The 144,179-nt window shown below is 38.4% G+C and overlaps 2 protein-coding genes and 1 pseudogene across 2 annotated transcripts; all 3 read left to right on the top strand.

Annotated features, from left to right (window-relative positions):
• Positions 1 to 15,897: 15,897 nt before the first annotated feature.
• On the top strand, positions 15,898 to 19,192 carry LOC139179776 (C1GALT1-specific chaperone 1-like). The gene has a single exon (XM_070780257.1). The coding sequence runs from the start codon at positions 16,216 to 16,218 to the stop codon at positions 17,170 to 17,172; it is 957 nt and encodes a 318-aa protein (XP_070636358.1). The 5' UTR covers positions 15,898 to 16,215; the 3' UTR covers positions 17,173 to 19,192.
• Positions 19,193 to 45,553: 26,361 nt separating this feature from the next.
• Positions 45,554 to 47,127, top strand: LOC139182251 (arylacetamide deacetylase-like 2; annotated as a pseudogene).
• A 2,812-nt stretch (positions 47,128 to 49,939) lies between these two features.
• LOC139182241 (arylacetamide deacetylase-like 2) lies at positions 49,940 to 133,533 on the top strand. The gene is made up of 4 exons (XM_070786580.1): positions 49,940 to 50,014; positions 123,324 to 123,546; positions 129,482 to 129,621; positions 132,864 to 133,533. The coding sequence occupies exons 1-4, from the start codon at positions 49,940 to 49,942 to the stop codon at positions 133,464 to 133,466; spliced, it is 1,041 nt and encodes a 346-aa protein (XP_070642681.1). The 3' UTR covers positions 133,467 to 133,533.
• Positions 133,534 to 144,179: the final 10,646 nt, after the last annotated feature.

The raw sequence follows: 144,179 nt of genomic DNA, 5'->3' as shown, positions 1-144,179 counted from the left end.
TATATATTTCCATTTCTGATTCAAGGTGGTTTTATTATCCTCAAATGTTCGAGTATATTTATTCTTTTTTATGTCTGTATTTATACAGAATGTTTTTTTTCTAGGTATCTGTAAACTTCTGATCATATTTTTGAGGTGTCAAACTTCTTTGTAAATATTTTCTACAACGTTTATCATATGTTATGCTTACTCCCGGAGAAGGCAATGGCACCCCACTCCAGTAGTTTTGCCTAGAAAATCCCATAGACAGAGGAGCCTGGTGGGCTGCAGTCCATGGGGTCACTAGAGCCGGACATGACTGAGCAACTTCACTTTCACTTTTCACTTTCATGCATTGGAGAAGGAAATGGCAACCCACTCCAGTGTTCTTGCCTGGAGAATCCCAGGGACAGGGGAGCCTGGTGGGCTGCCGTCTACGGGGTCGCACAGAGTTGGACATGACTGAAGCGACTTAGCAGCCGCAGCAGCAGCATGCTTACTCCAGGCTTTCAAAAAATATAACTTTTTTTTTTATAGTTTTATATCTATATTATTTGAGTTTTAATAACTCAAGTAATTATTTCCTATGAAAATGTTCAATTAGACTGTTTCAAGCTGTAGGTTAAAGAAGCAAATAAAATATTGATCACCTTGCTCTGAAGTTCTGAGACTAAAATAATCCTTAATATTTTAGATAAAAGGCTCATATTCTTTTTATCTATATGATTCCATTCATCTACCCATTAAACAAGATGAAAGAGTATCTGTCTAATACAGTTTCTGCTTCTGGCAAGTGGAATTATGAATTAACTGATGAGCTTGTTAAAATGCAAAATCTGATTCAGTAGGTCTGGTGTGACCTATATTTTGGAATTCTATAGACTCACTGGTGATGTCCATCCTGATCTGAAAAGTACACTATCCGTAGCACAATATTGATGTTGTACACTTCAGGTTTCTCTCAAGGAGTTGAAATTGTCACTTGTACTGTTTTTTTTTTTTTGGTTTTAAATGATGCATTATACTTCTCTAGTGTTTTCTGTAAAGAAGATCTTCTTGCAGGGGTAACATCTGAGCTGAGATGTAAGAAGTCCACAAAATTCTACTATATCTTTTGATGCTTTCTTCTTTTATCTAAATAAATTTATGGAATCCTGACCAGGCCTTCACGTGTAAGGTCATCCTTTGGCATTTCCTGCAGTTCCACTGGTCTTGGAAAGTGCCAGCACCCCTATTTTAGTCTACTTCAATTACTTCCTTATCACATTATTCTGTTGTGTCTTTGTTTTTTTGTCTTCTTGGAAGTCTTGGACCTTGTAGTACCTGTTTCCCTTCCAGCTATTAGACTAGTTGATGAAGAGTCTGTGTGTCATTTCAATGTCAGTGTTGGTCAAAGAGCTTTACTGCCTGAAAGTCTTCTGCATCATCAGTGAAAAGTGCAACTGCCTTAGAATCAGAAATCCTGGGTTAAAGGTTTACATGTAATTAAGTTTTACACATAGTTCCATAGATATTCTGACAGTGTAAAAGAAGATGCCTTCATTATGTTTGTGTCCATTATGAACCATATTATGTTTCTCATATGTCAAATTAATGTTTTCATTAAGCTCCTAATTGTCTTGAGAATAATACAATTATGTTATAATTTTGTGTTAAATGTAAACATTTTAAAGAAAATCCAGTTTTTAATATACATGTTTGGGCATATCTTCATTTATCAAAATAATAGTGAAAAGTCAAAGTGTTAAGTTTGCTCAATTGTGTCTGACTCTGTGACCCCATGGACTGTAGCCTGCCAGGCTCCTAAATCCATGGGCTTCTACAGTCAAGAATACTGGAGTGTGTTGCTTTTTCCTTCTCCAGGGGATCTTCCCAACCCAGGGATTGAACCCAGGTCTCCTGCATTGCTGGCAGACTCTTTACTTCTGAGCCACCAGGGAAACCCCCAAATATTAGTAGTTTCAGCTAAAAGGAAAAAGTTGTGCCTCTCTCAAGCTCTGACAAACTTTAATCAAAATGCAGTTATTGTATATTTATCTTTTATAATATAAATCAACCAATATATCAGTATACCATTTCTACTCTTTATACACTTTGATCTTTAGTTTTCTTTTTCATTGAGATAAAATTGAACAATGAAAATTATGTTTTGAGAGGGAATTGCTCAGCCATAAATCAAATTCTTTGTAACTATGAGATAGAAAATAGGCTGGTAGTTTGAGATAGTACAACAATACTAAGAGGAAAATATAAGCTTGTGAAATAGATTTCAGTCAGTCAGTTCAGTCGCTCAGTTGTGTCCGACTCTTTGCGACCCCATGAATTGCAGCACGCCAGGCCTCCCTGTCCATCACCAACTCCCAGAGTTCACTCAGACTCACGTCCATCGAGTCAGTGATGCCATCCAGCCATCTCAGCCTCTGTCGTCCCCTTCTCCTCCTGCCCCCAATCCCTCCCAGCATCACAGTCTTTTCCAATGAGTCAACTCTTCGCTTGAGGTGGCCAAAGTACTGGAGTTTCAGCTTTAGCATCATTCCTTCCGAAGAAATCCCAGGGCTGATCTCCTTCAGAATGGACTGGTTGGATCTCCTTGCAGTCCAAGGGACTCTCAAGAGTCTTCTCCAACACCACACTTCAAAAGCATCAATTCTTCAGCACTCAGCCTTCTTCACAGTCCAACTCTCAAATCCATACATGACTACTGGAAAAACCATTTAAATGCTTCTAAATCACTAAATCTCGCCAAAACTGGATTCAGTTATTTGATGATGTAAGTGTAAATGAATCAGTAACGTTTGGATTTGATTTTTTTTTAAGTTGCATATGATTACTAAAAAATGGAATGCTGCCTAAAACACATTTTGAATTTTAGTAATCATTTCTAGAGTTATGCTAGGAATTATGCATATTCCTTTAATAGTCATATTTGGTAAAGAAAGTTTATTTCTTTAAGTTCTCAGAATTGTAAACAAAAGGTCACTTTGAGTATAAAGTTAAGGAAATTAACTTGGAGAAACAAAAATTCCTGTATATTTGTATAAGCAACAAGTCAGCCAATAACTAGTCAAGCAAATTATATTTTAAAAAAAATACTATGCTGATTTTTTGATTTAGCAGGTTATTTTTCATGTCATTTGTTTTCTTTAAAATGCTATATGGGACCTCCCTGGCAGTCCAGTGGTTAATATTACACACTTCCAATGCATGGAGTGAGGGTTCAATTCCTGGTCATGGAAATCCTGTTACATGTATTTCTTTATGGTTAGTATATATAGTCATTATACAAAAGTGTTTATGTTGGAAAGAAGAAAAGTGATCACATGGATTTCTTACAATCATGCAAAGGTAACAATTATTAATAATTTAACATTTTCCTGTTTTTTTCCCATGCGCATTTATACCATTGAGATTCTATAAAGAGATTTTCATTCTGATTGTTTTTAGTTAATATTTAACATAAATACCTTTTCACATTGCTAAACTTTGAAATATTTTTAGTGGTTACATAGTACTATATTGCATAGCTGTACTGTGGTTTGGTTTTGCATCCCCCTGTTATTGAACTGTTTCCAATTCTCCTATCTTATAAATATGGCTATGATGAAAATTACACACTGTCAGGGAACGTTTAATAGGAGGATTCCTGTGTGCTGTTTTCTATTTCTCATAAATCCTCTGTTCCTTATCAGTTCTTGGTAACAGGAATGAGTGTTTATTGGTTCTCTGCGTAACCCAGGGAATATTAGCTTCTTTCTCTTTCACTTTCTTATCGTCGACTCTGGACCACCAGGTTCCAGTCCATTAAAGGATCGCAACAACACACAATACTTTTCTTAGTATTTAAAGCCTTCTCTGTGTTTAATAAGACCAAGAAGAGCATGTAAATTACTTAATCCAAGAATAAAAATATTTGTCAGTCTCTTGATGCAATCATTTTCACCAAAAATATTGTACTAATTTGCATTCATATTAGCAATGTGGATTCTTAGGTCTTCCTCAAAAATAGGCAATATGTTTTACTTCATTAAAATTTTTATCTGCTTATAAATCTATTGATCTTAGAACTTTCATTTTTATTTACAGAGGCTATAATGATGAATGAACTCTTTGTTATTTTCTATTTAATCTCTTATGCTAGAGAATATTCTCAAAGATAAGGAACAGATTTTGCAGATTTATTGACTAAGCTGTGAGGGAGAAAAGATGTATGAACAGAGCATATCTTTATATTTATTTGGGTATTCTTTAATTTCTTTAAATAGTGTTTTGTAGTTTTTAGAGAACATGTTTTGGACTTCTTTTGGTAACTCATTCCTAAGTATTTCATTCTTTTTGATATTGTTGTACACAGAACTGTTTTCTTAATTTTAAATTGTTCATTGCTAGTGTATAGAAATACAATTGATGTTTATATATTCATCTTGCCCAGTTATGGTATAGTTCAAAATGATACTCTGTTTTCAGTATTTTTATGCAAATTGGGAGCTGGTTTAAAAGTACTGATCAGACTCGGGATCCGTCTCTTTGGCCATTCTGTAGGTGAGGCTGGGTTTGCCCATCAGAAAACATGCTGTTGGCTTTTGCTCTTTTTTGTTGTTAGTAACCACTGATGCTTAGTATTTAAAACTGTTAACCTCAGTTGGGTTTGAAAAAAGGTGATATTCTAATTGTATTACTTCTTTTTCATTCATTAGCTGTAATGATTTCAATAAAAAGAATTTTCTGCTTACCTACTCCTAGGTTGACCATTAGTATTTTATACGGGAAAGCCAGGATAAATTCTTTATTTAATTTAATTTATTTTTGACTGTGCTGGGTCTTCATTGCCTCACCGGCTTTTTCTCTCATTATGGAGAGCAGGAGCTACTCTCTGGTTGCTGTGGACGAGCTTCTCATTGCAGTGGCTTCTCTTGTTGCGGAGCATGGGCCCTAGTGTGTGTGTGATTTAGTAGTTGTGGCATGTGGGTTCAGAGTTGCGGCTCCTGGGCTCTAGAGCACAGGCTCAATAGTTGTGGTGCATGGGTTTAGTTCCTCTGAGGCATGTGGCATATTACCGGATCAGGGATTGAACCTGGGTCTTCTGCATTGGCAGGTGGATTCTTTACCACTGGAGACACCAGGGAAGCCCAGGATAAATTCTTTATCTTTTCCCGTACATACAATTTTCAATATGACAAACTGTTTTCATTGTCATTTTCAGAAGATACCTAGTTTGTTGGTTTACTTTTAAAGTATTATTATAAATTTACATATTTAAACATTTTTTATAGAATTTAATCCATTGCATTTCTTCTCTATATTAAAATTTGAATTGTTCCATATTTGGTCAGTGGGAACCCCTTCATGTTGGCTCCTGCACCCATCTGTACAGTAGCAAAACTATTTTCACTTAAATTAGAATTTAAAATAATATAATTTATATTGCTTGGAATCCAAAAATTGTGTTTATTTTACTGCTTAATATTTAATTATTTTATTCAAAAATGTCTAAATGTATTTCCTGTACAGGGCCTCTGATTTAGGAATGTATCAAAAATAGCTATATATAGTCTTTGAAAACATGACTTTATACATGTACAATAATTTATATGTAAAATAATGGAACGTAAAAACAAAGTCTTTTGAGCAGCACAGATGATTCTCGTCTACAAGGAACATGCTTTTTTATGTAAAGTTCTTCTCATGTATTGTTTTCCTTATGTCATTTGGTTATTTATGTTCACTTATAGCTCACCAAACTTCTTTAAGACAATTATTTTTAATTCTTTGTTAGGTAGAAATATCTCTGTTTCTTTAGGACAGTTACTAGGGTTCTAGTTTAGTTCCTTTGGTTGTGTCAAGTTTCCCTGCTTCTTTATTTTCCTTGTTGCTTTTGTTGGTGTCTATGCATTTGAAGAAGCAGCACTTCTTCCAGTCTTTGCACGGAAAGTACTTTACCAGTCAGTCTAAACAAAGATTCTGGGTGGGCTGGCTGATGAGGTTCACCAGTGTTCAAGGGTCTGCAGCAAAGTCGCTTGCTCATTTGACTCTCCTTTCCACCCTGGGAGATCTGTGGGCCAAAGGGATCTCTCTTGGGATTGCACTCTGATAAGTGATACAGGTGAAGTGAAGCTACTCTTACTCTTTCCTACTTTCCAATCCTTTTGTTTTGTTTTGTTTCAGTGCTCCACTCAGTGCTGTTACCTCTCACCTGGAGTCCAGAAATCTCATGAAGGTATTTTCTTCTGTGGACAGTTATAGAATTGGCGTTACTATGTTAGAGCTAGAACTTCCTATCCTACCATCTTCTTGATGTCACTCAGAATTTTTTCTGGTACTTCTTTTGGTGGAAGAAATATAATTTGGCCCAGCCCTGCCTCAAATACATGAGATATTTAATTTGAATTCTGTTTTTTTTTTGGGGGGGGAGTTGTATGTTTATTTAGAAAATGGTTCATGAAGTGAAGCAATTTGTTTCTATTTGCACAAGTTCTAATCTGGTAATTAATAACAAATGAGAAAGAAAACCATTCTTTTTTTCCATTAAAAATGTTCAGCATTTTTTTTTGGGGGGGCATCACTACTCAAAGATTCCTTATTAAAGCAAGTCACAGTAAGTGGGCTCCTCTATAGAAAAATCACCTTTGCAAAAACATCTATGGTTAAGCTCTTACTCTTTCATTTTTCACCCAAGGAATGTTAAGATCCTAAAAATTACCATTAACTGGTAATGTGTATAATTTTTGACAAAACCTAGGCTACTTTGAATGATTTGTTGAAGCTACCAGGCATATTTTTATAGTAAAATATATACTTGTGGTGTTGTGGAATGGTTAGGAATCAAAATGTATAGGTCATGTCCAACTGTATCAAATTAATTATTATATCCCCTTTTCTCTCCCCCCTCTTTAAACATAACAGTACTATGGGATATTTTAAAGATAAATTATGGCTAGCTAACAAAGTACAGAGTCTGTAAATAGCAATTTTGAAACTTACACTTCCAAAGTTCTTTTAACCCTTCTTAAATATATTTGATTATTTCAGTGTATTTCACTTGCTGTGATTTCAAAGGTCAACCTTATATGATTTTTGGTACATAAGGCTTGTATCAAATGAGTGTTCTTGATCTTTCCTTCAGTATATTTAAAGCAGATCATTTTCCTTAACTGTTAGCTTGTTAAACAGCAGGATGTAAATAGGCAGTTATATGGAACCTCTGTCTTCACCATTTAAAAACAGGATGAATAATTAAGAAATTTGGCTTACGTCACACTTATCTCTTTAGTTCATGGTTTCTTCATCTGCCAAATTAATATAAACAGAAGCCCACTGTGTTCATTTTGGAAAGAGAAGGTACATTTTATACAGGAGCTTATATGTGTGATATCTGTTGGACAAGAAACTGATTGTATTTCTCCTTTCAAGTCCTTTCTTCTCTGTGTTCCAGGTGAGAAGGAAAGTTGACTCATTGTTCTTTGCCATTTTGAATAAGCCTACTACCTCCCACAGAGTTGGGGGAGGAAGCAATTTGCATCTTGTGTGCTCATCTTCTCCTGTAAGAACTCCAAAATTACAATTTGCTGCTGAACAACCATTGACAGGGTTCCCACCAAAAAGATACCCCACCAAAAAGATACCCACCAAAAAGATACCCCACCAAAAAGATACCCACCAAAAAGATACCCCACCAAAAAGATACCCACCAAAAAGATACCCCACCAAAAAGATACCCCACCAAAAAGATTCCCACCAAAAAGGTTCCCACCAAAAAGATACCCCACCAAAAAGGTACCCACCAAAAAGATACCCCACCAAAAAGATACCCACCAAAAAGATACCCCACCAAAAAGATACCCCACCAAAAAGATACTCCACCAAAAAGATACCCCACCAAAAAGATTCCCACCAAAAAGGTTCCCACCAAAAAGATACCCCACCAAAAAGATACCCACCAAAAAGATACCCCACCAAAAAGATACCCCACCAAAAAGATACCCACCAAAAAGATACCCCACCAAAAAGATACCCACAAAAAAGATACCCCACCAAAAAGATACCCCACATCCAAGGGCAAAGGAGAAGCCCCAGCAAGATGGTAGAAGGGGAAAAACTGCATTTAGAATCAAACCCCATACCCACCAGAGACACTTGGAGGGCTAAAACAAACCTTGTGTGCACCAGAACCCAGAAACCCCACAAGGACTGGGCCAGAACTGTGTTTGAGTGTCTCCAGTGGATGTACGGCTCACCAGTGGACTGCTGCAGGGGCTCTGGGTGCAGTGTACCTGGGTATGGCATAAGCCTTCTTGGAGGAGGTCACCATTAACCCCACCATAGAACCACCAGAACTTCCACAGGACTGTGAAAACAGACTCTTGGAGGGCACAAACAAAATCTTGTGTGCCCCAGGACCCAGGAAAAAGGAGCAGTGACCCCACAAGATACTGACTCAGACTTGCTTGTGAGTGTCCAGAAGTCTCCAGGGGAAGTGTGGGTCAGTGGTGGCCTAGAAAAAGTCAGTTTTCATTCCAATCCCAAAGAAAGGCAATGCCAAAAAATGATCAAATAACCACACAATTGCACTCATTTCACACACTAGCAAAGTAATGCTCAAAATTCTCCATGCCAGGGTTCAAAACAGTACCTGAACCTTGAACTTACAGATGTTTAAGCTGGATTTAGAAAACGTAGAGGAACCAGAGATTAAATTGCCAACATCTGTTGGATCACTGAAAAAGCAAGAGAGTTCCAGAAGAGCATCTACTTCTGCTTTATGACTATGCCATAGTCTTGACTGTGTGGATCACAACAAACTGTGGAAAATTCTGAAAGAGATGGGAATACCAGTCCACCTGATCTGTCTTCTGAGAAAGCTGTGTGCAGGTCAAGAAGCGACAGTTAGAACTGGGCATGGAAAAACAGACTGGTTCCAAATAGGGAAAGGAGTAGGTCAAGGCTGTATATGTCACCCTGTTTATTTAACTTATATGCAGAGTACATCATGCAAAATGCTGGACTGGATGAAGCAGAAGCTGGAATTAAGATTTCTGGGAGAAATATCAATCATTTCAAATATGCAGATGAAACCACCTTATGGCAGAAAGTGAAGAACTAAAGAGCCTCTTGATGAAAGTGATAGAGGAGAGTGAAAAACTTGGCTTTAAACTCAGTATTCAGAAAACTAAGACCATGGCATCCAGTCCCATCACGTCATGGCAATTAGATGGGGAAGCAATGGACACAGTGAGAGACTTTATTTTCTTGGGCTCCAAAATCACTGCAGATGGTGACTGCAGCCATGAAATTAAAAGACACTTGTTCCTTGGAAGAAATGCTATGACCAACCTAGACAGCATATTAAAAAGCAGAGACATTACTTTGCCAGCAAAAGTCCATCTAGTCAAAGCTATGGATTTTCCAGTAGTCATGTATGGATGTGCGAGTTGGATTATAAAGAAGATGAGCACAGAAGAATTGATGCTTTTCAACTGCTGTGTTGGAGAAGACTCTTGAGAGTCCTTTAGATGGCATGGTGATCCAATTATTCCATCCTAAAGGAAATAATATTCAAAAGCAGAGACATTACTTTGCAAACAAAGGTCCATCTAGTCAAGGCTATGGTTTTTCCTGTGGTCATGTATGGATGTGAGAGTTGGACTGTGAAGAAAGCTGAGCACTGACAAATTGATGCTTTTGAACTGTGGTGTTGGAGAAGACTCTTGAGAGTCCCTTGGACTGCAAGGAGGTCCAACCAGTCCATTCTGAAGGAGATCAGCCCTGGGATTTCTTTGGAAGGAATGATGCTAAAGCTGAAACTCCAGTACTTTGGCCACCTCATGCGAAGAGTTGACTCATTGGAAAAGACTCTGATGCTGGGAGGGATTGGGGGCAGGAGGAGAAGGGTATGACAGAGGATGAGATGGCTGGATGGCATCACTGACTCGATGGACGTGAGTCTGAGTGAACTCCGGGAGTTGGTGATGGACAGGGAGGCCTGGTGTGCTGTGATTCATGGGGTCTCAAAGAGTCGGACACGACTGAGTGACTGAACTGAACTGATAATCAAAAAACTAGCCTTTAACTAAATATTGTTGATACGTGTCTAAAAATAAATATGAAGATATAAAATGGTTAAAGGAAGCTTCCAGATAATAAGGAAAAAAACAACCAAATAGTTCAAACTACATTTGATCTTTGATCTACTACTGGCCACTCTTGACAAGTAGTAGTATATTTTTCTGTTTTAGATGGCAAAAGTTTCTTATAATCAACAAAACTATCTCACTCAAAAGCCTACTTATTTTTGCATGTATACTTTTTCCATGCTTTGAATATATTTTTAACAAGATTTCACTTCTGAAAATTAGATTTTCTCATGTATCTTGTTACTAATTGCTCTGTTTGTTTCCAGGCTATATGAAGATTATAGTATTTTCCTATAATTATTTACTATGTTTAAAACATCACAATATATACTGTGTCTTCTTTTGAGTGCAACAAATTCAGCTCTCAAAACCAGAGTAATAAAACTATCATGGTATCTTTTGTACTCAGAAGACTAATAGATCAACCAACAATCATACATCAGTAACTCTTACTTTACAAAAGGAGGGAAACTAAAGATAATTGTATATGTTTATAAAATCATACCATAATTTTAATTGGCTCAACACTACTGTCAAACCTGTCTTGTTTGCCAAGCCTAACATATAAGAAGAGATGACAAATCAGAAAGAGCTAATTTTTTCCTATAGTAATTATATGCAAAATAAATAGTTTAGTATATTTGTACTTTTTAGGATGAATAGAGAAGTCAAATTAATGTACAAAGATAACCATAGTGTGCAAATATCAATAAGTTGATGATAAAGAGTTAGTTTCTAGGCTTAAAATAGCTTGCAATTGATGAAAATTATTAACACACAATTTGAGGATAAATTAACAGACCCTGGAGACTTGTTAATGATCTCACTGTCATTAATATTAATGCTTATAGATGTAGACATATTTCTTTTTCTTTAAGATCTCCAAGATTCCTGTCCTGTAAGAAAGTGGCTTTTTTTCCTATCTGACAGTCTGGGAATCTATAAGTCATAGACAGGAACCAAGGAGTATATTGTGGCAACATTTCCATATGAGAAAAATATTCTTTGTCCCTCAATTGACTTACCATGCCTAAATAAGATTTTTATTGAAACTATGCAAATAAAAAGTCACCGAACACACTAAAGGCATTCATTGCTGCTGATGCTACTAAGTCACTTCAGTCGTGTCCGACTCTGTGCGACCCCATAGATGGCAGCCCACCAGGCTCCCCCATCCCTGGGATTCTCCAGGCAAGAACACTGGAGTGGGTTGCCATTTCCTTTTCCAATGCATGAAAGTGAAAAGTGAAAGTCAAGTCGCTCAGTTGTGTCCGACTCTTCGAGACCCCATGGACTGCAGCCTACCAGGCTCCTCCATCCATAGGATTTTCCAGGCAAGAGTACTGGAGTGGGGTGCCATTGTCTTCTCTGAAGGCATTCATTAATATGTACTTATTCTCAGAGTGATCTTTTACTAAATTGTTAAAATATCAGGTTATCTTTAATAGGTGGCTTCTCTGTTCTTATTTTGTTCATTATTATAATAGCCATAGTCTTTTAATACTATAATCAAAAAGTGATTTTTGCTTTTGATTCAGCCTTGCCTAAAGGCCCCTTCTAAAGAAACATTAAAAAAAAATGATGACTTCAGTAAAGGAATTGATCACACACTCTTAACTACTGATTCTATAAGGAATAGCCTTTAGCATAGAGCTCCCAGGAGCAGAAAGGATTTCTAGCATTCCTGGTATATATGCATATAACTATGTGATAATAGACTTCCCCAAAACTCCAAATCAGACAAATAAGAAGCAATTACTTCAGACTAAATGACTCTAGAGAGAAAATTTAATTGTGCTTAATGTGTTGTTTTTTTTTACTAAGTAATAGAATATTTACTTTTCTTCTTGATCTATCAACCTTAACAGGCTATCCTATTACGAACAGTAAAATTCTTTAAACAGTTTCTTATTTAAGCCCTTAAAATACAAAATAAACATAATTTGAAAAATTTTAAGATGATTTTGTTTAATTCAAAGGTACATTATTGGTTCCTGTTGGCAGAACTGCTCAGAACAATGGCTAAATATTAGGCAAAATGCCTTTAGTGTGTTCTGTGACTTTTTATTATAATATAATTATTTGCATAGTTTCAATAAGAATCTTATTTACTAAGGCATGATAAGTCAATTGAGGAACAAAGAATATTTTTCTCATATGGAAATGTTGCCACAATATACTCCTTGATTTCTGTCTATGACTTATATATTCCCAGACTATCAGATAGGAAAGAATGCCCCTTTCTTACAGGTCAGGAATCTTGGAAATCTTAGAGAAAAAGAAATATGTCTACATTTATAAGCATTGCAGGTAGATTAGTAGTGATACACTGGTTGTTTTCCAAAGGCAAACCTTGTAATAAGTGATTAACTTATGGCCCCCAATTCTTTACAAACCCTTCAGAAAGAAATTAAATATCACACTCTAGTTTCATATGGTTCACATTAATCACATTAATAGGAACATTTTTGGTTATTAATTACAATAAAATAAAATAAAACCATCCAAATAAAACATCACATTATTGACACTGAATTAGAAATAGCTATACAAACAGCTTTGGTCAAAGTTCCACTTATGTAGGAAGGATATTTGACCAGAAACGGGCTGAGAGTGCAAAATAGATCCTTGCTCTGCTGCCTTTTTTATCAAGCACATGATATAACAGTTAGAAAAAAAGGAATTCACATCCTCTTAAAAGGATAAAGCAGAAACATTCTTTCAGAGCATTTTCTAAGTAAGTAAAACCTTGAGCCCTTTTGCTAAGTTGCTATCTCCCTGACTTTTGAAATACTGATGACTGGAGATATACGATGACCTTTGGCCCTGGCGGATATAAAAATCAAGTGCGCAAACTGCTATTTTCCCACCTTGAACAGAAAACCTATAACTGTGGTAATATTTATGTTTCTTTGTTTTTGGTTTTTACTTTCTCTGTGTGTTTGGCTTTCTTTTGATAGCTACTTATACTGAAGTCATTTTGTAAAGCATTGCCAGAGAGGGGAAAAATATTTTTAAAAGCTTGTGTCCCTCTGAGTTTTCCTTCCCCAGAGATGATGTGGTGAGTAGCGCAGTATCACCTGCAGATGGAGCAGGAACCAAAAAATTTCTAGTGGTTCAACTGAAATGTTTTACTGTGAGTTTGTCTAGTTTAGTTCTATAAATCTGCTTAACATATTCACAGTAGATCACTTATGCTTTATTTCTGCATCTTTTCACTGAATTTATTTCAGTAAAATTACTTGCTAAAAATAGTTGCTCAGTTTGAATAAGATCCTTAACAAATGTTAGATCCATCCTTGTTCAAATGATGACAATATTCACTTTGTGATCTTTCTGGGAAACATTTTTTTTTAAAGACAGTTTTCAATTTTCCAGGATGTGATTCCAAAATAGCATGATTTTCAGTTGTATAGAAAAAGAGCCAGTAAGAAAAATGAGAGGTTGTCAGTGATTCTTAATCCCTTATGTACACTAAAATCTTTGAAAGTAGTATTAGTATGTTCTGGATTCAAAAGGAATCTTCATGGGAAGAAAGGATAATCTGGGGGACTACACTGCCTCTCAGTGGTTCATCTAATATTTTCCTCAATGACAAAATGTTTTATAAAATAAAAAATCTAAGTTCAGTTAAAAATAAAATAAAATAAAAAATAATATAAAATAAAAAATCAGTTCAGTTCAGTTACTCAGTCATGTCCGACTCCTTGCAACTCCATGGACTGCAGCACGCCAGGCCTCCCTGTCCATCACCAACTCCCAAAGTTTACTCAAACTTACATCCATCAAGTAGTTGATGCAATCCAGCCATCTCGTCCTCTGTCATCCTCTTCTCCTCCTGCCTTCAATCTTTCCCAGCACCAGGGTCTTTTCCAATGAGTCAGTTCTCGGCATCAGGTGGCCAAAGTATTGGAGTTTCAGCTTCAGCATCAGTCCTTCCAGTGAATATTCAGGACTGATTTTCTTTAGCATTGACTGGTTAGATCTCCTTGCAGTCCAAGGAATTCTCAAGAGTCTTCTCCAACACCACAGTTCAAAAGCATCAATTCTTCAGCACTCAGCTTTCTTTATAGTCCAATTCTCACATCCATACATGACTACTGGAAAAACCATAGCTTTGACTAGATGGACCTTTGTTGGTGAAGGAATGTCTCTGCTGTCTAGGTAGGTCATAGCTTTTATTCCAAGGAGCAAGTGTCTTTTAATTTCATGGCTGCAGTCACCATCTGCAGTGATTTTGGAGTCCCCCAAAATAAACTCTGTCACTGTTTCCATTGCTTCTCCATCTATTTGCAATGAAGTGATGGGACCATGCCATGATCATGGATGCCATGATCTTAGTTTTCTAAATGTTGAGTTTTAAGCCAGCTTTTTCACTTTCTTCTTTCACTTTCATTAAGAGGTTCTTTAGTTTTTCTTTGATTTCTGCCATAAGGACAGTGTCATCTGCGTATCTGAGGTTATTGCTGTTTCTCCTGGCAATCTTGATTTCAGCTTGTGCTTCATCCAGTCTGGAATTTCACATGATGTACTCTGCATAGAAGTTAAATAAGCAGGGTGACAATATACAGCCTTGACCCACTCCTTTCCCTATTTGGAACCAGTCTGTTGTTCCATGTCCATTTCTAACTGTTGCTTCCTGACCTGCATACAGATTTCTCAAGAGGCAGGTCAAGTGGTCTGGTATTCCCATCTCTTTCAGAATTTTCCACAGTTTATTGTGATCCACACAGTCAAAGGCTTTGGCATAATCAATAAGCCAGAAATACATGTTTTTCTGGAACTCTCTTGCATTTTCAACGATCTAGCGGATGTTGGCTATTTGATCTCTGGTTCCTCTGCCTTTTCTAAATCCAGCTTGAACATCCCGAAGTTCACAGTTCACGTATTGCTGAAGCCTGGCTTGGAGAATTTTCAAAGTAGGAGGTACATTTATTGACCTATTATTTTCACACTTACGTCTTCATGGGTAATAATGTATGCAAAGCTGTGTGAGCACTCAATGAGAAATCATTTTCAGCAAGTAGAGTAGGGTTGGTATTTCTTTTTTAGGGTTGGCATTTTTCCCTTCCATAAGAGGAAAATGTTTACTCTTCATTAAATGTTTTGAATGCAACCACCATAATTTTTTCAGGTTTAATTTAGTAGCAGACTTGACTAATAGGAATTCACAGTTTCAAGGCTAAGATTAAGTAAAAATTAATGAACCTGTTTAAAGTGTTATGGTTAATTCAAAATTGTTCGTTTAATCCCTAAGTTTTGTCTGACTGACTCTTTTGCCACCTCATTGACCGCCAGCCAGACTCCTTTGTCACTGAGATTTCTCAGCCAAGAGTACTAGAGTAGATCTTCCTTTCCATCTCTAGAAGATCTTCCCAACCCAGGCACTGAACCCATGTCTCCTGCTTTGGAGGCGAATTCTTTACCACTGAGCCAACAAGGAAGCCCAAGGTTAACTCACCTTAACATAAAACATAATCAAAACACCAAATCAATATGTTAATGTGTAAATGTAGCCGTGATTAAGTAAACAAGTACTGAACTTGTTTACTTGTTAGGTCAAAACAAAACAAAACAGAACAAAAAAACACTCACTACAACACCGAGAAGAAAATTCCGAAAATTTTGTTAGGAAGAGAATGTTTCTTACTGTTACGTTAATTATGGTTTGAAATTTGCACCCTGGGTAGTGTGACGTGAATCTAGAAGTCTGCTTTTGATTGGTTAAAGTGAGTTTTATTGTTTATTGTTCAGCGTAAAATCTTCGATAGTGTTCTAGGGTGGACCAGTGGGCAGGGTTTAACCATCCTGGCTGGTTAGACCCAGTCATAGTGAAATACAGTATACTAATTAGATATGATCCGAGCTCTAAGTGGAAACTCTTTTATCTACTGAGGGCGGCTCAGCCTGCCTGCCCAGGGCTCTTTTGCCCCCGCCTGGTGGCCCTCAGGCTGCTGCTTGGCCTCCTCCACCTTTGGCCGAACCAACGAGAGGACACCGCCTGCATCTAGAGCAGCCTGGAACGTAAAGGAGGGGCTCGCGAAAGTGAGAGGAAAGCCGGGTGCGCTTGGCGCTTTCGGCCATTGAACCATACCGGACGTGGAGGAAGATGCTTTCAGAAAGCAGTTTGTTTTTGAAGGGTGTACTGCTCGGAAGCATTTTATGTGTCTTGATGACTATGCTAGCACATATTAAGATTGATTATGGAAAGAGAACGCACCACCATGAGCGTCACCACCTACAAGCTCCTACTAAAGAAGATATCTTGAAAATTTCAGAGGATGAACGCACGGAACTCAGTAAAAGCTTTCGGGTATACTGTATCATCCTTGTAAAACCGAAGGATGTGCGTCTCTGGGCTGCCGTGAAGGAAACGTGGGCCAAACATTGTGACAAAGCAGAGTTCTTCAGTTCTGAAAATGTTAAAGTGTTTGAGTCAGTTAACATGGAAACTAATGACATGTGGTTAATGATGAGAAAAGCTTACAAATATGCCTTTGATAAATATAGAGACCAATACAACTGGTTCTTCCTTGCACACCCCACTACGTTTGCTATTATTGAAAACTTAAAGTACTTTCTGCTAAAAAAGAATTATTCACAACCTTTCTATCTAGGCCACACTGCAAAATCTGGAGATCTTGAATATGTGAGTGTGGGAGGAGGAATTGTCTTAAGTATAGAATCAATTAAAAGACTTAACAGCCTTCTCAGTATTCCTGAAAAGTGTCCTGAAAAGGGAAGGATGGTTAGAGAGGTATCTGAAGATAAGCAACTTGCAGTCTGCCTGAAATATGCTGGAGTGTTTGCAGAAAATGCAGAAGATTCTAAAGGAAAAGATGTGTTTAATACAAAATCTGTTGGGATTTTTATTAAAGAGGCAATGACTAATCATCCCAACCAGGTGGTGGAAGGATGTTGTTCAGATATGGCTATTACTTTTAATGGGCTGACATGTAATCAGATGTATGTGATGATGTATGGGGTATATCATCTAAGAGCATTTGGGCATGTTTTCAATGATGTGTTGGTTTTCCTACCTATAAATGGTTCTGACAATGACTGAGAAGTGAAACAAGAATATGTATATTAGTACCGTGTAAGACACATGTTGTCATTATTTGTGGTAAAACTATATACCCAATACAGCAGTGTGTTTCCTTGTTTTTTTTTTTTTTTTTCTTTCTTTCCTTTTTTCAGTTTGGTGACACTGGTTTATTTGCACATTGAAGTTTAGTAGTACATTTTCAAATAGGGTGAGGTTTTTGAAACATGAAAATTTTATGTGTTGGGAAGAAATGTTTTAAGAATGATAATTTTAGAAATAAAGGATATACTTATAAATAATGTAGTATTTTATGTGGTAAGTGTATTATAATTTATGTGGTAAATTCTAAATTATGAATATTAGAAATCTGTGGCACATATTTTTGCTGATTGGCTATATTGGTATATGTGCTGTGCTGAGTTGCTCAGCTGTGCCTGACTCTCTGTGACCCCATGGACTGTAGGCCTCCAGGCATCTCTGTCCATGGGGATTCTCCAGGCAAGAATTTTGGAGTGGGTTACTGTGCTCTCCTCCAAGGGATCTTCCCAACCCAGGGGTCGAACCCAGGTCTCAGGCATTGCAGGCAGATTCTTTTATCATGTGAATCACTAGGGAAGCCCCAGAATACTGGAGTGGGCAGGCTATCCCTTCTGCAGAGGATCTTGCCGACCTAGGAATCCAATCTGAGTCTCCAGCATTGGAGGCAGATTCTTCACCAGCTGAGCTATCAGGGAAGCTCTATATTGGTATATAGAAACATGGAAATGAATTGTAGTGCTTTGATGACTTAGCCGAAATGAAATCCTTAAAGGTGTACTCAAGTAGGACTCAATGGTGGTGCTCCTCAGTAATCATGTCTTACCTTCACAGATGTCAGGCTCTTTTATTGTCCTGTGTTGTCAGCATCTGGAGGCAAAGTCCTAAATCAGTTTTGAAGTGTACTGCGGCAGAGATTGTATACAGAGGTGTGTACTGTTTCAGAGGTAGAAAATCATGTTTTTTGTTGTTTGGTCACTCAGTTGTGTCTGACTCTTTCTGACCCATGGGTTGCAGTACGCCAGGCTTCCCTGTCCTTCACCATCTCCTGGAGCTTGCTCAAACTCATGTCCAGTGAGTCAGTGATGCCTTCCAACCACCTCGTCCTCTGTTGTTCCTTACTCCTTGTGCCTTCAGTCTTTCCCAGCATTGGGTCATTTCTAATGAGTCAGCTCTTCGAATCAGGTGGCCAAAGTATTGGAGCTTCAGCTTCAGCATCAGTCTTTCCAATGAATATTCAGAACTGATTTCCTTTAGGATTGACTGATTTGATCTCTTTGCAGTCCAAGAGACTCTCAAGAGTCTTCTCCAACACCACAGTTCAAAAGCATTGATTCTTCAGCCTGCAGCCTTCTTTATGGTACAACTCTCACATCCATACATGACTACTGGAAAATCCATAGCTTTGACTATACGGACCTTTGTTGGCAAAGTAATGCCTCTGCTTTTTAATATGCTGTCTAGGTTGGTCATAACTTTTCTTCCAAGGAGCAAGCATCTTTTAATTTTATGGCTGCAGTCACCATCTGCAGTAATTTTGGAGCCCAAGAAAATAAAGTCTGTCACCATTTCCATTGCTTCCCCATCTGTTTGCTATGAAGTGATGGGAATGGATGCAGCTATCTTCATTTTTTGAATGTTGAGTTTTAAGCCAGCTTTTTCAGTGTCCTCTTTCACCTTCATCAAGAGGCTCTTTAATTCCTCTTCACTTTATGCCATAAGGGTGTTGTCCTCTGCATATCTGAGGTTATTGATATTTCTTCTGGCAATCTTGATTCCAGCTTATGCTTCATCTAGCCTGGCATTTTCCATGATGTATTCTGCATAGAGGTTAAATAAGCAGGGTGACAATATACAGCCTTGCCACACACCTTTCCCAATTTTGACCCAGTCTGTTGTTCCATAAGGTTCTAACTGTTGCTTCTTGACCTGCATACAGGTTTCTTAGGAGGTGGTAAGGTGGTCTGGTATTCCCATATCTTTAAGAATTTTCCAAGTTTGTTGTGACCCACACAGTCAAAGGCTTTAGTTTAGTCAATGAAGCCAAAGTAGATGTTTTTCTGGAATCCGCTTGCTTTTTCTGTGATCTAACAGATGTTGGCAATTTGATCTCTGGTTCCTCTGCAAGAGGAATGGTATGCAGAGGTGTGAAGTATTTCAGAGGTAGGAAATCATGTTTTTGGGTTTAACTAATCTGATATTTAGAAGGATGAGAGCTGTAGGAAGTGATGACTGTGATTAACCTGAACATGCCAGTTTGCCAGATACATGGACATGTTCAGTCCATTTTAGTTTGTTACTGCTGTTACTAATGTTACCATAATAGATGAAATCAATTTCTTAAAAAGAAAGTAGGTTTTGATTAGAAGGAGAGAAGTAGATGTTATTTAGGCAGTATCTAAGCACCTGTCTGTTGAGAAACCTATATGCAGGTCAGGAAGCAACAGTTAGAACTGGACATGGAACAACAGACTGGTTCCAAATAGGAAAAGGAGTCCGGCAAGGCTGTATATTGTCACCCTGCTTATTTAACTTATATGCAGAGTACATCATGAGAAATGCTGGACTGGAAGAAACACAAGCTGTAATCAAGATTTCCGGGAGAAATATCAGTAACCTCAGATACACAGATGACACCACCCTTATGGCAGAAAGTGAAGAGGAACTAAAAAGCCTCTTGATGAAAGTGAAAGAGGAGAGTAAAAAAGTTTGCTTAAAGCTCAACATTCAGAAAACAAATATCATGGCATCTGGTTCCATCACTTCATGGGAATTAGATGGGAAAACAGTGTCAGACTTTATTTTTTTGGGCTCCAAAATCACTGCAGATGGTGACTGCAGCCATGAAATTAAAAGATGCTTACTCCTTGGAAGGAAAGTTATGACCAACCTAGATAGCATATTCAAAAGCAGAGACATTACTTTGCCAACAAAGGTCCGTCTAGTCAAGGCTATGGTTTTTCCTGTGGTCATGTATGGATGTGAGAGTTGGACTGTGAAGAAAGCTGAGCACCGAAGAATTGATGCTTTTGAACTGTGGTGTTGGAGAAGACTCTTGAGAGTCCCTTGGACTGCAAGGAGATCCAACCAGTCCATTCTGAAGGAGATCAGCCCTGGGTGTTCTTTGGAAGGACTGATGCTAAAGATGAAACTCCAATACTTTGGCCACTTCACGTCAAGAGTCAACTCACTGGAAAAGACTCTGATGCTTGAGGGCAGGAGAAGGGGACGACAGAGGATGAGATGGCTGGGTGGCATCACCAACTCAATGGACATGAGTTTGAGTGAACTCCAGGAGTTGGTGATGGACAAGGAGGCCTGGCGTGCTGGAATCCATGGGGTCATAAAGAGTCAGACACAACTGAGTGACTGACCTGAACTGAAGCAGCATACAAAGGGAAAATCTGAAAAGCATGGTCACTGGGGGGAATTCAGACACTTGAAGGTCAGTGGAGGGGGTGTGTATGCAGGAAATGAGATAAAAGTTACGTGAAGAATCCTATGTACTTTCAGCTCTCTCTGCTGCTGCTGCTAAGTCGCTTCAGTCATGTCCGACTCTGTGCGACCGCATAGACGGCAGCCCACCAGGCTCCCCCGTCCCTGGGGTTCTCCAGGCAAGAACACTGGAGTGGGTTGCCATTTCCTTCTCCAATGCATGAAAATGAAAAGTGAAAGGGAAGTCGCTCAGTTGTGTCCGACTCTTCGCGACCCCATGGACTGCAGCCCACCAGGCCCCTCCGTCCATGGGATTTTCCAGGCAAGAGTACTGGAGTGGGTTGCCATTGCGTTCTCCATCAGCTGTCTCTAGCTCAGCCCTACACGCTATCCTGGTCTTTCAGGCAGCTTATGCTAATTTTAGAGAAAGACTTATCCTCATTCTAGACTAAGTAGGTATGAGTATTTTTTTCCTATGGATGTGAGCTGTCAGCCACTTTGCTTTGTGGTGGATTTCAGTTTTTACAATTTCTCCTTCTTAATGCAAAATCAGGGTGTGAGTCTATAGTTCAAATAGAAGATTAGGGTTAATGGATCTGGTACCTTGGTTTGTGAATTTCTGTCTTCTGGTTTTAAGTTGATAAAGCAACAGGAGATGCATTTTCTACCAGGGTTTCCCTTACACACAATTAAGTATCAGCAGATCTTCTGCAGGTGTTTGATTGTCTTTCCAATACCTTTTCCCTGTCAGCCTAACTGCACAAGGTTAGACATAAAATCTCCTTAACCAACTTTATAGATGAGTGACTATATCCTTACTGGTTTTCTGCTTGCTGGATTGTCAAGTACAGACAGAGAAGTATTGAGGTCTTTAATTACAACAAATGATTTGTTTATTTCACCGTACAATTCTATCTTTTTTTTTTTTTTGCATCATGTATTTTGATGCTCTGTTCTTAGGGCCATACCTGTTCAGGATTATGATGTCTTCTTGAAAACTGACCCCTTTATCATAATATGATGCCTCTCTTTATCTCTAGTGAGTTTCCTTGTTCTGAATTCTGCTTTGTCTAACATTAATATAGTGAATCTGTTTCTTTGGATCAGTGTTAGCATGGTATATCTTGATCCATTTACCTTGAGTCTATTTATGCTTTTTATTTGTAGTGGATTTCTTGCAGAGAGCATATAATTGAGAATTCTTGGTTTATCCACTCTGACATCTCTGTTTTTTACTTTTTTATTTAGACCATTTACATTTAAAGTGATTACTGCTATAGTTGTATTAATAGCTACTTTGTAATTACTTGTCATTCATTGTACTTGTTCTTTTTTCTCCCCTCCCACCTTTTTTTTACCTCCTCTGATTTTGATTGAGCATTTAATACTATTTTTATATCTTGTATTAGCATATCAATTATACTTCATTTTCTTGGATTGCCCTAGAGTTTGAAGTATATATTTACAACTAAGTATGTCTATTTTCAAATAACACTATACCACTTCACTGTTTGCATAGGTACTTTACAACAGTGTGTTCTCAATTCCTCCCTTCCATCTCTGATAAAATAACTGGGATTCATTTCACTTATGCATATTACCCATTGATGCAATACTTTTTACTCTTATTAATTTGAAGTTATTATATCACTAAGAAAAAGAAGAAAAAAGTTTGATTTTACCTTCATTCATTCTTTCTCTGATACTCTTCATTTCTTTATGTACATCACCTATATAATTTTTCTTAGCTTTGGAAAACTTGAAAAAATTTCTTGCAGAAAAAGTCTCTATATGGTACACTTCTTCAGTTTTTGTATGTTTGAAAAAGCTTTAAATTCTCCTTTACTTTTGAAGGATAATTTTGCAAAATATGGAGTTCTGATTCACTGGGGTTTTTGTTTTCTTTCTTTCAACACTTTAAATATTATTGCACAACTCTTATTGATTGCATGGGTGTAAAATCTGATGTCATTCTAATCTTTGTTCCCATTTGTAAGATGTTGTTCCCTCTGGCTTCTTTAAATATTTATTTCACTTTTTCCCCTGCTTGGTGTTCACTGAGCTTTCTGGATGTGGTTTTAGTATCTGCTATTAATTTTGGAAAAATTTTAGCCATTTAAATATTTCTTTTGCTTTTTTCTGTTTCCTTCTCTTTGTATGTCCATGAGGCATCTCTTCTAATTTTGTATTTGTTCTGCAGGTCTTAGCTATTCTATTCCTTTTGTCTGTGAATTTTAGTTTGGGAACTTTCTATCACCATATTTTCAAACTTACAGATTCTTTCCTTTGCCATATTCATTCTTCTAATGAGCCCATCAATGCAGTCTTCATTTCTGTTACATTGTTGCTGATTTCTTGAATTTCCATTGGATTCTCTCTTATGTTTCCATTTCTCTGCTTATTTTACCCACCTGTTCTTGAATATTGCCTACTTTTCCATTGAAGTCTAATATATTGCTTATAAGGGAAAGTGAAGTCACTCAGTCATGTCCAACTCTTTGCGACCCCAGGGACTGTAGCATACCAGACTCCTCTGTCCATGGGATTTTCCAGGCAAGGGTACTGGATTGGGTTGCCAATTCCTTCTCCCTCTTCCTGACCCAGGGATCGAACCTGGGTCTCCCATATTGCAGGCAGGTGCTTTACCATCTGAGCCACCAGGGAAGCCAATATATTGCTTAGAGTTGTTTCAAATTCCCTAATTGACATTTCCAAAATCAGTATCATATCTGAATCAGGTTTTAATGCTTGCTTTATCTCTTTAGACTGCAGTTCTTCTTTTAGTGAATTTGACTCTGAGCTGTGATCTTTTAAGACATTTCTTAGCCTTTTCTTCTTTACACTTCCCATGAGACAGGAAAATCAGAAGGGATTGGAGTTGGCTGTTTGCTCTTTCCGCAGGTGAGATGATGCTTTTTCAAAGAAGACGGTGTTAGGAAGAATCATCTGGGAACATTTTAAAATGATTTTTGTTTTCTCTCCCTAGTAAAGACAGGAAGGAATTTTCTCCAGTTCACTATGACAACTCATAGTGGAGTTCCTGGATGTAACACCCAAGGAAGTGTTGGGAACCTCTTATTTCTGGGTCCCCTGGAAGATTTAACTCTCAGACTTATCCACACTGGGCTTCTAGCCATTTGCTGAAATTATCATTGAAATAATTCTATCAGTACCTGGTTTCAGTGTCTTCTGCTTCAGGTAACCTGATCTTGGCTGTGATTCTTTGTATTTGCCTATCTCTCCAGATTGTGGTAAATTCTTAGCTCTTGACCTCAATTCTCTGTTGGAGCAAAGAAAACAGTTACTGTTTTTGTAATTGTTTGAAATTTTTCTATTTATAAAGATAGTGTGATGACTTATAAGCCCTTTCCATATTGGAGCTTACACTAAAAGGTTTTTTAAAAAAATATAAATTTATTTATTTTAATTGGAGGCTAATTACTTTACAATATTGTATTGGTTTTGCCATACATCAACATGAATCCGCCATGGGTGTACATGTGTTCCCCATCCTGAACCCCGCCTCTCACCTCCCTCCCCATACCACCCCCCTGGGTCATCCCAGTGCACCAACCCCAAGCATCCTGTATTGTGCATCAAACCTTGATAAGATTCCATCTTGATAAATTAATAAAGCTTTTAGAGTGTCTTCCAGGTTGTTCTGGAAGAGTTTGAAGATGTGATTCTCCATTAGTTGTTGCGCTGGAACCAGGGAAAAGGCGGACCGTGATTGAATGAGTTTCCTCTTGGGGGGTGAACTGGTGCCTCTTGGCCATATAACCTAGATGGAGGACTGTTTTCATACATGAGAAATCCATTCCTCTTCCAGAGCACAGCCTGGGAGCCTCAGGCCCCATCCCAGGAAGTTCAGTTTACCCTACATTTGTAAAAATGAAATTTTGGAGGTTTTTCTGAGTCATAAAAATATTCCTGACCACCCCGCCACCCCCCGCCCACCCCTGCAAATGACCATACCAATGTGGCTCATTTTGTATGTTTCTATGTAACTTATAGACATTTTGGTATACAGTTATGAATACTGTTTTAATATTTTTTTTCTAACATTTGTTCTAGACTGATCAACTTTAATTCTTTGATTTATTTAGAAATGATGTGGTTTCTTTCCCTTGCATATTCACAGTTCAGTTCAGTCACTCAGTTATATCAGACTCTTTGCAACCTCATGGACTGCAACATGCCAGGCTTCCCTGTCCATCACCAACTCCCAGAGCTTGCTCAAACTCATGTCCATCAAGTCAGTGATGCCATCCAACCATCTCATCCTCTGTCATCCCTTTCTCCTCCTGCCTTCAATCTTTCCCAGCATCAGGGTGTTTTCCAATATTCACATGCTGCATTATTTTTTATTGGATGCCAGAATTGTAAATCTTAACTTTTCTGTGTGCAAGTAAATTTTAAAAAATAATTTGATTCTTTCAGTTGTTGCTTTTAAGATCTGTTAGAACCAGAGAGGAGAACGCAATGGCACCCCACTCCAGTACTCTTGCCTGGAAAATCCCATGGACAGAGGAGCCTGGTAGGCTGCAGTCCATGCGGTCGCTAAGAGTTGGACACGACTGAGCGATTTCACTTTCACTTTTCACTTTCATGCATTGGAGAAGGAAATGGCAACCCGCTCCAGTGTTCTTGCCTGGAGAATCCCAGGGATGGTGGAGCCTGATGGGCTGCTGTCTATGGGGTCGCACAGAATCGGACACGACTAAAGTGACTTAGCAGCAGCAGCAGCAGCAGAACCAGAGAAGTATTCAGTCTAGGACTAGTCATTCCCTGATTTTGAGGTAAGGCCCTCTGTGTCTTCTACTGAATGCCCCATGAATCTTGAAATTTTCCAATGTGACTCTTACAGCAGATAAGATTCCTGACCCTCTGTGAGCACTGCTGCTGCTGCTGCTAAGTTGCTTCAGTCGGGTCCGACTCTGTGCGACCCCATAGATGGCAGCCCACCAGGCTCCCCCGTCCCTGGGGTTCTCCAGGCAAGAACACTGGAGTGGGTTGCCATTTCCTTCTCCAATGCATGAAAGTGAAAAGTGAAAGTGAAGTCGCTCAGTCGTGTCTGACTCCTAGCGACCTCATGGACTGCAGCCCACCAGGCTCCTCCGTCCATGGGATTTTCCAGGCAAGAGTACTGGAGTGGGGTGCCATGAGCACTAGTCACTCTTAAATCATTTCTGGTAGCTTTTTCCTCTGCCCCAAGTGTGATCCCCACATGCATTGTACCAGTCAGTATTCAAGGAAGCCCTGCTGCATCTCTGAGGTTCTTGTTCTCTGCAGTGCTCTCAGCTATGGTTTTCTGTCCTGTGAACTGAAGCCACCTAGTGTCTAAAGATGCCTCTCTCTGTTTCTTCATGTTAGGGAATCACCAGGCTTCTCCTGCTTTCCCCCCTCTATGCTACAGAAAACTCTACCAAGGCAGTAATCTAGGGCAATCATATTATTTATCTTTTAGGAATATTCTCCTTTTCCTGCTGTTCAGTGTCTTGCAAACTATTGTTTCATATATTTGCAAATTAAGCAGAGGAGTGTGAGTTGGGAGGGAGAGTATATCCTGACCTATTAATTTGTTTAGTCCAGAAAACAAATAGAATTTTAAATGCTTTTAAAATATCTATTCTAATATTTCGTGAACATGTATTTGATTTGCAATATTTATAATATTTTTTAATATTTGTTTTTTATTAAGCAGTCTTACTAAACTTGCATTTCCAGAAGATATATACTTCTAGATTTTCTGAGAATATTCATGCATTGCCTAAAAAATAAATAAATAAAAGAGATTTCCTTCCTTGTTTTCAATCTTGGTGGCTGTCAGTAAAAGTTCAAGAAATAGTCAAGAAGAAAAGAGATAATTTTACTTGAGCCAAACTGAAGATTATAATCCAGGAGAGAGACTCTCTGAAACCTCTGTGCCCTGTTCCGTCTGTTAGAAGTCGACAGCACAGTCATATACATTTTAGAGACAAAGGATCATACATCAAAATGACACACAGATGTTTTACATAAAGTTCACCAAGCAACATAGTAAACAAGTACAAAGAGAGCAGGAAATCACCATGACCCCTACAGAGTTGGGAAGGAATGCTCTTCTTTTCAGAAGTTACATTGCTAGTGTCAGCAGAAAGAAAAAGAAATGATCTTTATGGTCAGCAGGTACTCCCATCTTTGAGGAGTTTCCATTAACGAGTAATGCAGACCCTGCCCCCGAGGAAGAGAGAAAGGAGGCCCAAATGGATCCAGAGAGAGAATTCTGTTTAATTTTTCCTGTCTTGCCTTTAAAATCCAATAATTTTATTTCATTGTGCCTCATATTACTTTGTTGAGTTACTTCACTGGATAAGTCCTTCAGTTAAAAAACAAAAAAAGTGATAGGAATGAATATCCTTGTTTCAAATCCTTTTTGATTTCTTTTTACCTGCTGGCACTTCTTTCAGGGATTATTGTGGCTTTTTGGAAGAAAGCTTCTTAATATTTCTTATGAATCTACTGGTGACAAACTGTCTGGGCTCTGTCTTTATTTTAGCCCCTTTAAGCATATTTTATTTTCATGTATAGAATTTTATATTGGCAGCTCCTTGTTTTTTATCTTCAGTACTTTTCGGGTACCAAAAAGGCTTCCCAGGAGGCTCAGTGGTGAAGAATCTGCCTGCCAAGGCAGGAGCCGGGGGTTTGATTCCTGGGTCAGTAAGATCCCCTGTAGAGGGAAATGGCAATCCAATATTCTTGCCCAGAGAATTCCATGGAGAGAGGAGTGTTTGGGATCTCAAAGAGCTGGAGACGACTTAGCTGCTGAGCAAGCACACACTTTTCACTACTGTTTTATTGTCTTCTGGTGCGTGGTATATAATATGCATTATTCTTGTTGTTTTCCTTAATAATATGATGTGTCCCCCCACCCCCAGCCTTGGTTTCCTTTAATATTTGTGTAGTTTCTATTGATATTTCTTCCCACATTTTAATGGGTTAAGACTGGAAATATTTCTAAATTTGTGGGTTTTATAAGGTAAGGATTGGTTCAGCCCTTAGAGTTTTATTGCTTAAATCAACATCTTGATGAGAGCTTTTCAAGCTTGGAGCCTTCTTCCATGATCTTTTAGGTTCTAAAGTCTAGAATTTAGTTCTTCATGGTTGTAGGACTTAGAAGCCCAATTTCATGCATGTGGTTTGACTGGGAGCCACTCTGTTTTTAGAGTCTGCCCACATTGCTTAACATTTGGGCCTCAGACTTCCCTGGTGGCTCAGCTGATTAAGCTTCTCCCTGCAGTGCAGGGGACCTGGGTTTGATCCCTGGGTCAGGAAAATTCCCTGGAAAAGGGAGTGGTTAGCCACTCCAGTATTCTTGCCTGGAGAAGTCCATGGACAGAGGAGCCTGTCAGGCTATCGTCCACAGGATCACAGAGTCCGACACGACTGAGCGACCAACACACACCATACTCATGTCAGGAATTGAAAGTTTAAGGTGTACTGATTTGGAGCCTTCATTACATCTGCAAAAATTTCTTCATAGCAATACTTGGAAAGGTGTTTGATTGAATAGATGAGATAAGGGGTTTGTTCACCAGTAACCAAAAACCTTAGGTAGCCGTTATTAGAGTCCCAGTTATAAGAATTTTGTCTTCATCTTTGATTTTCAGCGATTATAACTATAGTGTCTCTATATGTCATTTCCTCTATATTGTTCAGTTCACTGAGCTTTTTGACTTGTGGGCTCATGATTTTCATGAATTTTAGAAATTTTTCATCTAACATATATTCCAGTATGCTTCTTCCCTATTTTTTATTTCCAGCCCTTATCACACTTATATTAGACCATTGATATTGTACACATGCCTAATTTATATTGGCATATCTCTAAGTTGTTTCCTTAGTCTACTCAATTATTCCTTAATTTCAGACATTGTATTTTTTATACTGGAATGACATTTTATATTCTTTAGGTTTACCTATGATGATGAATTCAACACCTTTCTACATTTCTCCATTTTATCTAATTTCTTTAACATATTTAACAGTTATTTTAACCTCTATTTGTTGTTTTTAATTCTAACATCAGAGTTGTCTGTAGGTCTTCTTAACTGCATTGAGTGTGTGTGTATACTAGTCATTACATTTAAAAGAATCTTTGAAATTGAAGTAATTTTTTATTTTTTAAAAAGAAAGGACACACCCTTACAATATTTTGTAGCAAGTGTGAGGGCTGATTACTTCAAACCAATCAGAAATTGATTTGAGTTGTGGCTATGTGGCATGTTTAATTAATTTCAATTCACATCTGATTTCTACAGTTTGAAATTTAGCTTTGTTCCAATGTGCTTGGCAGACAACTCCTTCCAGCCAAAATTTGGCATGTAACCACTAGAAATGCTGAGAAATATTTCTGTTTTCAATCGGCTTACCACCCTCTCTCACCACCACATGAATGAGGGAAAAATCAACAACCAAGGAAAACTATGTCTTCACTGAAGCTCTTTCGTATATCAATCAAACATATAAATTCATGTCTTTATCAAGAGTCCCTTTTATTAGCGTAAGAGCTTAGGTTCCAAGGGTTTCCCTGATAGCTCAGTTAGTAAAGCATCTGTGTGCAATGCAGGAGACCCTGGTTCAATTCATGGGTCGGGAAGATCCCCTGGAAAAGGGATAGGATACCCACTGCAGTATTCTTGGGCTTCCCTTGTAGCTCAACTGGTAAAGAATCTGCCTGCAATGCAGGAAACCTGGGTTCTATCCCTGGGTTGGGAAGATCCCCTGGAGAAAGGGAAAGGATATCCACTCCAGTATTCTGGCATAGAAAATTCTATGGACCCAAAGGGTTGGACATGACTGAGCGATTTTCACTTTTACGTTAGGTTCCAAAATGCACGGTAGAAGAAATTATAATATTTTCCATTTTCTGACAGCATATTCTATCATTTAGAAATTAACAGAAAAAGAGCTAGCCATGGGGATAAGGCAAGACCAATGAGGCTCCAAGTAAGGTAGAGAAGATGGGGAAGGAAGAGTGTAATAAATTAGACTGATATTTCAAAATGTTGATTTTTCCATTATGCTTTTCTGTATGTTGGATTGTTCATATATAGCTTCTTTCCAGCCTTTCATATCCTTTGCCACCCATGTGGTTCTTATTCCTCAACTTTTTTAGAATAATAATCTTAATTCCTTTCAGTCTAGTGCTTAGATAGATAATAAAGCAGGGTTGTATTAAGAAATTATGGCATAGGGATAATACAGTGATTATAGTAAAAGTGATGACTTCTGCAGCAAAATGAATGGAGAAACAGGGGAGGCCCCAAATAAACTAGTATGTGACAAAATTCTTAGGAAAAATGGAAGTCAGGAAGTTTGCAAAAGCTCCACCAAGGAATGGACATATGCAAGAATTTGCTCAATTTTCTTACCATTTTGCCCAATACAGAGTTTAGCAAATATAAACATGTAATAAATATTTGCTTAATGAATATATCCTTTTTGCATGATTGCCCAACTAAATAGGTTGAAAATTTGCATTTTTAATGTAAGTAAGCACTTTATACGGAGAAGGCAATGGCACCCCACTCCAGTACTCTTGCCTGGAAAACCCCATGGGTGGAGGAGCCTGGTAGGCTGCGGTCCATAGGGTCGCTAAGAGTCGGACACGACTGAGCGACTTCTTTCACTTTTCACTTTCATGCATTGGAGAAGGAAATGGCAACCCACTCCAGTATTCTTGCCTGGAGAATCCCAGGCACGGGGGAGCCTGGTGGGCTGCCGTCTGTGGGGTCGCACAGAGGCGGACACGACTGAAGCGACTTAGCAGCAGCAGCAAGCACTTTATAAAGCCATGAAATTAAAAGACGCTCACTCCTTGGAAGGAAAGTTATGACCAACCTAGATAGCATATTCAAAAGCAGAGACATTACTTTGCCAACAAAGGTTCGTCTAGTCAAGGCTATGGTTTTTCCTGTGGTCATGTATGGATGTGAGAGTTGGACTGCGAAGAAGGCTGAGCGCCAAAGAATTGATGCTTTTGAACTGTGGTGTTGGAGAAGACTGTTGAGAGTCCCTTGGACTGCAAGGAGATCCAACCAGTCCATTCTGAAGGAGATCAGCCCTGGGATTTCTTCGGAAGGAATGATGCTAAAGCTGAAACTCCAGTACTTTGGCCACCTCAAGCGAAGAGTTGACTCATTGGAAAAGACCCTGATGCTGGGAGGGATTGGGGGCAGGAGGAGAAGGGGACGACAGAGGATGAGATGGCTGGATGGCATCACTGACTCGATGGACGTGAGTCTGAGTGAACTCCGGGAGTTGGTGATAGACTGGCAGCCTGGCGTGCTGTGATTCATGGGGTCGCAAAGAGTCGACATGACTGAGCGACTGAACTGAACTGAACTGAAGCACTTTATAAATATTTCTGAACTGGTTGAATCAATTCTGGAACTTGCTCAAGAATACCATGTTCTTATCTTCTTGTCTAAGGATCAGTAGACCAAAGTGGATTTTAGTTTTATAGTAATCTATGACAAAGGCATTAGCCTTGAGAGTAACTAAATATTACCTGACAGTTTTTTTTTATTAAACTCTTCACAGTAATCTTTACAAAATATTAATAGAAGAAACAGACATCATGGTTTATCATGTGTTCTGCTTAGACTCATAATAAAATTTGTTGTGCTGAATCAATGATGGTGTCACAGGGTGACAGAGCTTCCACCAGCATTTAAAAATATTTGCTACTTTGTCTACAGATTTGATGGAAGATATTGTGAACTGTATTTCAGGTAGAGTAACTGTTGAACTAGTTACTATTGTCACCGTTAATCTTGCAACTGATTACGTTCTACATAATATGATCATGTTAGCAGGAGACTGTCAAGTATCTGTTCACCTACCAAGCATTTTAGTATATATAGGGCTGCTGCTGCTGCTGCTAAGTTGCTTCAGCCGTGCCCAACTCTGTGCGACCCCACAGAGGGCAGCCCACCAAGCTCCCCCGTCCCTGGGATTCTCCAGGCAAGAACATTGGAGTGGGTTGCCATTTCCTTCTCCAATGCATGAAAGTGAAAGTGAAGTCGCTCAGTCGTGTCAGACTCTTAGTGACCCCATGGACTGCAGCCTACCAGGCTCCTCCATCCATAGGATTTGCCAGGCAAGAGTACTGGAGTGGGGTGCCATCGCCTTCTCCAATATATAGGGCTACATTATATCAATACTGCAGAGGGGTTGTAAAATGAATATCATTATGGGATACAAAACTCTAGGCTTTGGACTGACTTGTATCCTCTTTGCTTATTATATTTATACACTGATACCAGAAAACATTGAAGAACCCTGGAAAGTAAGGATCATTGACGGTGCTGTAAAAATAACTTCATTTATGGTAAGTTTTTCTTTTCCAGGGAATTGGGATGCCTTGTTACAAGAACATGTAAGCTTTCTTTCAATTAGCATTTTGAAAAAGACTTCAGTTTTCTTTTGGGATAAATGAGCCAAATATTATTAATCTGTTTAATTGAATAAATCATTATGAAGCCCATTTGAATCTGTACAAAACATGGGGAGGTACAATTTCTGCTTATAAAATAAACAATATGCCCACAAGAATTCCAAGACCATACTTTGAAAACCACTCTTTTGTCTACCTTCAATCCTAAATTGCTGGTTTTCAGATTTTTTTGTGACAGTGCCAAAATTTAAACTAAGTTCTACCCCACTGAAAATACCATGCTGTTCTCTCAAATCATGCTGCTACCTGGAGGCCTTATAAATGATATGGACAATAGAAAGTCTGAGGGAGAATGCCTCAGCAGACAATAAATAATCAGAGTAGCGCATGGTACCTGGGAAGTGGCTGTTTATTGTGCTACCCAGAGGAGATGACAGATCTGTCAAACTAGATCCCAAGGTATCTCCTGCCCAAAGTATGCCAAATCACCCCTTGCCCTCAAGGCTTCCTTTAATTTCAAAGGCTTAACCTTTTCATTCAGTGGATATTAGAGAAAAACAAGTAAGTGCCAACCCTACAGAGAAACTGCCATGTTATTTTCTGAACAGCTTATATATCTTAAACTTCAGAGTTACTACTACAGAGTTTATTACTCTGGCTCATCAAAGCTAGTATATCCTGAAAACATACAACTGTAAAATTCATCTTTTAATTATCAAATGCAAAACAGAATTAAAATATTGTTCATCCAAAATAGAACCAACATTTGTATTTGCTTATAGATGCATTTTATGCCATAAGGGTGGTGTCATCTGCATATTTTATTGATATTATCAATAACCTCAGATATGCAGATGACACCACCCTTATGGCAGAAAGTGAAGAGGAACTCAAAAGCCTCTTGATGAAAGTGAAAGAGGAGAGTAAAAAGTCTGCTTAAAGCTCAACATTCAGAAAATGAAGATCATGGCATCCGGTCCCACCACTTCATGGGAAATAGACGGGGAAACAGTGGAAACAGTGTCAGACTTTATTTTTCTGGGCTCCAAAATCACTACAGATGGTGACTACAGCCATGAAATTAAAAGACGCTTACTCCTTGGAAGGAAAGTTATGACCAACCTAGATAGCATATTCAAAAGCAGAGACATTACTTTGCCAACAAAGGTTCGTCTAGTCAAGGCTATGGTTTTTCCTGTGGTCATGTATGGATGTGAGAGTTGGACTGTGAAGAAAGCTGAGCGCCGAAGAATTGATGCTTTTGAACTGTGGTGTTGGAGAAGACTCTTGAGAGTCCCTTGGACTGCAAGGAGATCCAACCAGTCCATTCTGAAGGAGATCAGCCCTGGGATTTCTTCGGAAGGAATGATGCTAAAGCTGAAACTCCAGTACTTTGGCCACCTCAAGCGAAGAGTTGACTCATTGGAAAAGACTCTGATGCTGGGAGAGATTGAGGGCAAGAGGAGAAAGGGACGACAGAGGATGAGATGGCTGGATGGCATCACTGACTTGATGGACATGAGTCTGAGTGAACTCTGGGAGTTGGTGATGGACAGGGAGGCCTGGCGTGCTGGGACTCATGGGGTCGCAAAGAGTCTGACATGACTGAGTGACTGATATGATCTGATCTGATCTGATAGATGCATTTTACGTGTATATGTGTGATTTATGCTAGCAATTCATCAATTTCTACTTATTTGTATAATAATCATTTTGTTAGTGTCATGCCTGAGATTTTTAACATATGTCATGGAGGCAACCATCAGTTCTTGATGAAATGATGTGGAAAAATATAAGTTACACATTCATTTTATTGACAGCAAGAGTAGAAGAAAGAGAGAGCATTAATTTTAAAAGCCAATCGTTCCTTGAAAGAGTATACTTCATCCTTTTATGGCTCAGTTCTTTCAATTGCAGTGAGAAGACTATAAGCACATTGCAGAGTTACTATGAGAATAAGGGAGCAGGTGTTCCAAGATAGCATGTAGTGATATCTAAAATGGTATTAATATTAATAACTGTTTTTTGTTCAATAGAGATCTAGTCAGTATCTACTCCAAGATAGGACCTATGAGAAATGAGGGGACAAAAGTAAAAAAAAAGTTGACTTTAAAGTGATATATCTGCTAAATTGAAATTATCTTCACTGTGATTATCTTCATCCAACTATGAAAATATTTGAGAATATTTTCCATACATGTTGTTAATGAAAAAATCTAGGAATTACTGAGCACTTGTGGTGTAGCCTGCCCTACTTTAATTTCCTTAAAAGTATGGCTTAACACTTAAAACTGTGCTTTGAACAAGTCAATATTGTTACCCTTACTTTATAATGAGGAAAACAAGACATAAGAAATAAGTAATCCAAAGACATAGAGTTAATAAATTTTAGAATTGGGGATCAAACCCAGACAATCCATATTCAGACTCTACCTCTTTTTATCATTTTGCCAACTTTTAACTTTCCATACAGTTAAATTTCAGTCTTTTGGTTATGTAGTCCTATGTAGTTTAATATAGGTAGAGATTCATGTAACCACTAAGATAATCAAGATATGAAAACATAATCCCTCAAAATTACATTTGTGCTGCCCTTTTTGGGCTTCCCTGGTGGTTCTGTGGTGAAGGCTCTGCAGTAAACTCTTTCCCACCCTAAATTCAAGGCAACCACTGATCATTATAAGTCTGTATACTTTGCCTTTTCCATAATATCATATAAATGAGTTCATGCTGCACGGATTTTGAAGCCAGCTTAATGCATTTCACTGGGCATAATGCATTTGAGAGTAATCCACTCATTGAGTATCATAAGTTCAATCCTTTCTAAAGCTGTGTAGTACTCCATTATGTGGATGTATCATGGTTTGTCCTCAGTAAACAGTTGGAAGATAGTTAGGTTGTTCCCACTCTGGAGTGACATGAACAAAAATTTTAATTTCTGTTGAGTCGATGTTTAGAACTAGATGTGCTGGGTCATATTTTAAATGTATACTTAAATTTATAGGAAATTGCCCCAATTTTTTTCCAAAGAAGCTATACAATTTTGCATTCAGACCAGCAATACATCAAAGTTTTAGTTGGTCTAAGTCCTTACTAGCATTTAATATTTTCAGTTTTTCTTTGAAAACCATTCTAATAAGTGTGTCAAAATATATGATTGTGGTATATATTTTCACTTCCTTAGAGATTACAGGTATTGGGTATCTTTTCATGTATTTATTTGTTATTCCATGTTTTTTGTGTGTGTGTGTGTGGTGACATATATGTTTAATCTTTTCTCCATTTGAAAAAAAATATTGTTGATTATTGTGAATTCTTTATATTTGGGATGAAGTAATTTAGCAGATACTTAATTTGCAAATATTTTCTCCCAGTCTGGGACTTCTCATTTTGTTGCCTTGAGTTATATATTTTGTTGAAGTCCTTTTTATCTTTTTCTACAAAAACCTTTTGTTTTTTGATATTATGTGTGTGTGTGAGATCAGTTGTATCTGACCCTTTGCAACTCCGTGGCTTGTAGCCTGCCAGACTCCTCTGTCCATGTAATTTTCCAGGCAAGAATACTGGAGTGGGTCACCATTTCCTCCTCCAGAGAATCTTTCCAACCCAGAAACGGAACCTGCATCTCCTGCATCTCCTGATTTGGCAGGTGGATTCTTGATCACTGAGCCACCTGGGAAGCCTTTAAGCCTCTTAACTTTTTAACCTAACATAAGATCACAAAGGGAGAAGGCAATGGCACCCCACTCCAGTACGGTTGCCTGGAAAATCCCATGGATGGAGGAGCCTGGTAGGCTACAGTCTATGGGGTCGCTAAGAGTCAGACACGACTGAGCGATTTCACTTTCACTTTCCACTTTCATGCATTGGAGAAGGAAATGGCAACCCACTCCAGTGTTCTTGCCTGGAGAATCCCATGGACAGAGAAGCCTGGTAGGCTGCAGTCCACGGGGTCGCACAGAGTCGGACATGACTGAAGTAACTTAGCAGTAGCAGCAGCAAGATCACAAAGATTTTCCCCTATGATATCTTCTAAGAGGTTTGTAGTTTTACTTTTTTGCATTTAGGAATTGGATCCTTTATGAGTTAATTTCTATATAAAGTGTGAGGAATTGATGAGAGTACATTTTTTTGCATATGGATGTCCAATTGCTCCAACACCATTTGTTGAAACACATTTCTTCATTGAATTGCCTTGTGTCCATGTCAAAAATATATTGGACATATTTGTGAACTCTGTTCACAAATGAACAGTTATTTCTGAACTGACTTTGTGTTCTTCCCTTAATCTGTGAGTCCATTCTTTCACCAATAATACACTGTATTATCTATTGAATCTTCTCAGGAGTCTTGGAATAAGGTTTTATGAGTCTACCAATCTTATTCTTCATTATCTGAATTGCTTTGACTATATAATATAATTAATCATCCTTTCCATGTACAAGTTTAAATTTAGCTTATTGGTGACTAAAAATTTTGAAGAAATTTTGCCTGAGATTATAAACTCTCTGAAATTTTAAATAAATAAGTAATGAAATGAAATTAAAATATTCAGAATTTGCATACAGATAAGTGTAAAATCTTGTTATTCAGATAATTTTTTATGATAAAATTTTATAACTTACATTTAAGAAATAAGTAGACCAAAATAAGTTGCATGTAAATTGATAAAAGTTAAATGAATGAGATTACTTAGTTTAAAAACACTACATACTTGAGATTTATTTGGAAGCAACTGTAGTTTATGTATTAGGATGTACAATAAGACCTCTAAGGTATTATTATGTTTTTTCTTCTTTTTTGAGTGCATATTTATATGCCTTTGATGTACTAAAAATCAAAATATTTAGTGTTTTAATTTGTTTTTGTTTGTTGTGACAGGCTATATTATTGGAAAAAATACGTCTTAAAAGATTTGATGAATTGTTTTCCATAATAATGAAACTGGACTACACACAACTAATTTCAGATGAAAACATTACAGTGATGGATATAACCTTTAGTGATATTCCAGTACATTTGTACTTGCCAAAAAGGAAGTCGGAATGCCAGAGACCAGCTGTAATTTTTGTTCATGGTGGTGCCTTTGTTTTGGGAAGTTGTAGTAAGTGCTTTTTATATAAGCAAATATGAGTGAGCATGTGTGTTTGTGTGTATTGCACATTATATGTATTTATATTAGAATACATTGTGGTATATATATAATTAGTAGAGTGTTGATATGTTTATAAGTATATATATGTATCATTCGTGGTTCATATATAGGTCTTCATATACTTCTTGGCAAATCATAAAAAATATCAGATTATTATAAAAATTATCAAATAAAGTTATACTGACAATGTAAAATGGGAAATTCATTTTGAACATCAAATGGAAAAATAAAATACAACTGAGTAATTAGATCCTCCCATCAAGTCTATTCCCATCTAATGTTTAGAAACGATTCTAAGAAGTACAATGGAGTAGCTAAGAAAACTATAGTCATACACATTCTCACAGACACAAAATCAAAGGCGCTCAGACATATCACATAGAGTTCACATACACATATATACACAAAGTTGTTTTTATACTCTTGATATTATTGACTCACCACATAGCACTGAATACAGAGGATATTGTATTAAGGCAATTCAGAATGTAAGATGCAAATAATGACTCCTTTCCTCAAAGAGCCTATAGCCTGAGTCATTATACCCAGGATTTTGACTTTGTGATCTGTTTAACGTTTCAAATTGAAGAAAGTAGGGAAAACCACTAGAACATTCAGGTAGGACCTAAATCAAATCCCTTATGATTATACAGTGGAAGTGAGAAATAGATTTAAGGGCCTAGATCTGATAGATAGAGTGCCTGATGAACTATGGACTGATGTTCGTGACATTGTACAGGAGACAGGGATCAAGACCATCCCCATGGGAAAAAAATGCAAAAAAGCAAAATGGCTGTCTGGGGAGGCCTTACAAATAGCTGTGAAAAGAAGATAAGTGAAAAGCAAAGGAGAAAAGGAAAGATATAAGCATCTGAATGCAGAGTTCCAAAGAATAGCAAGAAGAGATAAGAAAACCTTCCTCAGGGATCAATGCAAAAAAATAGAGGAAAACAACAGAATGGGAAAGACTAGAGATCTCTTCAAGAAAATTAGAGATACCAAGGGAACATTTCATGCAAAGATGGGCTCGATAAAGGACAGAAATGGTATGGACCTAACAGAAGCAGAAGATATTAAGAAGAGGTGGCAAGAATACACAGAAGAACTGTACAAAAAAGATCTGCATGACCCAGATAATCACGATGGTGTGATCACTGACCTAGAGCCAGACATCCTGGAATGTGAAGTCAAGTGGGCCTTAGAAAGCATCACTACGAACAAAACTAGTGGAGGTGATGGAATTCCAGTTGAGCTATTTCAAATCCTGAAAGATGATGCTGTGAAAGTGTGGCACTCAATATGCCAGCCAATTTGGAAAACTCAGCAGTGGCCACAGGACTGGAAAAGGTCAGTTTTCATTCCAATCCCAAAGAAAGGCAATGCCAAAGAATGCTCAAACTACCACACAAATGCACTCATCTCACACGCTAGTAAAGTAATTCTCCAAGCCAGGCTCCAGCAACACGTGAACCATGAACTTCCAGATGTTCAAGCTGGTTTTAGAAAAGGCAGAAGACCAGAGACCAAATTGCCAACATCCGCTGGATCATCAAAAAAGCAAGAGAGTTCCAGAAAAACATCTATTTCTGCTTTATTGACTATGCCAAAGCCTTTGACTGTGTGGATCACAATAAACTGGAAAATTCTTCAAGAGATGGGAATACCAGACCATTTGACCTGCCTCTTTAGAAATCTGTATGCAGGTCAGGAAGCAACAGTTAGAACTGGACATGGAACAACAGACTGGTTCCAAATAGGAAAAGGAGTACGTCAAGGCTGTATATTGTCACCCTGCTTATTTAACTTATATGCAGAGTACATCATGAGAAACGCTGGTCTGGAAGAAGCACAAGCTGGAATCAAGATTGCTGGGAGAAATATCAATAACCCCAGATATGCAGATGACACCACCCTTATGGCAGAAAGTGAAGAGGAACTAAAAAGCCTCTTGATGAAAGTGAAAGAGGAGAGTGAAAAAGTTGGTTTAAAACTCAACATTCAGAAAACGAAGATCATGGCATCTGGTCCCATCACTTTATGGCAAATAGATGGGGAAACAGTGGAAACAGTGTCAGACTTTATGTTTTTGGGCTCCAAAATCACTGCAGATGGTGACTGCAGCCATGAAATTAAAAGATGCTTACTCCTTGGAAGGAAAGTTATGACCAACCTAGATAGCATATTCAAAAGCAGAGACATTACTTTGCAAACAAAGGTTTGTCTAGTCAAGGCTATGGTTTTTCCAGTGGTCATATATGGATGTGAAAGTTGGACTGTGAAGAAAGCTGAGCACCGAAGAATGGATGCTTTTGAACTGTGGTGTTGGAGAAGACTCTTGAGAGTCCCTTGGACTGCAAGGAGATCCAACCAGTCCATTCTGAAGGAGATCAGCCCTGGGATTTCTTTGGAAGGAATGATGCTAAAGCTGAAACTCCAGTACTTTGGCCACCTCAAGCGAAGAGTTGACTCATTGGAAAAGACTCTGATACTGGGAGGGATTGGGGGCAGGAGGAGAAGGGGATGACAGAGGATGAGATGGCTGGATGGCATCACTGACTCGATTCACGTGAGTCTGAGTGAACTCTGGGAGTTGGTGATAGACAGAGAGGCCTGGCGTGCTGCAATTCATGGGGTTGCATAGAGTAGGACAGGACTGAGTGACTGAACTGAACTGAACTGAACTAACGTTTCAAAACAACCACGGATGCTACTCTAGTCGGGTGGGTGGTCCAGTTTTATTTGGTTGGTAATCACATTCTTAGGATGGCTAACATTGTCACAGTTTTACAGATAAGGTAGCTACAGAATGGTTCAGTAACTTGTTCCAAGCCCTACTATTAGCAAGTGGTAGAACTTGTGGCCAAATCTAGGCCTGTCAGCAGGAGCCACAGGCTTAACCCTCACATCACTGGTGAGCAATCCCATTCTACCAACAGTGAAGGTGGCTTAAAGATGCTGTTTCTTGTGTGTATTTAGTTTCTATCCTTCATGTCAATGTCACTTCCAAACCCTCAGTGCTCTTTCAAGTCTCTCAGCTCCTCCTCTCTCAATTATCAAGGATGTCTGTCCAAATTCAGAATGTTCTGCCCTCCCTCTCTTTGAGTACCTATGTGTCCTTAAAATTATTAACACTGTTTTCATCTTTAATTTCACTTCTTTCTAGTTACGTCCTACAAAATGCACTTTAATCTTTTGGTGAAGTTTAATCTCTATTTTTTTCTGGGATCATATTTCCTCATATTGTTTTGCCTTTAATCCATATTTCTCTTTCTTCTATCTAGAAATATGTCCTCTCCATTGACACCTAAGCATGTTTCAACCTCTTCTACCTTGATCTTCCTTGCTTCGGAATCTCTCTCTCTCTTTCTAGTCCTCTATCACTCTCTTTATATTTCTCAGGCTCACTTTTATACACTGTGGAATCCATTTTCCCCTTTTCAATAATTCTTTACACTGTGTAATTTGAGAATGACCACTCCTATTTTTTTCCCTGAAACTCTCTAATTGTAAACACATTTCTATAACATTTCACACATGTAGGTGGTTTTCTATTGCTTTTTATTTACAGAGTACACTTTCAAATTTTTTTTTTTTTTTCATTTCAGAAATAACAGCTTGGGACCTCCTAAAAAGACAGGGATCTTAGGGATTTTTTTGGTTTATGTTAGTAACTTTTATTAGTGTTACATTATCCACTCTTCTCCAAAGGGGCCTGAAAGTGAAAGTGAAAGCGAAAGCGTTCAGTCATGTCTGACTCTGTGATTCCATGGACTGTAGCCTACCAGGCTCCACTGTCCATGGGATTTTCCAGGCAAGAATACTGAGTGGGTGGCCATTTCTTCTCCAGGAGATCTTCCCGACCCAGGGATTGAACCTGGATCTCCTGCATTATAGGCAGACGCTTTACTGTCTGAGCCACCAGGGAATGACAAAGGTGCCTGCTGCTGCTGCTGCTAAGTTGCTTCAGTCATGTCTGACTCTGTGCAACCCCATAGATGACAGCCCACCAGGCTTCGCCGTCCCTGGGATTCTCCAGGCAAGAACACTGGAGTGGGTTGCCATTTCCTTCTCCAACAAAGGGGACTTTAACCTCTGTCATTAGACAGACCTCTGGGAGGCACCACAGGCTGAACATTTTTGGCAATACAGCTGTGATATTTTCTAGAAATGCCTAGGTGCTTAATTATCCATTACACATTTGGGATGCTGTGGGGTTTTTTTGTTTTTTTTTTTTGAGTTGGTGATAAAAAATTTAATTTTATAAATATTCTTTTTAAAAAATGAACTGCAGTTGATTTCAGAGAAGGGCATGGCAACCCACTCCAGTATTCTTGCCTGGAGAATCCCATGGACAGAGGAGCCTGGTGGGCTACAGTCCATGGGGTCGCAAAGAGTCGGACACGGCTGAAGCGACTTAGCATGCACACATGCAATTGACTTATAATATTGTGTTAGTTTCAAGTATACAGCAGAGTGATTAGTTATGCACAGTTTTTCAGATTATTTTCCATTATAGGTTATTATAAGATGTTGGTTATATAGATATTCTTATGGAGGACCATCAGATGAAAATATTGCAACCATCTGGGAGTTTACAGTCATTCAAAATGAGAGAACATAAGTGCTCATGATTTTTGCCCAAATTTCCAACAATATGCAGCAAAGACTAGGAAATAACCAGTCCTTTATGACCTATTTAGACATTCTCTGTACTCCATCTTCAGGATGATTTTTTTCCCCATTTTTCCTATCAATTAAATAGTACAGAAATTTTCTTAGAGACTTCTAGCCCAATAGTGAATAGAGAATATAGTGGAATTTCTTGGTATATGAGAACTTAAGTAGATTGACTATAACATACAAGTGAAACCAGTGCTGTCCTACTCATCATTGCTGCCTTAGAGCAACCAGAACCTAGATGTTTTCAGAGACTTCTAATCTATAATAATTAGAATATTCTCCCTTTCACTTAATAATTTTAACCTAGTATACCATTTTATTATCTTAGATACTTTTAAATGGTAATATGTATTGTACTTATCTTAAGAATTCCATCAGTTATTTCTGATATTTGTGTTTTTTTAATCCTGAAGAGAATTTAAAGTAATAGTATATTTTTATATGTTCTTTAGTTTATACTATATTTAAAATATATTTCAGATATTTTAGATATAGATTGTTGTTGTTCAGTCTCCCAGTTCAGCATCTGACCCAGTTGCTACCCAGTTGGACTGCAGCATGCCAGGCCTTCTTGTCCTTTACTATCTTCTGGTGAGATAGATTACAGTATGACAAAATTGCAAGGGTTATCTGTCCAGAATGCAATGGTTAGTAGTTATATTATTAACTCACCAATTCAAATTTGTAGTAAGATTACCAGTATAAGTAGAAATAAAAAAATAGTAAGACAACCCAATAGAGCTTGCCCCAATAGTAGACGAATAAACTATAGAGAGATATAGATATAGTTGTTCACATTAACAGATGCTCTAATAATTTGCCTTAAAATAATTTTGACAGTTGTTACACAAGATCACTTACTGTACTTCAATATCAAATTTCAAAACTTTTCTTTTGAATTACGTTTGCAGGTCATATGTAAGCTCATACTCATGTATTCACCTTATGATATGTTTTCATAATAGAACATGCTATTTTATAGAATTTTTACCTAAATAAAATTTCTAACATAAGACATCTACAAATCATTCATTCTCAGATTTGCTGCTTTGAAAATCTAGTGTGCACTCTTCACATGGTTGTGAAAATATTTGCTACCAACTGCATTTGAGAATCTAATAAATGCTACAGAGAGATCATCTCCCCTATTGATCATCTCCCCTACTGAAAAATTTATATACAGTGTTCTGAGGATGAAGACATAATCTTTATCTCTCTCAAGTCCCCATTGAACAGGACATTTGAAAAAAAACTTTATCAAAGAATCTACATTTTATTTGAAAAACAAGTTAGTAGTAAGCCTAGGTATGATTGGCGAAATTAAAGGAAATTAAAGATTCAAAACAGGGTCAATTTTCTTCTCTGGACCTACTGATTGTATTGAGAGATACCTCAATATATGCAACTGAAGTTTAATCATATATGCTTTTCTTTCTTTCTTTTTTTTTTTCCTTGTCTGAAGTTATAGATTAGGTCATCAATATCAATTTCCTGTTGCCCATGAAGATGTTTCTGTGGTCAAATTCTTTCTACAAGATAAAATTCTTGCAAAATATGGAGTGGATCCCACTTGAGTCTGCATTTCAGGTGATAGTGCTGGGGGTTTAATTGCAGCAACAGTGGCTCAACTGGTATGTTTTATGTGTTATATGTTATACTTATTTATAACACATACTATAACTCTAACACAAAAGTGTCATTTTGTTAGAATGTTTTTAATGAATTTATATTTTAAACTGCTAAATGGAAAAACCAACAACAAAGAAACCTGTCCTTTTACATAACTTTACCTTTAGATAATGTGGCTCTAAAGCATTGAAGGAAAAAAAATATACTTGTAAATAAACCTCCTAATTTAATCACCAATTTTGAGGGAAATAAAACATGTCTAGGAACCATTTTTAACGTGGTAAACAGATTTGTTCTCCTTGCTGCTGCCGCTGCTTTGTCGCTTCAGTTGTGTCCAACTCTTTGTGACCCTATGGACCATCACCCTCCAGGCTCCTCTGTCCATGGGATTCTCTAGGCAAAAGTACTTGAGTGGGTTGCCATACCCTCCTCCAGGGGATCTTCCAGACCCAGGGATTGAACTCGGGTCTCTTGCATTGCAGGCAAATTCTTTATCACTGAGCCACCAGGGAAGCCTGTTGTTCTCTTTAAGTAAACTGTACAGTTTACCAAGCACTTGGGATTATTGTAGTTCATGTATTTCAGTGGAATGTGAGGAGATAACATTTGGGCCACATGTCATGCTTACATGGAAGAATCACTACAGTAATAAAAAAGAAAAATGGCCATTTTTACAGCGTTCAAACCCTTGCTGCTGTTCATTGTTCAGTTACCAAATCATTTCTGACCCTTCTTGACCCCATGGACTGCAGTACACCAGGCCTTCTTGTCCCTTATTATATCCCAGAGTTTGTCCAAGTTCATGTCCATTGTATCGATGATGCCATCCAACCATCTCATCCTCTGTCACCCTCTTCTTCTGCCTTCGGTCTTTACCAGCATCAGAGTTTTTCCCAATGTGTTGGCTATTTATATTAGGTGGCCAGAGTATTGAAGCGTCAGTATTTAAGGTTGATTTCCTTTGGGATTGACTGGTTTGATCTTCTTGCTGTCCAAGGGATGCTCAAGAGGCTTCTCCAGCATCCCAGTTGGAAAACATCAATTATTTGGGCTTCCCTGATAGCTCAGTTGGTAAAGAATCCACCTGCAATTCAGGAGACCCCAGTTTGATTCCAGGGTCAGGGAGATCCCCTGGAGAAGGGAAAGGCTACCCACTCCAGTATTCTGGCCTGGAGAATTCCATGGACTGGATAGTCCATGGGGTCTCAAAGAGTCAGGCACGACTGAGCGACTTTCACTTTCACTGCCTTCTCTATGAAAAAATCTTTGCTATGTGCAATTAAATAATAGCAGCCCACAATAACTAATACATTTGAAAAAGGAATTCAGTAGAATATCTTCTTACTTACAAAACTAATTTTTTTGAACAAAACTGACTTAATAAGAGGGATACCTATCTTTAAAACCAGTAGGATCTTCTAACTCCTCTTGTAGGATCACTTTTGCTACTAGCCTGAGAAGGTATTGGTTGAGTCTCTCTGTCTCATTTTTGTTTATGTGTGTGCAGTTGTTCTTCCACTCTGCTTATGAGATGAGCCAGCTGGTTTAGAAAATAATCTGTCTGAGGGCACTGGGGTGTGATCAAGGGCATAAGAGAGATTACGTTAGAGAAATTTGTCTTTCCTCATTTTCCGCTTTGGAACTGTGGCACCCATTATACCGTGAGTGTGCAGTTTCAGTTGGTTGGCTAACATGTCCCCTTGTGAGGTTCCACTGGGATTATTTTCCATTAATTCTCTCATTTGGTATGTCAGCTACTTTGATGAGGGGTTAACTTTAAGAAAGGCCCTCCAGATACTGAGATTTTCGTGTGGAGTGGCAGCTGGTATATTTATTTCTATAGATGTCATTAAGAAGGTTGATCTGTGTCTAGGCTCCTCAGAGGTTAATTGTAGGTTTTCTTCTGTACAGCATAGAAGTAAAAGAAAGGGGAAGGGAAATGTATGATGGCCCTTCTCACCCCATAGCTGAAATCTCAGGATCTCTTATCTCTACAAGAAAGAAAATTTCCAAATACATGCTGCATGAAGGTGAGTTGTATATTAGGAATATTTCCTTTAACTTGATAGAATTCCTTTTGAATTTAGATAATGTGAATTTGGATATTGATATCCTGTTGCTGTATTCATTTTTTTCTTCTCACTTAGGTCACTTTAGGTCAAAAATGATTTTCAATATAGGTAACTTTTCATCTTTCCTATGTTATGCTATACTATACTAAGTCGCTTCAGTCGTGTCCGACTCTGTGCGACCCCATAGACGGCAGCCAACCAAGCTCTGCCGTCCCTGGGATTCTCCAGGCAAGAATACTGGAGTGGGTTGCCATTTCCTTCTCCAATGCAGGAAAGAGAAAAGTGAAAGTGAAGTCGCTTAGTCGTGTCCGACTCTTAGCGACCCCATGGACTGCAGCCCACTAGGCTCCTCTGTCCATGGATCTTCCAGGCAAGAGTACTGGAGTGGGGTGCCATTGCCTTCTCCTCATCTTTCCTAGGACTCACATAATTATTTTTTTATTTGGTGGTTCCCTGGTGACTCAGTCAGTAAAGAGTCTGCCTGCAATGCGGGACACCTCGGTTCAATCCCTGGGTTGAGAAGATCTCCTGGAAAAGGAAATAACAACCCACTCCAATATTCTTGCCTGGAGAATTCCTTGGACAGAAGAGCCTGGTGGGCTACAGTCCTTGGGATCACAAAGAGTCAGATGCAACTGAGTGACTAACTGTAACTTACATATATGAATAGATGCATGCGTGTATATGTGTGCATCATTACTTTAGTGATGAAAGTGGGATGACACATTTTAATGCCCTATGAAGTATAAATATGATGAAAATAATTACTAGGAACTATATCATTTTTATAATTATTTACATCATCACAGCTGATATGATTGGAGGAAAGGCTGCTACTGCTGTAGTTTTGAAGCCTTTGATTCATTCACATTTTATTATACAGTTTTTTTCAGATACAGAATGATCCAGAATTCAAAAATAAACTGAAAGCACAAGCTTTAATTTACCCTGGCTTACAGGTCCTTAATATCTCCATTCCTTCTCACAGAGAAAATGAGCACGGTCCATTTCTGTCAAAGAAACTGGCATTAGAACTTGCATGCCTGTATTTGACTCAGGATAAAGCACTCCCTCAGGCAATGACGAAAAATCAACACATGCCTCATGGGCCAAGGCATCTGTTCAACCCAGTTAACTGGAGTACCTTCCTTCCTGAAGAGTGTAAGAGGAACCATATATATACAGAACCAATTCTTGGAAGACTCAATCCTTCATATTCAGCACTTTTGGATAGTAGGTTATCACTCTTGGCAGTCAATGATTCCCAGCTGCAAAATTTGCCCATAACTTACATCCTCACCTGTCAACATGATATTATAAGAGATGATGGGCTTATGTATGTCTCATGAATTCAAAATGTTGGAGTTAAAGTTTCTCATGACTATATGGAGGATGGAATCCATGGAGCTTTATCATTCATGGCTTCGCCAATTTATTTACAGCTAGGCATTAGGATAAAAGATAAGTATATTAATTGGCTAGAAGAAAATCTATAAATAATACATATAGCTAGCTAATCAGTTATAGTCTACAGGATATATTTTGAGATTTGTGAGTTTAAGGAACAATATCACAATTTTAGCTTTGGATAAATTTAGGTTTAAATCAAAGCAAAATAACTATGTATCTTTGAAAAAATTAGTTTCCCTAATCTTAAATCTTGCTACAGTGAAGACTTCTGCTATATTTATCCTAATATATATCATTTACTTTCTCTGACACATGGTAAATATTCACCAATCATAGTAAAGTATAAAAACAAAGTATGATTATAGGCAAAATATACACAATAGTTTCAAGACAGTTACAGGAATGGTAGTGGTAAGTGAGGATAAGTTTTAAGGAAAAAAAAAAACTTGTAGTTTTCTTTAGATAGGGTTGGGTCATACTATCTTCAAGTCATTTTGTCAATTAATCATCCATACATTAATTTTATGCACTCTGTAAACTGTTAGTTTTCTTTCATTCATTTAATACAGAAGTCTGCTTTCAGGCATGTTATTGTTGTTCAGTTGCTAAGTCATGTCCGACTTTTTGCTATCCCATGTACTGCGGCTTGCCAGGTTTCCCAGTCCTTTACTATCTCCCACAGTTTACTTAAATTCATGTCCATTGAGTCAGTGATGTTTTCTAACCTACTCATCCTCTCCCTCCTTCTCTTTTTGCCTTCAATCTTTTCCAGCATCTGGGACATTTCCAATGAGTCAGCTCATCACATCAGGTGGCCAAAGTGTTGGAGTTTCAGCTTCAGTGAATCAGTCCTTTGAACGAATATTCAGGGTTGATTTCCTTTGGTTTCAAACCAGGTTTGACTGGTTTGACCTCCTTGCAGTCCAAGGGACTCCCAAGAGTCTTCTCCAGCATCACAGCTTGAAAGCATCAACTCTTCAGCATTCAGCCTTCTTTGTGGTCCAACTCTCACATCTGTACATCACTACTGGAAAAGCCACAGCTTTGATTATATGAACCTTTGTTGGCAAAGTACAACTTTGCTTTTTAATACACTCTCCAGGCTGGTCATAACTTTCCTCCTGAGGAGCAAGCATCTTCTAATTTCATGGCTGCAATCACCATCTGCAGTAATTTTGGAGCCCAAGAAAAGAAATCTGTCACTGCCTCTACTTTTTCCCCCTTTTATTTGCCATGAAGTGATGGGACCAGATGCCATGATTTTAGTTTTTTGAATGTTGCATTTTAAGCCAGCTTTTTCACTCTCCTCTTTCATCTTCATCAAGAAGCTCTTTATTTCCTTTTCACTTTCTGCCATTAGAGTGGTATCATCTGTATATCCAAGGTTGTTGATATTTCTCCCATCAATCTTAATTCCAGCTTCTGATTCATCCAGCATGGCATTTTGAATAATTTACTCTGCATATAAGTTTAATAAGCACAGTGACAATATACAGCCTTGTCATACTCCTTTCCCAATTTGAATCAGTTAGTTGTTCCATGTAATGTTCTAACTCTTCTTGACTCGCATATGGATTTCTTAGGAGACAGGTAAAGAGGTCTCATATTCCCATCTCTTCAAGAATTCTCCAGTTTTTTTTTGAGCCACACAGTCAAAGGCTTTGGCATAGTCAATGAAATAGAAGTAGATGTTTTTTTGGAACTCCCTTGCTTTTCATATGATCCCTACTTTCTTCAATTTAAGCCTGAATTTTGCAATAAGGAACTGATGATCTGAGCCACAATCAGCTCCAAGGCTTGTTTTTACTGACTGTAAAGAGCTTCTCCATTTTCTGCTATAAAAATTATGATCAATCTGACTTCAGTATTGATCAATCTGACTTCATCCCATTTGGGATGTCCATGTGTAGAGTCATCTTTGTTACTGGAAAAGGGTGTTTGCTATGACCAGTGTTTTCTATTGAGAAAACTCTGTTAGCCTTTGTCCTGCTTCATTTTGTACTCCAAGGCCAAACTTGCCTGTTACTCCATGTATCTCTTGACTTCCTGCTTTTGCATTCCAAATCCCCATGAGGAAAAGGACATTTTTTATGGTATTAGTTCTAGAAGGTCTTTTAGGTCTTCATAGAACATTCAATTTCAGCTTCTTTGGCATCAGTGACTGGGTATAGACTCGGATTACTGTGATATTGAATGGTTTGTCTTGGAAACTGACAGATCATTCTGTCATTTTAGAGATTGCACCCACATACTGCATTTTGGGCTCTGTTGACTATGAAGGCTACTCCATTTTTTCTATGGGATTCTTGTGCACAATAGTAGATATAATGATATTCTGAATTAAATTTTCCCATACCTGTCCATGTTAGTTCACTGATTCTTTTTTTTTTTTTTTAGACTAGTCAAGTGCAGTAGTGAGAAGGGGGGAAGAGTAGAACGAGGAGTTTGATCTGTAACTGACTGTGAACAATCAATTGAGACAACTCACTACCTTCGGACCAGCCAGTTCACTGGTTCTTAAGATGTTGATATTCACTCTTGACATCTCCTGCTTGACCACATTCAATTTACCTTGATTCATGGGCCTAACAATCCAGGTTCCTATGTAATATTGTTCCTTACAGCATTGGGGTTCATTTTTATCATGAGACACATCCACAACTGACTGTCATTTTTGCTTTGGCCCAACCGCTTTTTCCTTTCAGTAGCTATTAGTAATTGCCCTCCACTCTTCCCCAGTGGCATATTGGACACCCTCCAACCTGGGGGGGAGTCATCTTCTAGTGTCATATCTTTTTGCCTTTTTTGCTGTTCATGGGGTTCTCACAGCAAGAATATAGGAATTGTTTTCCATTCCCTCCTCCAGTGGACCATGTTTTGTCAGAACTCTCTTCTATGACCCATCTATTTTGGATGGCTCTGCATGGCATGGCTCATAGTATCAGTGAATTATGCAAGCCCCTTTGCCATGACAAGGCTGTGATCCAAGAAAGGGGCTTTCAGGTATATTATGGAAAAGGCCAACATCTGCATCTAAAGTTAAATATTTAACCCTTACTTAAAGGTTTAGAAATGTCAGCCTCAAGGTAGAGAGTTACTGTGTCAATATCTATTTATTGATTAAGTATCCAAGATATTCTCTCACCAATTGTACATGGACATGAGAATTATTTATTGTTTTATTTTGAACTTCTGGAGTGAATCATTTATTCTCACAGGGAGCTTTATAATAGAAAGATATTTAAGCTGATGATCTCTGCATCTATTGACTTTCCTTTGATAATGGGGCCCACACTCATGTTAGTCTATGTGAACCTCACAACTAAAATTTATTCCCATTAGGGGACATCTTAAGTAGTGTCTAATATTCTGAGATCCTTGTGATGCTACTCTTTGCATGTTGTTGTTTTCTCTGTTCTGTGTCAGTTTTGGAAGCTGAGTAAATTTGGTGCTGGATAAGTGTAATTGTGTTTCATTCATTTGATTGATAATCTAATTCCAAAACACATTGCTGGAGTCTACAGCTTTACTATTTGCCTTTTGGTCATCTTAACACATAATCTGTTTTCTCATCTTTCAGCACAACCCACCAAATTAGAATCTTCTCTGAAATCCAAACATTGAGTTATTACATCAGGTTCCCAAAGTGGTAATTAATATGTTTTCTTTGGTATTACTTGTCTTGTATGTTCGAAATAACATCCTATTCAATAATCATCTGTTTGTGTATTTTTTAAAAGAGAGAGACATTGTTCAAAAGTATCATCATAAACCAGACTTGACAAAAATTTGTTTGCCTGAATCAATCAATAATCATTAGAATCATGTGAGTAGGCAGTTTGTGCTTGTTTTGTAATCATTAATTTTTTTAATTACAAAACTTAATATAAAGCACTGTAGCTATTAATATTACAAAATAGCAAGTTGATGTGTATAATTAATTAATTATATATAATTAATTAATTAATTAATATACACAATGCTATAGTGACTGGAAAGTGATAGGTCTGTGCTATTGAGGGTACTTATCAGGCTATCAAAAAATTATGACTCTCAAGCAGATATAAAAATGAACATATGTTAAACACTATATTTTAATTCATTCAGTGAGGAAACCAGGTATCTGTTAAAACTTCTTCAAAATAGAACCTGAAGGGACACAAACAGATTGAGAGATAGATCATGTTCTTAGATAGGAAGAATTAATATTGTCAAAATGACTATACTATGCAAAGTAATCTACAGACTCAGTGCAATCCCTATGAAATTATCAATGGCATTTTTCATAGTATTAGAACAAAATATTTTACATTTGCTATGGAAACACAAAAGACTCTGAATAGTGAAATCAACCTTGAGAAAGAAAAATGAAGCTGGAGAAACCAGGCTCTCTGATTTCAGACAATGCTACAAAGCTGCAGACATCCAAACAGTATGGTACTGGAACAAAAACAGAAATGTAGATCAATGGAACTGGATTGAAAGCCCAGAGATAAACCTATGCACATATGGTCACCCCAGATGTGAAAAAAGAGGCAAGAATATACAGTGAAGTAAAGATTGCTTCTTCAATAAATGGTGCTGGGAAAACTAGACAGCTTCATGTACGAGTAAAAATTAGAACTGCTTCACACTATACATAAAAATAAACTCACAATGGATTAAAGACCTAAATTCAAGGCTAGACACTATATAAGTCTTAGGGGAAAATATAGGCATGACACTCTTTGACATACATTGTGGCAATATTTCTTTTATGTTGTATTTTTTTAAACTTTTTATTTTGTACTGGGGTATAGCCGATAACCCTGTTCTGATAGTTTCAGGTGAACAGCAAAGGGACTCAGCCATACATATACATGTATCCATTGTCCCCCAAACTCCCCTGCCATACCGGCTCCCACATAACAATGACCAGAATTCCATATGCTATACAATAGTTTCTCAGCAAGACTTTTTTGATCTACCTCCTAGAATGATGAAAATAAAAACAAAAATAAATAAATGAGATTGAATTAAACTTCAAAGCTTTTACACAGTAAAGGAAACAGTAAACACACAAAAAAGACAACCCTTAGAAAGACAGAATATATTTGCAAATGAAGCAACTGACAAGGGATTAATCTCTATAATATATAATAGCACATGCAGCTCAATATCAAAAAAACACAAAACCCAATCAAAAAATAGGCAACAGATCTAAATAGACACTTCTCCAAAGAAGAGATATGGATGGCCAAAAAGCACATGAAAAGATGTTCAACATCATTAATTATTAGAGAAATGCAAATCAAAACTATAATGAGATATCACTTCAGAGCAGTCAGAATAGCCATAATAATAATAATAATAAATCTACTAACAATAAATGCTGGACAGGATGTGGAGAAAAGGGGGCCCTCATACACTGTTGGTAGAAATGTAAATTGGTGCAACCATGATGGAGAACTGTATGCAGATTCTTTTAAAAACTAAAAATAGAGTTATTGTATGATCTAGCAATTTTACTCCTGGGCATATATCCAAGAAAACAATAATTAAAAAAAAAAATGTACTCCAATGTTCACAGCAGCAGTACTTAGCATAGCCAGGATGTGGAAGCAACCTAAATTTCCATCAGCAGAGGAATGCATAAAGATGATGTGGTATAGATATAGATATAGATATAGATATACACACACACACAGACACACACACACAATGAAATACTACTCAGCCATAAAGGAACAAAACAATGCATTTGCAGTGACGTGGGTAGACCTAGAGATTGTCATACTGAGTGAAGTAAGTCAGAAAGTGAAAGCCAAATATCATATGATATAGCTTATATGTGGAATCTAAAAAATATTATAAATGAACCTACATTTACAAAAGAGTAATACAGCTACACAAGTAGGAAACAAATTTATGGTTACCAAAGGGGAAAGAAGGGAGATGGATAAATTGGAAGACTGGCCTTGACATATACATACTACTATATATAAAAAATTTAACCAATAGGAACTTTCTGTGTAGCACAGGGAGCTCTTAAGTGACATATATTGGATAGGAATTTGAAAAAAAGTGCATATACGTATATGTATAATTGATTCACTTTGCTGTACACCCAAAACTAATACAGCACTGTAAATCAACTATACTACAAGACTTTGACTGTGTGGATCACAATAAACTGTGGAAAATTCTGAAAGAGACGGGAATACCAGACCACCTGACCTGCCTCTTGAGAAATCTGTATGCAGGTCAGAAGCAACAGTTAGAACTGGACATGGAACAACAGACTGGTTCCAAATAGGAAAAGGAGTTCATCAAGGCTGTATATTGTCACCCTGCTTATTTAACTTATATGCAGAGTACATCATGAGAAATGCTGGACTGGAAGAAACACAAGCTGTAATCAAGATTGCAGGGAGAAATATCAATAACCTCAGATATGCAGATGACACCACACTTATGGCAGAAAGTGAAGAGGAACTAAAAAGCCTCTTGATGAAAGTGAAAGAGGAGAGTGAAAAAGTTGGCTAAAACTCAACATTCAGAAAATGAAGATCATGGCATCTGGTCCCATCACTTCATGGGAAATAGATGGGGAAACAGTGGAAACAGTGGCAGACTTTATGTTTTTGGGCTCCAAAATCATTGCAGATGCTGACTGCAGCCATGAAATTAAAAGACGCTTACTCCTTGGAAGGAAAGTTATGACCAACCTAGATAGCATATTCAAAAGCAGAGACATTACTTTGCCAACAAAGGTCCGTCTAGTTAAGGCTATGGTTTTTCCACTGGTCATGTATGGATGTGAGAGTTGGACTGTGAAGAAGGCTGAGTGCCGAAGAATTGATACTTTTGAACTGTGGTGTTGGAGAAGACTCCTGAGAGTCCCTTGGACTGCAAGGAGATCCAACCAGTCCATTCTGAAGGAGATCAGCCCTGGGATTTCTTTGGAAGGAATGATGCTAAAGCTGAAACTCCAGTACTTTGGCCACCTCATGCGAAGAGTTGACTCATTGGAAAAGACTCTGATGCTGGGAGGGATTGGGGGCAGGAGGAGAAGGTGACGACAGAGGATGAGATGGGTCGATGGCATCATTGACTCGATGGATGTGAGTCTGGGTGAACTCCGGGAGTTGGTGATAGACAGAGAGGCCTGGCGTGCTGTGATTCATGGGGTCGCAAAGAGTTGGACACGACTGAGTGACTGAACTGACTGACTGACTGACAATAAAAATTAATTAAAAATTAGAAATAAACATTATTGAAAAAAATGTGAATAAATATATAAGTGAATGGATGGCTTAAGGGAAAAAAAGAGAAAGAAGGAGCCCAAAGGACCAGTATAATAATAAGAGCTCAAAGACAATGAACAGTATGGGGTGTGCTTAATGTCGGCAATCATAGTTGTAAAACATTTTAAAGACCATTAAAGTCTAGATACAAGTAACCTAGAGAATTACACAGATGACCTAGAGAGATCTAGTCAGCATACATGTTTTAAAATTACACTTTTTTTTCTATAGTGACAGGAAAGACAAGGTGAAGATAAACTTGTCTACTCTTCTAATCACAAGAACAATTTGCTGGGTGACATATCTGTAGGTATATAGAGATAGATGGATGAGCCAATTAAAGAACATTAGATGATATGGTTAAAGCAACAATAACAAGAACTATAATCAGAAGTGAGACTACATTAAAAATAAGATATCAGGATTAATTATAATCAGAAGTGAGACTACATTAAAAATAAGATATCAGGATTTTGAAGCTTAATCATCTGGTATTTTAAATTATATGAGATGTGTGAAGTGCTGATTATGATTATTTTAACCAGAACATACAAATTTACATGACACACATATGTATTTATATAATTTTTTAGCTACTGTTATTATTAATATTATCAAATCAACTAAAATAAAGGAGGTTTTGATTAATAGAGGTGATTTAGGTAAGAGCACTATGGGAAAGGGAAGATCTGAAAGGGGTGGTCCCTGAGGGAATTCAGACCTTTGAGGGTGAGTGAAAGAGAATATGCAGAAAATGGGATGGCGCCTGAAGAATCTGACCCACTTTTAGCTCTCCTTGACTAAGCCTTATGTGATATCCTGGTCCCTTAGGCAGGCTATGCTAATTTTAGAGAAAGACAGAGCTGAACTCCCCTCCTTCCAGACTCAGTAGATGTGAGCATTTTTCTTAAGAGCAAAGGGTCTTGGCCACTTTGTGCTGGGCTTCAACTTTTATTGTTTCTCTTTCTTGCTGAAATATTAGGATGTGAGTCTACAGTTCAAGTAAAAGGTGAAGGTTAATGCGAGCTTAGTTTGTGAATTTCTACCTTCTAGTTTTACACTGATGAAGCATCAGGAAGGCGCTTCATTCTGCATTCTCTGCCAGTGTTTCCCTCACACACAACTCAGGATCATGAGCTCTTTGGTGGGTGTTTGGGTGTCTTTCCAAAAGCATTTTCCTTGTTAACCTAAGTACTAGAGCTCAGACATGGTTACCCTGAAAAACATTTATAGATGGATGACCAAATAATGTGCTGTACAAGCCAAGATGATTGTGAATAAGAAGGAATAATCTGTGACCGCCTCAGGCAAGAGGAACATATGGTCACCATGCAGCATATCCCCACATTCCCTCAGGGTAAAGCCCAGATTCCTTCATGTGGCTTATAGAGCCTGTGTTTGTCTCCAGGCTTATCTCTTTCATGATTTTGGATGTTTTCTATCATTAGACAACCAAACCCAAACTTTCACATACTTCTCAGCCCTTCTACCAAGAGTGTGCTACCTCTTACCTCTGTTCACACAAACAACACATAGTTGGGCTAGTCAGCTCTCAATTCACTTCTTAAGAATTGGATATATTTTTAATCCTTGTTCCCCTTAGCAAGGTGCTTTTCCCCTCTAGCTCTTTCAATATTTATTAAATGATTTTTTTTCCTGTTTGATGTTCACTGAGCTTTCTTGTATGGAGGTTCCTTGAAGACCTAAAAATAGAGCTACCAGTAATCTTACTCCTAAATATATCTCTGAAGAAAGCTGTATTTTGAAAGAATGCATGCAGCCCTATATTCACTGAGGCACTATTTAAATAGCCAGGACATGGAAGCAACCTAAATATCCATGAGGAGAGAAATGATAAAGATGATATACTGCCTATATATAGTGGAATACTACTCAGCCATTAAAAAAAAAAAAACCAAAATAATGTCATTTGGAGTGACAAGGTGGACCTAGATATTGTCATACTGAGTGAATGAAGTAAAACAGAGTAAGCCAAATATTATGTGATATCTCTTATATTAGAATCTAAAAAAATAGTACAATGAACTGATTTACAAAATAAAAGTAGACTCACAGGTATTAGAAACAAACTTAAGGTTGCTGAGAGAGAAAGAAAGGAGAAGGATAAATTGGGAGATTGGGCTTGACATATATACACTATTATATATAGACTAGTTAACTGATAAGAATGTACTGTAAAGCACAGGGAATGTTACCAAATGGTCTGTAGTGACCTATACAGTAAAAGAATCTAAAAAAGAGTGGATATACATGTACGTATAACTGAATCACTTTGCTGCACAGCACAAACCAACACAACACTGTAAATCAACTATACTCCAATAAAAATTAATTTAAAAATTAGTTATAAGTAAACATTCCTTGAACTAAAACTGAATACATATACATAAGTAAATGGATTCCTTAAGCAAAAAAAAAAAAAAAAGAAAGAAAGAGAGAGAGAATTCAAAGGACCAATATAATGAAAAATATCCAGTACCATGTGTAAAATAGACAGCTAGTGGGCAACTGCTGTATAACACTGGGAGCTCAGCTTTATGGTGCCCTGTGATGACATCGAGGGGTGGGATGGGGTGTTCAGAGGGAGACTCAAGATGGAGGAGATAGGCGTATACATATAGTTGATTCACTTCACTGTGTAGCAGAAATTAACATAGCATTGTGAAGCAATTATACTGCAGTTTTTAAAAAAGTTAAAAAAATAAGCCCTCAAGATGATGAACAGTTAATGCAGGCAATGTGCAGTTGAAGAACATTTCAAAGACCATAAAAGACTAGACCCAAATAACCTTGAGAAATATACAGATTACTTAGAAAGAACTCCTAAGCAACTTACCGTTTTTTATTAAAGTACATTTTTTTTTCTGTAGCAAAAAGAAGGAAAAAATGTAGATAAAATTTTCTATTCTTCAAACCACAAGAACAATTCTCCAGGTGAATTATGTCTGTAGGTATATAAGGATGGATGGATGAGCCAGTTAAAGAGCTTAGAGGATATGGTTAAAGCAACAATAGTAAAAATTAGCAGTGAGGGTGGAACTACATTAAAAATAAGGTATCAGAGTTTTGAGGTTTGTTGTTGTTTAGTGGCCAAGTTGTGTCTAACTCTTTAAGACCCCATAGACTGTAGTCCACCAGGCTCCTCTGTATGTAGGATTTCCCAGCAAGAATACTGGAGGGGTTTACCACTTTCTTCTCCAGGGGATATTCCCAACCCAAGGATTGAACCTGCATACCCTGCCTTGACAGGCAGATTCTTTACCACTGAGCCACCAACAGAGATCCCATTTGAGGCTTAATCATCTGCTATTTAAAAGGATATGAGATGTGTTAAGTGATGATTACGATTATTTAATAAGAGTATAACAATTTTCCTGACACATGTATGTGTTTGGTCAATTTTAACTTTTAGTTACTGTTATTAATGTTATAACAGATCAAATCAGCAATTCTAAAAGAAAGGAGGTTTTGATTAAGTGAGGTGGTTTAGGTAACAACACTGTGGGAAAGGGAAGCTCTGAAAGGGGTGGTCCCTGGGGGAATCCATACCTTTGAAGGTGAGTCAAAGAGGAGGTGCAGAAAAATGGATGGTGGGCACCTGAAGAATCTGAACCACTTTTAGGTCTCCCTGACTAAGCCCTAGGTGCTATCCTGGTCCCTTTGGCAGCCTATGCTAGTTTTAGAGAAAGACGTAGAGCTGACCCCTCCTCCTTCCAGACTCAGTAGTAGACCAAATAGATTTTTTCCTCAGGGTAAGGGCTGTTGGCCACTTTGCTTTGTGTTGGGCTTCAATTTTTATTGTTTTTCCTTCTTGCTGAAATATTAGAGTGTGAGTCTATAGTTCAAGTTAAAGTTCAAGGTGCATGGATCAGGAAGCTTAGTTTGTGAATTTCTACCTTCTGGATTTAAGTTTATGAAGGAAAAGGAAGCCGCCTCATATTGCATCTTCTGCCAGAGTTCCCCTTACACACAACTCAGGGTCATCAGATCTTCTGAGTGTTTTGGTGTCTTTCTAATACCTCTTCCCTGTAAGACTAATGACTAGAGGTCAGACGTGGTTACCCTGAAAAACTTTCATAGATGGATGATCTAATAATTTACTGCACAAACCAAGATCATTTTAAATACAGAGGGGAATAATCTGTGACTGCCTCAGGCAAGAGGATCATACGGTTACCTTATGTAGCATGTACCATGTTCCCACATCCCTCAGAGTAAAGCCTGGATTCCTAAATGAGGTTTATGGAGCCTGTCTTTGTCTCCAGCCTTATCTTCCAGTGTTCTTTTCTGCTCTCAAGCATTAGGCAACCATATCCAATTTTTCACATACCTCTTCGTTTTTCTGCCAAGAAGGTGCTACCTTTTACCTCTCTGCATACATATAAAGTGGAATAACTATTCAGCTCTTCAGTTCACTTCTGAAGAAAAGTCTGATATAATTCTAATCCTTCTTCCCCTTTGGAAGGTGTGTTACCCTTTGGCTTCTTTGAGTATTTATTTTTAAAATAGATTTCTTGGTATATTTCCTGCTTGGTGTTCACTGAGGTTCCTGTATGTGTGTTTTTGTGTCTGTTCATTTTGGGAAATTCTCAGCCATTCACATATTTCTTTTGCCTTTTTTTTTTTTTTTCTCTTTGTATTCCCATTGGACATGTGTTCTAACTTTCGGAATTATTCCACATGTCTTAGACATTCTATTTCATTTTTTAATTTCTTTTTTGTCTTTGAATTTTATTTTGGGAACTTTTTATTTTACAATATTTTCAAACTTATTGATTCTTATTTTGGTTATGTTCACTCTGCTAATGTACCTGAAACCATTTGGTGTCCTTTTGTGGGGCTCCAAAGAGCTCCCAGTACCTCAGTGCTTTATGTCTCAGCTGTGATAGATAAGAAGTGACTTATGAGAATAGGACTTTTGTGAGGCTAAAAAGTAGGTGGGTGAGAGGATGCTGAACCTTGAGAAGTTTCTGAGCTACAGTTTTATAATCAAAGGAAAAGTGACCAGAGGAAGAAGACCTTCTTTGTCATTCTTGAGTAGACCTCATGTTTCCATCATCAGCTCCTCCTCCATGTTGAGCAGGGGAGTTTTCTTGTCCCTGTGTGGTCAAGTTAGGTCCACAAATTATTATTTTTTTATGTGTGCAAAGAGTATGTCCTAGGGATCATTAACTTACTGAGATCACTGGGCAGGATGTGGGTCTCATGCCACCATTGTTTTATTGTTTAGGGGCATGTTTTGTGCTTCTCTTGCATGGTTTTGTTGCTAAGCAAGCCTGCTTGTCTTTGTGGTTAAGCAAACCTGCTTTCTTGAGTAGTCATTAACTCACAGGCATCTCCCATATTTTTTCTATTGACAGTCCCCTAGTGGGATTAACTACTTAATCACATACTTTGTTTCTTTGTCCCTTTCAAGCCCATCAAAGCAGTCTTTGTTTCTCTTACACTGTTGTTGATTTCTTGAATTTCCTTTGGATTCTCTCTCGGTGTTTCTATTTCTCTGTTTATATCATACCCATCTGTTCTTACATATTGCCTACTCTTCCATCAAAGGCTAATATATTGCTCATAGTTGTTTCAAATTCCCTAATTGATATTTCTAAAATCAGTATCATATCTGAGTCAGATTCTGATGCTTGTCTTATCTCTTTAAAATGTAGTTTTTCTTTTTGTGGATCTGAGTCTGTCTCTGAGTGTGACTTTTAAAGAAATTTCTTAGCCTTTCCTTCTTTTTCCCTTTGTACTTCACATGAGATAGGATGATCAGAAAGAGGTGGGGTTGGCAAATCTAATTGCTCTTTCCCCAGGTGAGATGAGGCTTTTTCACTGAAAACCAAAGCCTTTGTTTTGAAGAGGCATCTGGGAACATTTAAAATGTTTTCTTTTTTTCTCTCCTCATTCAAGACATGAAGGAAATTTTTTTCCCCATTGTTCACTGTGGCACCTCTCTAGTGGAGTTCCTGGATGTAGCACCCAAGAAAGTGTTGGGAACCTCTTATCTCTGGGTCCCCATGGGGATTTTAACTCTCAATCTTCTTCACACTGAGGTGGCTTAGATGGTAAAGAAGCTGCCTGCAGTGCAGGAGACCTGGTTCAATCCCTGGGTTGGGAAGATCCCCTGGAAAAGGAAATGGCTACCCAGTCCAGTATTCTTGCCTGAAGAATCCCATCGACAGATGAAGCCTGGCAGGCTACAGTCCATGAGGTTGCAAAGGGACACGACTGAGCCACTAACACTTTTTCCACACTGGGCATCCAACCACTTGCAGAAATTATTGTCGAAGTCTTTCTGTCACTTCCTGGTTTTGGTGTCTTCTACTTCAGGTAATCTGACCTTGGCTGTGATTCTTTGTATATGCCTATGTCTCCAGATATGGGGAGTTTCTTTGCCCTGTGACCTCAATCCTCTGATGAAGCAAAGGAGAAAGCTATTGATTTTGTAATTGTTTGGAATTTATCTTTTTATGAAGATAGTGTGATGACTTCCAAGTTCTTTGCATGTTGAAGCTTACACTAAAATATTTTTGTTAAGATTCCATATTGATAAATTAGTTAAGTTTCTGAATGTATCTTTCAAGTTGCTGTGGAAGCTTTTGAAGATGTGGTTCTTGATCACCACTTGCACTGGAACTTGGGCAAGGGTGGGCCATGACTGAATGAGTTCCTTCTTGAGTGGTGAACTGGTGACTCTTGGACCTAGGACTTAAGTGGACCAAGATGGAGAACCCACTTCATACATGAGAAATCCATGTCCTTCCCAGAGCAGAGACTGGGAGCCTGAAGCCAATCTTAATGACCCAGATAACCACGATGCTGTGATCACTCACCTAGAGCCAGACATCCCAGAATGCAAAGTCAAGTGGGCCTTAGGAAGCATCACTGTGAAGAAAGCTGGTGGAGATGATAGAATTCCAGCTGAGGTATTTCAAATCCTAAAAGATGATGCTATTAAAGTGTTGCACTCAACACACCAGCAAATTTGGGAAACTCAGCAGTGGCCACAGGACTGGAAAAGGTCAGGTTCATTCCAACCCCCAAAAAAGTCAGTGCCAAAGAATGTTCACTGCACAGCTGCACTCATTTCACATGTTAGCAAAGCAATGCTCAAAATTCTCCAAGTTAGTCTTCAATAGTACAAGAACCAAGAACATCTAGATGTTAAAGCTGGGTATAGAAAAGGCAGAGGAACCAGAGATCAAATTGCCAACATCAATTGGATCATAGAAAAAGCAAGAGAATTCCAGAAAAATATCTACTTCTACTTCATTGACTATGCTAAAGCCTTTGAATGTGTGGATCACAATAAACTATAGAAAATTCTTCAAGAGATGGGAATACCAGACCACCTGACCTGCCTCCTGAGAAATCTGTATGCAGCTCAAGAAGCAACAGTTAGAACTGTATGCGGAACAATGGACTGGTTCCAAACTGGGAAAAGTGTATGTCAAGGCTGCCTATTGTCACCCTGCTTATTTAACTTCTATGCAGAGTATATCATGCGAAATGCCAGGCTGGATGAAGCACAAGCTGGAATCAAGACTGAGAACCCCAATTTCCTGTAAACTTGTAAAATGAATTTTTGAAGGTTATTCTGAGTTATAAAAATATTCCTTACCAAAAGAAAACAATTTCCTAAAGGAGATCAGTCCTGAATATTCACTGGAAGAACTGATGCTGAAGCTGAAGCTTCAGTACTTTGGCCACCTGATGTGAACAACGGACTCATTGGAAAAGACCCTGGTGATGGGAACCATTGAAGCAAGCTCTGGGAGTTGGTGATGGACACAGAAACCTGGCATGCTATAGTCCATGGGGCTGCAAAGAGTCAGACACGACAGAGCGACTGAACTGACCAAACCGAACCACTGTATCTTCTATGTGTTTACATAACCTATAGAATATTTTGGTATTTTTTAGTGTCTTTTTCTACTAATTCTGATATTTGTGCTAGGCTGTTCAGTTTTGATTCATTAACTCCATTGTTCATTATAGAGTTTCTTTCTGCATATTTACATGATGGACTATTTTTATTTGTTGCCAGAAATGGTAAATCTTACCTTTCTGTGTGCTGGATATTTTTGTTTAAAATAATCTAATCCATTCAGATCTTGCTTTTAAGATTTGTTAAAGCCAGAAAAGTGCCACAGACAACTCTTCCAAGGCAGTAAGCTAGGGCAATCATATTTCTCACCTTTTAAAATTACTCTCCTTTTCTTGATGCTCAATGTCTTGCAAACTGTTGTTTCATATATTTTCAAATTGGCTGGGGCTGTGAGTTATAAGAGAGAGTAGATCTGTCCTATTAATATATTTTGGCCAAAAACCAAGTAGAATTTAAATGTTTTTAAAATATATATTCCAATTTGTGAAACTATAATATTTATATTTTATTCAGCAATCTTACTAAATTTACATTTCCATAGATATATTCTTCTGGATCTTATGTGAGTATTAATGCATCACCTGGGGAGGGGGAAAGCTTTCTTTCTTGTTTTAAAACTTGGTGCTTGTCAGCAAGTTCAATGAAAGATTATTTTATCACTCAATGGTTTCATTTAATCATTGTACAAGTACACTGTGTCTTTTTGTGTTCTTTTTTTTATAGATAAGCTAGATTCTGCATTTGATAAGTTGTTACTTTTCTGTTTAGTGGATTTCAGTGGAGGCAAAGAAGAGTTGAATCACAGTCCATTGAGGTAAAATGGTCAAAGTTTCAACTGTTCTTCTTAATGATTAATTCATTCATCCAAATCTTATATAGTTTCTTTTTACACTCTGTATTCTAGGTCAGAAATAAACAGCTGTGAAAAGCTAAAAAAAAGAGTTCAGTGAACACTCAAGTTAGGAAGTAGAAAGGAAATTTTCACCCAGGAGATAGACTTTCAGGAACCTCTGAGCACTGCTCCGCCTGTTAGAAAACAAAGGCACAGTTACATACATTTTTGAGACAAAGGATTGTGCATCAACATGACATGCTGATATTTTACATAAAGTTCACCAAGGATAGATAGTGAAAGTTAGCAGGTACAAAGCGTGTAGCAAGTCACCACGACTGCCTACAGAGTTGGGAAAGAATGGTGGTTACAAGAAGAGGTTACTTGCTAGTATCTGCAGAAAGGAAAAAGAAATGATCTTTGTGGTCAGCAGGTACCCCCGTCTTTGAGGAGTTCTGGTTAACGTGTAAAGCAGATGCACACTGCACAAGAGGATGGGAAGGAGGAGGCCCGGATGGACACACAGAGATTTTTAATTATTTCTTGTCCTGTCTTGTGGGATTCCCTTGTAACTCAGTTGGTAAAGAAACTGCATGCCATACAGGAGACCTGAGTTTGATCCCTGGGTCAGGAAGATCCCCTGGAAAAGAAAATGGCAACCCACTCCAGTATTCTTGCCTGGGAAATCCTATGGACAGAGGAGCCTGGCAGGCTATAGTCCACGTGTCACATCTCATATTACTTTTCCTTGAGTTATTTCACTGGATATGTCTTTCAGTTTTAAAAAAAAAAGTGAGAATAGATATCCTTGCTTCAAACACTTTCTGGTTCTACCTTGCCTGCTGCACTTCTCTCTGAAATTCTTTTGGTTTTTCTGAAGAAGTTTTCTTAATATTTCTTGTGAATCTACTGGTGACAGAGTCTTAGTTTTGTCTTTATTTTACTTCCTTTAAGGATATATATTTTTTTCACATGTAGAATGCTTTGTTGAAAGCTCCATTTTTCTTTAATCTTCAATACTTTTCAGGTATTGTTTTCTAGTGTCTGTTGCTTGGAGTGTAATATCACCCACACTTCTTCCTGTTGTTCCCCCACCCCCATTGGTTTCCTTTAACATTAGTGTTAGTTTCTATCACTGTGTAATAAGTTACCACAAACTTAATGGATTAAGACAACGAAAATATTTCAAAATTTTGTGAGTCTTGAATGGTATGGATGGTTCAGGCTTCAGGGTTTTTATTGCGTGAATCAAGGACTTGGTGACAGCTATAAACATTTCTGACCTTGGAGTCTTCTTCCAAGCTCTTTTAGGTTGTTGTCAGAGTTTGGTTGTTTATGGTTGTAGAACTTAGATGCCCATTTTCTGGCAGGCTGTTGACTGGGAGCCCCTCAACCTTTAGAGTCTACCCACTTTCTTGACATTTGAACCCCTACATATTCAGGTCAGTAAATGAAATTTTGTGGTCAACTGATTTGGAGCTTTAATTACATCCACAAAATTCCTTCATAGCAATTCTTACATTGGTGTTGAATTGAGTAATTAGGATAAGATGTTTGTCCACAAGTAAGCAAAAACCTTGTGTAGCCATCTTAGGATTCTAATTATAAGAATTTTGTCTTCATCTTTGATTTTCAGCAGTTACAATTATGATGTGCCTATATGTGGCTTCATTTGTATTTATACTGTCATCAATTCACGGAGCTATTTGCTTTGTGGGATCATGTCTTTTATGAATTTTAGAAATTTTTTATCCAACATCTGTTCCAGTACTCTTCTTCCCTATTTTCATTTCCTGTCCTCTTGGAAATCTTATCAAACATATATTAGACCATTCATGCCTAATTTATGGTGGAATATCTTCAAGTTTGTATTTTCTTAGCTCACTCATCTAATCCTTTATTGCAGACAATGTATTTCTAAATTCTGGAATAACTTTATAATCTTTGGATTTACAGATGATGAATTCAACACTTTTATACATTTTTCCATTTTATATAATTTCTGAACATATTTACAATATTTATTTTAGCATCTTTTTGCTCTCATTATTAATTCCAACACCAGAGTTGTGTGTGAGTCTGCTTTACTGCATTATGTGTGTGTGTGTGTGTACTATAACTATGTTTAATACAATCTTTGAATGAAGTAGTTTTTTCTTTTTTTTTTAAACTATTTTTTTAAATTTTATTTTATTTTTAAATTTTACATAATTGTATTAGTTTTGCCAAATATCAAAATGAATCCGCCACAGGGTACACCCTTACCTATATTTGTAACAAGTGTGAGCACTGATTAGTTCAAACCAAATAGGAATTAATTTAAATTGTGGTTCTGTAGCATCACGACTGAGCGACTTCACTTTATTTTTTCACTTTCGTGCATTGGAGAAGGAAATGGCAACCCACTCCAGTGTTCTTGCCTGGAGAATCCCAGTGATGGGGGAGCCTGGTGGGCTGCCGTCTATGGGGTCACACAGAGTCGGACACGACTGAAGTGACTTAGCAGCAGCGTCATTAATTAATTTTGATTCACATCTGATTTTTACAGTTTTGAGACTAAACTCTGTCTCATGTACTCAGCAGACATCTTCTAGCAGAAATTTGTGGCATATTAGCACTAGAAGGATTGGGAAATATTTCTCTGCTTTCAATCTTCTTACAAGCCTCCCTCATCACCACACCTGTGAGGGAAAAAAGTCATCAACCAAAGAAAACTATTTCTGCATTTGAAGCTCTTCCGTATCTCAATCAAGCATATAAATTAATTTTTTAATCAAGAGTCTTTTTTAAATATAAGATCTTAGTTTTCAAAATACAGAAGTTAGGAATAATTTGTAATTTTTTCTATTTTCTAACTGCATATTCCATTATTTAGAAATTAAGAGAAAAAGAGCTAGCCATGGGAAGAAGGGCAGGGCCAATGAAGTTCCAGAGAAGATGGAGAAGGATGAGTGTGCAAAATTAGACTGATATTTCAAATGTTGTTTTCCATTATGCTTTTCCACATGTTGGATTGTTCATGTTTAGTTTATTTGCAGCCATCTTATCCTCTTCCACCTATTTGGTTCTAATCCTCAACTATTTTAGAATAATGATCTTTACTCCTTTCAGTATGATGCTTAAATAGATAATAAAGCAGGCTTGTAGTAAGAAATTATGGTATGGGAATAATACAGCAATTAAAGTATGAGTAATAACTTCTGTTACAAAGTGAAAGGAGAAATAGCAGAGACCTCAAATAAATTATTCGATGACAAAATTACCAAAAATATTCTTAAGGAAAATGAAAACCAGAATGATACTTCAAAAAAGCTCCGCAAAGGAATGGACAAACGCCAGGCTTTGCTCAGTTTTCTTACCGCTTTTCCTAATATTGAGTTAACATATATAAGACAGGCAAATATTTCCCTAATGAATACATACTTTTTGCATTATCACTCAACTACAAAAGTTGAAAATTTGCACCACTAATATAAATAAACAACAACAACAACAAACACTTTATAAATGTTTCTGGACGGGATAAACAAATTTTGGAACTTGCTCAAAAATACCAGGTTCCTATCTTCTTGTCTAAGGCCTAGTTAACCAAAGTGGATTTTAATTTTGTAATGATCTGTGACAAAGGCATTAGCCATGAGCATGACTAAATATTACCTGATAGACTTTTTAAATTAAGTTCTTCACAGTAATCTTTCCAATATACTGATAGGAGAAACAGACTTTATAGTTGCTCTTGTGCTCTGGTTAGACTCATAATAAGATTTATTGTGTTGAAGCAATGATGGTGTCATAGGATGAAAGAGCTTCTGGCCACATTTTAAATACTTTGCTACTCTGAGTGCATATTTTATGTGACCTATTGTGAACTGTCACATCAATTCATGGCATCACTGACTCGATGGACATGAGTTTGAGCAAGCTCCAGGAGTTGGTGATGGACAGGGAAGCCTGGCATGCTGCAGTCCATGTGGTTGCAGTCGGACATGACTGGACTGGACTGAACTGAATTGTGAATTGTGTTTCAGGTAGAGTGTGTAACTGTTGAGCCAGTTACTACAGTCAGTTAATCTTGGAACTGAATATTATGTAAATATTGATAAAAATGATCATATTACTTGAAAGAGTGTTTCATCTACGTTTGTCCTATTACTTAGCATTTTAGTATATAAAAGGTCACATTATATCATCACTATACTGAGGTTGTGGAAAGAATATCATGCTCTGGTACAAAGCTCTGTGCTTTGGACTGGCTTGTATTATCTTTGCTTATTATATTTATACACTGATGCCAGAAAACACTGAAGAACCCTGGAAAGTAGGGATTTTGGATACTGCTATGAAAATGATTTCACTTATAGTAAATTTTTTCCCCAGGGAATTGGGATTCCTTGTTACAAGCACATGTAAAATTTCTTTTAATTAGTGTTTTGAAAGAGACTTTGGTTTTCTTTTAGGACAAATCAGCTGAATATTATTAATCTGTTTAATTTAATAAATCATTATCAAATCTAATTATTTGTACATAACACAGGGAGATCAATTTCTTGCTGATAAGATGTGCTGAGTTGTCATTTCCGATTCTTTGAGACCTGCCAGGATCCTCTGTCCATGGGGATTCTCCAGGTGAGAATACTGGAGTGGGTAGCCATGCTCTCCTCCAGGGGACCTTCCCAACCCAGGGATCAAACCCAGGTCTCTGGCATTGCAGGCGATTATTTACTGGCTGAGCTACAAGGGAAGCCTGCTGATAAAATAAATACAAAATATATTGGGACACAAATAAAAGAAATGTTATTATTTAAGTTGGAAATTAGGAGGATTTTATTTTATTTATTTATTTGCTTTTCCTTTTTTTAAAAATTTCTTTTATTTTATTTAACTTTACAATATTGTATTGGTTTTGCCATATATCAAAATGAATCTGCCACAGGTATACATGTGTTCCCCATCCTGAACCCTCCTCCCTCCTCCCTCCCCATACCATCCCTCTGGGTCATCCCAGTGCACCAGCCCCAAGCATCCAGTATCGTGCATCCAACCTGGACCGGCGACTCGTTTCATGTATGATATTATACATATTTCAATGCCATTCTCCCAAATCATCCCACCCTCTTCCTCTCCCATAGAACCAAAAGACTGTTCTATACATCAGTGTCTCTTTTGCTGTCTCGTATACAGGGTTAACGTTACCATCTTTCTAAATTCCATGTATATGCGTTAGTATACGGTATTGGTGTTTTTCTTTCTGGCTTACTTCACTCTGTATAATAGGCTCCAGTTTCATCCACCTCATTAGAACTGATTCAAATGTATTCTTTTTAATGGCTGAGTAATACTCCATTGTGTATATGTACCACTGCTTTCTTATCCATTCATCTGCTGATGGACATCTAGGTTGCTTCCATGTCCTGGCTATTATAAACAGTGCTGCGATGAACATTGGGGTACACGCGTCTCTTTCAATTCTGGTTTCCTCAGTGTGTATGCCCAGCAGTGGGATTCCTGGATCATAAGGCAGTTCTATTTCCAGTTTTTGAAGGAATCTCCACACTGTTCTCCATAGTGGCTGTACTAGTTTGCATTCCCACCAACAGTGTAAGAGGGTTCCCTTTTCTCCACACCCTGTCCAGCATTTATTGCTTGTAGACTTTTGGATCGCAGCCATTCTGACTGGCGTGAAATAATACCTCATTGTGGTTTTGATTTGCATTTCTCTGATAATGAGTGATGTTGAGCATCTTTTCATGTGTTTGTTAGCCATCTGTATGTCTTCTTTGGAGAAATGTCTATTTAGTTCTTTGGCCCATTTTTTGATTGGGTCATTTATTTTTCTGGAATTGAGCTGTAGGAGTTGCTTGTATATTTTTGATATTAGTTGTTTGTCAGTTGCTTCATTTGCTATTATTTTCTCCCATTCTGAAGGCTGTCTTTTCACCTTGCTTATAGTTTCCTTTGTTGTGCAGAAGCTTTTAATTAGGTCCCATTTGTTTATTTTTGCTTTTATTTCCAATATTCTGGGAGGTGGGTCATAGAGGATCCTGCTGTGATGTATGTCGGAGAGTGTTTTGCCTATGTTCTCCTCTAGGAGTTTTATAGTTTCTGGTCTTACGTTGAGATCTTTAATCCATTTTGAGTTTATTTTTGTGTATAGTGTTAGAAAGTGCTCTAGTTTCATTCTTTTACAAGTGGTTGACCAGTTTTCCCAGAACCACTTTTTAAAGAGATTGTCTTTAATCCATTGTATATTCTTGCCTCCTTTGTCAAAAATAAGGTGTCCATATGTGCATGGATTTATCTCTGGGCTTTCTATTTTGTCCCATTGATCTATATTTCTGTCTTTGTGCCAATACCATACTGGCTTGATGACTGTGGCTTTGTAGCAGAGCCTGAAGTCAGGCAGGTTGATTCCTCCAGTTCCATTCTTCTTTCTCAAGATAGCTTTGGCTATTCGAGGTTTTTTGTATTTCCATACAAATTGTGAAATTATTTGTTCTAGCTCTGTGAAGAATACCATTGGTAGCTTGATAGGGATTGCATTGAATCTATAAATTGCTTTGGGTAGTATACTCTTTTTCAGTATATTGATTCTTCCAATCCATGAACATGGTATATTTCTCCATCTATTAGTGTCCTCTTTGATTTTTTTCACCAGTGTTTTATAGTTTTCTATATATAGGTCTTTAGTTTCTTTAGGTAGATATATTCCTAAGTATTTTATTCTTTTTCGTTGCAATGGTGAATGGAATTGTTTCCTTAATTTCTCTATTTTCTCATTATTAGTGTATAGGAATGCAAGGGATTTCTGTGTGTTGATTTTATATCCTGCAACTTTACTATATTCATTGATTAGTTCTAGTAATTTTCTGGTGGAGTCTTTAGGGTTTTCTATGTAGAGGATCATGTCATCTGCAAACAGTGAGAGTTTTACTTCTTCTTTTCCAATTTGGATTCCTTTTATTTCTTTTTCTGCTCTGATTGTTGTGGCCAAAACTTCCAAAACTATGTTGAGTAGTAATGGTGAAAGTGGGCACCCTTGTCTTGTTCCTGACTTTAGGGGAAATGCTTTCAATTTTTCACCATTGAGGATAATGTTTGCTGTGGGTTTGTCATATATAGCTTTTATTATGTTGAGGTATGTTTCTTCTATTTCCGCTTTCTGGAGAGTTTTTATCATAAATGGATGTTGAATTTTGTCAAAGGCTTTCTCTGCATCTATTGAGATAATCATATGGTTTTTATTTTTCAATTTGTTAATGTGGTGTATTACATTGATTGATTTGTGGATATTGAAGAATCCTTGCATCCCTGGGATAAAGCCCACTTGGTCATGGTGTATGATCTTTTTAATGTGTTGTTGGATTCTGATTGCTAGAATTTTGTTAAGGATTTTTGCATCTATGTTCATCAGTGATATTGGCCTGTAGTTTTCTTTTTTTGTGGTATCTTTGTCAGGTTTCAGGTATTAGGGTGATGGTGGCCTCATTGAATGAGTTTGGCAGTTTACCTCCCTCTGCAATTTTCTGGAAGAGTTTGAGTAGGATGGATGTTAGCTCTTCTCTAAACTTTTGTTAGGATTCAGCTGTGAAGCCGTCTGGACCTGGGCTTTTGTTTGCTGGAAGATTTTTGATTACAGTTTCAATTTCTGTGCTTGTGATGGGTCTGTTAAGATTTTCTATTTCTTCCTGGTCCAGTTTTGGGAAGTTGTATTTTTCTAAGAATTTGTCCATTTCTTCAACGTTGTCCATTTTATTGGCATATAATTGCTGATAGTAGTCTCTTATGATCCTTTGTATTTCTGTGTTGTCTGTTGTGATCTCTCCATTTTCATTTCTAATTTTATTGATTTGATTTTTCTCCCTTTGTTTCTTAATGAGTCTGGCTAATGGTTTGTCAATTTTATTTATCCTTTCAAAGAACCAGCTTTTGGCTTTGCTGATTTTTGCTATGGTCTCTTTTGTTTCTTTTGCATTTATTTTTGCCCTAATTAAGGTTTCTTTCCTTCTACTAACCCTGGGGTTCTCCATTTCTTCCTTTTCTAGTTGCTTTAGATGTAGAGTTAGATTATTTATTTGACTTTTTCCTTGTTTCTTGAGGTATGCCTGTAGTGCTATGAACTTTCCCCTTAGGACTGCTTTTACAGTGTCCCACAGGTTTTGGGTTGTTGTGTTTTCATTTTCATTCATTTCTATGCAAATTCTGATTTCTTTTTTGATTTCTTCTGTGATTTGTTGGTTATTCAGCAGCGTGTTGTTCAGCCTCAATATGTTGGAATTTTTAATAGTTTCTCTCCTGTAATTGAGATCTAATCTTGCTGCATTGTGGTCAGAAAAGATGCTTGGAATGATATCAATTTTTCTGAATTTACCAAGGCTAGATTTATGGTCCAGGATGTGATCTATCCTGGACAAGATTCTGTGTGCACTTGAGAAAAAGGTGAAATTAATTGTTTTGGGATGAAATGTCCTATAGATATCAATTAGGTCTAACTGGTCTATTGTATCATTTAAAGTTTGTGTTTCCTTGTTAATTTTCTGTTTAGTTGATCTATCCATAGGTGTGAGTGGGGTATTAAGTCTCCCACTATTATTGTGTTATTGTTAATTTCTCCTTTCATACTTGTTAGTATTTGTCTTACATATTGCGGTGCTCCTATGTTGGGTGTGTATATATTTATAATTGTTATATCTTCTTCTTGGATTGATCCTTTGATCATTATGTAGTGACCTTCTTTGTCTCTTTTCACAGCCTTTGTTTGAAAGTCCAATTTATCTGATATGAGTATTGCTACTCCTGCTTTTTTTGGTCCCTATTTGCATGGAAATCGTTTTCCAGCCCTTCACTTTCAGTCCGTATGTGTCCCGTTTTGAGGTGGGTCTCTTGTAGACAACATATGTAGGGGTCTTGTTTTTGTATCCATTCAGCCAGTCTTTGTCTTTTGGTTGGGGCATTCAACCCATTTATGTTTAAGGTAATTATTGATAAGTATGATCCCATTGCCTTTTACTTTATTGTTTTGGGTTTGAATTTATACACCCTTTTTGTGTTTCCTGTCTAGAGAAGATCCTTTAGCATTTGTTGGGGAGCTGGTTTGGTGGTGCTGAATTCTCTCAGCTTTTGCTTGTCTGAAAAGCTTTTGATTTCTCCTTCATACTTGAATGAGATCCTTGCTGGGTACAATAATCTTGGCTGTAGGTTATTTTCTTTCATCACTTTAAGTATGTCTTGCCATTCTCTCCTGGCTTGAAGAGTTTCTATTGAAAGATCCACTGTTATCCTTATGGAAATTCCCTTGTGTGTTATTTGTTGTTTTTCCCTTGCTGCTTTTAATATTTGTTCTTTGTGTTTGATCTTTGTTAATTTGATTAATATGTGTCTTGGGGTGTTTTGCCTTGGGTTTATCCTGTTTGGGACTCTCTGGGTTTCTTGGACTTGAGTGATTATTTCCTCCCCCATTTTAGGGAAGTCTTCAACTATTGTCTCCTCAAGTATTTTCTCATGGTCTTTCTTTTTGTCTTCTTCTTCTGAGACCCTTATGATTTGAATGTTGTAGCATTTAATATTGTCCTGGAGGTCTCTGAGATTGCCGTCATTTTTTTAAATTCATTTTTCTTTTTTCCTCTCTGATTCATTTATTTCTACCATTCTATCTTCTAATTTACTAATCCTATCTTCTGCCTCTGTTATTCTACTATTTGTTGCTTCCAGAGTGTTTTTGATCTCATTTATTGCATTATTCATTATATATTGACTCTTTTTTATTTCTTCTAGGTCCTTGTTAAACCTTTATTGCATCTTCTCAATCCTTGTCTCCAGGCTGTTTATCTGTGATTCCATTTTGATTTCAAGATTTTGGATCAATTTCACTATCATTATTTGGAATTCTTTATCAGGTAGATTCCCTATCTCTTCCTCTTTTGTTTGGTTTGGTGGTTTATATCCTGTTCCTTTACCTGCTGGGTATTCCTCTGTCTCTTCATCTTGTTTAAATTGCTGAGTTTGGGGTGTCCTTTCTGTATTCTGGCGGTTTCTGGAGTTCTCTTTATTGTGGCATTTCCTCACTGTGTGTGGGTTTGTACAGGTGGCCCGTCAAGGTTTCTTGGTTAGGGAATCTTGTGTCCGTGTTCTGGTGGGTGGAGCTGGATTTCTTCTCTCTGGAGTGCAATGAAGTGTCCAGTAATAAGTTATGAGATGTCTATGGTTTTGGGGTGACTTTGGGCAGCCTGTATATTGGAGCTCAGGGTTGTGTTCCTGTGTTGCTGGAGAATTTGCTTGGTATGTCTTGCCCTGAAATTTGTTGGCTCTTGTGTGGTACTTGGTTTCAGTGTAGGTATGGAGGCATTTGATGAGCTCCTGTCAATTAATGTTCCCTAGAGTCAGGGTTTGGACTTAAGCCTCCTGCTTCCAGTTATCGGTCTTATTTTTACAGTTGTCTCAAAACTTCTCCTCTATACAGCACCATTGATAAAACATCTAGGTTAAAGATGAAAAGTTTCTCCATTGTGAGCGTCACCCAGAGAGGTTCACAGCGTTACATGGAGAAGAGAAGAGGGAGGAGGGAGTTAGAGGTGACCCGAATGAGATGAGGTGGAATCAATAGAGGAGAGAGTGGGCTAACCAGTAATCACTTCCTTATGTGCATTCCACAACTGGACCGCTCAGAGATGTTCACAGAGTTATACAGAGAAGAGAAGAGGGAGGAAGGAGACAGAGGTGGCCAGGAGGATAAAAGGAAGGAATGAAAAGAAGAGAGACAGATCCAGCCAGTAATCAGTCCCCTAAGTGTTCTCCACCGTCTGGAACACAGAAATTCACAGAGTTGGGTAGAGTAGAGAGGGGTTAGGGAGGAGACACAGGCGACCTGGTGGAGAAAAAGGAGAGTCCGAAGGGGGAGAGAGCAGTCAAGCCAGTAATCTCACTCCCTAGTAAAAAATGGGTACTGAAGATTGGGTTCTTAAAGGTACAAAATTGGTAACAAATACATAAAAGCAAAATTAAAAATCTAGAGTAGAGTTTGGAATTTCAAAAATACAATGTTAAAGAAAAGAAGAAGGAAAAGAAAGAGAGAAAAAGAAAAAAAAAAAAAAACAAACAACAACAACCAAAAACAAAGTCACAAAAATTATAAAGAAAATATAGGTACAACATTGATAACAAATACTGAAAAGCAAAAGTTAAAAATCTAGAGTAGAGTTTGGAATTTCAGGAATACAATGTTAAAGAAAAGATGAAGAGAAAGAAAGAGATAAAAAAAAGTCACAAAGTTATAAAAAAAAATAGGTACAAAATTGATAACAAATACCAAAAAGCTAAAATTAAAAATCTAGAGCAGAGTTTGGAATTTCGAAAATACAATGTTAAAGAAAAGAAGAAGAAAAAAAAAACCCAAAACAAAACAAGGTTACAAAAGTTCTAAAAAATATATATATATGAAGTTTGCTTTAAAAAAAAAAAAAAGGTCTTTTTTTTTTTTTTTTTTGCAAAGTAATACTAGGTTATTAAAGTGAAAATTAAAGGAGTAATAGAGGACTTAAAATTTTTTTAAAAATTAAAAAATAAAAGAATGATTGTAAAAATAGTAAAAATATATATAGGACTTTCTCTGATGTTGTTGTGGGTATTGTGGGTTCAGTTCATTTTTGGCTAGTTCCTTGTTCTGGCTTATATTTCTCAAGATCTATAGGCCCCTTGTATGTAGTCAGTACTAACCATGGGGTTTTAATCTATTGCCTGTCGCTTCCAAGGCGGTTCCCTCTGTTATAGCTTCTTCTGTTTGCTGGTCTCTTCAGTGTCTGATTTCCGCCCTGATACAAAGGGGGTGGTGGTTGACACCTTTTTTTTTTTTTTTAAGGCTCACTTGTTCAGTTGTGTTGTGGGGAGGGAGGGACGCTGCAAATAAATAACATTGGTGTGTGCTCACAGTGCCTCAGCCACACTGGGCCTGTCCCCGCTCACGGGGCATGCATGTACCCTCCCTGCCCACACTGCTCAGGCTCTAGGTTGCTCTGCCGGGAACCATCCGCAGCCGGCCCTGGGCTGCTTGCACCTCCCAGGTCTAAGCCGCTCAGGTTCAGGCACTCGGGTAGTCCTCAGAGGCACAGACTTGGTTGGGCCTGCGTTTTGTGCCCTTCCCAGGTCCGAGCAGCTCAAGTTATGAGGTGTTTGGCGAGTGCGATTGCTGCGACTTATCGCCTCCCCGCCACTCGGTTATCTGGGTGTACAACCGGCGCACCTTCTCAGGCGGATTTTGACTGTCCAGAACCCCAAGAAGTTTTAGTTAGCAAAGAAGCCTGCTTACAGTTTTGTAGATAATGTCTCTCTGGGGCTGCGATTGTCCCCTTCCGGCTCTGGCTGCCTGTCACTGGAGGGGGACAGTCTGCAGCCGGCTATCTCTGTACAGTCCTTTGTTCCGTGCGCGGGCCTGGTGGTGTCTTAGGTTAGGGCTGGCTTTTCACGTGGTAGATATCCCACAGTCTGGTTTGCTAGCCCAAATTATTTCGCTCAGGTAGCGCTGGGGGTATTCAGGCTAGATCCTTACTCTAAGCAATGCAGCCCATGCCGTGCCTCCCTGCCCAGCCCCCGCATGCTAATGGCAGATGCAGGCATCTGCGCTGCTTCTCCGCTGGGGGAGTTACCGTAGGGCTCATAATCTGTGGGTTTTAATTGTTTATTTATTTTTCCTCCCTGTTATGTTGCCCTCTGTGCTTCCAAGGCTCGGCACAGACTCGGCAGTGAGAATGTTTCCTGGTGTTTGGAAACTTCTCGCTTTTTAAGACTCCCTTCCTGGGACGGAGTTCCGTCCCTCCCTCTTTTGTCTCTTTTTTTTGTCTTTTATATTTTTTCCTACCTCCTTTCGAAGACAATGAGTTGCTTTTCTGGGTGCCTGATGTCCTCTGCCGGCATTCAGAAGTTGTTTTGTGGAATTTACTCAGCGTTTAAATGTTCTTTTGATGAATTTGTGGTGGAGAAAGTGTTCTCCCCATCCTATTCCTCTGCCATCTTAGCTCCTCCCCCAATTGGGGGGATTTTAAAACAACTTGTATTTAAATTTCTGAGAAAACCTAGTCTCATACATTCTGTTAAAATTTGCACATGTATATTGATTATGTTCTATATTTTGATATATGTTTAGTATTTGTACTGTTTTAGTGTCTTTCTCTTTCTCAGTGATTTTCAAAGGTTTTGGTCTCTCTGGAACTCTTTATTGAGGCTCAGAGATCTTTTGTATGTGGATTATATTAGTTAATATTTACAGCATTAGAAACTGACCTCATTAGAAATCAATGTAGTTCATAATGGTGATGATGATTACCTATTAGAAGTTATAATTAATCAGATTCAATTCACTTCAGTTCAATCGCTCAGTCGTGTCCGAATCTTTGTGACTCCATGAATCGCAGCATGCCAGACCTCCCTGTCCATCACCAACTCCTGGAGTTCACTCAGACTCACGTCCATCGAGTCAGTGATGCCATCCAGCCATCTCATCCTCTGTTGTCCCCTTCTCCTCCTGCTCCCAATCCCTCCCAGCATCAGAGTCTTTTCCAATGAGTCAACTCTTCTCATGAGGTGGCCAAAATACTGGAGTTTCAGCTTTAGCATCATTCCCTCCAAAGAAATTCCAGGGCTGATCTTCAGAATGGACTGGTTGGATCTCCTTGCAGTCCAAGGGACTCTCAGGACTCTTCTCCAACACCATAGTTCAAAAGCATCCATTCTTCGGTGCTCAGCTTTCTTCACAGTCCAACTCTCACATCCATACATGACCACTGGAAAGACCATAGCCTTGACTAGATGGACCTTTGTTGGCAAAGTAATGTCTCTGCTTTTCAGTATGTTATCTAGGTGAGTCATAACATTTCTTCCAAGGAGTAAGCATCTTTTAATTTCATGGCTGAAGTCACCATCTGCAGTGATTTTGGAGCCCAAAAAAATAAAGTCTGACACTGTTTCCACTGTTTCCCCCATCTATTTCCCATGAAGTGATGGGACCAGATGCCATGATCTTCATTTTCTGAATGTTGAGCTTTAAGCCAACTTTTTCACTCTCCACTTTCACTTTCATCAAGAGGCTTTTGAGTTCCTCTTCACTTTCTGCCATAAGGGTGGTGTCATTTGCATATCTGAGGTTATTGATATTTCTCCCGGCAATCTTGATTCCAGCTTGAGCTTCTTCCAGCCCAGCGTTTCTCAATTAATCAGATAGTGGCACTGTTTTTGCAAATTTCATTAATGACTCACTTTATGGAAGAGAGCTGGATTCTCTGCTTTTGCATTTAATCTGTTGTAATATCATAGGTCTTGTAGCTTCTGGAAAATGCCACTGCATACTCATGAGGGAATTAGGCTTTTAAAAAATATGGGAAGTGTCATAGTATTATGCACATTCCCTGAATATGTCTCAGACACCCACAAGAATTCTAAGACCATACTTCAAAAATTACTGCTTTTGTCTCTTTCTCTCCAATCCTAAATTACTGGATTTCATTTTTCTATGTGTGTGTGTGTGTGACAATGTCAGAGTTGAAACTAAGATCTACATCAATGAAAATATCACACTCTTCTGTCAAAACATGCTGCTATCTGGAGGCCTTAGGGATGATATGGAGAATAAGAAGTTTGGGGGGCAATGCATCAGCAGACAATACATTATCAGAGAAGAGAGAGCAGTGCATGGTATCTGGGAAGCAGCAGATCTGTCAAACCAGATACCAAGGTATTTCCTGCCCAAAGTCCAAAATACGCCTAATCAGCCATTCCCTCAATGTTTCCTTTTATTGCAATTGCTACACCTTTTCATTCAATGGTCTTAGACAAAAACAAACAAGTGCCAGCACTACAGAGAAACTGCTATTTTATCTTCTAAATAGCTCATATATCCTTGAACTTGAGAGTCAATCAGTCAGTTCAGTTGTTCAGTCATGTCCGACTCTCTGAAACCCCATGGACTGCAGCACGCCAGGCTTCCTTGTATACCACCAACTCCGGGAGCTTGCTCAAACTCAAATCCATCAGAGTTGGTGATGTCATTCAACCATCTCACCCTCTGTTGTCCCCTGCTCCTCCTGCCTTTTAACTCTGCCTCATCAATTTTAGTACATTCTGAAAACACATGAAGCTAGTGGTAAAGAATACACCTGCCAATGCAGGAGGTGCAAGAGACTTGGGTTTGATCTCTTGGTGGGGAAGATCCCCTGAAGAAGGAAATGGCAACCTGCTCTGGTATTTCTGCCTGGAAATTCCATGGACATAGGGGACTGGTAGGTCCCAGTCCATGGGGTTGCAAAGAATTGGACACGACTGTGAACAGGTCTTAAAAGGGTCTACTTAATCCTTTTGTGGCTCAGTTTTTTCAACTGTAAAGTGAGAAGTCTATAAAACGTTGCAGCATTTTTATATGAATAGAGGGGACATATTACAAAATAGCAGGTAGTAATGTCTGGAATAGTAGCTGTTTTTTTTACAGTAGAGATATAGTCAGCATTTACTCCATGATAGGATCTATGAGAGATAAGAGGCCAAAAAAAGTAAAAAAGCGTTACTTTTAAAGTAATATATCTGTTAAATTGAAATTATCTTCACTGTGATTATATTCAACCAGATATGAAATTATTTCAGAATATTTTCCATATATATATTGATAGTGAAAAAAGCTAAAATTTATTGCACACTTATGATGTGCCCTGTCCTACTTTAATGTCCTTAAACCTATGACTTAACACAAATGCCCTTTGAACAAGCCACTCTTGTCACTCTAATTTTATAGATGAGGAAATGAGACATAGGGAATAAGTAAAACAAAGACTTATAGTCAGTAATCCATAGAATTGGAAATCAAACCCAGACAGTCTGTATCTAGACTCTACTTTTTTATTTTATTGTTGTGCCAAATTTTAAATTTAACTTTGCATACAATTAAATTCAATCTTTCAATTATATAGTCCTATGTGGTTTAATAGGAGAAGGAAATGGCAACACACTCCAGTATTCTTGCCTAGAGAATCCCGTGGACAGAGGAGCCTGGTGGGGTGCTGTCCACAGGGTCACACAGAGTTGGACATGACTGAAGCGACTTAGCATGCATGCATGAATTGGAGAAGGAAATGACAACCCACTCCAGTATTCTTGCCTAGAGAATCCCAGGGACAGAGAAGCCTGGTGGGCTGCTGTCTATGGGGTTGCACAGAGTCGGAAACAACTGAAGAGACTTAGCAGCGGCAGCATGTGGTTTAATATAGGTAGAGAATCATGTAACCACCAACCATAATCAAAATATGAAAACATAACCCCTCAAAATCACCTTTGTGCTGCTCTTTTTAGTAAAGACTTCCCCATCCTAACCCCCTGGTAAGCACTAATCATTGTATATCTGTATACATTGCCCTTTCTATAATTTCATAGAAATGGGTTCATGTGCATTTGGATTTTGAGTCCAGCTTGATGTATTTCACTATGCATAATGCATTAGAGAGTAATCCATGCTGTGAGAGTATAATAAATTAAATCCTTTCTAAAGCTGTGTGGTATTACATTATATGGATGTATCACAGTTTGTCCTAAATAAACATTTGAAGTATATTTGAGTTGTCCAACTTTGGAGTGGATATGAATAAAGTTGCTAAAGCACTCATATACAGGCTTTTGTATGAACAAAAATTTTAGTTTCTGTTGGGTAAATACCTAGAAATAGATTGCTAGTTCATGATATAAACATATATTTATCTTTACAAGAAACTACCAAAATACTTCCTAAAAAGCTTGTACCATTTTGTATTTAGATCTGCATTAGATGGAAGATTTAGTTGCTCTGTCTTCTTACTAGCGCTTAGTATTTTCAGTTTTTCTTTAAAAACCATTCTAATAAGTGTGTCAAATATCTGGTTGTAGTGTACATTTGCATTTCCTTAATGACTAAAGGTCATACCTGAATGGTCTAGTGGTTTTCCCTACTTTCTTCAATTTAAGTATGAATTTGGCAATGAGGAGTTCATGATCTGAGCCACAGTCAGCTCCTGGTCTTGTTTTTGCTGGATGTATAGAGCTTCTCCATCTTTGGCTACAAAGAATATAATCAATCTGATTTCAGTGTTGACCATCTGGTGATGTCCATGTGTAGAGTCTTCTCTTGTGTTGTTGGAAGAGGGTGTTTGTTATGACCAGTGCGTTCTCTTGGCAAACTCTATTAGCCCTTGCCCTGCTTCATTCTGTATTCCGAGGCCAAATTTGCCTGTTACTCTAGGTGTTTCTTGACTTCATACTTTTGCATTCTAGTCCCCTATAATGAAAAGGACATCTTTTTTGGGTGTTAGTTCTAAAAGGTCTTGTAGGTCTTCATAGAACTCTTCAGCTTCAGCTTCTTCAGTGTTACTGGTTGGGGCATAGACTTAGATTACTGTGATATTGAATGGTTTGCCTTGGAAATGAACAGAGTTAAATAAACAGGGTGACAATATACAGCCTTGACGTACTCCTTTTCCTATTTGGAACCAGTCTGTTGTTCCATGTCCAGTTCTAAAACTGTTGCTTCCTGACCTGCATACAAATTTCTCAAGAGGCAGATCAGGTGGTCTGGTATTCCCATCTCTTTCAGAACTTTCCACAGTTTATTGTGATCCACACAGTCAATGGGATTTTAACTCAGATGGGAATTTAACTCAGATGAGGGCAACATAACTGAGGGAAAAAAACAAACACATGGGATTTTAACTCAGATGGGAATTTAACTCAGATGAGGGCAACATAACTGAGGGAAAAAAACAAACACATGGGATTTTAACTCAGATGGGAATTTAACTCAGATGAGGGCAACATAACTGAGGGAAAAAAACAAACACATGCAGAGAAGCGGCTCAGACACTCGCGTCTCCCAGCAGTGTCGGGGGTAGGCAGGGAGGCGCGGGCTGCTTCGTTGGTCCTTAGGGTAAGGACTGGGCTCGAATGCCCTGAGGCCAATCTGAAGGGGCTAATGTGAACAAGCAACCTAAAATGTAGGATCACCAGAGAGACCAAAAATAAAAGGGTCTTTTCCGTAAAAGGCTTTTACGCTGTATGGTGAACCCTGGCACACTCACAGAACAAAGGATTGTGTCCTAGCAAATACCAAAGGAGAGCAAGACGGCTACTGTCTGTTTAGGGTCCTCCCTCCCTAGAGGCAGGGAGGCAGGTGTGGGGCAGCCACAGCTGGAAGGCAAGGGGCTGCTGCAATCTCAGCCCCAGAGACTGCATCTTCCACCAAACTGTGAGCAGGCTGCCAGTTGCTAATCAGTTGCTATCCCAGTCTTGCTAGGATCCTGGACAGTTCACATCCACCAGGAGTGTCACAACCTGAGGTCAGCTCCCACCTTGCACTGTACCCCCACGATGCACTCAGGAAACCAAGTGGCAGGACCAGGCAGGTGCATAAGAGGCACGGCCTACCTGTGATGGTGTGCTCGCCAAGCACCTGGCTGCTTGAATGGCTTGGACCTGGGAAAGGCACAAAACCCATCAGGGTCTGTGTCCTTGGGACACCCGAGAACCTGAGCAGCTTATACCTGGGAAATATACAAAATTCAGGGCCCAGTTAGAACAATGCCCTTGCAGAGCACCCTGGAGCCTGAGTAGTGTGGATCCAGGACGTACATGTTGCCTTGGGCTATGGCAAACCCAGAGTGGTCCATCCACTGTGACCACTCCCCACACATGCCAACGATATTTGTTTGCATTGTCCCTCCCTCTTTTCCCATAGCATAACTGAAAAAGTGAGCCTAAATAAGTGGCTTTTTTTCCTTTGTGTCAGGGCAAGAATTAGGCACTGAAGAGACTTGCAAACACAGGAAGCCAAAATAAGCAAAGAAAGGGGAAACACCCTGGAAATGACAGGTGCAGAAGATTAAAACCCTACAGGTAATGCTGAGACTGAATTTGAGGGGCAACTATAGACCTTAAGAACAAGTACAAGCCAGAAAAATGGACTATCTCATACTGAACTGACCCCACACTGCCCACAACAGCTCCAGAGAAATTCCTAGACATATTTTTACTATTATCACTTTTTAATTTTTTTAAAAAATTAGTTCTTTATTACTCCTTTAACTTTCATTTTTATAGCCTACTATTACCTTCCTTAAAACAACCCTGTTTTTGACAAACAAATTTCATATATATTTTAAAAATTTTTGTGACTGATTTTGTTTTGTATTTTTTATATTGTATTTTTGGGAGTCTAACTTCTATTCTACGTTTTTAATCTTTGCTTTTTTATATTTGTTATAAATTTTATACCTTTAAGAATTTAATCTTCAGTATCCATTTTCACTTAGGGATTTGATTACTGGCTTGATTGCTCTCTCCCCTTTTGACTCTCCCTTTTCTCCCCCAGGTCACCTCTATCTCCTTCCTCCCACTTCTTTTCTCTATATAACTCTGTGAATCTCTCTGGGTGTTCCTGGCTGTGGAGAGTTGTTTCACCATTAACGAAGGGGTTTTATCTTTTGTGCTGTATGGATGGAGAAGTCTTGAGGCTACTGTAGAGGAGGAACATAAACCCAGAGACAGGAGGCTCAATTCCAGAGCTTTAGACTCTCAGAGAATCCTGATTCCAGGGAATGTTAATAGATGTTCAGTTCAGTTCAGTTCAGTTCAGTCGCTCAGTCGTGTCCGACTCTTTGTGACCCCATGAATAGCAGAACGCCAGGCCTCCCTGTCCATCACCAACTCCTGGAGTTCACTCAGACTCACGTCCATCGAATCAGTGATGCCATCCAGCATCTCATCCTCTGTTGTCCCCTTCTCCTCCTGCCCCCATTCCCTCCCAGCATCAGAGTATTTCCCAACGAGTCAACTCTTCGCATGAGGTGGCCAAAGTACTGGAGTTTCAGCGTTAGCATCATTCCTTCCAAAGAAATCCCACGGCTGATCTCCTTCAGATTGGACTGGTTGGATCTCCTTGCAGTCCAAGGGACTCTCAAGAGTCTTCTCCAACACCACACTTCAAAAGCATCCATTCTTCGGCGTTCAGCTTTCTTCACAGTCCAACTCTCACATCCATACGTGACCACAGGAAAAACCATAGCCTTGACTAGACGAACCTTTGTTGGCAAAGTAATGTCTCTGCTTTTGAATATGCTATCTAAGTTGGTCATAACTTTCCTTCCAAGGAGTAAGCGTCTTTTAATTTCATGGCTGCAGTCACCATCTGCAGTGATTTTGGAGCCCAGAAAAATAAAGTCTGACATGGTTTCCACTGTTTCCCCATCTATTTCCCATGAAGTGATGGGACCGGATGCCATGATCTTCATTTTCTGAATGTTAAGTTTTAGCCAACTTTTTCACTCTCCTCTTTCACTTTCATCAAGAGGCTTTTTAGTTCCTCTTCACTTTCTGCTATAAAGGTGGTGTCATCTGCATATCTGAGGTTATTGATATTTCTCCCTGCAATCTTGATTCCAGCTTGTGTTTCTTGCAGTCCAGCGTTTCTCATGATGTACTCTGCATATAAGTTAAATAAACAGGGTGACAATATACAGCCTTGACGAACTCCTTTTCCTATTTGGAACCAGTCTGTTGTTCCATGTCCAGTTCTCAAACTGTTGCTTCCTGACCTGCATACAAATTTCTCAAGAGGCAGATCAGGTGGTCTGGTATTCCCATCTCTTTCAGAATTTTCCACAGTTTATTGTGATCCACACAGTCAACGGCTTTGGCATAGTCAATAAAGCAGAAATAGATGTTTTTCTGGAACTCTCTTGCTTTTTCCATGATCCAGCAGATTTTGGCAATTTGATCTCTGGTTTTTCTGCCTTTTCTAAAACCAGCTTGAACATCAGGAAGTTCACCGTTCACGTATTGCCGAAGCCTGGCTTGTAGAATTTTGAGAATTACTTTACTAGCGTGTGAGATAAGTGCACTTGTGCGGTAGTTTGAGCATTCCTTGGCATTGCCTTTCTTTGGGATTGGAATGAAAACTGACCTTTTCCAGTCCTGTGGCCACTGCTGAGTTTTCCAAATTGGCTGGCATATTGAGTGACGCAGTTTCACAGCATCATCTTTCAGGATTTGGAATAGCTCAACTGGAATTCCATCACCTCCACTAGCTTTGTTTGTAGTGATGCTTTCTAAAGCCCACTTGACTTCACCTTCCAGGATGTCTGGCTCTAGGTCAGTCATCACACCATTGTGATTATCTGGGTCGTGGAGATCTTTTTTGTACAGTTCTTCTGTGTATCTTGCCATCTCTTCTTAATATCTTCTGCTTCTGTTAGGTCCATACCATTTCTGTCCTTTATCGAGCCCATCTTTGCATGAAATATTCCCTTGGTATCTCTAATTTTCTTGAAGAGATCTCTGGTCTTTCCCATTCTGTTGTTTTCCTCTATTTCTTTGCATTGATCGCTGAAGGCTTTCTTATCTCTTCTTGCTATTCTTTGGAACTCTGCATTCAGATGCTTATATTTTTCCTTTTCTCCCTGCTTGTTGCTTCTCTTCTTTTCACAGCTATTTGTAAGGCCTCCCCAGACAGCCATTTTGCTTTTTTGCATTTCTTTTCCATGGGGATGATCTTAATCCCTGTCTCCTGTACAATGTCATGAACCTCATTCCATAGTTCACCAGGCACTCTGTCTATCAGATCTAGGTCCTTAAATCTATTTCTCACTTCCACTGTATAATCATAAGGGATTTGATTTAGGTCATACCTAATGGTCTAGTGGTTTTTCCTACTTTCTTCAATTTCAGTCTGAATTTGGCAATAAGGAGTTCATGGTCTAAGCCACAGTCAGCTCCTGGCCTTGTTTTTGCTGACTGTATAAGAGCTTCTCCATCTTTGGCTGCAAAGAATATAATCAATCTGATTTCTGGTGATGTCCATGTATAGAGTCTTTTCTTGTGTTGTTGGAAGAGGGTGTTTGTTATGACCAATGCATTTTCTTGGCAAAACTCTATTAGTCTTTGCCCTGCTTCATTCCGTATTCCAAGGCCAAATTTGCCTGTTACTCCAGGTGTTTCTTGACTTCCTACTTTTGCATTCCAGTCCCCTATAATGAAAAGGACATCTTTTTTGGGTGTTAGTTCTAAAAGGTCTTGTAGGTCTTCATAGAACCGTTCAACTTCAGCTTCTTCAGTGTTACCGGTTGGGGCATAGACTTGGATTACTGTGATATTGAATGGTTTGCCTTGGAAACGAACAGAGATCATTCTGTCGTTTTTGAGATTGCATCCAAGTACTGCATTTCGGACTCTTTTGTTGACTGTGATGGCTACTCCATTTCTTTTGAGGGATTCCTGCCTGCAGTAGTAGATATAATGGTCATCTGAGTTAAATTCACCCATTCCAGTCCATTTTAGTTCTCTGATTCCTAGAATATTGACATTCACTCTTGCCATCTCTTGTTTGACCACTTCTAGTTTGCCTTGATTCATGGATCTGACATCCCAGGTTCCTATGCAATATTGCTCTTGACAGCATCGGACCTTGCTTCTATCACCAGTCACATCCACAGCTGGGTATTGTTTTTGCTTTGGCTCCATCCCTTCATTCTTTCTGGAGTTATTTCTCCACTGATCTCCAGTAGCATATTGGGCACCTACCGACCTGGAGAGTTCCTCTTTCAGTATCCTATCATTTTGCCTTTTCATACTGTTCATGGGGTTCTCAAGGCAAGACTACTGAAGTTGTTTGCCATTCCCTTCTCCAGTGGACCACATTCTGTCAGACCTCTCCACCATGACCCACCCGTCTTGGGTTGCCCCATGGGCATGGCTTAGTTTCATTGAGTTAGATAAGGCTGTGGTCCTAGTGTGATTAGATTGACTAGTTTTCTGTGAGTATGGTTTCAGTGTGTCTGCCCTCTGATGCCCTCTTGCAATACCAACTGTCTTACTTGGGTTTCTCTTACCTTGGGCGTGGGGTATCTCTTCATGGCTGCTCCAGAAAAGTGCAGCCACTGCTCCTTACCTTGGACGATGGGTATCTCCTCACTGCCACCCTTCCTGACCTTCAACGTGGGATAGCTCCTCTAGGCCCTCCTGCCCCTGCACAGCCGTGGCTCCTTGACGGTTAATGAGCATTAATAGATGTTAATGAGCATTAAGAGCCCAACCAAAATTCTCTTTACCTACACTGAAACCAAGCTCCACCTGAGAGCCAACAAGTTCCAGTGCAAGATACACCACGTTAATACTCTAGCAAAACAGGACCACAACCCTGAATATTAAAGGATGGCCTGTCCAAAGCCTTACCAAACTTATAGACACCCCAAAATTCACTACTGGACACTTCACTGCACTCCAGAGAAGAGATCCAGCTCCATCCACCAGAACACAGACACAAGTTCCCCCAACCAGGAAACGTTGACAAGCCACTGCTCCAACCCTATCCACAGGGAGCAAACTCCACAATTAAGAGGAAACACGACCTTTCAGCCTGCAGAAAAGGCACGCCAAACACAGCAATATAAACAAAATGAAAGGCAGAGAAATATTCAGCAGGTGAAGGAATATGATAAAAATCCACCAAACCAAACAAAGGAGGAGGAAGTAGGGAGTCCACGTGAAAAATAATTCAGAACTATGACAGTAAAGATGATCCAAAATCTTGAAAATAAAATGGAATTACAGATAAATAGACCTTCTTTGACAAGGATTGAGAAAATGCTAAAAACATTTAACAACTGACTTATAAGAAATAAAGAAGAGTTAATCAATAATGCACAATGCAATAACTGAGATTAAAAACACTCTGGAAGGAACCAACAGAAGGATAACTGAGGCAGAGGAGAGCATAAGTATAGTAGAGGATAGAATGGTGGAAATAAATGAAGCAGAGATGAAAAAAGAAAAAAAGAATAAAAAGAAATGAAGACAAATGCAGAGAACTCTGGGACAATGTTAAATTAATTCAAATCATAGGTGTCCCAGAAGAAAACTAAAAGAAAGGGCATGAGAAAATATTTGAGGAGAATACAGATGATAACTTCCCTAAAATGGGGAAGGAAATAGCCACCCAAGTCCAAGAAACCCAGAGAGTTCTAAGCAGGATAAACCCAAGATGAAACACCCCAAGAAAAATATTAATCAAACTAACAAAAATTAAACACAAAGACAAATATTAAAAGCAGCAAGGGAAAAGCAACAAATAACACACAAGATCAGATCAGATCAGATCAGTCGCTCAGTCGTGTCTGACTCTTTGCGACCCCATGTATCGCAGCACGTCAGACCTCCCTGTCCATCACCAACTCCCGGAGTTCACTCAGACTAACGTCCATCAAGTCAGTGATGCCATCCAGCCATCTCATCCTCTGTCGTCCCCTTCTCCTCCTGCCCCCAATCCCTCCCATAATCAGAATCTTTTCCAATGAGTCAACTCTTCGCATGAGGTGGCCAAAGTACTGGAGTTTCAGCTTTAGCATCATTCCTTCCAAAGAAATCCCAGGGCTGATCTCCTTCAGAATGGACTGGTTGGATCTCCTTGCAGTCCAAGGGACTCTCAAGAGTCTTCTCCAACACCACACTTCAAAAGCATCCATCCTTCGGCGTTCAGCTTTCTTCACAGTCCAACTCTCACATCCATACGTGACCACAGGAAAAACCATAGCCTTGACTAGATGAACCTTTGTTGGCAAAGTAATGTCTCTGCTTTTGAATATGCTATCTAGGTTGGTCATAACTTTCCTTCCAAGGAGTAAGCATCTTTTAATTTCATGGTAATTACAGTTACCATCTGTAGTGATTTTGGAGCCCAGAAAAATAAAGTCTGACACGGTTTCCACTGTTTCCCCATCTATTTCCCATGAAGTGATGGGACCGGATGCCATGATCTTCATTTTCTGAATGTTGAGTTTTAGCCAACTTTTTCACTCTCCTCTTTCACTTTCATCAAGAGGCTTTTTAGTTCCTCTTCACTTTCTGCTGTAAGGGTGGTATCATCTGCATATCTGAGGTTATTGATATTTCTCCCGGCAATCTTGATTCCAGCTTGTGTTTCTTGCAGTCCAGCGTTTCTCATGATGTACTCTACATATAAGTTAAATAAACAGGGTGACAATATACATCCTTGACGTACTCCTTTTCCTATTTGGAACCAGTCTGTTGTTCCATGTCCAGTTCTAAGTGTTGCTTCCTGACCTGCATACAAATTTCTCAAGAGGCAGATCAGGTGGTCTGGTATTCCCATCTCTTTCAGAATTTTCCACAGTTTATTGTGATCCACACAGTCAACGGCTTTGGCATAGTCAATAAAGCAGAAATAGATGTTTTTCTGGAACTCTTATGCTTTTCCCATGATCCAACGGATGTTGGCAATTTGTCTCTGGTTCCTTTGCCTTTTCTAAAACCAGCTTGAACATCAGGAAGTTCACGGTTCACATATTGCTGAAGCCTGGCTTGGAGAATTTTGAGCATTACTTTACTAGCATGTGAGATGAGTGCAATTGTGCAGTAGTTTGAGCATTCTTTTTTTTTTTTTTTTAAATTTTTTTAAAATTTTATTTTATTTTTAAACTTTATATAATTGTATTAGTTTTGCCAAATATCAAAATGAATCCACCACAGGCATACATGTGTTCCCCATCCTGAAATCTCCTCCCTCCTCCCTCCCCACACCATCCCTCTGGGTCGTCCCAGTGCACCAGCCCCAAGCATCCAGTATCGTGCATCGAACCTGGACTGGCAACTCGTTTCTTACATGATATTCTACATGTTTCAATGTCACTCTCCCAAATCTTCCCACCCTCTCCCTCTCCCACAGAGTCCATAAGACTGTTCTATACATCAGTGTCTCTTTTGCTGTCCCGTACACCAGGTTATTGTTACCATCTTTCTAAATTCCATATATATGCGTTAGTATACTGTATTTATGTTTTTCCTTCTGGCTTACTTCACTCTGTATAATAGGCTCCAGTTTCATCCACCTCATTAGAACTGATTCAAATGTATTCTTTTTAATGGCTGAGTAATACTCCATTGTGTATATGTACCACTGCTTTCTTATCCATTCATCTGCTGATGGATATCTAGGTTGCTTCCATGTCCTGGCTATTATAAACAGTGCTGCGATGAACATTGGGGTACACGTGTCTCTTTCCCTTCTGGTTTCCTCAGTGTGTATGCCCAGCAGTGGGATTGCTGGATCATAAGGCAGTTCTATTTCCAGTTTTTTAAGGAATGTCCACACTGTTCTCCATAGTGGCTGTACTAGTTTGCATTCCCACCAACAGTGTAAGAGGGTTCCCTTTTCTCCACACCCTCTCCAGCATTTATTATTTGTAGACTTTTGGATCACAGCCATTCTGACTGGTGTGAAATGGTACCTCATAGTGGTTTTGATTTGCATTTCTCTGATAATGAGTGATGTTGAGCATCCTTTCATGTGTTTGTTAGCCATCTGTATGTCTTCTTTGGAGAAATGTCTATTTAGATCTTTGGCCCATTTTTTGATTGGGTCATTTATTTTTCTGGAGTTGAGCTGGAGGAGTTGCTTGTATATTTTTGAGATTAGTTGTTTGTCAGTTGCTTCATTTGCTATTATTTTCTCCCATTCTGAAGGCTGTCTTTTCACCTTGCTTATAGTTTCCTTTGTTGTGCAGAAGCTTTTAATTAGGTCCCATTTGTTTATTTTTGCTTTTATTTCCAATATTCTGGGAGGTGGGTCATAGAGGATCCTGCTGTGATGTATGTCAGAGAGTGTTTTGCCTATGTTCTCCTCTAGGAGTTTTATAGTTTCTGGTCTTACGTTTAGATCTTTAATCCATTTTGAATTCATTTTTGTGTATGGTGTTAGAAAGTGGTCTAGTTTCATTCTTTTACAAGTGGTTGACCAGATTTCCAAGCACCACTTGTTAAAGAGATTGTCTTTAATCCATTGTATATTCTTGCCTCCTTTGTCAAAGATAAGGTGTCCATATGTGCATGGATTTATCTCTGGGCTTTCTATTTTATTCCATTGATCTATATTTCTGTCTTTGTGCCAGTACCATACTGTCTTGATAACTGTGGCTTTGTAGTAGAGCCTGAAGTCAGGTAGGTTGATTCCTCCAGTTCCATTCTTTTTTCTCAAGATCGCTTTGGCTATTCGAGGTTTTTTGTTTTTCCATACAAATTGTGAAATTATTTGTTCTAGCTCTGTGAAGAATACTGTTGGTAGCTTGATAGGGATTGCGTTGAATCTATAAATTGCTTTGGGTAGTATACTCATTTTCACTATATTGATTCTTCCAATCCATGAACATGGTATATTTCTCCATCTATTAGTGTCCTCTTTGATTTCTTTCACCAGTGTTTTATAGTTTTCTATATATAGGTCTTTAGTTTCTTTAGGTAGATATATTCCTAAGTATTTTATTCTTTTTCGTTGCAATGGTGAATGGAATTGTTTCCTTAATTTCTCTTTCTGTTTTCTCATTATTAGTGTATAGGAATGCAAGGGATTTCTGTGTGTTGATTTTATATCCTGCAACTTTACTATAGTCATTGATTATTTCTAGTAATTTTCTGGTGGAATCTTTAGGGTTTTCTATGTAGAGGATCATGTCATCTGCAAACAGTGAGAGTTTTACTTCTTCTTTTCCAATTTGGATTCCTTTTATTTCTTTTTCTGCTCTGATTGCTGTGGCCAAAACTTCCAAAACTATGTTGAATAGTAATGGTGAAAGTGGGCACTCTTGTCTTGTTCCTGACTTTAGAGGAAATGCTTTCAATTTTTCACCATTGAGGATAATGTTTGCTGTGGGTTTGTCATATATAGCTTTTATTATGTTGAGGTATGTTCCTTCTATTCCTGCTTTCTGGAGAGTTTTTATCATAAATGGATGTTGAATTTTGTAAAAGGCTTTCTCTGCATCTATGGAGATAATCATATGGTTTTTATTTTTCAATTTGTTAATGTGGTGTATTACATTGATTGATTTGCGGATATTGAAGAATCCTTGCATCCCTGGGATAAAGCGGACTTGGTCATGGTGTATGATCTTTTTAATGTGTTGTTGGATTCTTTTTTTTTTTTTCCCAGCTGAGTTCTTTTTTTTTTTTAATTTTATTTTATTTTTAAACTTTACATAATTGTATTAGTTTTGCCAAATATCAAAATGAATCTGCCACAGGCATACATGTGTTCCCCATCCTGAACCCTCCTCCCTCCTCCCTCCCCATACCATCCCTCTGGGTCGTCCCAGTGCACCAGCCCCAAGCATCCAGTATCGCGCATGATTGCTAGAATTTTGTTAAGGATTTTTGCATCTATGTTCATCAGTGATACTGGCCTGTAGTTTTCTTTTTTTGTGGTATCTTTGTCAGGTTTTGGTATTAGGGTGATGGTGGCCTCATAGAATGAGTTTGGAAGTTTACCTCCCTCTGCAATTTTTTGGAAGAGTTTGAGCAGGATAGGTGTCAGCTCTTCTCTAAATTTTTGGTAGAATTCAGCTGTGAAGCCGTCTGGACCGGGGCTTTTGTTTGCTGGAAGATTTTTGATTACAGTTTCAATTTCCATGCTTGTGATGGGTCTGTTAAGATTTTCTATTTCTTCCTGGTCGAGTTTTGGAAAGTTGTACTTTTCTAAGAATTTGTCCATTTCTTCCACGTTGTCCATTTTATTGGCATATAATTGTTGATAGTAGTCTCTTATGATCCTTTGTATTTCTGTGTTGTCTGTTGTGATCTCTCCATTTTCGTTTCTAATTTTGTTGATTTGATTTTTCTCCCTTTGTTTCTTGATGAGTCTGGCTAATGGTTTGTCAATTTTATTTATCCTTTCAAAGAACCAGCTTTTGGTTTTGTTGATTTTTGCTATGGTCTCTTGTTTCTTTTGCATTTATTTCTGCTCTAATTTTTAAGATTTCTTTCCTTCTACTAACCCTGGGGTTCTTCATTTCTTCCTTTTCTAGTTGCTTTAGGTGTAGAGTTAGGTTATTTATTTGACTTTTTTCTTGTTTCTTGAGGTGTGCCTGTATTGCTATGAACTTTCCCCTTAGGACTGCTTTTACCGTGTCCCACAGGTTTTGGGTTGTTGTGTTTTCATTTTCATTCGTTTCTATGCCAATTTTGATTTCTTTTTTGATTTCTTCTGTGATTTGTTGGTTATTCAGCAGCGTGTTGTTTAGCCTCCATATGTTGGAATTTTTAATAGTTTTTCTCCTGTAATTGAGATCTAATTTTACTGCATTGTGGTCAGAAAAAATGCTTGGGATGATTTCTATTTTTTTGAATTTACCAAGGCTAGCTTTATGGCCCAGGATGTGATCTATCCTGGAAAAGGTTCCATGTGCGCTTGAGAATAAGGTGAAATTCATTGTTCTGGGATGAAATGTCCTATAGATATCAATTAGGTCTAACTGGTCTATCGTATCATTTAAAGTTTGTGTTTCCTTGTTAATTTTCTGTTTAGTTGATCTATCCATAGGTGTAAGTGGGGTATTAAAGTCTCCCACTATTATTGTGTTATTGTTAATTTCTCTTTTAATACTTGTTAGCATTTGTCTTACGTACTGCGGTGCTCCCGTGTTGGGTGCATATATATTTATAATTGTTATATCTTCTTCTTGGATTGGTCCTTTGATCATTATGTAGTGACCTTCTTTGTCTCTTTTCACAGCCTTTGTTTTAAAGTCTATTTTATCTGATATGAGTATTGCTACTCCTGCTTTCTTTTGGTCCCTATTTGCATGGAAAATCTTTTTACAGCCCTTCACTTTCAGTCTGTATGTGTCCCCTGTTTTGAGGTGGGTCTCTTGTAGACAACATATGTAGGGGTCTTGTTTTTGTATCCATTCAGCCAGTCTTTGTCTTTTGGTTGGGGCATTCAACCCATTTACGTTTAAGGTAATTACTGATAAGTATGGTCCCGTTGCTATTTACTTCATTGTTTTGGGTTCGACTTTATGCACTGTTTTTGTGTTTCCTGTCTAGAGAATATCCTTTAGTATTTGTTGGAGAGCTGGTTTGGTGGTGCTGAATTCTCTCAGCTTTTGCTTGTCTGAAAAGCTTTTGATTTCTCCTTCATATTTGAATGAGATCCTTGCTGGGTACAATAATCTGGGCTGTAGGTTATTTTCTTTCATCACTTTAAGTATGTCTTGCCATTCCCTCCTGGCTTGAAGAGTTTCTATTGAAAGATCAGCTGTTATCCTTACGGGAATTCCCTTGTGTGTTATTTGTTGTTTTTCCCTTGCTGCTTTTAATATTTGTTCTTTGTGTTTGATCTTTGTTAATTTGATTAATATGTGTCTTGGGGTGTTTCTCCTTGGGTTTATCCTGTTTGGGACTCTCTGGGTTTCTTGGACTTGGGTGATTATTTCCTTCCCCATTTTAGGGAAGTTTTCCACTATTATCTCCTCAAGTATTTTCTCATGGTCTTTCTTTTTGTCTTCTTCTTCTGGAACCCCTATTATTCGAATGTGGTAGCGTTTAATATTGTCCTGGAGGTCTCTGAGATTGTCCTCATTTCTTTTAATTCGTTTTTCTTTTATCCTCTCTGATTCATTTATTTCTACCATTCTATCTTCTAATTCACTAATCCTATCTTCTGCCTCTGTTATTCTACTATTTGTTGCATCCAGAGTGTTTTTAATTTCATTTATTGCATTATTCATTATATATTGACTTTTTTATTTCTTCTAGGTCCTTGTTAAACCTTTCTTGCATCTTCTCAATCCTTGTCTCCAGGCTATTTATCTGTGATTCTATTTTAGTTTCAAGATTTTGTATCAACTTCACTATCATTATTTGGAATTCTTTATCAGGTAGATTCCCTATCTCTTCCTCTTTTGTTTGGTTTGGTGGGCATTTATCTTGTTCCTTTATCTGCTGAGTATTCCTCTGTCTCTTCATCTTGTTTAAATTGCTGAGTTTGGGGTGTCCTTTATGTATTCTGGCAGTTTGTGGAGTTCTCTTTATTGTGGCATTTCCTCACTGTGTGTGGGTTTGTACAGGTGGCTTGTCAAGGTTTCCTGGTTAGCGAAGCTTGTGTCGGTGTTCTGGTGGGTGGAGCTGTATTTCTTCTCTCTGGAGTGCAATGAAATGTCCAGTAGTGAGTTATGAGATGTCTATAGTTTTGGGGTGACTTTGGGCAGCCTGTATCTTGAAGCTCAGGGCTGTGTTCCTTTGTTGCTGGAGAATTTGCTTGGTATGTCTTGCCCTGGAACTTATTGGCCCTTGTGTGGTGCTTGGTTTCAGTGTCGGTATGGAGGCATTTGATGAGCTCTTGTCAATTAATGTTCCTTGGAGTCAAGAGTTCCCTGGAGTCAGGGTTTGGACTTAAGTCTCCTGCTTCCAGTTATTGGTCTTATTTTTACAGTAGTTTCAAAACTTCTCCTTCTATACAGCACCATTGATAAAACATCTACATTAAAGATGAAAAGTTTCTCTACGATGAGGGTCACTCAGAGAGGTTCACAGGGTTACATGGAGTAAAGAAGAGGGAGGAGGGAGTTAGAGGTGACCCAAATGAGATGAGGTGAATCAATAGTGGAGAGAGTGGGCTAGCCAGTAGTCACTTCCTTGTGTGCACTCCACAACTGGACCACTCAGAGATGTTCACGGAGTTATACAGAGAAGAGAAGGAGGAGGAAGGTGACAGAGGTGGCCAGAAGGATAAAAGGGGGGAATGAAAAGGAGGGAGACAGATCCAGCCAGTAATCAGTTCCCTAAGTGTTCTCCACCGTCTGGAACACACAGAAATTCACAGAGTTGGGTAGAGTAGAGGGGTTAGGGAGGAGACACAGGCGACCTGGTGGAGAAAAAGGAGAGTCTAAAGGGAGAGAGAGCAGTCAAGCCAGTAATCTTGCTCCCTCGTGAAAAATGGGTCCTGAAGATTGGGTTCTTAAAGGTACAAAATTGGTAACAAATACATAAAAGCAAAAATTAGAAATCTAGAGTAGAGTTTGGAATTTCAAAAATACGATGTTAAAGAAAAGAAGAAGGAAAAGAAAGAGAGAAAAAATGAACAAACAAAAACAAACAAGGTCGCGAAAATTGTAACGAAAGTACAGGTACAAAATTGATAACTAATACCAAAAAGCAAAAATTAAAAATCTAGAGTAGAGTTTGGAATTTCAAAAATACAATGTTAAAAAAAAAAAGAAGAAGAAGAAAAATAAAGAGAGAAAACAGACAAACAAAAACAAACAATGTCACAAAAATTATAAAGAAAATACAGGTACAAAATTGATATTATTCAGATATACAATGTTATACTGAAGAAGAAGAGAAAGAAACAGAGAAGAAGAAAAAAAGAAGTAACAGAAATTATATATAAAAAAACTATAGGTACAAAATTGATAACAAATACCAAAAAGCAAAAATTAAAAATCTAGAGTAGAGTTTGGAATTTCAAAAATACAATGTTAAAGAAAAGAAGAAGAAAAAAAAAAAAAAAACAAGGTCAAAAAATTATAAAATATATATATGAAGTTTGCTGAAGAAGAAAAAAATAGGGTCTTTTTTTTTTTTTTTTTGCAAAGTAATAGGTTGTAAAATTGAAAATTAAAGGAACAATAGAGGACTTAAAATTTTTTTTTAATTAAAAAAAAAGAAAGAATGATCGTAAAAATAATAAAAATATATCTAGGACTTTCTTGGTGTTGTTGTGGGTTCAGTTCATTTTTGGCTAGTTCCTTGGTCAGACTTATATTTCTCAAGATCTATAGGCCCCTTCCTATGTAGTCCGTAGTAACCACAGGGTTTTGGTCTATTGCCTGTAGCTTCCAAGGCGTTTCCCTCTGTTATATCTCCTTCTGTTTGCTAGTCTCTTCAGTATCTGGTTTCCGTCCTGACACAAAGGGGATGGTGGAGGACACTTTTTTTTTTTTTCCTTAGGCTTACTTGTTCAGTCGCGCTGTGGGGAGGGAGGGAGGAATGCTGCAAACAAATAACACTGGCGTGGGCTCGCAGTGCCTCAGCCACCCTGGGTCTGCCCCCTCTCACGGTGCATGTAGCCACCCTGCCCACACTGCTCGGGCCCTAGGTTGTTCCGCTGGGAACAATCCGAGGCCGGCCCTGGGTTGCATGCACCTCCCAGGTCCAAGCCGCTCAGGTTCAGGCACTCGGGTAGTCCTCAGAGGCGCAGACTCAGTTGGGCCTGCGTTTTGTGCTCTTCCCAGGTCCGAGCAGCTCAGGTGATGAGGTGTTTGGCGAGCGCCAATGCTGCGACTTAACGCCTCCCCGCCACTCGGTTATCTGGGTGTAAAACCGGCGCACCTTCTCAGGCAGATGTTGACCGTCCAGACCCCCAAGAAGTTTTAGTTAGCAAAGAAGCCTGCTTACAGTTTTATAGATAATGTCTCTCTGGGGCTGCGATTGCCCCCTTCCGGCTCTGGCTGCCTGTCACCAGAGGGGGAAGGTCTGCAGCCTGTTCTCTGTTCAGTCCTTTGTTCTGTGCGCGGGCCTGGCGGTGTCTTAGGTTGGGGCTGGCTTTTCACGTGGTAGATATCCCACAGTCTGGTTTGCTAGCCCAAATTATTTCGCTCAGATAGCGCTCAGGGTATTCAGGCCAGATTCTTACTCTCAGCGATGCAGCCCGCGCCGCGCCTCCCTGCCCAGCCCCGCTTGCTAATGGCGTGTGCAGGCGTCTGCGCTGCTTCTCCGCTGGGGGAGTTACCGTAGGGCTCGCAATCTGCGAGTTTTAATTGTTTATTTATTTTTTCTCCCTGTTATGTTGCCCTCTGTGCTTCCAAAGCTCGGCACAGATTCGGCAGTGAGAAGGTTTCCTGGTGTTTGGAAACTTCTCTCTTTTTAAGATTCCCTTCCCGGGACAGAGCTCCATCCCTCCCTCTTTTGTCTCTTTTTTTTGTCTTTAATATTTTTTCCTACCTCCTTTCGAAGAGTTGGGTTGCTTTTCTGGGTGCCTGATGTCCTCTGCCAGCATTCAGAAGTTGTTTTGTGGAATTTACTCAGCGTTTAAATGCTCTTTTGATGAATTTGTCGGGGAGAAAGTGTTCTCCCCATCCTACTCCTCCGCCATCTTGGCTCCTCCCCCAGTTTGAGCATTCTTTGGCATTGCCTTTCTTTGGGATTGGAATGAAAACTGACCTTTTCCAGTCCTGTGGCCACTGCTGAGTTTTCCAAATTTGCTGACATATTGAGTGACGCAGTTTCACAGCATCATCTTTCAGGATTTGGAATACCTCAACTGGAATTCCATCACCTCCACTAGCTTTGTTCATAGTGATGCTTTCTAAGGCCCACTTGACTTCACCTTCCAGGGTGTCTGGCTCTAGGTCAGTGATCACACCATTGTGATTATCTGGGTCGTGAAGATCTTTTTTGTACAATTCTTCTGTGTATTCTTGCCATCTCTTCTTAATATCTTCTGCTTCTGTTAGGTCCATACCATTTCCGTCCTTTATCGAGCAAACACACAAAGGATCCCCATAAGGATAACAGCTGATCTTTCAATAGAAATTTTTCAGGTCTGAAGGGAATGACAGGACATACTTAAAATGATGAAAGATAAAATCTACAACCAAGGTTACTCTACCCAGCAAGTATCTCATTCAGATATGAAGGAGAAATCAAAAGCTTTACAGACAAGCAAAAGCTGAGAGAATTCAGCACCTCCAAATCAGTCTTCAACAAATGGTGAAGGATCTTCTCTAGACAGGAAACACAGAAAAGGTTTATAAAAACAAACCCAAAACAACAAAGTAAACGGTAATGGGATCATAGTTATCAATAAATACCTTAAATGTAAAAGGGTTAAATACTCCAACAAAAAGACAAAGTCTGTCCAAATGGATAAAAAAACAAAACTCTTCATATATGCTGTCTATAAAGTACCCACCTCAAACCTAGGGACACGTACAGACTGAAAGTGAGAGACTGAAAATGATATTTCATGCAAATGGAGACCAAAGGAAAGCGGGAGCAGCAATACTCATATCAGATAAAATAGACTTTGAGATGAAGGCCGTGAAAATAGACAAAGAAGGACACTACACAATGATCAAGGGATCAAACAAAGAAGACTTAAAATTATAAATATATATGCACACAACATAAGAACACTCCAATACATAAGACAAATACTAACAAGTATGAAAGGGGAAATTAACAGTAACACAATAATGGGGAGGGGGGGACTTTAGTATTCCACTCACACCTATGGATAGATCAAACAATCAAAAAATTAGCAAGGAAACACAAGCTTTAAATGATAAATGGGACCAGTTAGACCTAATTGATATCTACAGGATATTTCACCCTAAAATAATGGAATTCACCTTTTTCTCAAGTGCACACAGAACATTCTCCAGGATAGATTACATCCTGAGCCACAAAATAAGTTTGCTAAATTTTTAAAAATTGAAATAATTTCAAACCTTTGCTGATCACAATGTGGTAAGATTAGATATCAACCACAGGAAAAAATAATTATAAAATACCCAAACATATGGAGGCTAAGCAACACACTTCTGAATAAACGACAGATCATGGAAGAAATCAAAAAGGAAATCAAAATGTTCATTAAAAAAAATCAAAATGAAAACATGACAACCCAAAACCTATGGGATTCAGTAAAAGCAATAAAATTCAGTAAAATCTAAGAAGGAGATTCATAGCAATACAAGCCTACCTCAAGAAACAAGAGAAACATCAAATAAACAACCTAACTTTATACTCAAAGCAACTAGAAAAAGAAGAACCCCAAAGTTAGTAGATGGAAACACATCATAAAAATCAGAGCAGAAATAAATGAAGAAAGAAACTAAAGAGAATATATCAAAGATCAAAAAACTAAAAGCTGGTTCATTAAGAAGATAAATAAAATAGACAAACCATTAGCCAGACTCATCAGAAAAAAAAGGGAGAAGAATCAAATCAATAAATTTAGAAATGAAAATGGAGAAATCACAAGAGACAACACAGAAATACAAAAGATCATAAGAGACTACTATGAGTAACAATATACCAATAAACTGGACAACTTGGAAGAAATGGACAAATTGTTAGAAAAGTATAACCTACCAAAAGTGAACCAAGAGGAAATAAAAAATCTTAACAGACCCATCACAAGCACAGAAATTGAAACTATAATAAAAAATCTTCCAACAAGCTAAAGCACAGGACCAGATGGCTTCAGAGGTGAATTCTATCAAAAATTTAGAGAAGAGCTAACACCTGTCCTACGCAAACTCTTCCAGAAAATTTCAGAGGAAGATAAACTCCCAAACTGACTCTATAAGACTACCATCACCCTAATACCAAAACCAGACAAAGATCCCACAAAAAAAGAAAACTATAGGCCAAGCGTCTTCCTTGCCAACCTAAGTACTAGAGGTCAGATTTGGTTACCCCGAAAAACGTTTATAGATGGATGACCAGATAACATACTGTACACACCTGGATCACTGTGAATAAGCAGAGGAATAATCTGTGACTGCCTCAGGGAAGAGGAACATGCCCACACATACACCTCTGTGTAGTTTGCAGCATGTCCCCATATCCCTCAGAGTAAAACCCAGACTCCTACATGAGGCTTACAGAGCCTGTATTTGTCTCCAGGCTTATCTGTCTAAGTTTTTGGCTGCTGACTATCATTAGGCAACCAAACTCAAAATTTCACATACCTCTCAGTCTTTCTGCCAAGAGTGCTACCTCTTACCTCCGTTCACACAAACAAAAGAAAATTGGGCTATTCAGCTCTCAATTCACTTCTTAAGAGAAATTGGATGTAATTTTAATCTTTGTTCCCCTTAGCAAGGTGCTTTTCCCTTCTAACTCTTTCAATGTTTATTTTTTAAATAGATTTTTTTCCTGCTTAATGTTCACTGATATTTCTGGATGTGTGTTTTTGGCTATTAATTTTGGGAAATTATCAGATATTCAAATATTTCTTTAAGGCGTTTTTCTATTTGATTGTTTTTGTATTCCCATTAGGCATATGTTCTAACTTGAGGCTAATATGTACTCATCAGTTCAGTTCAGTTGCTCAGTCATGTCAGACTCTTTGTGACCCCATGGACTGCAGCAGGCCAGGATTCCCTGTCCATCACCAACTCCCGGAGCTTGATCAAACTCATGTCCATAGAGTCCGTGATTCAGTCCAACCATCTTATCTTCTGTTGTCTCCTTCTCCCCTGCTCATAGTTGTTTCAAATTCCCTAATTGATATTTCCAAAATCAGTATCTGCCGATAGCCAGCGTGAAGAACTCCACCTGTGGCAAAGGTCATGAGGAAGGAGGCTTGGCACACGCAAAGGCGGGATCGAGCCTCAGGAGTCCCCCTGGAAATTCTTGAGCAGCTACCCCCAAAACCAGAGCCTGCCTACTTTACTGCTTTGTGCTCTCACCTACACCTCTGACTTTACAGGGGGCTGTCCCCCACCACCTCTTTCAGAGAAGGAGTTAACTTAGAGCTCCAGTTAATAATAATTCCTGGGCGTGACTGGAGTGTTTCAACCTACACACTCCTCTGAAGGTTCTCTAGCCTGCCTGACAGGCTTGTCCGGCCACATGTGATTGCTCACAGCCTCCCAACCGTGAGAGGCACGAGATGCTCTAAACTTTCTAAAAACAGATTATTTTAAGAAGTTAGGAAATTATTAGTATAGCAGGCTGATTAGAAATTGTATTGGTGAGGGTTTTTCATTTGTTGAGCCAGTGTTTGCTGCTAAGTCTCCACATCCCCTGCCCTTATACACATTAATGAATATATAGAAGAAATAAGTATTAACCTTTGATATTAATCACATTAGACCTCAGGCTAAGCAAATTTTTTCCTTAATTAAAACCCACTACACCCTCACCCTATAGGAATGTAACTTTATCTGGTACCTTTGGAAGGTGGCGTCTGTTTTAAGAATAATCACCCCTGGAGAAATAAGTGTTCTGGTTGACTGACCGCTGTCACAAGGAGAGGGTCATGAATTGTTAACAGGCCCCCTAGCCAGAAGATGATGTAACACCCCTAAGACCTTCGTATACATTTGTATAAAGCACCTGACTTTAATAAAAGTCAGGACTGCTGACCCCGCGTGACTTTTGTATAACATCTCAGTGTATAAAAACAGACCCTGGAAAATAAAGAATGGGATCAGTTCCTCGAAAGACTGGTCTCCCCATGCCGTTCTTTCTCTCATCTTCTGGCTGAATTCCATCTGGGGCGTGGAGGCTCGTCAAGCCTACTAATTATGCCTGGGCTTCTAAGATCTGACTGGGGAGGCCTCAGTGTCTCCTCTCCTTCAGGAGAATGAGAGGACGCCTACGGCCTATGTAGGTGACATAAATTCCTTGCCTTGGAATTTTGTTAGCTTTCCATGTAAACCAAGTTATTCAGCCTCTTTTCTCCACTGAATTTTCTCACTGAGCTATCCTCATTCTATTACTCTTTTCATCTCTAATTAATATTTAATTAAAGCCAGTGTATTCACCAATGCCGTCTCTCCTTCGAAATTCCCTGGATCCACCGGGGCTGGACCCCGGCAAGTATATCTGAATCATGTTCTGATGCTTGCTTTATCTCTTCAGACTGTAGTTTTTCTTTTAGTGGATTTGAGTCTCTGACCTGTGCCTTTTTAAGGCATTTCTTAGCCTCCTCTGCTTTCTCGCTTTGTACTTCACATGAGACTGGAAGATCAGAAGGGGCTGGAGTTGGCTATTTGTTCTTTCTCCAGGTGAGAGAAGGCTTTTTCTGTGAAAAGGAAACCTTCATTATGAAGATTACTGTGAACAACTTAAAATGTTTTCTTTTTTTTTCTCTCCCTACCAAAGACAGGAAAGAATTTTTTCCACTGTTCTCTATGACAACTCCCTAGTGGAGTTTCTGGATGTAACACCCAAGAAAGGGTTGGGAACCTCTTATCTCTGAGTCCCCAGGAGAATTTGACTCAAACTTATCCACATCAGGCATCCAGCCATTTACTGCAATTATCATTGAAATAATTTTATCAGTTTCTAGTTTCAGTGTCTTCTGCTTTAGGTAATCTGACCTTTCCTGTGATTCTTTGTATTTGCCTATCTCTCTAGATTGGGGTGATTCTTTGCCCTGTGACAGTTCTCTAATGGAGCAAGTAAAAAGGTTCTTAGTTTTGCAGCTGTTTGGAATTTATCTTTTTATGAAGATAATGTGATGACTTACAAGGTCTTTGCATGCTGAAGCTTACTCTAAAAGATTTATGTTAAATTTCCATCTTGATAAATTGATGGTTTTGAGTGTATATTCCAGGTTGCTGTGGAAGCCTTTGAATATGTGGTTCTTGATCAGCTCTTGCACTGGAATTAGGGAAAATGTAGGCCATTAATTGAATGAGTTTCCTCTTGGAGGGTGAACTGGTGCCTCTAGGCTCTAGGACCTAGATGGAAGAACCAATTCATACATGAGAAATCCATGCTTCTCACAGAGCACAGCCTGGGACCCTGGGGACCAACCCAGGAACCTCAATTTCCCCTAAAATTGTAATAACGAATTTTTGAAGGTTTTTCTGAGTCACAAAAATATTTCATACCAAAAAGAAAGAGAGAGAGAAAAGAAAAAGAAGATGATCACATCAATGTGGCTCATGTTTTTATCTTCATGTTTCTATGTAATGTATAGAACATTTTGGGCATCCCTGGTGGCTCAGCGAAAAAGAATCTGCCTTTCAATGCAAAAGATGCACATTCTATCCCTGGGTTGAGAAGATGTCCTGGAGAAGGAAATGGCAACCCACTCCTGTATTCTTGCCTTGGAAATTCCAAGGACAGAGGAACCTGGCAGGCTACAGTACATGGCGTCAAAAAGAGTCATAGATGGGACTTAGTCACTAAACAACCAAACAATGTAGAACATTTTGGTATACAGTTATGCATACGCTTTTAATGTCTTTTTCTGCTATTACTGACATTTGTGCTAGGTTGTTCGGTTTTGATTCATTGATTTATTTATTCATTATGGGGTTTCTAATGTCCACATATTTACATGCTGGGTTATTTTGTATTGAGTATCCAAAATTGTAAATCTTACCTTTCTGTATACTGGATATTTTTGTTTTAAAAAGACTGATTCTTTAGATCTTGCTTTTTAAGATTTGTTAAATAAAACCAGAGTAGTCTTCAGCCTGGGGCTAATTATTCCCCAGTCCTAAGGGAAGACCTTCTGTGTCCTCTATTTAATAAGCCCGTGAATCTTGAATTTTTCCAGTGTAGTTCTTAGAACAGACAAGATTCCTAACCCTCTGTGAGCACTGGGTCACTCTTTAATCATTTCTGGTGGTCTTTTTCTGTGCCCCATGTATGATCCCCACATACAATGTGCCAGTCAGTATTCAAGGAAGCCAGCTACAGATTCATGAAGTTCTTTTTCTGAGCGATGTTCCCAACTACGATTTTCTGTCCTGTGAATTGTAGGCACCTTAGTGTCTAAAGACTCCTTCCTCTGTGTGTTCATCTTAGGGAACCACCAGACTTCTTTCCCTCCTCTATGTCACAGAAAACTCGCCCAAGGCAGAAAGCTAGGGCAATCACATTTCTCATCTGTTAGGAATTACTCTTTTTTCCTGATCTTCAGTGTTTTCCAAAGTATTGTTTCATATATTTCCAAACTGGGTGGGGGGAGAGTAGATTTGTTGTATTCATCTACTTTGGCCAGAAAAAGAATAGAATTCTAAATGTTTTTAAAATACATTTCCAATTTTTTGGTAAACATTGATTTGCAATATTTATAATTTTACACTTTATTCCCATAAGCTTGCTAAATTTTCATTTCCAGATGTATTCTTTTGGATTCTCTGTGACTATTAATGAATCACTTAAAAAAAATATTTTCTTTCTTATTTTCAACCTTGATGCCTGTCAACAATGTTCAGTGAGCAGTCAATAAGGAAAAGGAAATTTTATTTGGGCTAAAGTGAAGAATATAACCCAGGAGAGAGACTCTTAGAAACCTCTGAGCACTGTTCTGCCAGTTAGAAGTTTAAGGCGTAGTCATACACGATTTTGAGACAAAGGATTGTGCATCAACATGACATACTGATATTTTACATAAAGTTCACTGAGGATACATAGTATAGGTTAGCTGGTACAAAGTGAGTAGCAAGTCACCATGATCTCTTGCAGAGTTGGGAAAGAATGCTGGTTTTTTATGAATTTACATAGGTCTGCAGAAAGGGGAAAAAATGATCTTGATGGTAAGCAGGTACTTCCATCTTTGAGAGGTTTGGTTAATGTGGAAAGCAGATGCACACTGCACATGAGGGTGAGAAAGAGGAGGCCTGGATGGACACAGAAAATGTTTAATTTTTCTCTTGTCCTGCCTTTAAATACAAATTGTATTTCATCATGCCTCAAATTGTTGGACTTATTTCACTGGATAAATCCCTCTGTAAAAAAAGTGGTAGGAATGGATATCCTTGTTTCACATCCTTTCTGGTTTCTTCTTGCCTGCTGGTATTTCTCTCTGGGATTATTTTGGCTTTTCGGAAGAAGGCTTAGTATTTCTTGTAATGTGAATCTGCTGGTGACAAATTGTGTTATCTTTGTCTTTATTTACCCCCTTAAGGATATATCTATTTTTTCATGTATAGCATTTTATATTGGTAGCTCTTTTTTTATCTTCAATACTTTTCAGACTTTGTTTTATTTTCTTCAGTGTCTTTTGCTTGGTATGTAATACCACCCATATTTCTTCCTGCTGTTTCCTTCAATAATATGATGTTGCCTTCATTAGTTTTCTTTAATGTTTGTGTTAGTTTTTATTCCTGTGTAATAAGTTACCACAAATTTAATTCAATAGGTTAAGTCAATTCAAAGATTTCAAAACTTTGTGGATCTTGTATGGTATGAGTGGGTTCATGCATTTGAGTTTTATATTGCTTAAATCAAGGTCTTGGTTAGAATTGAGCTTTTCTGAGCTTAGAGTCTTCCTTCAACTTCTTTTAGGTTGTTGCCTGAGTTGAGTTATTTATGGTTGTAGGACTTACCTATTTTCTTGCAAGCTGTTGACTGGGAGCCACTGAACATTTAGTATCTGCCCACATTGGTTGACATTGGACCTCTGCGTATTCATGTCAGTAATTGAAAGTTTGAGGTCAACTGATTTGGAGCCTTAATAACATCGGCCAAATTCTTTCTTATTAATGTTGGCAATGGTACTTGACTGAATAACTAGGATAAGTTGTTTTTACACCAGTAACCAAAAACCCCAGATAGTCATCTTAGAATTCCAATTTCAAGATTTTTGTCTTCATCTTTGATTTTCAGCAGTTACAACTATGATGTGATTCTATGTTTTCCTTTGTATTTATACTGTCATCAGTTCACTGAGCTGTTTGACTTGTGAGCTCATGTCTTTCATGAATTTTAGAAATTTCTCATCCAACATCTATTCCAGTATGTTTCTTCCCCATTTATTATTTCCTGTCCTCTTGGGAATCTTCAAACATATTTTAGACCATTTGATGTTGCACACATGCTTAATTTATATTGCCATATCTTTATGTTCATGTCTTTTTCTTAGTTACTCAATTAATCCTTTGTATCAGACATTTTATTTTTAATTCTAGAATAACTGTTTATAATCTTTTGATTTACCTATGATGAATTCAACACTTTTATATGTTTCTCCATTTTAACTAATTTATTTAACATATTTAAAATAGTTATTATAACATCTTTCTCTGTTGTTGTGAATTCCAACATTAGAGCTGTCTATGAGTCTGATTTATTCATTGAATTTTTGTGTATGTGTGTGTACCAGACATTGTGTTTAAAAGAATCTTTGAAAATGAAGTAATTTTTATTTATTTATTTATTTTAATTGAAGGATAATTGCTTTACAGAGTGTTGTATCTTATTTTTATTACAAAGAATGAACATACCTATATCTATATTTTGTAGCAAGTGTGAGGGTTAATTACTTCAAACCAATCAGGAATTGACCTGAGTTGTGACTACATAGTATCATTAATCAGTTTCAACTCACATCTGTTTTCTACAGTTTTGATTTTTAGCTCTGTCTCATGTGCTTGGCAGATACCTCTTTCCAGCAGAAATGTCTCATACAACCATTAGAAACATGGGGAAATATTTCTCTGCTTTCAACCTGCTTACTAGCCTCCCTCACCACCACATCCATGAGGGAAAAATCAGCAATCAAGGAAAACTATTTCTGCATTTGAAACTCTTCCATATTGCAATAAAGCATATGAATTCATGTCTTTATCAAGAATCCTTTTTATTAATGTAAGAGATTAACTTTCAGAATGCAGGAAGAAGTTATACTTTTTTTCTATTTTCTGATAGCATATTCTGTCATTTAGAAATCAAGAGGAAAAGCTAGCCAATGGGGAGAAGAGCAGGGCCAATGAGGTTCCAAAGAAGTTGGGAAAGGATGAGTGTGCAAAATTAGACTGATATTTCAAAATGTTTACTTTTCCATTAGCCTTTTTTCAGCCTTCTTATCCTCTTCCACCCATGTGGTTCTTATTCTGCAACTGTTTTAGAATAATTATCTTTATCCCTTTAAGTCTGATGCTTAGATAGATAATAAAGCAGGGTTGTAGTGAGAAATGACAGTATGGGGATAAAACAACAATTACAGTAAGAATAAAAACTTCTGTTGCAAAATGAATGGAGAAACGGGAGAGGCCCCAAATTAGCTATTTTATGAAAAAACTCCCCAAAAATGGTCTTAAGGAAAATGGAAGTCAGAAAGGTAGTTCAAAAAAAGGTCCACCAAGGAATGGATAAATGCCAGATTTTGCTCAGTTTTCTTAGCATTTTGTCCAGTACTTAGCATATATAAGATATGTGATAAATATTTGTTTAATCAATACATACTTTTTGCATGATCATCCAACTAAATAGATTGAAAATGTTCACTTTCAATGTAAATAAACACTTTATAAGTGTTTCTGGACTGGATGAATTAATTCTGCCAAGAATACTAGGTTCCACTCTTCTTGTCTAAAGCTCAGATGATCAAAGTGGATTTTAATTTTGTAATAATGTATGACAAAGATATTAGCCTTGAGTGTGACTAAATATTACCTGACAGGTTTTGGTTTTTTTTCTGTGTGTGTGTGTATGTGTGCATGTGTGTGTTTTTAATCTTTTTTTTTCTTTACACTATTCAGTAGTTTTTTTTTTTTTTTTTAGTTATCTTTTTTATACATAGTATAAAGTATACATGTCAATCCAAATCTCCCAGTTTATCCCACTCCTTCCTCCCCCTCTTGGTGTGTAAATGTTTGTTCTCTATGTCTGTGTCTCTATTTCTGTTTTGCAAAGAGAGTCAAGCTCTTCACATTAATCTTTGTAAAATAATAATAGGAAAAACACCAGACTCTATGGTTTATCTTGTGCTCTGTTTAGACTCATAGTAAAATTTATTGTGCTGAGTCAATGATAGTGTCACAGGATGAAAGAGCTTCTGCCAACGTTCTAAATTCTTCACTATTCTGTCTGCATGTTTGATGAAACATATTGTGAACTGTGTTTCAGATACAGTGTGTGTGTAACTGTTGAACCAGTTACAACTGGTCATTGTTAATCTTGGAACTGAATTTTAGGTCAGCATGGTTAACACAGTCAGATTACTTGAGAGACTCTGTCATGTACCTTTGTCCTACTACTTAGCATTTTAGTATATATACGGGGACATTGTATCATCACTATCCAGAGGTTGTGAAAAGAATATCATGGGGTACAAAGCTCTGTGCTTTGGACTGACTTGTATTCTTTGTGCTTTTTATATTTTTACACCAATCCCAGAAAACATTGAAGAACCATGGAAAGTAAGGATCATGGATGCTGCTATAAAAACTACTTCACTTGTGGTAATTTTTTTTTTTTTTTTCCAGGGAATTGGGATTCCTTGTTAAAAGCACATGTAAAGTTTCTTGTAATTAGTATTTTGAAAATGACTTTTTTAAGATAGATCATTCAAATATTATTAATCTGTTTAATTTGATAAATCATTATAAACTCTATTGAATCTGTATAAAACATGGGAGATAAAATTTTGCTGGTAAAATAAATGCAAAATATACTGTGCCAAGAATAAAAGAAATAATATTATTTAAGTGGAAAATTGAAGGGATTTTAAAGCAATTTATATTTTATATTCCTGAGAAAAACTAACCATGTATTTTCTTAAACTTACTCATGTATACTGATTATGTTTTTATATTTTGATGTACATTTAGTACCTGTATTGGTTTAGTGTCTCTATCAGTCATTTTTAAAGTTTTTAGTTTCAGAACTCTATACCTTTTAAATATTGAGACTAAATGAACTTTTTTAATGTGGGTTATAGTTATTAGTATTTGCATTAGAAACTGACCTCATTAGATAACAATTCCCTGGTAGTCTAGTGGTTAAGGTTCCACACTTCTATTGCAGGGGGCCTATGTACAATTCCTGGTAGCAGAACTTAGGTCCTGCATGCCCCACAGTGTGGAAAAAAAAGAGAGAGAGAAAGAAATCAACGAACTTAATAATGATAATGATGTTAATATAACAAGCCTATTAGAAGTTAAAATAAATAATAGTGATATTGTTTTCCATTTTTGTAAATCTCATTTATGTCTCACTTTATGGAAGAGAGCTGGAGTCACCATCTACTTTTGCATTTAACCTGCTGCAATATTACATGTCATGTAGCTTCTAGAAAATTCCACTACATGCTCATGAGGAAATTGGACTTTTAAAAAAGGCAGGAAGTATCATTTCCTGAATATCTGTCAGAGACCCACAAGAATTCTAAGACCATACCTTGAAAACCACTGCTTTTGTCTATCTTCAATACTATATTGTTACATTTTAGATTTTTTTGTGACAATACTAGAATTTGAACTAAGATCTACCTCACTGAAAGTATCAGGCTCTCCTATCAAAGCATGCTGCTAACTGGAGGCCTTATAAATATGTGAACAATAGGAAGTTTGAGGGACAATGCATCAACAGACAATAAATGATCAGAGAAGGGAGAGCGGTGCATGGTACCAGGGAAGTGCTTGTCTAGTGTGCTACCTAGAGATGACAGATCTGTCAAACTAGATCCCAAGGTATCTCCTGTCTAAAGTTAAAAGTGTGCCGAATGATCTGTTGCCCTCAGTGTTCCCTTTTATTGTGAATGCTCCACCTTTTCATTCACTGAATTAGAGAGAAAAATGAGCAAGTGCCAGCCCTACAGAGAAACTGCCATGTTATTGTCTGAAGAGCTTCTATAGCTTTAAACTTCAGAGTAACGAATGCTAATTTACTGCCCTGCCTCATCAATGTTAGTACATTCTGAAACCATGCAACTGTAGAATTCAACTTCTAGTTTATCAAATGCAAAACAGAATTAAAATATTGCATATGTAAAATAGAAATGGCTTTTGTATTTGCTTATATATACATGCAATTATTTTAGCAATCAGCTTCTAATTGCTCAAGTGATAATCACTTTGTTATTGTCATAAGTAAATTTTATAATGTGCAACAATTCTTGATAAAATGATGTGGAAAAACAAGACTACAGAGTTAGACATTCATATTATTGGCTGCATATCATGAGAAACACTGGGCTGGAAGAAGCACAAGCTGGAATCAAGATTGCCGGAAGAAATATCAATAACCTCAGATACGCAGATGACACCACCCTTATGGCAGAAAGTGAAGAGGAACTAAAAAGCCTCTTGATGAAAGTGAAAGAGGAGAGTGAAAAAGTTGGCTTAAAGCTCAACATTCAGAAAATGAAGATCATGGCATCCAGTCCCATCACTTCATGGGAAATAGATGGGGAAACAGTGGAAACAGTGTCAGACTTTATTTTTGGGGGCTCCCAAATCACTGCAAATGGTGACTGCAGCCATGAAATTAAAAGACGCTTACTCCTTGGAAGGAAAGTTATGACCAACCTAGATAGCATTTCAAAAGCAGAGACATTACTTTGCCAACAAATGTCTGTCTAGTCAAGGCTATTGTTTTTCCAGTGGTCATGTATGGATGTGAGAGTTGGACTGTGAAGAAAGCTGAGCGCCTAAGAATTGATGCTTTTGAACTATGGTGTTGGAGAAGACTCTTGAGAGTCCCTTGGACTGCAAGGAGATCCAACCAGTCCATTCTAAAGGAGATCAGCCCTGGGTGTTCTTTGGAAGAAATGATGCTAAAGCTGAAACTCTTGTACTTTGGCCACCTCATGCGAAGAGTTGACTCATTGGAAAAGACTCTGATGCTGGGAGGGATTGGGGGCAGGAGGAGAAGGGGACGACAGGGGATCAGATGGCTGGATGGTATCACCGACTCAATGGACGTGAGTTTGAGTGAACTCCGGGAGTTGGTGATGGACAGGGAGGCCTGGCGTGCTGCAATTCATGGGGTCATGAAGAGTCGGACATGACTGAGTGACTCAACTGTACTGAACTGACTGAAAGTAGAAGACAGAGCATGAACTTGAAATCCAGATCTTAAAAGAGTCTACTTCATTTTTCTGTGGCTCAAGTTCTTCAACTGCAAAGTGAGAAATCTGTAAACAAATTGCAGCATTACTATGAGAGTAAGAGGGCATGTTTTCCAAGACAGCATGTAGTGATGTCTAAAATGGTAGCTGGTGTTTGTTCAGTAGAAATCTAGTAAGCATCTACTCCCATCATCAGAACAATCAGAAATGAGGGGCCACACCCTAAAACAGTTAATTTTTTAAATTAATTTTTACTAGAGTATCGTTGCTTTACAATATTGTGTTAGTTTCTACTGTACAGAAAAATTAATCCATTTACATATATATATATCCCCTCCTTTTTGGACTTCCTTCCCATTCAGGTCACCACAGTGCATTAAGTGGAGTTCATTTTAAAGTGATAATTATCTGCTAAATGGAAATTATCTTCACTATGATTATCTTCAACCAGCAATGAAAATATTTAAGAGTGTTTTTTCACATATATTGATAATGAAAAAAAAAAACTAAAATTTATTGGGCACTTATGATGTATCCTTTCATGCTTTAATTTCCTTAAAACTGTTATTTAACACTTACAACTGCACTTTGAAGATGTCACTATAGTTATTCTTTTTATAAATGAGGAAAATGAGGCACAGGGAATAAGAAAACCAAAGACACATAGGTAATAATTTTTAGAATTGAGATTCAAACCAAACAGTCTATATTCAGACTCTACTTTCCTTCAACATTATGCCAAATTAAAAGTCAGCCTATTGGTTATACAGTCCTATGTCATTTAATATAGGTAGAGATTCATGTAATCAGCACCAAAATCAAACATGAAAACATAACCCCCCAAATCACCTCATGCTTCCCTTTTTAGTAAACACTTCCACACCCTAAACATCTGGTAACTGCTGATCATTGTATGCCTGTACACTTTGTGTTTTTGAAATATCATAAATGGGTTCATGTTTGTGTATCTGTGTGTGTGTGTGTGTGTGTGTGTGTGTATTCAGTCACTTCAGCCGTTTCTGACTCTTTGAGACCCTATGGACTGTAGCCTGCTAGTCTCCTCTGTCCATGGGATTCTCCAGACAAGAACACTGGAGTGGGTTGCCATGCCCCCCTCCATGGGATTTTCTCCTCCCAGGGATCCTCTCTGTGTCTCCTGTGTCTCCTACATTGCAGGTGAGTTCTTTACCCATGAGCCACCTTGGAAGCCCAGATGGGTTCATACTGCATGGGAATTGTGAGTCCAGCTTAATGGATTTCACTAAACATAATACATTTGAGAGACTTCCATGTGGTTCAGTGGTTAAAAATTCACCTGCCAATGCAGGAGACACGGGTTTGATCCCTGGTCCGAGAAGATTCCACATGCACTTCATAGGCAATTCTCTTCGACAAGAGAAGCCACCACAAGCCCTTACACTGCAACTATAGTAGCCCATACTCACTGCAACTAAAGAAAGCCTACACAGCAACAGAAACCCAGCACAGCCAAAAATAAAATAAATAAAAAGAAAGATATATTCTAAAGTAATCTATGCATTGAGAGTATCACAAGTTCAATCCTTTCTAAAGCTGTGTAGTATTCCCTTATGTGGTTGTATCATGAAAGTGAAAGTGAAAGACAGTCATGTCCGACTCTTTGCCACCCCATGGACTATACAATCCATGGAATTCTCCAGGCCAGAATATTGGAGTGGGTAGCTTTTCCCTTCTCCAGGGTCTTCCCAACCCAGGGATTGAACCCAGGTCTCCTGCATTGCAGGCAGATTCTTTACCAGTTGAGCCACAAGGGAAGCTGGATGTATCATGGTTTATCCCAAATAAACAGTTGAAAGATATTTGGGTTGTTCCCACTGGAGTGGATATGAATAAAGCTGGTAAAGCACTCATATACAGGATTTTGAAAGAGCAAAAATTTTAATTTCTACCAGGTAAATACCTAGAATTAGATGTTTTGAGTAATATTATAAATGTGTATTTAACATATAGCAAATTGCCTATTTGTTTGTTTGTTTTGGGTCTGTCTCTTTTTTTTCACATTTTATTTTATTTTTTAACTTTACAATATTGCATTGGTTTTGCCATATATCAACATGAATCTGCCACAGGTATACATGCGCTCCCCATCCCGAACCCTCCTCCCTCCTCCCTCCCCATACCATCCCTCTGGGTCTTAAAGAGCCAGTACAATTTGGCATTCAGACCAGCAAAACGTGAAAGTTTTAGTTGTTCTGTGTCCTTTCTACACTTAATATTTTCAATTTTTTAAGAGCAATTTTATTATTGTTTCAAAATATTTGATTGTGGTACACATTTGCATTTCCTTTATGATTACAAGTATTGAGTATTGTTTCATATATTTATATCTTATTCCATGTTTTTGTGGTGACATGCATGTTTAATTTTTCCTCCATTTTGAAAGATTGGTTCTTTGTTTTGCTATTTTTAACTATACAGAGTTCTTCCTATTGGGGATACAAGTCATTTGTTGTTGTTGTTCAGTGCTAAGTTGTGTCAGACTTTTTGCAAACCCATCAACTACAGCACACCAGGCTTTCTTCACTCTCTTCCAGTTTGCTCAGATTCTCGTCCGTTGAGTTAGTGATGCTATCCCATGGGAGGACCCTGGTAGGCTACAGTCCATGGGGTTGCAAAGAGTCGGACATGACTGAGTTACTTCACTTCATTTCACTTCAACCATCTTATGCTCTGTGCCCCTCTTCTCCTTTTGCTTTCAGTCTTTCCCAGAGCCATGATCTTTTCCAATGAGTCGGTTCTTTGCATCAGGTGGCCAATGTATTAGAGCTTCAGCTTCAGCATCAGTCCTTCCAATGATTTTGATTTCCTTTAGGATTGACTGGTTTGATCTCCTTGCAGTCCATGGAACTCTAAAGAGTCTTCTCCAGCACCACAGTTTGAAGACATCACTTCTTTGGTGCTCAGCCTTCTCTATGGTCCAACTCTCACATCTATACATTACAAATGGAGGAACCATAACTTTGACTATAGCTATGTCACTTTGTTTGCAAAGTGATATCTTTGTTTTTTAATATGCTGTCTAGGTTTGTCATAGCTTTCCTTCCAAGGAGCAAGCAATTTTTATGGCTGCAGTCACCTGTGCAATGATTTTGGAGGCCAAAAATATAAACTCTGTCACTGCTTCTACTTTTCCCCCATCCATTTGCCATGAAGAATGGGACATGATGACATGATCTTAGTTTTTGAATGCTGAACTTTAAGTCAATTTTTCACTCTTCTTTTTCACCCTTATCAAGAGGCTCTTTACATCCTCTTTACTTTCTTCCATTAGAGTGATATCATCTGCATATCTGAGGTTGCTGACATTTCTTGGCAATCTTGATACCAGATTGTAATTCATTCAGCCCAGCATTTCACATGATGTACTCTGCATATAAGTTAAATAAACAGGGTGACAACATACAGCCTTATCATACACTTTTCTCAGTTTTGAACCTGTCACTTGTTCAGTGTAAGGTTCTAACTGTTGTTTCTTGATTCAAATACCTATTTCTCAGGAGACAGGTAAGGTGGTCTGGGATTCCCATCTCTTTAAGAATTTTTGTTTGTTGTGATCTACACAGTCAAAGGCTTTTGAGTAATCAATGAAGTAGAAGCAGATATTTTTCTGGAATTCTCTTGCTTTCTCTGTGGTCCAGTGAATGTTGGCAGTTTGACCTCTGGTTCCTCTGCTTATCTGTATCCAACTTGTTCATCTAGAAGTTCTAGATTCACATACTGGTGAAGCCTAGCTTGAAGGATTTTGAGCATTACTTTGCTAGCATGTGAAATGAGAGCAATTGTATGGTAATTTGTACATTCTTTGGCACTGCCCTTCTTTGGGATTGGAATTAAAACTGATATTTTCGAGTCCAGTGGCCACTGCTGAGTTTTCCAAATTTGCTGGCATATTGAGTTCAGCACTTTCACAGCATCATCTTCTAGGATTTTAAATAGCTCAGCTGGAATTCCATAACTCCACAAGCCTTGATTGTAGTAATGCTTCCTAAGGCCCACTTGACTTCAGACTCCAGGATGTCAGGGTCTAGGTGAGTGACCATACTATCATGGTGATCTGGGTCATTAAGACCTTTTTTGTATAGTTTTCCTGTGTATTCTTTTAGCAGATACTTAGTTTGTAAATATTTTCTCCCAGTCTGGGACTTTTCTTCTTGTTGTCTTAAGTTACACAGCAAAAACTTTTACATGTCATTGAAGTCCAATTTAGCTTTCCAAAAAGTAAAGCTTTCCTTCTTTAACATTGTATCTAAGAACTTTTTACCTAATCTAAGATCACTGATTTTCTCCTATCATGTCTTCTGAGAGGTTTGCAGTTTTTCATTTTACATTTAGGTACTGGATTCATCGGGCTTTCCATGTGGCTCAGTGGTAAAGAATCTGTCTGCCAATGCAGGAGACGCCAGAGACACAGATTCAGTCCCTGGGTCAGGAAGATCCCCTGAAGTAGGAAATGGCAACCCATTCTTGTCTGGAAAATTTCATGGATAACAGTGCCTGGCAGGCTACAGTCCATGGGGTTGTAAAGAGTTGGACACTGAGCACACACTGCTTAGTGGATCCATTATGAGTTAATCTCTATATAATGTGTCAGGAATTGGTCAAAGTACATTCTTTTTGCATATGGATGTCCAGTTGTTCCATAATCATTTGTTGAAACACTTACTACCTTTCTTCATCGAATTGCCTTGTATCTGTGTCAAAAATAAATTGGACATAGTTGTATTATTTTTTTCCTTTTTATTAAAAATATTTACTTATTTTACCCTGTCAGTCTTAGTTGTGGCATGCAGAATTTTCGTCATGTCATGTACGATCTTTTCTTGTGGTGCACAGACTCTACTTGTGGCACACAGGGTTAGTTGCTCCGAGGCATGTGGGATCTTAGTTCCCAGACCAGGGATAGAACCTGTGTCCCCTGCACTGGAAGGCAGATTCCAGTGGACCACCAGGGACGTCCCTGTGTTGGTTTATTTTTGAACCGACTCCTTTTTCTTCCCTTGATCTGTGAGTCCAGCTTTTCAGCAATGCTACACGGTTTTGATTACTTTAGCTTCTCAGTAGTCTTGGAACCAGGTTGTAGGAGTCCACCAACCTTTCTTAATTACCAAAATTGCTTTGATCATTATAATTAATCACCATTAATCATAATTTTTAGTAGTGACTAAAAATTCTGATGAGCTTTTTGTCTGAAATTTGTTGACTCTGTAAACCAATTCAGAAAGAGCTGTCAGTTCAACAATATTGTCTCTGATCAGTTTATGAATATTTCTCAATTTAATTAGGTCTTTAATTTCTTCCATCAGTGTTTTCCCATCAGTATTCAGCAGATAAAGACTCTATATGTATATTGTTATATAACTAAAAATTTAATTTTGGTGCTGTTAAAATTGATACATTTTTAAATTTTGATTTCCTTTTGTTTATTGCTACATTTGAAATGATGTTTCTTATGTATATTCACTTGTATATTTTGTTCAGACTGAACATGCTTATTTGTTTTTTAAGGTTTTTGGTAAATCCCATAATATTTGCTTAGATAATTGTGTTGACTGGAAATAGAGACAGAGAAACTGTTATCCTTTTCTTTCCAGCCTGTGTGACATTTTCTTTCTCTGCCTTAGTGCCCTGACTGGGACTTCCCAGAATTCTGTTGAGTAGAGAGCAGACATCCTTGCCTTAGGACGAAGCATTCAGTCTTTCACTATTAAATATGATTTTTTTTGTAGATATCCTTTATCAGATTAAAGAAGTTTCTTTTTATTATAAGTTTGCAGAGATTTTTTTTTTATCAAGAATAGGTGATGAGTTAAGCCAAATTGTTTTTCTGCATCTGTTATTATAATTGTATATTAGGATGAGCATATATAATTTTTCTTTCTGTATTAGTATCATGAATTACATTGATTTACAAATAGTGTACTAATCTTGCATTTCTGGGGCAGAACTCAATTGATAATAATGGATTGTCGTTTTTCAATATCAGGGAATGTTATTTAATATTTTGTTAAGGATTTTTGCTTCTATGTGTGTACAGGCTCAACTCCTCAGTCTGAGTCTTTGCAACCACAAGGACTGCAGCCTGCCAGGCTCTTCTGTTCATGGAATTTTCCAGACAAGATACTGGAGTGGGTTGACAGTTCCTTCTCCAGGAAATCTTCTGACCCAGGAATCAAATCAGCCTCTTCTGCTTGGCAGGCGGATTCTAAACTGAGCCATCTGGGAAGTGTGCATGTGCGTTTTTATTTGAAATCAGTAGTATTTTAGAGCTATTTAGAAATGTTAATATGCTGAAATTTCTACTTCAAGCCTGTACTATGCGGACAAGCAGAGTATTTATGATTCATTATTCCTTAAGTAAATATTATTTTTTAAGTTTGGTCAAGTTATTTCTATCAGAGAACCTTTCCTTTCTTTTTTTCAATTTAATTTTGTTTTTTAAATTAATTTTAATTAGAGGCTGATAATTTTAAAATATTGTGGTGGTTTTTGACATATATCAACATGAATCAGCCACAGGTGTGCAAGTGTCCCCCCATCCTGAAACCCCTTCTCACCTCCCTCCCCACCACAACCCTCTGGGTTGTCCCAGGGCACCAGCTTGGAGTGCCCTGCTTCATGCATTGAACTTGCATTGGTCATCTGTTTTACATATGGTAATGTACATGTTTCAGTGCTATTCTTTCAAATCATCTCACCATCTCCTTCTTCCACATAGTCCAAAAGTCTGTTCTTTACATCTGTGTCTCTTTTGCTGTCTTGCATATAGGGTTGTCATTACCATCTTTCTAAATTCTATATATACTGCATGGTGTTTTTCTTTCTGACTTACTTCACTCTATAATAGGCTCCAGTTTCATCCACCTCATTAGAACTGACTCAAATGTGTGTGTGTGTGTGTTTAATAGCTGAATAATATTTGATTGTGTATATGTACCACAACTTCCTTATCCATTAGTCAATGGACAACTAGGTTGCTTCCATGTCCTAGCTATTGTGAACAGTGTTGCAATGAACATTGGGATACAGATGTCTCTTTCAATTCTGGTTTCCTTGGTGTGTATGCCCAGCAGTGGGATTGCTGGATCATGTGGCAGTTCTATATCCAGTTTTTTAAGGAATTTCCATTCTTCTCCATAGTGGCTATACTAGTTTGCATTCCCACCAACAGTGTAAGAGGGTTCCCTTTTCTCCACACCCTCTACAGCATTTGTTATTTGGAGACTTTTCGATGGCAGTCTTTCTGACTGGCATGAGACAGTACCTCATTTTGGTTTTGATTTGCGTTTATCTGATAATGAGTGATGTTGAGCATCTTTTCATATGTTTGTTAGCCATCTCTATATCTTCTTTGGAGACATGTCTGTTTAGTTCTTTGGCCCACTTTTTGATTGGGTTGTTTATTTTTCTGGTATTGAGCTGCATAAGCTGCTTGTATATTTTTGAAATTAATTCTTTGTCAATTGTTTCATTTGCTATTATTTTCTCCCACTCTGAAGGCTGCATTTTCACCCTGTTTTCTTCAATGTGCAAAAGCTTTTAAGTTTAATTAGGTCACATTTGTTTATTTTTGCTTTTATTTCCATTATTGTGGGAGGTGGATCATAGAGGATCATGCTGTGATTTATGTCAGAGTGTTCTACCTATGTTTTCCTCTAGGAGTTTTATAGAGTTTGGTCTTACATTTAGATCTTTAATCCGTTTTGAGTTTATTTTTGTGTATAGTGTTAGCAAGTGTTCTAGTTTCATTTTTTACAGGTGGTTGACCAGTTTTCCCAGCACCACTTGTTAAAGAGATTGTCTTTTCTCCATTGTATATTTTTGCCTCCTTTGTCAAAGATTAGGTGTCCACAGGTGCATGGATTTATCTCTGGGCTTTTTGTTTTGTTCCATTTATCTATATTTCTGTCTTTGTGACAGTACCATACTGTCTTGATGATTGTAGCTTTTCAGAATAGTCTGAAGTCAGGCAGATTGATTCCTCCAGTCCATTCTTCTTTTTTAGGATTGCTTTGGCTATTCCAGGTTTTTGTTTCCATACAAATTGTGAAATTATTTTTTCTAGTTCTGTGAAAAATACCACTGGTAGCTTGTTAGGGATTGCACTGAATCTTTAGATAGCTTTGGGTAGTATACTCATTTTCATGATATTGATTCTTACAATCCACAAACATGGTATATTTATCCATCTGTATATATCATCTTTGATTTCTTTCATCAGTGTTTTATAGTTTTCTATATATAGGTCTTTTGTTTCTTAGGTAAATTTATTCCTAAGTATTTTATTCTTCTCATTGAAATGGTGAATGGGATTGTTCCCTTAATTTCTCTGTTTTCTCATTGTTAGTTTATAGTAATGCAAAGGATTTCTGTGTTTTAATTTTATATCCTGTAACTTTACTATACTCATTGATTAGCTCTAATAATTTTCTGGTGGTATCTTCAGGGTTTTCTATGTAGAGGATCATGTCATCTGCAAACAGAGTTTTACTTCTTCTTTTCCAATCTGGATTCCTTTTCTTTCTTTTTCTTGTCTGATTGTTCAATCTCTTTGTTTTTCTCTCATCCATTTCTTATAGGCTCTTTTGTAAAACATAATTTAGCAATTAATTATATGTAAAGGAGTACAGTGGAAGTGAGAAATAGATTTAAGGGACTATATCTGATAGACAGAGTACCTGATGAACTATGGATGGACGTTCATGACATTGTACAGGAGACAGGGATCAAGACCATCCCCATGGAAAAGACATGCAAAAAAGCAAAATGGGTGCCTGGGGAGGCCTTACAAATAGCTTTGAAAAGAAGAGAAGCAAAAAGCAGAGAGAAAAGGAAAAATATAAGCATCTGAATGCAGAATTCCAAAGAATAGCAAGGAGAGATAAAGCCTTCTTCAGCTATCAATGCAAAGAAATAGAGGAAAACAACAGATTGAGAAAGACTAGAGATCTCTTCAAGAAAATTAGAGATACCAAGGGAACATTTCATGCAAAGATGGGCACAATGAAGGAAAGAAGTGGTATGGACCTTACAGAAGCAGAAGATATTAAGAAGAGGTGGCAAGAATACACAGAAGAACTGTACAAAAAAGAACTTCAAGACCAAGATAATCACAATGGTGTGATCACTCACCTAGAGCCAGACATCCTGGAATGGGAAGTCAAGTGGGCCTTAGGAAACATCATTATGAACAAAGCTAGTGGAAGTGATGGAATTCCAGTGCAGCTATTTCAAATCCTGAAAGATGATGCTGTGAAGGTGCTGCACTAAATATACCAGAAATTTGGAAAACTCAGCAGTGGCCACAGGACTGGAAAAGGTCAGTTTTCATTCCAATCCCAAAGAAAGGCAATGCAAAAGAATGCTCAGACTACTGCACAATTGCACTCATCTCACATGCTAGTAAAGTAATGCTCAACATTCTCCAAGCCAGGCTTCAGCAATACGGGAACTGTGTATTTCCAGATGTTCAAGCTGGTTTTAGAAAAGGCAGAGGAACCAGAGATCAAATTGCCCACATCCGCTGGATCATGGAAAAAGCAAGAGAGTTCCAGAAAAACATCTATTTCTGCTTTCTTGACTATGCCAAAGCCTTTGACTGTGTGGATCACAATAAACTGTGGAAAATTCTGAAAGACATGGGAACACCAGACCACCTGACCTGCCTCTTGAGAAACCTATATGGAGGTCATGAAGCAACAGTTAGAACTGGACATGGAACAACAGACTAGTTCCAAATAGGAAAGATGAGTACGTCAAGGCTGTATATTTTCACCCTGCTTATTTAACTTCTATGCAGAGAACATCATGAGAAACGCTGGGCTGGAAGAAGCACAAGCTGGAATCAAGATTGCTGGTAGAAACATCAATAACCTCAGATATGCAGATGACACCACCCTTATGGCAAAGTGAAGAGGAACTAAAAAGCCTCTTGATGAAGGTGAAAGAGGAGAGTGAAAACGGCTTAATACTCAACATTCAGAAAATGAAGATCATGGCATCTGGTCCCATCACTTCATGGGAAATAGATGGGGAAACAGTGGAAACAGTGTCGGACTTTATTTTTTGGGGCTCCAAAATCACTGCAGATGGTGACTGAAGCCATGAAATTAAAATGTGCTTAATCCTTGGAAGAAATGTTATGACCAACCTAGGTAGCATATTCAAAAGCAGAGACATTACTTTGCCAACAAAGGTCCGTCTAGTCAAGGCTATGGTCTTTCCAGTGGTCATGTATGGATGTGAGAGGTGGACTGTGAAGAAAGCTGAGCACCGAAGAATTGATGCTTTTGAAGTGTGGTGTTGGAGAAGACTCTTGAGAGTCCCTTGGACTGCAAGGAGATCCAACCAGTCCATTCTGAAGGAGATCAGCCCTGGGATTTCTTTGGAAGGAATGATGCTAAAGCTGAAACTCCAGTACTTTGGCCACCTCATGCGAAGAGTTGACTCATTGGAAAAGACTCTGATGCTGGGAGGGATTGGGGGCAGGAGGAGAAGGGGATGACAGAGGATGAGATGGCTGGATGGCATCACTGACTCGATGGACGTGAGTCTGAGTGAACTCCAGGGGTTGGTGATGGACAGGGAGGCCTGGTGTGCTGCAATTCATGGGGTCATAAAGAGTTGGACACAACTGAGCAACTGAGCTGACTGATAGCATATGTGTTAGGATGTACATTGAGACCTCTACAGTATTATTATATTTATTCAATTTTTTAATATTAAAAACATTTTGTTTGGGGTATAGCCAATTAACAATCCTGTGATAGTTCCAGGTGAACAATGAAGGGACTCAGTCATACATATACATGTATCCATTCTCCCCCAAACACCCCTCCCATCCAGCCTGGCACATAATATTGAGCAGAGTTTCATGCGATATAAAATAGGTTTTTGTTGCTTATCCATTTTAAATATAGCAGTTTGGCATGATCTTCCCCAAATCCTTGACTATCCCTTCCCTTGGGCAGATGTGAGTTAGTTTTTTGTCTGTGAATCTCTTTCTACTTTGTAAGTAAGTTCATGTGTATCGTTTGTTTTTAGATTCCACATATAAGGGGTGTCATGTAATATTTCTCTTTCTCTCTCTGACTTACTTCACTCAGTATGACACTCTCTAGGTCCATTCATGTTGCTTCAAATAGCCTTATTTCATTCTTTTTAACGACTGAGTTATATTCTATAGTATATATGTACCACATCTTCTTTATCCATTCCCCTGTCAATGGACATTTAGGTCGTTTTCATGTCTTGGCTATTGTAAACAGTGCTGCAATTAACATTGAGGTGCATGTATCTTTTCAGGCCATATTCTTTCCTGGATATATGCCCAGGAGTGGGATTGCAGGGTCATATGGTAGCTCTACTTTTAGTTTTTTAAGGAACTTCCATATTGTTCCAATAGTGGCTGTACCTATTTACATTCCCACCGACAGTGCAGGAGGGTACCCTTCTCTTCACATCCTCTCCAGCATTTGTTGTTTGTGGATTTTTTGATGAGAGTCATTTTGACTGATGTGAGGTGATATCTCATTGTAGTTTTGATTTGCATTTCTCTAATAGCTAGTGGTGTTGAATATCTTTTCATGTGCCTGATGGCTATCTGTGTGTCCTCTTTAGAGAAATGTCTATTCAAGTCTTATGTCCATTTTTTGAATGGGTTGTTTTGATGCTATTAAGTGTCATAAGCTGTTTGTAAATTCTGGAGACTAACCCCTTATCAGTCACATCATTTGCAAATATTTTCTCCCAGTCTGTGGGTTGTCTTTTTGTTTATTGTTTCCTTTGCTGTGCAAAAGCCTTTGAGTAGGTACCATTTGTTTATTTTTGGTTTCATTTTTATTATTCTGGGAGATGGAGTGAAAAGATATTGCTGTGATTTATGTCAGAGAGTGTTCTGCCTATGTTTTCCTCTAAGAGTTTTATAGTGTCTGGTCTAATATTTAGGTCTTTAATCCATTTTGAGCTTATTTTTTGTGTATGGAGTTAGTGTGTTAGTCACTCAATCATGTCCGACTCTTTGCGACCCCATGGACTGTGGCCCGCCAGGCTCCTCCTCTGTCCATGGGATTCTCCAGGCAAGAATACTGGAGTAGATTGCCATTCCCTTCTCCAGTCTGAAGTTAAAGAATGATCTAATTTCATTTCTTTACATGTGGCTGTCCAGTTTTCCCAGCACCATTTGTTGAGAGACTGTCTTTCCTACATTGTGTAGTCTTGCCTCCTTTGTCATAGATTAATTGACTATAGGTTCATGAGTTTATTTCTGGGTTTTCTATCCTGTTCCATTGATCTATGTTTCTATTTTTGTGCCAATACCATACTCTTTGGTGACTGTTGCTCTGTAGTATTAGTTAGGGAGCCTGATTCCTCCAGCTCTGTTTTTCTTTTTCATGATTGCTTTGGCTATTCAGGGTCTTTTGTGTCTCCTTACAAATTCTGAGATTTTTTTTGTTTGTTTTGTTCTAGTTCTCTGAAAAATGCCAATGTTAATTTGATAGGGATTGCATTGAATCTGTAGTTTGTCTTTAGTAGTATAGTCATTTTGACAATATTGATTTTTTTTCAATCCATAAACATGGCATATCTTTCTATCTGTTTGTTTCTTCTTTGATTTCTTTCATCAGCATCTTATACCTTTCAGAGTACACGTCTTTTGTCTCTTAGGTAGGCTTATACTTAGGTATTTTATTCTTTTTGATGCAACAGTAAATGGAATTGCTTCTTAAATTTCTCTTTCTGATCTTTTGTTGTTAGTGTATAGAAATGAAAGAGATTTCTGTATATTAATTTTGCAACCTGAAACTTTACCAAATTCATTGATGAATTCTAGTAGTTTTACGGTATTCATTTTTTATTTTTCCTCTTTGATTACATATTACTAAAAACTGAAATATTTAAAGTTCTAAATTTTTTGTTTGTTTTGACAGGCTACGATATTGGAAAAAATAGGCCTTAAAAGACTTGAAGATTTTTTGGCCATACTAGTAAAACTGGACTATACACAACCAATTTCAGACGAAAATGTTACAGTGATGGATACAACATTTAGTGATATTCCAGTACGTTTGTACTTGCCAAAGAGGAAGAGAGAAAGCCAGAGACCAGCTGTAATTTTTATTCATGGTGGTGGCTTTGTCTTAGGAAGTTATAGTAAGTACTTTTTATATAAGCAAATGTGTGTGAGTATGTGTGTTTGTATGTGTTGCACATTATAAGTATTTATATTAAAATAATTTTTGTATATTATATTTGGCAGAACTTTTGCTGATATAATTTATGTTTGTAAGTAAGTGTACTTAGCAGAGAGATAAACTGTGTCAGTCAAGGTTCATATATATATCTTCATATACTTTTTTGTAAATAAATCATAAAAATATCAGGTGAGATTTTTGCTTTAAAAAAGTTATTATCAAATAAAGTTACACTGACAATGTATAATGGGAGATTCAAGTGGTAAACTTAAAGCTTGGGTTTGAAATTACCTAATGGCCTGATTTTAGGTTCAGAAAAACAGAAGTGAATAAGATGATTTAAATGTTTGTTCAGAAGTGATAATATCTGCAACTTCCAAGTAGCAAACACATATTCATATTGTAGACAGTGATGCATCAATACTTATCACTTTGAGGCTTAGACTCCAATGCATATTTTTGAACTTGAAAAATAAAATACACCTGAGTAATCAAGTTCCTCTCCTCAAGTATATTCCTGTCTAATATTTGGAGATGATTCCAAGAGGTATGATGGAATAGCTAAGACAGTTACACACTCATACACATTCCCAAACAGATACAAACTCAAACATGCTCAAACATATACACACACACTCACAAACACACATATGTACACAGTTGCTTTTAGACTATTGATATTATTGATTCACCATACAGCACAGAATATAATTGATATTGTATTGAAGGAATTTCAAAATGTAAGAAACAAATGAAAAGACTCCTTTCACCAAAGAGACACAGCCTGAGTGATTATACCCAGAATTTTGACTTTGTGATCTGTTAACATTTCAAAATAATCACAAATGCTATGGTAGTTTGGTGAGTGGTCCACTCTTATTTGATAGATACTCACAATATTAAGATCAGAGAAGGCGATGGCACCCCACTCCAGTACTCTTGCCTGGAAATTCCCATGGATGGAGGAGCCTGGTAGGCTGCAGTTCATGGGGTCATGAAGAGTCGGACATGACTGAACAACTTCAATTTCACTTTTCACTTTCATGCTTTGGAGAAGGAAATGGCAACCCACTCCAGTGTTCTTGCCTGGAGAATCCCAGGGACAGGGGAGCTGCCATCTATGGGGTCGCACAGAGTCGGACACGACTGAAGTGACAGCAGCAGCAGCACAATATTAAGATAGGTATTATTATCATGCTTTTAGAGGTAAGGTAGCTACAGAATGGTTCAGTAATTTGTTCCAAGTCCTATTAGCAAGTGGAGGAACCAAAACCCAAACCAAGGCCTGTCAGCAGGATCAACAGGTTTAACCCTCATACCACTGGTGAGCAGTTTCATCCTACAAACCCTCAAGGTGGTTTCAAGATGTTGTCTCTTGTGTGTATTTAGTTACTGTCCTTCATATCAATGCCACTTTCAAAACCTCATGCTCTTTCAAGTCTCTCAGCTTATCCTCCCTCATCTATCAAGGATGTCTGTGCAAATTCAGCACCCATCTATTCTTTACTCCTTGCCAACCATATGTGTCCTCAAAAATTATGGACTGTATTAATTCTTAACTTTACTTCTTTCTACTTATACTGTAGAAAAATGCATTTTTATCTTTGCTAAGATTTAATCTCTTTTTTGTCTGTGGTCATATTTCCTACTATTGTTAAAATTTTAATCAGTATTTTTCTTCTATCTATAAATGTGTCCTCTCTATTGGCACTTAAACATGTTACAACATCTTCTACCTTGATCTTCTTTGTTTCCAAATATCTCTCTCTAGGTAGTCACTTATCACTCTTATCTTTCTCAGGCTCATTTTTATACACTGTGGAATCCAATTTCTCCTTTAAGACTTCTTAAATTGTGTAATTTGACAATGATCCCTCATCTTTGCTTCACTGAAATTCTTTGCTCCCTTGGTTTCTATGAAACCAATTTCTTTTGACTTTTGCCTCTCCCCCTTAACTTCACATGCTTCTCCTTCTTTAAAATAAAGCAAACATAAACAAATGCACAAAATGGGCCTGTTTTTACATTTTATAAGTATTTGTGTTCTCCAGTAGTCCTTTCATTAGTTTTTGACTCCTCATGCTCTTTTATTTAGACCTTTCCACTTTTCAGCACTACCCCTCACACCTATGCTGTTGATTTCCAAAGCTGTACCTCCAGCTGTAACCATGGTCTTAAGTTTAAGATCAATATATATAGAATTTCAGAGCTTGCCAGTATATTTGGAGGAACCACAGGCGATGGCACCCCACTCCAGTCCTCTTGCCTGGAAAATCCCATGGATGGAGGAGCCTGATAGGCTGCAGTCCATGGGGTCGCGAAGAGTCAGACACGACTGAGCGATTTCCCTTTCACTTTCCTGCATTGGAGAAGGAAATGGCAACCCACTCCAGTGTTCTTGCCTGGAGAATCCCAGTGATGGGGGAGCCTGGTGGGCTGCTATCTATGGGGTCACACAGAGTCGGACACGACTGAAGTGACTTAGCAGCAGCAGCAGATAATATAAGGTTAGCATGATTAAACAACCTGAATCATATCTAGTCCCCACCCCCATAGTCTAGGAAAAAAATAAACCCAAATAAACAACAAAAGTAAAAACAACTTCAAGAAAACAAACAGAGGAACTCCTCCTCAGCTGTCGTTTTATCAATGTGAGAATTACAATCAATTATTTATTGTTCCTTAGCATCTACATTTAATAACCAATTCTGTCCACCTATCTTCCTAAATAGCTTTTTCTCTCTCCATGCTTAAAAAAATTATCATTTTTATTTCCTTCTGTTGCTTCTCCTTTTTTTTTTTTTTTTGCTCACCACCATTTCCTTGTTTATGTCACCCTTTTTCTAATTTGCTTCTGTTATATGCAAATCTGGTCATAAATTTTATAACTAAATTCTTTGGTAATATCTATCACCTTGTTGACAAAGAAATCTTTAGTGTAGCATCCAAGTACTGGTACAGGTATTCTTATTTTCCAATGTGGTTTCACTTTATAGCCTACTTCTCTCTCAATACTTGTTTCAATTGTACTTAACAGTTAATTCCCTGAGCTTTAAATGTATTCTCATGATTCTTCGAATGTATTTTCTTCTGCAATGACCTTCCCCATTTGATGGCAGCCATCAAATCTTTCATCTCTGGATCCTAACATGTGGTAGCAGGAAAAGTGAAAATGTGAGGATTCCACCAATTAATCATATTTCTGTCATGTTTCACAGTGTTGTTGGTTTTCCATTGCCATTTATTTACAGGGTAGACTTTCATATTAATTTCTTCATTTCAGAGCATACACCTTTGGACCTCCTGAATAGATGGACGGCAAACAAAGTTGATGCTGTTGTTGTTGGAGTGGAGTAAGACAGTGATTTTTTTTTAGTATTATAATTCTTGCCCTTGTGACATAGTTTTGATTTCCAAAGAAGGCACCCAAGCCTCCCAAAGGACTTGGAACCTAGGGATCTTATATTTATGTTAGTAACTTTTACTAATGTTACCTTATCTTATCTTCCTGAAAGGTACCTAGTTTCCCTTCAACCTCTGTCACTGGACAGACTTCTGAGAGGCACCACAGGCTGAACATCTTTGGCAACCCAACTGTGGTACTTCTAGAAATGTCTAAGTAGTTAGCTACCCGTTATACATTTGGGATGTTGAGTTTTGTGAAGTTTTTTTTTTTTTTTTTTTTGAGTTGGTGATAAAAGATTAATTTTATAGACATTCTTTTTTTCACTAAAGTGCCATTGATTTATCATATTGTGTTAGTTTCAAGTATACAGCAAAGTGATATAGCTACACTCATATATATTCTTTTTTAGATTCATTTTCATTATAATTTATTAGAAGATATTGGCAACATAGATACTCTTAATTGGAGAAACATCAGATGAAAATGTTGGGACCATCTGAAAATTTAAAATCATTCCAAAATGAGAGAACTTAAGTGCTAATGATTTTTGCCCAAATTTCCAACAATACACAAGAAAGACTAGCAAATGTCCAGTACTATATGATCTATTCAGGGGTTCTCTGTATTTCATCTTCATAATGAAGTTTTTTCCCCCCATTTTCCAATCAGTTAAGTAGTGCAGAAACATACTTAGAGACTCCTAGCCCAATGGCGAACAGAGAACATAGTAGTATTTTTGTTAATTGAAAACTTAAGGGTATTAAATAGAAAATACAAGTGGAACCACTGCTGTTCTACTCATTAATGCTGCCGTAGGGCAACCAGAAGAATTGGATGTTTTCAGAGATACGTCTAATTTATAATAATTAGGATGCTCTCCCTTTCTCTCTATAATTGAACCTAATATACCACTTTATTATTTTAAGATACTTTTAAAATTGTGATGTGTATTGTACTGAGTTTAAGAATTCAATCAGTTACTTCTGATATTTGTTCTTTTTTTTGTACCCTGAAGAACATTTAAAGTAACAATACATTTTTGATATGTTATTTTCCTTAATTTATACTACATTTCAGATATTTTAGATATAGTTACAATATGACAAGATTGCAGGGGTCATCCAGTCAGCATATGGCAACCTACTCCAGTGTTCTTGCCCGGAGAATCCCATGGACAGAGGAGCCTGGTGGGCTGCAGTCCATGGGGTCGCTAGGAGTAGGACATGACTGAGCGACTTCACTTTGATTTTTCACTTTCATGCATTGGAGGAGGAAATGGCAACCCACTCCAGTGTTCTTGCCTGGAGAATCCCATGAACAGAGGAACCTGGTGGGCTGCTGTCTATGGGGTCGCACAGAGTCGGACACGACTGAAGTGACTTAGCAGCAGCAGCAGCAAGGCAATGGCACCCCACTCTAGTACTCTTGCCTGGAAAATCCCATGGATGGAGGAGCCTGGTAGGCTGCAGTCCATGGGGTCACTAAGAGTTGGACACGACTGGGTGACTTCACTTTCACTTTTCACTTTCATGCATTGGAGAAGGAAATGGCAACCCACTCCAGTGTTCTTGCCTGGAGAATCCCAGGGACGCGGGAGCCTGGTGGGCTGCTGTCTCTGGGCTGTCACAGAGTCAGACATGACTGAAACAACTTAGCAGCAGCATTGACATTATTAATTCACCAATTCTTTTGCAAAGTAAGATTACTAGTGCAGAGTAAGATTACCCAATCTTACTAAGTAAGTAAGTAAGATTACCCAATAGAGTTTAATTCACTATTAGAAGAAAAAATTATATATATATATATATATATATATACAGTGTACAGTTGGGTACATTAACAGATGCTCTAATAATTTGCCTTAGAATGACATTTACAGCTGTCACACAAGATCACTTACTATACTTAAATATTTATTTTGAATTGTGTTTTCAGGTCATATGTAAACTCATACTCATGTACTCAGCTTATGATACAAATTCTGATAACAGAATTCTATTCTGTAGAATTTTTACCTAGATAAATTTCTAATATGACACCTATAAATCATTTTCTCTCAGATTTGGTGCTTTTAAAATCTAGTGTGCACTCCCAAGAATGATTGTAAAAATGTTAGTCACCAACTCCATAGAGAATCTGATAAATCTTACAGAGCATGTCTCTTTGATCGCACTTTTGCTGAAAAATTTACATACAATTTTATGAGTATAAAGACTGAATCCTGATCTCTTTCATCTCCCATAGAACCCAATATTTTAAAAACGTTCTACAAGAATCTACATTTTATTTTAAAAACAGAAGTTAGTAGGAAGTCCAGGTATGACTGGTGAAACTAAAGATTCAAAGTAGGGCCAATTTTGTTCTCTGGACCTGATGATTAAATTGAGAGATACGTGGATATATGCAACTGAAGTTTAATCCTATATGCTTTGTTTCTTTTCTTTTTTTTTCTGAAGCCCTAGACTAGCTCCTGAATATCCATTTCCAGTTCCCTATGAGGATGTTGTTTCTGTGGTCAAATACTTTCTACATGATAAAATCCTTGCAAAATATGGAGTGGACCCCAATCGAATTTGTATTTCAGGTGATAGTTCTGGGGGTGCACTTGCAGCAGGAGTGGCTCAACTGGTAAGCTGTATGTGTTATATGTTATACATATTTATAACACATACACACATGCTATAACTCTAACACAAAATCACTTTCTTTGGTAGGATATTTTTAATGGTTTAATATTTCAAGCTGTTAAGTGGAATAAACAGAAAAAACCCTCCTGTCCTTTTACATAGTTTTACCATTAGACAATGTGGCTTTAGCAGCATTGAGGAAAAGTGACATATAATACTAAATAAGGCTTTTAATTTTGAAGGAAATTTTGAAGGAAACAGAACAATGTCTAGGAACTACTGTTTAATATGACAAGGGATTTTTTGTTCTCCTTAGGTATTGTAGTTCATGTATTTCAGTGGAATGCTAGCAGACAACATTTGGGCCACAAGACATGCTTGCTTGGAAGAATCACTACTGTAATAAAGAAAATGGTCTATGTTAAAACCATTGCTGTGTGCAGTTAAATAATAGTTGTCCCCAATAACTATTACAGTTGAAAAATGAATTCAGTACAATAGATAATTTTTAACCCCAAAAGTAAATTTTATGGAGCAAAACTAACATAAGAAGAAGGATACCTACCAGTAAAACCAGCAGGCTCTTCTAACTCCTCTTGTATGACTTTGCTACTAGCCTGAGAAAGTATTGGTTGAGCTTCTGTCATTTTTGTTTTTGGGTTGCTGTTGTTTCTTCCACTCTGCTTATGACATAAGCCGGTTGATTTAGAAAATAATCTGTATGGAGGACACTGGGAAGGGATCAAGGGCATAAGAGAGATTGTTAGACAAATTTGTTTTTCTTCATTGTCTTTTTGAAACCATGCCCCCATTATACCTTGAGTGTATAGTTTGCAGTTGGTTGGATATCACGTTCCCTTCTGAGGTTCTACTGGGGTTAATTTCAATTAATTCTTATTTTGTATGTCAGTTACTTCTGGGAGGGTTTAAGATTAAGAAACACCCTCCAGAAACTGAGCCTTTCATGTGGAGTGGCAACTGGTATATTCATTTCTACAGATGTCACTATTGAGGCTGTTGGTCTGGGGTTAGGCACCTCACATTACTTGTAAGTTTTCTTCTTTAGAGTGTAGGAGTAAAATCAAAAGAAAGGAAAATATACAGTGGCTCATCTCACCCCATGATTGAGATATTAGGATGCTTCTTATTTCTGTAAGAAAGAAAAACTTCAAATACAATGCTTTATGTCTTTTTTTGCCCTTCAAATTTTCATTAATTACTATGCTTATTGGAGAAAGCAAAGGCACCCCACTCCAGTACTCTTGCCTGGAAAACCCCATGGACAGAGGAGCCTGGTGGGCTGCAGTCCATGGGGTCGCGACTTCACTTTCACTTTTCACTTTCATGCATTGGAGAAGGAAATGGCAACCCCCTCCAGTGTTCTTGCCTGGAGAATCCCAGGGACGGGGGAGCCTGGTGGGCTGCCATCTCTGGGGTTGCAAAGAGTCGGACACAACTGAAGCAACTTAGCACACATAGCACTATGCTTATTTCCTACCACACTACACTGTTTTCTCCAAAAGATAAGCTGTTTATTGTGCATGTGTGTGCTCAGTCACTTCAGTCATATATGATTCTTTGTGGCCCCATGGGCTCTAACACACTAGGTTCCACTGTCCATGGAAGTTTCCTGCAAGAATACTGAGGTGGGTTGCCATTTCCTACTCCAGGGGATCCTCCTGACCCAGAGATCAAACCCATGTCTCTTGTGTCTCCTGCAATGAAGGCAAATTCTTTATCACTAGTGCCACTATACTGTTTTTTCCAAAAGACAAGTTGTATGTTAGGAATTTTTTTTTTAACTTGATCGAACTCCATTTGAATTTAGTTAATATGTGAGTTTGGGCAATGATATTCTATTATTACATTCATTATTTCTTCTCAGGTTACTGAGGGTCAGATTTTTCAGTATAGACTACTTGTCCATAGGAATTACATAATTATTTTTTATTTGGTTGTCATATGTGAGTAAACTTGTGGGTGAATCATTATTGATGAAAGTGGCATGACACTTTTTAAAGCACTCAAAGTATAACTTACTTCAGTTCAGTTGCTCAGTCGTGTCCGACTCTTTGCAACCCTATGAATCGCAGCACGCCAGGCCTCCCTGTCCATCACCAACTCCTGGAGTTCACTCAGACTCACGTCCATCGAGTCAGTGATGCCATCCAGCCATCTCATCCTCTGTCGTCCCCTTCTCGTCTTGCCCCCAATCCCTCCCAGCATCAGAGTCTTTTCCAATGAGTCAACTCTTTGCATGAGGTGGCCGAAGTACTGGAGTTTCAGCTTTAGCATCATTCCTTCCAAAGAAATCCCAGGGCTGATCTCCTTCAGAATGGACTGGTTGGATCTCCTTGCAGTCCAAGGGACTCTCAAGAGTCTTCTCCAACACCACAGTTCAAAAGCATCAATTCTTTGGTGCTCAGCTTTCTTCACAGTCAAACTCTCACATCCGTACATGACCACTGGAAAAACCATAGCCTTGACTAGACGAACCTTTGTTGGAAAAGTAATGTCTGTGCTCTTCAATATGCTATCTAGGTTGGTCATAACTTTTCTTTCAAGGAGTAAGCGTCTTTTAATTTCACGGCTGCAGTCACCATCTGCAGTGACTTTGGAGCCCAAAAATATAAAGTCTGACACTGTTTCCACTGTTTCCCCATCTATTTCCCATGAAGTGATGGGACCGGATGCCATGATCTTCATTTTCTGAAAGTTGAGCTTTAAGCCAACATTTTCACTCTCCTCTTTCACTTTCATCAAGAGGCTCTTCAGTTCCTCTTCACTTTCTGCCATAAGGGTGGTGTCATCTGCATATCTGAGGTTATTGATATTTCTAACTGCTGCGAAGTCGCATCAGTCATGTCTGACTCTGTGTGAACCCAGAGACAGCAGACCACCAGGCTCTGCTGTCCCTGGGATTCTCCAGGCAAGAACACTGGAGTGGGTTGCCATTTCCTTCTTCAATGCATGAAAGTGAAAAGTGAAAGGGAAGTCGCTTAGTCATGTCCGACTCTTAGCAACCCCATGGACTGCAGCCCTCCAGACTTCTCCATCCATGGGATTTTCCATGCAAAAGTACTGGAGTGGGGTGCCATTGCCTTCTCCGATATTTCTAACTATGAGGTACTATATTATTCTTATAATTATTTACATAAGAGCTGATATGATGGGAGGAAAGCTTCCTACTCCTATAGCTTGGAAGGCTTGGACTCATTCACATTTTATTGTGTCTTTTTTCAGATACAGAATGATCCAGAATTCAAAAATAAACTGAAAGCACAAGCTTTAATTTACCCTGGCTTACAGCTAGTTGATGTCTCTATGCCATCTCACCGAGAAAATGAGCATGGTCCATTTCTGTCACGGAAACTGGCAATCAAACTTGCATGCCTATATTTTACCCGGGATAAAGCACTCCCCCAGGCAATGATGAAAAATCAACACATGCCTTATGGATCAATGCATCTGTTCAAGTTGGTAAACTGGAGCACCTTTCTTCCTGAGAAGTACAAGAAAAACCATGTATATACTGAACCAATTATTGGAAAACTTAACCCTTCATATTCAATACTTTTGGATAGTAGGTTATCACCCTTGGCAGCCAATGATTCCCAGTTGCGAAATCTGCCCTTAACTTACATCCTCACCTGTAAACATGATATTCTAAGAGATGATGGACTTATGTATGTCTTACGACTTCAAAATGTTGGAGTTAAAGTTTCTCATGACCATATGGAGGATGGAATCCATGGAGCTTTATCATTCATGGCTGCACCAGTTTACTTAAAATTAGGCATTAGAATAAAAGATAAGTATATTAATTGGCTAGAAGAAAATCTGTAAGTAGTACATATAACTAACTAGCTAATCAGTGTTATAGTGCAAAGGCTATGTTTTGAGATTTGTGAATTTAAGTGACAATATGATGTTAGTTCTGATCAATCAAGGTTTAAATCAAAGCATAATTATTGTGTATCTTTGAAAAAAATTAATTTCCCTAATCATAGATCTTGCTAAAAGGAAGACATATTTATCCTAATAAATGTCATTTATTCAGTGTGATACATGTTAAATATTCACCAATTTCATAATAAAGTATAAAAATAAGTATGATTATAAGCAACATACACATCATAGTTTCCGACAGGAATGGTAATGGTGAGTGAGAAGTAATTTTAAGAAAGAAAAATTGCAATGGCTTTTAGATGGGGTTGGGAAGTAATACCTTTCAAGCTTTTTAATTTTTATTATTTAGTGGTCTGTACATTAATTTTATCCTCTCTGTGTAAATCATTAGTTTTCTTTTACTCACACAAAATCTGCTTTCAGACATATTGCTAGCCTTCTTTGCTGATAGAGGGAAAAGGCCAACATCTAAACTGTAAATCCTTTAAAAGCCTAAATTTTTAGCCCTTACTCAAATGTTTAGAAACATCAACCCAGAAGATAGATGAGTTACTACACTGATTTCTATGTACTGATTATCCAAGATGTTCCCTCACCAATTGTACATTGCTGTAAGTATTGGGTATTCTATTATTTTGAACTTCTGGGGTCATACATTTATCTTCACAGAAAGCTATATAACTACAAAAATATTTAACTGATGATATCTGGACCTATGGACTCTCCAGTGATAATGGGGTCCACACTCATGTTAATCTAGATGAACCTCACGACTAAAATTCATTCCCATTGCTGCTGCTGCTAAGTCGCTTCAGTCATGTCTGACTCTGTGCGACCCCATAGACGGAAGCCCACCAGCCTCCCCCATCCCTGGGATTCTCCAGGCAAGAACACTGGAGTGGGTTGCCATTTCCTTCTCCAATGCATGAAAGTCAAAAGAGAAAGTGAAGTCGCTCAGTCATGTCTGACTCTTAGCGACCCCATGGACTGCAGCCTACCAGGCTCCATTGTCCATGGATTTTCCAGGCAAGAGTACTGGAGTGGGATGCCATTGCCTTCTCCATAATTCCCATTAGGACACTTCATAAACAGTGCCTCCTTTTCTGAAGTCCCTGTGATGCTACTCTTTGCATGCTATTGTTAGTTCTGTGTCTTTTTATTAAACTGAGTAAATTTGGTGCTGTATAAGTGTAATTGTGTTTGTTCATTTGTTTGAGAATCTAATCCCCAAACACATTGCTTGAGTCTACAGCTGCATTATTTGCTTTTTGGTCATCTCAGCACCTAATCTGTTCTCCAATCTCCTAACATATTCCACCATATTAAGCTCTTCCCTGAAATCCAAACACTAAACTATTACATCAGGACCCATGAGTATAGACTATTATGTTTTCATTGGTATTTGTTGTCTCATCACATGCATGAAATAACATCTTACTCAACAATCATCTAGTTGTGTTTTTTATAAAAGAGACACTGTTCAAAGATACTGTCTTCAGATCAGATCAGATCAGTCACTCAGTCCTGTCTGACTCTTTGCGAGACCATGAATTGCAGCACGCCAGGCCTCCCTGTCCATCACCAACTCCTGGAGTTCACCCAAACTCACGTCCATCGAGTCGGTGATGCCATGCAGCCATCTCATCCTCTGTCGTCCCCTTCTCGTCTTGCCCCCAATCCCTCCCAGCATCAGAGTCTTTGCATGAGGTGGCCAAAGTATTGGAGTTTCAGCACAGCATCAGTCCCTCCAATGAACACCCAGGACTGGTCTCCTTTAGGATGGACTGGTTGGATCTCCTTGCAGTCCAAGGGACTCTCAAGAGTCTTCTCCAACACCACAGTTCAAAAGCATCAATTCTTCAGTGCTCAGCCTTCTTCACAGTCCAACTCTCACATCCATACATGACCACAGGAGAAACCATAGCCTTAACTAGACGGACCTTTGTTGGCAAAGTAATGTCTCTGCTTTTGAATATGCTATCTACGTTGGTCATAACTTTCCTTCTCAGATGAAAAAAAAAATTGCTTGCCTGAATTAATCATTGGAATCATGTGAATCTTTGTGGTTCAAGATTTATTTTGTAAACATCATTATTTACATTAATTATAAAACTTAACATAAAGCTTATAGCTGTCAGTATTACAAACCATTAAGTTAATATGTAAATACTACAGTGACTAACATGTGATTATTGAGGAAAGGAAGGTCTGTGGAATTGAAGACAATTTTTAAACTAAGAAAAATTTATGACCCATGCAGATATAAAAATCCAGATATGTTAAAGACTATATTTTAATTCAATTCAATCAGTAAGCAAACCAAGCCACTGTTATAACTCATACAAAAGATAATTCAGAGGACCGATATAACAAAAAGACGTCAAAGACAATGAGCAATAGAGGGTGTGCTTAATGTAGACAATGCATAGTTGTAAAGTATTTCAAAGACCATAATATACTAGACCCAGATAACGTAGAGAAACACAAAGATGACACAGAAGAAAGAAGATCTCTTTCTTCTAGGCAACACAGAAGATCAGTTTTTTATTGAAGTACATTTATTTTTTCTTTAGTGGAAAGAAGGACAAGATGAGAGTAAATTTCTCAACACTTTAAAGCATCAGAACAATTTGCTATGTGAATTATATCTGTAGTTATAGAGCTATATCAATGAGCCAATTAAAGAGCTTTAGGAGAGGGGGTTAGACATTTTTTGGGCTCCAAAATCACTGCAGATGGTGATTGAAGCCACAAAATTAAGAGATGCTTACTCCTTGGAAGGAAAGTTATGACCAACCCACTCCATTGTTCTTGCCTGGAGAATCCCAGGGATGGGACAGCCTGGTGGGCTGCCATCTCTGGGGTTGCACAGAGTCAGACAGGACTGAAGCAACTTAGCAGCAGCAGCAGCAGCAGCAGCAGAAAACATATTCAAAAGCAGAGACATTACTTTGCTAACAAAGGTCCATCTAGTCAAGACTATGGTTTCTCCAGTAGTCATGTATGGATGTGAGAGTTGGACTGTGAAGAAAGCTGAGCACTGAAGAATTGATGCTTTTGAAGTGTGGTGTTGGAGAAGACTCTTGAGAGTCCCTTGGACTGCAAGGAGATCCAACCAGTTCATTCTAAAGGAGATCAGTCCTGGGTGTTCTTTGGAAGGAATGATGCTAAAGATGAAACTCCAATACTTTGGCCACCTCATGCGAAGAGTTGACTCATTGGAAAAGACTCTGATGCTGGGAGGGATTGGAGGCAGGAGAAGAAGAGGATGACAGAGGATGAGATGGCTGGATGGCATCACCGAATCGATGGACATGAGTTTGAGTGAACTCCGGGAGTTGGTGATGGACAGGGAGGCCTGGCATGCTGCAATTCATGGGGTCACAAAGAGTCGGACAGTATGAGCAACTGAACTGAACTGAACTGAGGAGAGGGGGAGAATCAAGATGGCAGAGGAGTAGAAAGTAAAATCACCTCCTTCCACAGAAACATTGAAAATACAAATGGAAAGATTCACACAGAACAGCTACTGAACATTGACAGAAGACCTCAGATCTCTGAAAAGACAAGAAAACTTCCATGTAATCAGGAAAGAACCAAAGGAAGAAAGAAAAGAAGTAATCAGTACTGTGCCCCAGGGAGGCAGCTGTGAAGGAGGAAAGGTTCCCACTGCTCTGGAAGTCTTCTTATCAGCAAGGAGATCAGCCTGGACAGATGGGGAATTTCAGAGCCTTAAAGGAGAGAGCAACAATCAATCTGTGGAAGGCGTAACAGTGAGTAACTTGCCCAGAGGGTCAACACCACCACCCGGCTCCCCACAACCTAGACAGTCCTGTGTTGGTAAGGGTGAGAAGCACATGCTGATGCCCAGATTCAAGAGCTCAGTCCCAGGGAAAGGACCAGGGTTGTATGTGGAAACAGCTGAAGAGTTCAGGCTGTAGCAACTGAGGGTGTACTAGGAAGAAGCCTGGGCCTGCCAGAGAGGTGAGGCACCATTATTTGGAGGTGCACAAGGAGAGGGGTGGGACCATCGTAAAAGCGTCTTTCCCTGTGAGAGCTCTCAGGTGCAGAACACCTCCTACAGGAGCTTTGGGGATGGGCACAAGTCGCCACTGCCACCTTGGGCTCCAAAGATGGACACTGGCCACCTCCTCCAGAACACAAGCAGATGCCAGGCTCCACATCTGTGGACCCAGAAGGGTATGGGCAGTTCCCACCACTACAAATTTCAAATTTTGCCACTGAGCCCTAGGACCACCTCCTCCACTGACCCAAACGGGCACAGAGAGCTTCCCAAACTAGCAATTCCACCAACAGGTCACAGGACCTGCCTACACTGACCCAGAAAGGAGCTGACAGCTCTGACCTCTAGGAATTCCACCAGTGGGTCCCAGGATTTGCCTACACTGTCCTCAAATGGCAAGGAAACTTCTGACTACCCGTGGGTGCTGGGACTTGCCCTCCAGTCCTGGGATATTTCCCCTACTAAGTCCATCAGTGAGAGCTGGGACCTGCCCCATTTCCCCAGGTTTATGAGGAAAGCTCTCACTATTAGGAAATCTGTCAGTGGATACTGGGATGCACCCTGCTGTCCCAGGAAGGCATGGATACCTCCTCCAACTAGGAGGCACTGAAACCATAGCTGAGCCCCACTGGCTCTGTGACTAAGGAAGAAGAGTTGAAATCTCTCCTTGTAGCTCCATAAAACTCCTTTGATGGCTTCCTAAATTCAGTGGTTACAAAATATCTGAAAGAATAAATATCCTAGAAGCTGGAATAGGTCTGACTTTACCAGCTGTGGACTTTGTGGGCATGTACACATAGAGATTAGGTCAGGCCAGCACCTGAGCTGCTTCTATAGCTGGTCCAGGTTCATGACTACTGAAGTCCTGGGTCCTTATCTCAGTGGATCTGTGCCAGTGTCCTGGTGAAAACAACACCTGAGAGTCACTGGGGCCAAATTCAGGCATACCCACAGGTAAGATGAGACTGAGAGCAATGCCAACAACAGTATACTTTGTGAGCTTACACAAGACGAAAAGGGAACACTGCAGAGTATATTCACAAATGAATGGCTCCAGAGGAGGAATATTCAGTGGCTTTTCTCCCAGTGGAAGTGCTCTAATACAACATACCTTGTGCCACAGATTAAAATGACAGCTAAGAAACAGATCAGGGGGCCTCTGCTACAACAACTAGGGAGCAGACCTCACTCCTGATAGGGCAGTGACAAGCAAAAAGCAAATGGGAGGCCATGCTCAATATCCAGGGCAGGCCCTCATCACTACAACACCAATCAAACCCCCTATTAAGAGGATAGTGCCACAAATGTCTGGATCAACCTCACACACCAGGGATCAGACACCAGAAGCAAGAGGAACTACAATAGTGCAGCCTGCAGAAAGGAGACCACAAATTCAGTAAGTTTAACAAAATGAGGTGACAAAGAAATACGTTTCAGACAAAGGAGCAAAATAAAAACTGACAAAAACAACTAAATGAAGAGGAGATAGGCAATCTACCTGAGAAAGACTCAAGAGTAAATATGATCCAAGATCTCAGCAAAAGAATGGAGGCACAGGTCAAGAAGATACAAGAAAAGTTTAGCAAAGACTTAGAAGAACTAAAGAACAAACAAACAGAGATGAACAATACAATAACTGAAATGAAAAATACTCTAGAAGGAATCAGTAGCAGAATAACTGAGATGGAAGAATGGATAAATGACCTGGAAGACAGAATGGTGGAAATCTCTGCTAAGGAACAGAATAAATAAAAAAGGATGAAAAGAAATGAGGACAGTCTCAGGAGATCTCTAGGACAACATTAAACACACTTTTTTTTTTTTTTCTCAGAAGAAGAAAGAGAGAAAGGGCCTGAGAAAAAATTTGAAGAGACTATAATAAAAAACTTCCCTAACATAGGAAAAGAAATAGTCATCCAAATCCAGGAAGTACACAGCGTCTCATACAGGATAAAGCCAAGGATGAAAACACAAACACATATTAACCAAACTATCAAAAATTAAATAAGAAGAAAAAAATATTAAAAGCAACAAGATAAAAGCAGCAAAAAATATACAAGGGAACCCCCATAACGTTATTATTTTTCAGTTGCCCAGTCGTGTCTGACTCTTTGCAACCCCGTGGACTGCAGCACGCCAGGCTTCCCTGTCCCTAACCATCTCCTGAAGTTTGCCCAAGTTCATGTCCATTGCACTGGTGATGCCATCCATCCATCTCATCCTCTGATGCCCCCTTCTTCTGCCCTCAATCTTTCCCAGCATTAGGGCTTTCCCAATGAGTTGGCGGTTGGCATCAGATGACCAAAATACTGGAGTTTCAGCTTCAGCATTAGTCCTTCCAATGACTATTCAGGGTTAATTTCCCTAAAGATTGGCTAGTTTGATCTCCTTGCTGTACAAGGGACTTCCAGGAGTCTTCTCCAGCATCAGAGTTTGATGGCATCAATTCTTTAGAGTTCTGGCTTCTTTACAGTCCAGCTCTCACAACCATACGTGACCACTGGGAAGACTATAGCCTCGACTATATGGACCCTTTGTTGGCCTAGTAATGTCTCCGCTTTTCAACACACTATCTAGGCTTGTCATAGCTTCCTGCCAAGAAACAATTGTTTTCTGGTTTCATGGCTGCAGTCACCATCCACAGTGATCTTAGAACTCAAGAAATGGAAATCTGTCACTACTTCCACATTTTCTCCCTCTATTTGCCATAAAATAATGGGGCCAGATGCCATGATCTTAGTTTAAAAACAAAAATATTTAGCTTTAAGCCAACTCTTTCCCTCTCCTCCTTCACCCTCATCACCAGGGTCTTTAGTTCTTCTTCACTTTCTGCCATTAGGGTGGGTGTCATCTGCATATCTGAGGTTGTTGATGTTTCTCCCACCTATCTTGATTCCAGCTCATAACTCATCCAGCCCAGCATTTCTCATGATGTGCTCAGCATATAGTTTAAACAAACAGGGTGACATCAGACAGCTGTTATACTCCTTTCTCAATCTTGAGCCAATAAATTGTTCCATACAGGGCTCAAAATATTGCTTCTTGACCTGCATACAGTTTTCTCAGGAGACAGTTTGGATGATTTGGTATGCCCACCTCTTTAAGAACTTTCCACAGTTTGTTATGATCCACACAGTCAAAGGCTTTAGTGTAGTCAATGAAACAGAGGTAGATGTTTTTCTGGAATTCCCTTGCTTTCTCTATGATCCAGAGAATGTTGGCAATGTGATATCTGGTTGCTCTTCCTTTTCCAAACCCAGCTTGAACTTCTGGAAGTTTTTGGTTTGCATAATGCTAAAACCTTGTGGAAAATTCTGAAAGAGATGGGAATACCAGACCACCTGACCTGCCTCTTGAGAAACCTATATGCAGGTCAGGAAGCAACAGTTAGAACTGGACATGGAACAACAGACTGGTTCCAAATAGGAAAAGGAGTACATCAAGGCTGTATATTGTCACCCTGCTTGTTTAACTTATATGCAAAGTACCTCATAAGAAATGCTGGCTGGAGGAAGCACAAGCTGGAATCATGATTGCTGGAAGAAATATCAATAACCTCAGATATGCAGATGATACCACCCTTATGGAAGAAAGTGAAGAGGAACTAAAAAGCCTCTTGATGAAAGTGAAAGAGGAGAGTGAAAACGTTGGCTTAATACTCAACATTCAGAAAACTAATATCATGGCATCTGGTCCCATCACTTCATGGGAAATAGAAGGGGGAAAAAGTGGAAACAGTGTCAGACTTTATTTTTGGGGGGCTCCAAAATTACTTCAGATGATGATTGAAGTCATGAAATTAAAAGACATTTATTCATTGGAAGGAAAGTTAGGACCAACCTAGACAGCATATTGAAAAGCAGAGACATTACTTTGCCAACAAAGGTCAGTCTAGTCAAGGCTATTGTTTTTCCAGTGGTCATGTATGGATGTGAGAGTTGGACTGTGAAGAAAGCTGAGCACTGAAGAATCGATGTTTTTGAACTGTGGTGTTGGAGAAGACTCTTGAGAGTCCCTTGGACTGCAAGGAGATCCAACCAGCCCATCCTAAAGGTGATCAGTCCTGGGTGTTCATTGGAAGAACTGATGCTGAAGCTGAAACTCTAATACTTTGGCCACCTCATGTGAAGAGTTGACTCATTGGAAAAGATTCTGATGCTGAGAGGGATTGGAGGCAGGAAGAGAAGGGGGCAATAGAGGATGAGATGGCTGGATGGCATCACTGACTCGGACATGGGTTTGGGTGAACTCTAGGAGTTGTCGATGGACAAGGAGGCCTGGCGTGCTGCGATTCACGGGATCACAAAGAGTCAGACACAACTGAGCCACTGAACTGAAGTGAACTAAACTGAAGCCTAGCATACAAGATTTTAAGCATGATCTTACTAGTACTGGATATGAGTGCAATTGTCTGATGGTTAACACATTCTTTAGTACTACCCTTCTTGGGAATTGGGATGAGGATTGACCTTTTCCAGTCCTGTGGCTAGGTCTTCCAGATTTGCTGACATGTTGAATGCAACACCTTGATGGCATCATCCTTTAGGGTTTTAAATAGTTTTATTGGAATTCCATCGCATCCGTTAGTTTTATTTACAGCAGTGCTCCCTAAGGCCTGCTTGACTTTGCACTCCAGAACGTCTGGCTCTGGGTAACGGACCACACCATCCAGTTCATTTAGATCTTTTTTGTACAGTTCTTCCATGTATTCTTTCTATCTCTTCTTCATCTCTTCAGTGTCAACGAGTTCTCTCTACTGTTTCTGTCCTTTATTTTGCCCATCTTTGGGTGAAATGTTCCCTTGATATGTCCAATTTTCCAAAAGAGATCTCTAGTCTTTCCCCTTCTGTTGTTCTCTTTTAGTTTTATGCCCTGTTCATTGAAGAAGGCCTTCTTGTCTCTCTGTGCTATTCTTTGGAACTCTTTGTTTAGTTGGATGTACTTTTCCCTTTCTCCATTGCTTTTCATTTCTCTTCTTTATCCAGCTATTCACAAAGCTGCCTCAGATAACCACTTTACCTTCTTGCTTTTATTTTTCTTTGGGATGGTTTTGTTTGCTGCTTACTGTACAATATTACAGACCTCCATCCATAGTTATTCAGATCTAATTCCTTGAATGTATTCATTACTTCCACTGCATGTTCATAGGAGATTTTATTTAAGTTGTATTTGGTTGGCCTAGTGGTTTCCCCCACTTTCTTTAGTTTAAGCCTGAATTTTCCTATGAGGAGCTGATTGAGCCACAGTCAGCTCCAGGTCATATTTTTTCTGACTGTATACAGCTTCTCCATCTTTGGCTACAAAGAACGCAATCAATTTGATTTAGGTATTGACCCAAATTATAGGTGATGTCTATGTGTAAAGTCATCTCATGTTGTTGAAAAAGGGTATTTGCTATGACCAGTGCATTCTCTTGGCAGAATTCAGTTAGCCTTTGCCCTGCTTCATTTTGTTCTCCAAGGTCAAACTTGCCTGTTACTCCAGGTACCTCTTGACTTCCTACTTCTGCATTCCAATCCCCAGTGATGAATAGAACATCTTTGTTTTGGGTGTTAGTTCTAGGAGGTCTTCTAAGTCTTCATAGAATGGATCAACTTCAGCTTCTTCAGCATTGGTGGTAGGGGAATAGACTTGAATTACTGTAATGTTGAATGGCTTGCCTTGGAAACAAAGTGGGATCATTTTGTCATTTTTGAGGTTGCACCCAGGTACTACCTTTTGGACTCTTTTGTTGATTATGAGGGCTACTACATTTCTTCAATGGGATTCTTGCCCATAGTAGTTATAATGGTCATCTTAATTAAATTTGTCTGTTCCTGTCCATTTTAGTTCACTGATTTCTAAAATCTTGATGTTTATTCTTATCATCTCCTGCTTGAACCACGCCAGAGTTACCTTGATTCATGGACCTAAAATTCCAGGTTCCTATGCAATACTGTTTTTTGAAGCATTGGGTTTTTCTTTCATCACCAGACACATCTACAACTGAATATTGTTTCCGCCTTGGCCCAGTTGCTTTAATTTTCTGTGGCTACTAGTAGTTCTCTTCCACTCTTCCCCAGTAGCATATTGGATACCTTCAGCCCTGGGGGACCCATCTTTCAGTGTCATATCTTTTTGTCTTTTTATACAGTTCATGAGGTTCTCAAGGCAAGTATTCTGGGGTGATTTGACATTCCCTCTTCTAGTAGATCATGTTTTGTCAGAACTATCCCATAAGGTTATCAGCTGATTTTTTTAGCAGAGACTCTTCAGGGCAGAAGAGAGAGGCATGATACATTTAAAGTGATGAGAGGGAAAAACCTACAACTGAGAATACTCTACCCAGCAAGTGTCTCATTCAGATTCCATGTAGAAATCAAATGCTTTACAGACAAGCAAGAGCTAAGAGAATCCAATATCACCAAGTCAGCTCTACAACAATTGCTAAATGAACTTCTGTAGGCAGAAAATACTAGAGAACAAAAGAGGAAGGGAATAAAAAAGACCTAAAAAACAAACTCAAAACAATTAATAAAGTGACAATAGGAACATACATGGCTACATAGCACTGGGGTGGGAAGTGGCCGAGAGGAGATGCCCCAGTCCAAGATCAGTAGTGGAGGCCATGAGGAGCTACCACATGT

Source organism: Bos indicus, chromosome 1 (assembly GCF_029378745.1).
Source record: "Bos indicus isolate NIAB-ARS_2022 breed Sahiwal x Tharparkar chromosome 1, NIAB-ARS_B.indTharparkar_mat_pri_1.0, whole genome shotgun sequence".
NCBI classification, from domain to species: domain Eukaryota; kingdom Metazoa; phylum Chordata; class Mammalia; order Artiodactyla; family Bovidae; genus Bos; species Bos indicus.
The sequence above is the reverse complement of the archived record's forward strand: the minus strand, read 5'-3'. Positions and strand labels throughout refer to the sequence as shown.

Coding starts and splice junctions, on each gene's coding strand:
- LOC139179776 (XM_070780257.1), top strand. CDS start 16,216: ATGCTTTCAGAAAGCAGTTTGTTTTTGAAGGGTGTACTGCTCGGAAGC.
- LOC139182241 (XM_070786580.1), top strand. CDS start 49,940: ATGGCTCATAGTATCAGTGAATTATGCAAGCCCCTTTGCCATGACAAG. Junction 50,015..123,323: donor TCCAAGAAAGGGGCTTTCAG/GTATATTATGGA, acceptor TTGTTTTGACAG/GCTACGATATTGGAAAAAAT. Junction 129,622..132,863: donor CAGCAGGAGTGGCTCAACTG/GTAAGCTGTATG, acceptor GTCTTTTTTCAG/ATACAGAATGATCCAGAATT.